The 118570-nt window shown below is 56.0% G+C and overlaps 1 protein-coding gene across 3 annotated transcripts; it reads right to left on the bottom strand.

The window, feature by feature from the left end:
* Window positions 1-61734: 61734 nt before the first annotated feature.
* On the bottom strand, window positions 61735-118022 carry CAPN15 (calpain 15). 3 transcript variants are annotated; one of them, XM_084216613.1, is made up of 15 exons: window positions 117920-118022; window positions 112326-112707; window positions 112070-112236; window positions 101717-102036; window positions 74798-76295; window positions 70882-71090; window positions 70465-70648; window positions 67547-67770; window positions 66536-66661; window positions 65770-65922; window positions 65446-65607; window positions 64592-64818; window positions 64241-64401; window positions 63785-63963; window positions 61735-63556 (listed from the first exon to the last, which is right to left on the bottom strand). In XM_084216613.1, the coding sequence occupies exons 4-15, from the start codon at window positions 101890-101892 to the stop codon at window positions 63379-63381; spliced, it is 3477 nt and encodes a 1158-aa protein (XP_084072739.1). In that variant the 5' UTR covers window positions 101893-102036; window positions 112070-112236; window positions 112326-112707; window positions 117920-118022; the 3' UTR covers window positions 61735-63378. The 3 variants fall into 3 exon arrangements, with proteins under 3 accessions (XP_084072739.1, XP_084072741.1, XP_084072740.1); XM_084216614.1 differs by having other exon boundaries at window positions 63475-63552; XM_084216615.1 differs by lacking the exon at window positions 101717-102036.
* Between the last annotated feature and the right edge of the window lie 548 nt (window positions 118023-118570).

Raw genomic sequence — 118570 nt, 5'->3', positions numbered from 1 at the left:
TAGTCTGCTACCAGGATCTTGCCCATGGAGTCTACTCCAATGCCCCTGGGGGAGCCAACCTTCCTGATCTTTATCCATTCCCCCTTGGAGAGGCTGGTGTGAGGGTTGAAGACCCAGATGGCTTCATTCACCATGTCAGCTACAGCCACCATTCCCATCCTAGTCACAGTCACATCTTCGGGCAAGAAAATGCTGCCCCCCTTGCCTGTTTGCTGGCAGGGCAGGGACTGCAGTGTGTGGCCTGTGCTGCTGAGCACGTGGACCCAGGGAGCACTCTCAGCTGTCACGTAGATGGAGCCATCCAGGGAGCAATGGATCCCACTGACACCCCCATACCGGCTGCCGGTGGGGTTGGGAATCTGCCGGACCAAGTCATCCTGGCAATAGTGGAGGAGGTTCTTGATGTTGTCCAGATCTCCACAGAGGCTTTTGGCCTTATCTGCCAGCTGGTGGACCTGGTGCTGCGTCACCATGCCCATGCCACGCTGGCTGTGCAGCAGTGGGCTGGCTGACTGCAGTGTGGTAAATGACTTCAGCTGGAGGCTGTAGATGGTTTTCAGAAGCTTCTGCTTTAGCTGGCTGGTCTCCAGCGTGTAGTCCATGATAAATCTTTTGTCCCTGTTTGAGAGAAGCAGTTAGGACCATGGCTGTCCCTGCCTGCTGCCATTTCTGGGGCTGTGCTATGGTGCTTGCTATCTACCCAGGGTCAAAGTGTTGGTGCTAGTCTGGATTCACTTCATGCCAGAGAGACCACGTCACTTTATTGCCAGCTAATTATGAAATAAAGACTAACAAGGACCATGGCATAGAAATTAAAAGGTCAGCAAATTGGGCCTGCAGCTGGAGGAACAAGCCAAAAAGATCCAACAGATCCAACAGCTCAACTGGTGTCAGACATGACCTGAAGATTTATGTGTAAAGGTGAGCCCTGCAAGTGAACTTATTGCATGGGACCTCAGATTTCTTTCAGGTCTTTAACACTTGTTACCCCTATTTTCTGTGAGCCTCATCTCTCGAGACCAAGCTCAATCCAGGGTAACACTTGAGTCACTCAGGGTGACCAGTCCTTGACTCCCACATGTCAGATGTCAAACATGGCCAGTGCATGTCTTTGCAGGGCAGCCCCTTTCCCATCCAGATTGTTTCATAGAATCACAGAATATCCTGAGCTGGAAGGGGCCCACAAGAATCATGGAGTCCAACTCCCAGCCCTGCACAGACACCCCAACAACCCCACCCTGGGCATCCCTGGCAGCTCTGTCCAAGCACTCCTGGAGCTCTGGCAGCCTTGGGGCCGTGCCCATTCTCTGGGGAGCCTGGGCTGTGCCCAGCACCCTCTGGGGGAAGAACCTTTCCTGAAATCCAACCTGATCCTCCCCTGGCACAGCTCCAGCCGTTCCTTGGGTCCTGTCCCTGTCACAGGGAGCAGAGAATAGCACCTGCTGATCAAGTTACTTCTGAAGTAGCCAACAACTTGTCAGGAAGAAAAGGGGAGATTCTGCTCTGAAACATACATTCAATCTTCACCATTTTTTCCAGGCAAGAAAGCCACCATAAGAACCCAAATTTTTCTTTTACACACTCTCCCTCAGTTTTAAAACTAGGCAATGATGGGAACCCAGCTTTGCTATGTTCTCCACAGCCAGAAGCTGGCAAGTGAAATGATAAGAAAATGATAAGAAAAATATGACCTCATTAAAGCTCTTGGAGAGGCATAGCTTTATTTTGCTTTAAATGTGATTATAATTAAAATTATAATGGGCACACTTGACTGTTTTGAGTTGTTTGCAAGCCATCACTCCACTTTTATTGCTCCATGTCCCATGATAGCCTGGATCATGTGCCTTATGCTGCTCACAAAAGTGACATTTCCCCAGACCACAGCTGAAGAAAGCTAAGGCATATGGTGCCAAATGGTCCTTCTTATGTGCAAATACTGCAACTATCTAAAAGCCATCCCTGCATAATTACAGGGTACCAAATGCAAATACGAAGTGGTGGGGATGAGAAAACACAGATGAAATCCAATTTCTGCTGGTTTGGGGCCTGGGAAATGCTTTTTCTTCCCCATGGTGGTTATGCCTTGTGTCTCCAGCAGCAAAGATCTGCTTGATGGAAACAAGCCCTCCATATCCTAGGACTGCTTGTCAGGGTCCTCCTTCAGAGCTGGACAGAGTTCTCAATCCAAGAAGCTGGATTTTGCAGATGGGGAAACTTGAGTCACTGCCAGGGAGACAATGTACCAGCTGCCACACACCCCTCATCAGGAGCATCCACCTCACTTCCAGGGCACTGGACACCCAAAGCTGCCATCAGACCCTTGATGGTGTGTCCTGAACCTAGCTTGAACTGCTTGGGGTCCAAACCCAAGAAGAGGGCTCTGACACTGTCCCCCACACAGCTCAGGCCAACCACCTGTGGATACAAGCTCAGCAGCACAGATCCTGTACCTCAGTCCTGCTGTCCTGGGGGCTGCCTCTCCTTCCCTGGTGGCGCTGGCCTCCTGCCGGCTCTGTCCTGCTCCTCGCTGGGCTCAGGGCAGTGGGACCAAGGCATGTTGTGTTGTTAGTAACGGGCAATTGCCCTGAAGTCTGAGTAAACATAAGAACTCCTTGTGCTGACAACCAGAAGCAGCAAGACAAGGGCTGTTCCACGTGGTTTTTACTCCCTGCTGGTCTCCTGCCCAGAGACAAGGTGCCTTTCTCCCAGGATCAGACTGTGTCCCGCCTGCCTGCTCCTGCCAGAGGGAGGCACTCAGCTGCCTGGCAGATTTGGGGCTTTTATGTAGAGGCAAAAGAGCTGATTTGCCGCTTCTCACCCTTGGCAGCTGCTGGGGTGGGACAGGGACGCTCACAGGGTGAATCAGGGCTCCTCACAGCTTCACCGCTGCCTCCCTGTGTGCCCCAGCCTGGGCACAGTGCAGCTGTGTGTCTCTCTCCTCACTTACAAAAAGGAGACTGGTGAATTTTGCCATGTCAGGCTTTGAGGTGCAGTGAATGAGAAGCATTTTTAGAAGAGGCGGATCAGCCAGGACTGCTGGAACATCCCCATTTCCATCTCCACGCTGCTCAACCCAGGCTCCCCACAACTGCACAAAACCATGCTTGGAGTTGATGGTGGCATTTATTAGTTCTGCCCCAACAAAGAGGGTCAGGAGTAAAAGCAGAGTTAGCAAGGAGCAGCCTGCAAGAGAACAGGTTGCAGGCTGCTCAGAACCTGCTTTCCCTCCCTGGCAGTGATTCCTGACAGTGCTTCCTGAGACTGCCCTCCCCACCTTTGCTCACAGTGAGCTCAAACCTGGAGCTCACAAACCACCTTAAACCTGGCAAAGTCGTGAAGAAGTTTGTCTGTTCATTATTCAGATGGGCCAAATGTGAGTGAAGTTTTGGTCAGACTCAGCCACGTTTTGGGATGCTTGGAGGGGCTGCATGTGCCTTGCTTAGGACTAAGGAAGCGGGTCGGGTCCATCTGGCTGCAGGAGCTGTGGGATGGGGACCTGCCTCCCAAGTCCCAAGCTGGGCGCTCTTCTCAGCAGGTGTTTAGGGCCCTTCTGGCCCTGGATCACTGCATCCCTGAACCTCACACTGCCTGCCTCAGACCTTTTACCAGCCAAAATTACAAAAATAACTTGACATGACAAGTGCTGGGGCCGCTCGATCCAAGCCCCAGCAGGACGGGAGGCAGCTTCAAAAACCATCTCCCTGGGCAACAGGGTCTGACCTTTTGTTTTGCTGTTGTGTGCTCCATCATCAGGATAAACAAACACAGCCTGGCCCTGGGGCTCCCCTTCACCTTTCCAGGACCGTGGCTCTGTCACAACCTGTTCAGAAGCCACCCCAGACCCAAGGAGAGGCCTGTGTCATGGCAGAGCCCTGGCACAGCCCATGCCCACGCCAGCACCAGGACTGCAGGGGTCAAGGACAGGGGCATGGTCAGCCTGCTGCTGCCAGAGATGGACCAAAGCAAAGAGAGGTCATGTTCAGTTCAGGCTTTCCTGGAGCACATTCCTTGCAGGTAAAAGTGGCAAAATTCACCCCTTGTGGCTTTTCCTCCCCTGGTGCAGAGGCAGCAGGTTGTGTTGTCCACAAGGAACAAGGGTCTCTGCCAGTCCCTGTGCCCAAGGAGACAGGCATGGTGCCTGCTGACACCCTACAAGTGTGCAGGGAGCCAACTGGAGATCCCACAGGAGTCAAGGTCATTGCTACCAAGTCACAGACTTGTGGGAAAACAACCCAAACCCATCCACTGAGAATATTTCCCCACCTTGAGCACAGCTCTGTGACTGGGGAGAGTGTGGGGGGACCCCAAAATCCGCAGGGTCAGTCCAGTGTCACATGTGGGGCTGCAAAACCTTCCTGTGGCTCTGGTCCCTGCTGGGCAGCAGAGCACTCCAGCCCCGAGGATCCCAGCAGTCCCCAGCCTGCTCCACACCTCTGTCAGCGGCCAGGGGCTGTGGTTGTTTGCTGGGACTGAAGGGACAATGAGGGGACGGAGCGGGGTGGCTCGGGGCGGGTGTCGGGCTGGACGCGGGCTGGTCATTGCTGGTCATTGCTCTGTGCGGACACCAGGCGGCCCCGTCTGTCCGAACAACCGGCAGTGATTGGCACTGATCACCCAACAGCTGGGGTGCGCCCTGTCTGTGTCCGTGTGTGTGCAAGGGAAAGACGTATCCCAGGACTGTGCAAGAGGTTTCCGTGGGAAGCTGGAGCATCCGCTGCACATCTGCACACAGCAAACACGATCCCCAGCCTGAGCAGAGCCTCTGTCCTGGCTGCACCCCCCCACTGTTCATGGAATGCTTGCAGTGTCCAGCTAGGACATGCAGGACTTGGGGACACTGGGGGACACAGCTCCTGGAATCTGATCCCCCATGCAGATGAGACTGTGCTGGGGCTTCCTAAACTTGGTTCCGTGGAGATGAGAGCAAGAATTCAGCTCTTCAAGCATCACAGAAATCCCTCCAGAAGGGAAAGCTGTAACTGCTCTGGTCCCTAAAACTGACCTGGCCCTGTCCTCTGACCATGGACACCCCGGAATCCCTGCTGCTGGTTAGTTAACCAATGGAAAAGATTCTCCAGAGTCTGATAAGGGCTCAGCTGACATCTCAGCTTCTCCCTCTCTCTCTCCTCCTCTGCAGCCTCCCTTGCTCACAAGGCTCACAAGAGGATTAGGGAGTTAATCCTCTTTGGGACATCAAGCTCCCTGTTAAGACTGCTGGGAAGGGCGAGGAGCTGTGAAGCACAGCGAGGCACCGCCACAAAGCCCCTTCCATGCCAGGAGCAGCCCTGTGGATGAATCCCTGTCCTGGTGGCAGCCTTTCCATTGCCACCACCCCCTTCTCCACCCAGCCAGAGCAGAAGGCTGTCCCCAGGGCCATGGGAGCTGGGTAATGGTCCCATCAGGCTGTCTCCCTTCACCCCATCCTGGCCTCTCCTCCTGGGCTGGAAGGCTGCTGGGAGGAAAGAGAAACATCCTCCTGTCCTGGCAGGGAACAGCAGCCCAAGGCTGTGCAGGAGGTGGGGAATGAACAAAAGCTTTCTGCAAACACAGCTCCATGCTCAGCCCACTGAGGAGGGCTCTGGATGTCCAGGAGCTCTGTAGAATCCCAGGGGCATGGCTATTACTGGAGCAAAGTGATGTGCTGGAAACATACCCTTATGGATGATACTGAGCCAATTGCTCTTCCAGAGGGATTGCTCCAGCTCCTCCTCTGGAGAGGAAGGGTGCAGGCTGGCACTGCTGGTGTGCCACAGGCTTGTCATTGGCTACAGGTGGGCAAGGAAGCACCTGCACCTCCATTTTTTGTTCCCACTTCCCACCCAAACCAAACTGTAAACATCCTTGGGTACTCTGCACCTAAAATCAGGGAGGAAATAACAGGGGCTGAGTGCATTTACTGCCTGAGCCCTGCATCTGGGAAAGTGATGTGGGTGTTTTGATTTTGCAGCAGCTGCTGCCTGGGGTGGGGGAGCCAGGGCTGCCCAGACACAGTACCCAGCTGTGCAGGTGCTCCCAGGTCTTCAGGAACCTTCTGCCTTGCAGGAATGTTTGCTCCCTCTCTCTCGACCATTCGACCCTCAGCATCTTCTCCTGCACCCCAAGGCAGCAGTGGGGAACACTCAGCCACGGTGCCCTGACACCACTTGGCATCTCCTGTGCTGCCCCAGTCCCAGTGGGCATGGGCCCCTTCCAGGCAGGGAAGAGGGCAGGAAGGCAGAAGCTGATCAAATAGCAGAGCAGCAGCAGCCAGGATCTCACCCTCCCTTAGCCTGCAAAGCCTGAGGGAAACCTTCTCTCTGCTCAGCTTGGCTGCCTTTGGAAGCATCAGCCCTGATGAGAGCCAGAGCACTGCTCTCATCCACCCCAGCTCTTTTAAGTACTTAAACCCTCACTGCTTCCCTCCATGGGCCTTTGATCCAGCTCCAAAGCTAGAAAGGTTCTGCCCGGGGCAAATACCCAGGGAAACGATCCATTTGGAGGCATCTAGAGCAGGGAAAGGAAACCTCCAATTGCAATAACAGATGGGAAAAACAAGAAGGGAAATTTTGTAGCCATTTGTACTGTTTTTCCTCATGTAAACCTGGGGAGGTGGGATAGCTACTCCTCCACAGGTGTTACGTGCTGTGGGGGGATGGAGAACATGGCTGCTGCTGGAGCAGATCTGGAGCTGCAGCCTCAGGGACTGCTCTGCACTTCAGTGTTTGTGGCTGATGGGGGTTGAAGAGTTCATGTGGGTCCCAAAATAGACCAGCAGTGCAGCAGTGTTCCTGTCAGAGCCAGGGGCCAGTCACCACAGCACAATGAGGTAGCTTGAGGCACAGATGCCACCACAGTGGTTATGGTGGGGAGAGTGGTGAGGAACAGTAGTGCTGCTTCCACAATCAGCTGGGAGCAGAGGATCCAAGATAAGCCACAGGCAACGTGTGGAGTGATGCTTCTGGCTGGCTCTGCTCCTCTTCCTCCCACAGAGAAGCTCCCAGAAGGATCAGGAGGACTTGCTGTTCTTCCCCAGGAGCTGCAGTCTGGCAGAGGCACGGGCTGGGCTGGGCTGTCCCTCTGATCTGCATTGCCCTGTCAGATCAGCCCCTGCCAGGTCTCAGCACATCTGTGCTGCTTCCCTGGTGTGCTCCCAGCCCTGGGGGCAACATTTGTGCCTCAAGGGGAGTCACAGCCTCCCCTGCATGCTCCTACTGTGTTAAAGCTTCCAAGGAGGAACAATGCTGAGAAGAGGTGTGACAAAGAGACAAAGGGAATGGTGTTCTCCCGGCAGTGTTAGTACCTTCCAGAACACTTTACTTGGAACTTCTAAGAACAACACCAGTCCTTACTTAAATTGATGGGGAAACTACCCCGAAATGTGTGGTCATTTGGCAGAAAGAAAACCTTCCCAGCCTTTCCCCTGGTGGGAAGTGCAAGGTGGGTTGGGACAGGCCTTCTGGAGTGATGGGACCCCTTTGGTCCTTTGGGGTCAATTCCTGATTTGTCTTCCCAGCCCCAGAGTCCTCTCAGCCTGGTATCTTTCCCTGCCCTTGTCTCACAGTTAAAGTTGCCCTGTCACTGCTGCAAGGCCTGGTCATTGCCTCCCTCCTGCCTGAGATGGAGCAATTCTGCTCCAGGTTGTCTTTGCAGCTTCACAAGTCTGCTCAGAAATCTCCTGGCCGACCTTGGCCCTTCTTGAGCCCACGTTTGGTAACTTTCCACTGCTCTGAGCTCCGGCCTGCCCATGTTGGGGTAAGAGAAAACTGGTTGTGCTGGGCAGGAACCACTTCTTGTCCTCAGCTGGTTCCACCTGGTAGCCCACAGTTCCGAGTGAGTGCCCAGCTCCCCACACTGCCGCAGGTGGGGCCCTGGCATAGCGGGGTGGGGCACCTCAGCACTCACCCTCTTGGTCATCTCAGCCACGGCTCTGGATTTGTGTGTCCCCAGATCACTTGGATCTCCCCCACCCAGCTGCACGTTGCTATGTGTGAGGGGTGAACTCCCCCTGGCAACAGACGTGTCCCCATTTCTTGGTGTCACACCCAGCACCCTGCTGATGCTTGGCAGCATTCAACTCTGGAGATGGCATTGGGTCTACCACACCTTTTACTTGTGGGCAAACCCAAGGGAGTTGGCAGCTCCATCCCTTGGACCATGGTTTCCCTGCCAGTCTGGAGTGTAGTGGGAAGACATGATGCCCACCACAGCCCCAGCCATCCTCCATGCAGGTGGGTGACTCCTGGGACTCCTTCTGACTGTACCTCTGCAGCAAATGTCCTCTTCCAGCATGGCATCCACCCCCAGATTTTGTCATCGGCCCTTTGCCACCAAGCTGGGGCAATCTGGGGACACAGCATTTTCAGGGGTCTCTGGGATGTTCCCACCTCATGCTCGGGGCTGTCTTGCTCACAATGAGCAGCCTGACATGATGTCCTGCCACCCTTCCCCAGGAGCTCTGGTCCCATCTCTGTGTCCCAGGGTGTCTGGTTTGCCCCTTCACTCTCTCCCCTTGCTGTTGACCATGGCAGGGCATCCAGCCAGAGCTCACAGTCACACGAGTGTGGCTGGAAAACTGGTTGGGGATGCAGCAAAGCCACCCTCCGTGTCCTCCACTCCCAGCTTCCCTGGGGCCACGTCCTTGTGCCAATGGGATGGGGAGCGTAACAACCTCCTCTTTTACAAGGAACTTGGAATCTGGTTCCTTCCACTGCCTTGCCTGAGATAAGCCTTCCCTCAGGGTTTGTTTATTAGGAAACTTCCCTCCCTCCCAATCCCTGAGTTCCATTGCTCTTGAAGCTGGAGGAGAAGGAATTCTTGAGCAGGAGCAGCTGTACCCACCCGGGGTTAGAAACCCATAAAAGTTGTGCAGCTCCACTGACCAGGAGCTGCTGGGCTCTGAGCTTGCCAGGGACCTGCTGTGACCCCATATCCCCCCAGCCCAAGGAGCAGGGGGGCTGCTGCCTCATCAGGGCAAGGGAGGGATTTGGCTGGGTCCTCCATCTGTTGATTGGGAGTGGGCTTGGATGGCAGGAAAATGGGGGGGACACACAAGTAGGGGGAGTGTGGCCAACCATGGCCAGGAACGATGGCTATCTGTGGGCCTGCGGTGTAAAGGGTGGGTAATGGCTGCTATCAGATGCCTCTAGGGTGACCAAATAGCCGTGTAATGGCTCCTGTGCTGGAGTGGGCTGAGGGCCCTGGGGGTGCAGATTGCAGCCTGGATAAGCCACCCCTGTAGTTCAACTCCCATCTATTATTTAAATGTAAGGGTAAGTGCTTTCATTTTTTCAACTGGAATGGTGCCACCAGCTCAGCTACCTCCCTGGTGGCCTTCGAGTCCCTGGGGAGGGGACTGCCTTGGACAGCCATGGCAGGGCAGAGAGGGGAGCCATCCCCTCTGTGGGGGTGCTACCAGTACCCCTGGGGACAAGGTGCAGAGGCTGATGGACAGGGTGGACCTGGGGGACACGGGATAAGACCGTGCACCCTCTCTCTCTGCTCTTCCCTCTACCAGAACTCAGAGTCTGGTATTGTGGTCCCAAAGTCCAGCCATGGTGGATTGTGAAGGAGACGGAAAGAAAAGGCCATGTGTGTGTGCAGAGACTTCTGCAGGAGCAAGTGGTGTCATGGTAGGATATGGGGAATGACTTCAAACTGAAAGAGAGAAGGTTTAGATTACTGATTACAAAGAAATCCTTCCCTGTGAGGGTGGTGAAGCCTTGGCACAGGTTGCCCAGATCCCTGGAAGTGTCCAAGGCCAGGTTGAACGGGGCTTGGAGCAGCCTGGGATAGTGGAAGTTGTCCCTGTTCATGGCAGGGGGGGAAGAGAGATGAGGTTTGAGGTTCCTTCCCACTCAAATCATTCTGGAAATCTGGGATTCCATGAATTAGGACACTCATGGCTTCTGTGAGGACATATCTCAGCCTGACTTCTGCTGTCAGACACAGTGGGCAGCCCCTCTCCCCAGCACAGGATGAGCCAGTGGGATCCTGGTGTTGATCCAACACAATGAAAGAGTCAAAGCCCACCCACATAAACACAGACCACACTCAGCCAGTGTCAACATCTGGCCACATCCTGCTGGTGGCTCACCTGGCACCTCAAAAACAGAGGCTCTGTGATAGGAACTGTGGGATGAACTGCTGCAGCATTCAGCCAGAACAGACAGAACTCCCAGGAAAAAACAAAGCAGCCAGCAGTAACTCCCACTCGGAGGTTTTCCCTTTAATGGTTTGGTTTTTGTTTTGTACATTCGTAAAACTGTGAACAATAAATACTGTGTGATCGGCCCCCAGCTTCCACTTGCCCCCCCTGCTTTCTGCAGAGGTGAGGGACACAGGGAGTGACACAGGGAGGGCTGCTCTCCTCATGGGAGGTGCCCAGCTCACATCATGGGCACCACAGAGCAAGGCAGCATCCCAGCTCTGGCAGCAGGATGGAGTCAGGGTCTGGGGACAGAGAGGTGACAGTGTGCAGGCAACATCTCAGCTAAAAAGGAGTGAAAGGCAGCATGGCCTGGTGGGGTGGACATGGATCTCCTGCTGAAGCTCAGGGCTGATGGTCCTAGAGCTCAGCTACCCCTCTGATGTCCTGGATCTCCAAGGTGCCCACATTCAGATGGGGATCTGCTAAAAAATATGGGATGATGCTTGGAACTGGGAGGAGATGTGGTTTCCAGGTAGGCAGAGAGAGACCTACATGACTTGTTGTTCCTCAGAGGAGGTAAAGGCAGGGAAGGATGTCAAGGGAAAATGGGATTCCAACTTCCTGGCTGTGCCTGTGGATTTCCTGCTGTGACTGGGCTGCAGGTCCAGGCATGGAAGAAGAGATGGTGAGCAGGGAGAGTAGGGAGCCCTGAGATATGGGAACAGGGAGGTGCTGGCAAGGGGGGTATGGGCTGACAGAGTAGTGAGGGGTCTGGGAAGTGGAGGTGACAGCAGGGCTTGGAGTGTCAGAGGGGCACAGGGTGGCAGAAGAGGCTGGAGAGAGACTGGGAGGCTGTTGGGGGAGGCTAATGTGAGCAAGGTGCTTGATGTGGAGGGTCTGCTGTGCTGGTGGTGTTCTGGCATCCAGAGATGACAGCACAATTCACACCCAGAAAGGCTGGCAATGCCACACCCAGAAAGGCTGGCAATGCCACCTCCCTGGGCTCTGGGATTGAGGAACTTCCACCCAGGTTCTGGGCTCTGTCCTGGTGGGGTCTTCTCACCTTCTCTTGTGGGACCAAGGCCATGCTGGAAAGCAGCTGGACATGGCCCATCAGGAAGATCTGGAGCTGGCTCAAAAGGGCTGCACTGCAGAGCAGAGCATCTCTCTGAATGTCCCCCTTCCCCCCACCCCACACTTTCCTCCAGAGAGAAGAGACCAATAACCCACAAGGGCCCTGTGCCCTAAGTAAATTCTTGCAGTGAAAAATAAACCCCTTTGATGATGTGGAAGCTTTGTCCAGAGAGCAATCAGGTGAGAAGGGCCAACTCTCCATATTGTCTGGGTCCATCAAAGCACCCGGGAGTCCCAGGTCCCAGTGGCCCACACTCTTTGGGCCCAGAGTGTGTAAAGCTCCCAGGATGTGCTGTGTACGTCCCTTATTTGTCCTCTTTGTCCTGCCTTTCTGGCCCCCATCCCAGCACTTCCCATTTCAAGGAACAAGCCACCAAGCTGGTGAAGGGCCTGGGTGCTAACAGAACACCTCACCATGTCCTGAATACATGTGGATGGGAGAGGAAATGCTTTTCCAGGAGAGCACTACAGGGAAGGACTCCAAGAGTTCCTGGACCAGGCATGAGGGCATCCTGAGCCAGACCAGATGTTTCTTACAAGGGTGGTGGGGACAGGCACGTGTGACTGCCCTGCAGTGGGTCCCAGTCTGCCCAACAGAGTCAGGAGCCTCCAGTGAACACAGGGAGAATGTTTTGGGAAGGCCAGTGCTGATCCCACAAGCAGCAGGCACCTGCCTGGATGGTTTGATCTTCAGTGTTCTGGCTCAGGGGTGGTTGCTCAGCATTGTTCCAACTTGGAACAGGCCCTTGGAAGTTTGTCCCTTCACAGTTGTTTTGGGGGTTTGTGTCCCTTGAGCTCTGTGGTTCACAGCAATGTCCTTCTCACCCATTTTGCTGTCCCACGTGCCAGCGTTTGAGGGATTAGGACTAGTGAGCAGGAGCTCCTGAGAGCTGAACTCTGCAGGATGGGGGCCTTGGGGAGGAACATGCATCACATCTGCATGGGGAGAGAGGGAGGGAAGGTCCTTTCTGTGTGAAGGCAAAAGGAGGACCAGGACACTGGATGGTCAGTGGACAGCAACAAGACCTCACAGCTCAGCATTGGCAAATGGCCCAGGCAAGAGGGCTCAGGAGCCAGGTGTGGAGCTGGTGGCTCCAGTGTCGCACTTGTCATTGTGACTGGCAGGATGTTCTTGTCTCCACAGTGCAGCAAACTCTTGGCCTCTGGGGCAATCCAGCTGGCCATCTGGTTCCTGGCTGTGATCCTCCAGCCTCTGTGAGACAAAGCCACTGTGTCTTTGCTCTGTACAAGATGACAGCTGTGGTGTGTTTGAGCACAACCTGGACCAAGGCTTGGCCCTCTGTAGTCCCTCCCCTGTCTACAGATTGTGGGAACTGGGTTGCAAATGTCCCTGAGTGTCCCTGATGAGAGGGCTGGGTGAGCCTTTTGATGAATCTTGGTGCTTTTGTCAGTTTCCTCTTGGTGTTTTTAGCAGTTTTCTCTTGGTGCCTGCCCCTTTCTAAGGGAGTTCCAGGACTGGGGTGCTGAGGCTGGGAGCATGCAGAGCCCAGCAGCACTGTCTGTGACACATTGGGGAGCACAGGGACTGGATTTTACACCTGGTGGATTCAGACGGGGGAGCTGCTGGAACCCCACACAACGTGGTCCCAGCCAGGCAACGGTGGAGCTGTCATCCATGGCGAAGAGGAGTGGAGAGGTGATACACTGGGAAGGTGAAGCATGAGGTGGTCAGTGAGATCCAAGAGCTTTTGAGCAAGGTGAACTCAGGGGTCAGCATGCAGAGGGCTGTGGACGCACACGGCGTCGGTGTCGCCGGGGAGGCCGCAGGACAGGGAGCGCTGCACGGCCCGGCAGCCCAGGGGCCCGTCCTCGGCGCCGGCCGGGAGCTGCGGGCCCTGCGTGCTGCCGGACCGGCCGTCGGAGCAGAGCAGCACGCTGGAGTCTGCCTCGCACTTGGTGGGCCGGCTGTAGTAGGGCTCCATGACGTGGCGCAGCTCCAGGGGCACGGTGAGGGGCAGCACCTCGGCCTTGATCACGGCACCCAGCGGGGCCTCGGAGGAGGCCGCCCGCAGGCTCTCGGAGCGGCTCATCTTGATCAGCAGGTCAATGGTTTTGTTCTCAGCCTCGAGGAGGCAGCTGGGCAGCCCCTCCCCGTCTCCAGCCTCCCCGGTGGCCGGACATTTGCTGAGTGGCCCTTGCTCTTTGCCGTGCAGCTTCTCGCTTCCCAGGCTCATGCTGCAGGGCTCCTTCTTGGCCTGCTGGACCTTCTCCAGACCTTCAGAGGATCTCTTCACCGACAGATCCAGCGGTCCCTCGTGGGGTTTAGTGGCTTTCTCCAGTGCCTGGTGGATGTGGTAGAGCTCTCTTCGGATTTTGACCAGCTGGTCCCTCAGCTCTTTTTGCCCGGGGGTGTCCTCCTTTGCTAGATCAGACAGTTTCTTCTCCACCTCTTGGTACTCCTCCAAGGTTTTGGACAGGTCCCCAATAAGCACGGTTGTCGCCTCAGGGCCCGTCATGGCAGAAGTCTCTTGAGGTTGGCTCTGCTTGCAGAGGCCGTGGTCCAGGGCAGCACCCACAGAGGGAAGGACTTCAGTGTCATTGCCCCTCTCTGGTTCCTCAGGCTGGACTGTGAGGACATCCGAGTGCCAGTGGTCCAGGGCCTTGGGGATGTGGCCAGGGTTGGCCCTTGGACCACTGCAGAGAAGAAGCGGATACAATCAGTAGGGGAAAAGACAGGAAAATCCTCGCGCTTGTGTCCAGGGCCAGCGTTACCAGATTAGCCAGGTTTCCTCCACTGGCTGCTGCCAGCGTGAGACCCTTCCAGGAAGGGCTGTGGTCAGAGCAGGCAGAGCCCTGGCTGGACCTGCTCCTGGCGCTGCACTCCCAGAGGAAGGTGGATCCTGACACACGCTATTTCATGGCACCCACAAAGGGAGAGGCCAGCCTGGGGAGATGGTGCTGATCCCACCTCAGCTAGCCCAGCCTGGATTCCCCCTCTTCTTGGAGCACTGGAGAATGTTGGTGGAAATGACTGTACCACAGTCCTGAAGGCCCAATTGCAGGGAATCTGTCCAGCCAGCCTGAGGGCATGGAAAGGGCATGTGGAGATAGAAAACCAGAGATCTTCTCCACAGAAAGCTACTCTGGGTGTCAAAACTGTGGGTTTACAGCTTTTGTGACATTTTTCTTGGAGCCACAGCTGGACTTGCACAACCAGGGGAGGAGCTGAAATTCTGTTCAAAGGAGCTGTGCACATTTCTAGCCTCAGGTAAAAGGAAATATTTGGGAATGTGACCCTCCTTCTGGGCTTTGAAACCAGAAGGTAAATCAAAGGAATGCAAATGTGTATGTTTAAAAATAGACAATGATTGCTCTAGCAAACCTGGGATGTCTGGGGACACAAGAGGTGCTTTCCTGGTGCCTGGGGAGCCCAGGTCCACTCCACACAGACACCACATCACCTCTGACTCCATATAGATCAGGGAAAGGCAAGGGACAGCAAGTGTGACATAGCTCAGATGGTTTGCTGCACTTGGGGGCTTTTGAGGCCCTGGAGGGCAGGGAACTCTGCTTGGGTGGGCACTGGTGTGGACCACCAGCCTGAAGAGTGCTCAGCTCCCTGGGACTCATCACATGGATTAGTGGGGGGAAGAGAAACAACAGGATATGGAGATAAACAATAACAACCTGAAGTGAGGAGGAGGAAGAGAGATCTCAGGCACCTTACCTGCTCTGGTAGCTGAGCTTCCCAGGCATCATCCTTTCGGGTCCTATCAAATCCAGCCCATTGGCAGGGAACTTCCTCTTCAGCAGGTTTCTTGGAGGGCTGCTGGTCTCCAGACAGGTCACCACCGGCAACTCTGTCTTCCTGACACTGCTGTGAGTGAAAGCCCCATCCTTCATCCCCACCATGGTTTGGTAGATGTCAGTGGCTGACTTCTTGCGTAGGTTGCTGAGGCCCAAAGCTGGGTTGCTCTCCTTCTCCTGGGACAGCCATTTCTCTTCTTCTTCCTGCCCCACCATGGCAGAATGGCTGAGCTCGGAACCTGGCTCCTCCCGGACACCTTTGGCCCAAGGAAAACCTGTCTTCAGCACGGGAACTTTCAGCAGCCCGGGTTTGTTTGGCTCACTGGAAGGTTTGGTTTGGGGTGGCGTGGGCATGACCGAGCCCACCAGCTGCTGGGGGTCTGGCTTGCTGGAGGACATCTTGCTCTCTGTGGAGCCGAAGGTGTGCTCGAAGAGCAGGGGGTAGTAGAAGCGGGGGAGGAAGGCTGAGCGCTCGGGGCTCTGCAGAGGCTGGAAGTGAGAGGCGTGGGGGTGCATCAGCTGGGCTGTGGAGGCCAGGAAGGGCAGCTGAGCCAAGTGAGGGTGTGTTGTCGTGCTGTTGGCCATGGTGGGGCTCAGGTAGGAGAAGAGACTGGGGTTCAAAGGGTAGTTAATACCCAGCAGGGAGAGGTTTAGGCCCTGAGGTTCATGGTAGTCACTGTAGGCTGGAGGGGGGTAGCACGGGATAATGTTGCTGTCGGTACAAGGTGGGGAGACCTCAGGTGTGTTCCTCCTTTGCCCATTTGCCACCAGTTTCCACTGCTCCATCAAGATCCCACCACTGGCCAGGCATTTCTTTGGCACTTTGCAATGCTTTGGCTTTGCATCTAGGTCAGGGGAGGCCATTTCCCTGCTCTTCATGACATGGTTCTTGAGGGAGAAGACATCTGTGATGATGAAGTCGGGCTCCACCTCCTTGCAAGGCTTGTTGTCCCTCTTGTTCTTGAAGCCGAAGACCAAAGTGTTCATTTCTGGTTCAGCTGGGTCACCTTGGCAACCTGGCTCTTCGTTTCTCTCTTTCTTCTCCCCCGCATCCATCTCCCTCAGCAGGCCAGCAACATCCTCCTCCTCCTCCTGGAACTGGCCACCTTCCTCACCAGCCCCCTCAGCAGGCAAGATCTCCACCCCTGCCATCGGCTTCTCCTCGTGGCCATCCCTGCTGGGGACCTGCTTGGCGCGGGCGGAGGCTCCCGGGGTGGCCGCGGGGTCGCAGGTGTCCTGCTCGTCCCGCCGCCCGCGCAGGCGGGAGCTCTCGGTGTGCAGCAGCCGCAGCTCCGGGTGGAGCAGGTTGCCCTTTTTGTAAGGCCAGTCAGACTCGATGAGGAGGGACAGGGAGTTCTTGCACAGGCTGTACTTCATGTGGTTGTAGAGGTGGGACTTCTCCATGCAGGTGAAGGGACACTGGAAGCATTTGTAATTGTAGGGTTTGCCCCATGGCCTCGGGATGTAGTGAGGCTTCTTCGGCTTTCTCTCCTTGTGCTTGTAGACCGAGGTCAGCTTGCAGCCCCCGTCGTCCTTGGACATGGTGGAGGCTGCCTGGAGATAGCTCGTGGTGGGAATGGAGGGGCACGGCAGGTGAGTCTTCCCACGCCTCTCTGGGAAGCACAATGTGCCCTGGAAGAGGGACAGCATGGAGGTGGTGAGCTGTGCCTGCAGCTCCCAGGGAGATTGCTCTGCTCTGTGGGCACCTCCTGGCCCCACACAGGGGAGTTTCTGGGAGCTCAGCATGGAGCTCGCAGGTTTGAGATTTAAACCCAGGCTGGATGGAATTTTTGATGGAATTTTTGCCCAAACCCTGCAGGTATGCCTGTATACACCGATCCCATTATCAACCCTCTTCTCTGAAACCCCCCCAGAGGAAAAGGAAAACAAACACTATTAAAGGCGTTGGAGCTAAACCACCTCAAACTGACATTGAGGTGCCCAGGTGACCTGCCTGAACAGCCAGAGCCTCTCTGGGGCAGCCCCAGCCCAGCTCAGGGATCATTTCCCTGCTGAGGGCAGGGGATAAAAGAGAAAAGAGTCAGCAGCCCCAATACCGTGCTGGTCATGGACTCATTTGGCTTTGCCATATCCTGGGGTACAGCAGTGCCAGAGCCTCCAAAGCTGTGGCACCAAAATTACTGCAGAGCTGGGCTAAATTTGACACCTGCAACCCTGCATGTGAATGTGTGATCCAGGAGCAAAGAAGGCAGTGGGATTGATGGACTGGATGGGAGAGGCTGCAGACTGACTGCCTGAAACCTGGTGTTACTGTGGAAAAGCAGCGCAGCCTCCCTGGCCCCATGGGACTGGCACTGTCCTGTGACAGAACAGGGATAATCTGGCCTGGAAAACCAATCTAGGCTAAACTACACCTCCCCCACTTCCAGGTGGTGCCAAGATCAAAATGTCCAGCCAATATTCCCCACAGGACACTGACACTGGGCTGCCCCCTCTGTGCTTCCCACCACAAGCTGCCTGGGGTTGTCATGCCTGTCCCACAGCCTGGCCCCCACCAGCTCTGAGATGGGCAGGAGGCGCAGCTCCCCCACTCCTCAACTCCCAGAGGAGTCAGACTGCAGAGGCACCAGTCATGAAATTGGGCTTCTTCACAGATGGCCAAGCAGTCATGGGGCACCCAACACTGATGCAAATGCCTGTGTCACCCCTCCAGATGCTGCTTTGCTCTGGAAGGACTTGCCAGCTTCTCCTGGGGAGAGCAGAGAATTAGAGGGCTCATTCTGTGTGTCTGGGGCTCATTTCTCAGGGGCCAAACCCTTCCCCCATGTACCAGGTCCCAGGGTAGAGCTCTGCCCCAGAGACCCTGCAGCCAGACTGGTGTGGGAATGCAGAACCCAGAAAGGAAAAGGCCAGAAGCAGCTCCAGATTGGCACCAATGTGGCAGCTGGAGCCATTTGGGGAAAAAATCTACTCCCTGGCTTCTGGGAAGAAGGAGACAGGATTTGGAGGATGGGAAGGGAAACAGTGTGTGTCTCTGGAACTTTGGGCAGCTGGGACAGGGATTTGCCTGGGGCCAGGCCCAGGCAATGGCTCAAGAACCTGACAGCCCCTGCAACAGACCCTCCTCCCCAGCGCCTGGAGTGTGCCTAGCCATAGCCCACATCCTTCTGCACGTGGTCTGGGGCTTCCCTGTGGGGATGGGGGGACCATTGCAGCTCCCAGGGCAGGCGGATCAGAACAGCGGGGCCAAAGGGCTGGGATCAGAGTGGGATGGGCAGGGAAGGAGTCCTGCAGCAGCACCACACCAGAGGATGGATTGCCACATGGCCCAGTCGTAGTGCCCACCTCCTGTGGCTGGATGGCATTCCTGGTGCTCCCCTTGGTGAGCCCACACCTTGGGGCTGGCCTCTTGCCCTGCAGCCCCATGACCCTGTGCTTTTTCCCCTAATCATCTTGCTCCAGGTACACAGGGATGCTCTGGCTGCAGCCTGCAATACCAGTGGCCCTGGGGGGAACAGTCCTGTGGGGACAGTCCCACCAGCCCCATGCCCAGGCAGTGGCTGTGCTGGGCTGAAGAATGGTCCCATGCTCTGGTACCCACTCTCCTCACCAGGGGCACCTAGGGGCCTCCCCTTCCCCTGGGAGCATGTTTGTGTAATAGAATTACCTCCACAGAACCCTTTCCAATTTCTTTCTGAGGTCTGACATCAAACAGTGGGGTATTTCCCACCTGCCATGGAATAAGCCACACTGTGGCTTTCCCAGGGGCAGGCTGAGCTGCAGGCAGGGCTGGGGGACAACCCCTGCATGCCCACGTTGTGGGCTGAGCTGGTACTCGACCCTGCCACCAAGATCTGCTCATCCAGAAAATAGGCAAAAACGTCCCCTTGTAAGGAACCAGCGTCCCCTGGGATGTGGGGGGGAGCCCCAGGGGTGCAGCCCTGACCTGCAGCAGCCCAGATTGGTTTCTCCCATCACAGTGGGATGTGCAGGCAGAGCTTGGGGCCTCCTGCCTGCAGGTTCACCTCAGCACTCTCCACTGCCCACGGGGACATGCCTGTCCTTCAGCCCTCAGCCACGATGTGTGTGTGTCACCCTGTGAGCCGTGAGAGCTGCACACACGCTGCGCTGCCCGGGGGAGCAGAAGGGATGCAGCAGCAGCTGGGCAGGATTGGGCCCCTCTGAGCATCACTCCCTGCATCCAGCCACTGAGCCTGGGGTGCCCTGAGCATCCTGGACCTGCTTGTCCCTGGTCCCCTGCCCCTTGTCACCCTGCTGGAGGGTGAGAAACCAAGAGTGACGGAGCGGGGAGCTGGGCGCCTTGGCCCCGCTGCTATGCATGTCGCCTGTTTGCAGGTCAGTTGAACAAACATTTGCTGTTTGTATGCCAGAGGCAGATTAAATCTTTGCTGGAAGACTGGAACTGGTTGTTCCATTCCTGCACACCTGATCCTTCTCCTCCAAGACTGCTGCGAGAGCCGTTTGTTCCCCTCCTGTGCCCGGCAGTGCAGAGGATGGCAGAGAGATGTCCCGTGTAGGGACAGGCAGCTTGGCTGCTTCCACATCCTTAACGCTGCAGAGAGGAGCAGCAAGGGAGGAAAAGGGGAAAGAGCAAAAAGGAAGAACGGGAGAGAGTGGGGAAATGCCCTGCGTGTGAGGCAGGCAGGCTCCGGCAGAGCGGAGGCATCCCCAGAGCCGGCTCAGGCCCTGCGGAGCAGGGAGACAGGCGTTGCGGCTCCTGGTTGCTGAGCAGTTCCCGCACCAGCAGATCTTCGTGGTCTGCTGAGTCTCTCTCTGCCACAACACATTATTTCCAGTGGGCTGTCAGCTGCGGCGGCGGGGGCCGTGCCTGGGGGCAGCGCGCGGCGGGCACCGCGCACCTGTGCCTGGGAATTGCAGCATCCCCGCTCTCCTCCCCGGGACTGCCGAGGGGAGAGGGGCACGCTCCGATGGAGGGAGCCGAGCGGCAAGGGGAGAAGAAAGAGAAGGGGAGACAAAGGGAAGGAAGAAGAGAGAGATGCCCACGGAAGAGATCTGCAGTCCCTGACGCTCCAGTACTTAAAAAATGCCAGCCTGGTCTCCAGGGACAGGGATGCGGGAAAGGGCACACAGCCACTGGGGCAGCTGAGCCACAGCATCTCAGTTGTCCATCCAGCCCACATCTCAAATAACAGCCAAAACTCAATTTCCAGGATATAGGACAAGCATCTATGGTATTGCTCCAGTTTTCCTAACCCATCAGCCATCGCAGCAGACCTGGTGCCACTGGATGAAGCACAGAGAATGCACATCCCCACTCTGAACCTGCAGGAGCTTCTCTGGTAGCTGTGGACATGTTTAGCCCCTGAAGCATGCATAGCCCCATCCCCATGCTGCAGCAGGGAGTTCTTGGCACACCACCCAGAGTTTCATCCTCCAGCTTGTCCCCACAAATCTCATTTGATGCCCCCCAGTTCTTTCACTGGTAGAAGCAGCAACCATGGTCCTGTCCACTCTCCAGACACATGGTTCACCACCACACCTCTGCTTCACCATCTCCTTTCCAGGCTGAAGCTGAACACAGGGCCAAACCCTTCCAGATCCTATCCCTTTCCCTGAGCCTGCTTCTGATGTGTGGCAGCCACTTGCGGGAAGGGGCTCAGTCCACTGGGCTTCCTGCACCAATACAAACCCTCTCCACCTGTAGGTGGGCAGGGGAACTTGCCCTGATCTGCTTTTGCAGACTCCCAAGAGCTTTTCTGACTGGAACAAAGACCCCATCTCTCAAACTGATGTCCTTTCTTTGCTGCTGACCTCCAAGTGCTTCAGTGCTGACTGGGAGGCTGCCAGGTAGCTGCAACGCTCCCATGGAAACTGGCTACCCTCAACCTTTCCCAGATGGCTGTAGGACATGGCATGGAGGAATGGGCTCAGGAAAGGCACCAAAGTTCTTCTCCAGTCAGTGTTGTTGTGATGAACCTTCTGCCTTGCACCTCGTCCTACAGCTGAGGATTCCTGTGGTCTCCTACCCTCCACAGGTGGGATTTCACTGCTGGTGCCCTGCACAGCCAGCACCAACCACAGGACAGCTCTACCCTGCTCCTATCAGGTACTTCCCTCCAGGCTGTCCAGGCCACTCATTTCCCAGGGCTCAGCATCACTCCAGCCCGTGTGGCCCTGGCATTGCTGTTTGTCAGCCAGGGATGCACTGCCCTGGTGACTGTGCCAGGACAGGACAGTGTGGAGCAGAAGGATAGATCCTTTGGTGGGATCTTACACCAACCCCACAAACCTTCCTGCTCCTGCCGTTACCTGGACTCTGCCTTTCTGGAATTTCCCGTGGGGTTTTATCCCGTTTTCCCCAGCGCCGGGGCTGGAGAAGCCGGGCAGCGCCGCGGGAGGGGAGCGGCTGGGGCGGGAGCCACTGATCAATGCAAACCACTTTCCCTACGCTACACGCTTTTGCCGCAGGGGCTGCTCTGCTATTAGCGGCTATCGGGTCCCTTTTCGTTTTCATAGCCTGGAGTGGTGTGATTTGAGCTTTTAAGCGTTTATCGGAGCTGGATGAAGGCAATTTGCCATGGCAAAGCAGCAGACACTCGGCAAGAGGAGGGAAGCGTGGCTGGTGGGGCTGGGAGCTCTGCCCCTCCCCAGCCTCACGCTGTACAGCCGCTGAGTGACTGAGGCCATCCCACCACCTCTGCCTCTGGCTCCCTACATCAGCAGCTTTGAAACTATTCCCACCTCGAGCTGTGCCTTCCTCCAGCTTGATCTCGATATTGCACCAAAATCTCTTCTCTTCCCAAAACCACATCTTCAGAAGAGCTGGGGTTTCCTGTCTCCTCCAAACAGTCAATCTTTCCATGTCTGCCCACCCACCACATCTTCGTGTTCAAGGCCAGAGGCTGTGGCCCACAGCTCAGCATGGCTCTGCTGCTCAGAGGGTTCTTCATCACCACTGCTGTGTCTCCATATGTGGGCTCACCAAACCATGTGCTTTACACCCCAGGGGCAAGACAGAGTCATGGTCTACAAATCTGACAGCATTTGGATCCCCAGCCCTTGGGTTTCCAGTGTTTGGAGGGATCTGGAGTTTCTGGTTGGGGAAGCTTAGCTCTCTTCACAGGTGGATTTTGGTGAGACCCAAACCCCAGCCCAGATATGGGGTGGGTCCATCTTTGTGAGCATTGCTGCCTTTGGATGTGCAGGTTGTCTGGCATCTCCTGCCTGGCCTTGGGGTGTCCTTCAGCCACATGATGAACATGCTCCCTGTAGTCACAGCACCTCCACATGTGAAGTTTTCCCTCATTTTGTGTCAAATCTTCTCCCATTTGTGCACTTCCTCAAGAAGTGTTGCTATGTCTCTGACCTCTCCTCCAGCCTCCACCCGCAAAAAGTTGGCCTGAAGGCTCCCTGTGGCAACACCAACACCCTGTGAAAAGCATTCAACCAAGTGACAATGGGCTGGAGTCATCATCGTCTGCCTGTGACACTCACAGCACAACTCACAGGCTCCCTGAGAGATGAGATCAGGCCGTCACAGCCTCCAGGCTACTCTCCAGAGACCTGAGGGTCCCCCAGCGCAGAGGGCTTTCCTCCCACAGCCTTTCCTGCTGCGAGCCCTTCGGGGGAAGAGGCAGGTCCTGATGAGGAGATATCAGACTGTCTGTCCACATTATATCAACCACCCGCAAAGCTTCTGCCTCAGCCCCACTCTGGGAGCTTCCTACATCTTCCTCCACCTCCACTCTACCTGCTAATGGAGCCTCAGGAGACCACAGGCTCCCGGCCATGGAGTCAGCAGCTCATTGGCAAAATGATCTCCAAACTTGTGAAGACATCATCAGTGTCCGAATGAAAACGTGCAGCTGGATAGAGGGGAAGGTGTCTGTGCAGCTCAGGAGGATCAGCAGTGAGGTTGGCATGCAGGGATGTGCAGAGGAGGTGGTGTCCAGATGATGGACAGCTGGAGAGAACTTGGGGTGCTTAAGAAGTGTGTGCAGCTGGAAGGGGAATGTAGGTCCAGCCATCCTTTGTGCTAAAGTCTGTGTCATGCCTGTAATGTGCAGGGCTTTCCTGTTTCCAGAAGAAAATTCCATAGCTTTTTCCAGTTTCTATGACCTCTGAAATTCCTTTCCCCATTTACAAGTTTCTCCTTCTCCTGCTGCAGAAGATGGAGCCAAGGACTGATCCCACTGCCTGTGACCACCTGCACGGGGAGCTTCCCTTTCAGCCTTCCATCTGGAGGACCTCTGGGGATCTCCAGAAGCCCTTTCTGGTCACTGGCACCTGTCCCCTCTGTAAGCTGTGGCACACCAGCAGCAGTCCAAGACAGGCAATGTGGGGCTCAGCTCTGCCCAGATTACCAAAATTCACTTCTCCTGCCCACCACAGACCAAACCACCTGAGTGTCCTCAGTGTGGACACTGAGGTTAGATCAGCTCTCTGCCCACACGAGCACAGATCCCCAGTCTGGGTGTGGGCAAGATTCCACCTCCTCTGCCACCTCCCCTGCAGAGCAATGAGCTCTGTCATACACTGAGGTGCATTTAGTCACCCCTTGACCAAATTGAAGGCTCCCTGAGGCTCCTCAGACTTCTACAGCCGAGTTCCTCCTACTAGAAATATTTTCATCCACTTTACATTTATTCTTGAGCAGTTCACGTTCCATAAGTGTCCTCCACTTTGCTTCTGCGGCCTGGCAGAGCCCAGCTCTTTTTGCGTCTCCTAAGACAATCCAAAGTTTCCTATCTTGATACAAACTTGCTCACTCCCACCTGCTGTTGCTCAGGTGTCCTGCTCCACCAAATCACTCTCCATTTCCAGGTGCACCTTCTTGCAGTTCAAATTTACCTCTGGGGACAGGAACAGGGAGTCTTCACCCCTCCTCTGCCTGCCCCCCTCCTGCCTTGCAGTCCAGCCCTCTCCTGCTCCTGGATGTGTCCATTGCTGTGTCCTCGCTTATCCTTTGCTGTAGGAGGGGAGCTGCACACAGGGACATCCCAGGCATTTCCCTCACCCTTCCCTGTCCCCATTCTTCCTGCTGTCTTCAGAGCCTTTCCCATCCTCTCCTCTCTTGCTCCAGCTCCTGGCAGTTAAGATCCTGGCCCTGCTCGTGTCTTGGATGTGGCTCCTTTCCTGCAAAGCTGCTTTTTAGCTCATTTGCCAGGACATGCCCTGCTGCAGGGGGCTGCTGCATCCCAAATGCAGGACTTTACCATTACCTTTCTCCAGCTGGGAGCTGCACCTTGCACAGCCTGCCAGTCCAGCCAGTTTTTGACCCACCTTGTCATTCCTAGTTTAGCCACGAGGACATTGCAGGTGACCACGTCTGGGGCCATGCTAAGGTCACTTACAGAGGATCCCTTTTTCTCCCTCCCCTGTTTTGGTAGCCAGTCCACTCCTCACAGTGGGCACTTGTGCTGCTCTGGAAAGATTTGGCCCAAATAAATTCACCCTGGCACCTTCTTGCCTTCCTTGAAGATGGAAAGGATTTCAAGGGTGGCTCACAGCTGTCCCAGAGATCAAGATTATGTCTGGTTCACTCTGGGTGCTCCCTGATGGGTCTGAGCCGTGTGTGCTGCAGGGCCAGGGGCCACTGTGTCCCTGCAGGGACCTCTGCACATCTCAGCAGAGACTGGGATGGAGCTAGCAGTGCCCAGAGCTGGCCCTCTTGGGCCTTTCTTGCTTGGGTCAGTGTCCCCAGGGACTTGCAAAGCAGAGCATTGCTGGTGGCAGCCACCCAGCCCTCATTTGGGATCACCTCACGCAGCCAAAGAAGTTTGCTCAGGACAGAGCTGCCAGCAGACACTCAGTCACTGCCTCCCTCCTGATGGACTCTCCTGCCAGCTCAGGGGGGCAGGGAGGGCAGCAAAGGGGACCACAGGTCACAGGGAGCAGACCTGGCACAGGACACCCCCTTGTTTTCTTGGCTGGGGTGCTGTTCCCCCAGGGTAATCCCCAAAGGTCCTCCCTCCCCTAAGTCACTGGACGGGTCTCTTTGTAGCCAAAGCATGGCCAAGATGGGGCTGTGATTTCAACTACTCCTAGGAAAGGGGGGTGGCAATGCTGGGGCCCCTCCAGGAGGACATGGGCTTATCCCTGCTCCTCCAGCCAGCTATTTTGGGGTGGAGGCATTTAAATAATGGCAAGGTTCAACCAGCCAGCAAGGATCTGTCACCTGTGAAAGACTTGTTATGTTTAAGGTTACAGCCAATAAAATAAACTGGGGAGGGGGGGCTTGATATGCCATGTGCAGTTTTGTGACCACATCCATGAAATCCAGCCCACTCTAAAATCCATTTCAAAATGGTCCTAAATAGGAGAATCCCCTGCTTCTCCCTTCCCATCCTTAGGGGAACACAAACAATTTCCCCTGCTAAATAAAAATCTAAAGGGGAAATGGTTCAATGCTGGTAGGGAGAGCTTGGGAACAGCAGGGAAATTGCAGAGCAGAAAAGCTGGTTGGGATGGACTCCAGGGAATGTGGAGGAGCTCTGCCAGGCAGAAGCCTTCTCACAGGGATGGGACATCCTGGCACAGGGCCAGCACACAAGGACACCCCAAAACCCTTCAGGAGAGGATCTCAGATTGTTCCTGGGGGATACCCTGCTCCCAGCAGAGAGGAGGGAGGAGGCTGTTCTGAAGGGACACAGAGCACACCAGGCACCACTTCACACTCTGTGCACAACACACCTCTTTGCAGCCTCTCTGCAGGCAGATTGCTCTCCAAAACATGTTTTTCTTCGTATTTATTTTTATTATTATATACATATTTATTCTTGGGCAGGACCCCCTGCAGTGCTGTGGGCTGACCCGTGGGCAGTAGGCACCTCTCTACCTTCTGCTGAGTACTTGGTAGTAGTGTTTGGTTGGGCTCTTAACACAATTGAGGGTGGTGCTGCCTGCTGGGATCCTCCCTGTGTTTCCAGCTCCATTGCACCCTAAAAATGGGCTGAGCTGAGCTGTTCATCCCCTGGCCCTGCACCGTGGGCAGTGCCTGGGCTGCAGCGTGGGGACGGGAGCCGAGGGGTGCTGCTGTGAATGGAGGCAGAGACGCCGAGCAGGCAGGGAGCACTCGGCCACCAAATTGCCCAGCGAGGTCTGCACTGGCCAAGGGATGACCAGGAGGAGTAAGAAGGGCCCGAGGCAAAGCCACCGGGAGGAGGCAGGGATGTTATTAACCGGTGCAGGAAGCGGGAATTCAGCTCGTTAACCTGCGCTGTGCCGCAGGACGAGGTGGAATGGCCGTGCAGCCGCATTCCTGCGGGTCCCGGTGCCTGCACCGGGAGCAGCTGCTGTGACAGGGATGTCTGTGCAGGAAGGGGGTCTGTCTTCATCCCCCTTCCAAACCGGGGTCCCCCCACTGCCTCTGGATGGGCTCTGAAATTCCTTGGAATCTCCAGGAAAGAGTGAGAAGACCTAAGGCAATGAGGGGTGACACATCCACAACCTCCCGTCCCAGATTTTCACAGAGGGGAACCCAAATCCTCGTCATGGAGGAGGAGTGAGAGCAGGGCAGCAGCATCCAGTGGGCACCAGAGACTTCTCCCCGTGCCAGTCCCAGGGTTTGCCACCACCCTGATGCACAGCTGGGCCTCACTGACCTGATTTCCTTACCATTTTTCAAGAAGCCCCTGACTGCTGTGGACTATTCCTTGTTATGTGACCTTTTGATTTAATTGCCAAAATTCCTACAAACACGCATTCCCTGGCGTGAGGAAGTATATTCCTAGTTGACACCATTAAGCATCTTAGTAACTCACCTCCTCTGGCAATTCAACAACAGCTCAGTTTAGTTTTTGCTTCCTTTAAGAAGGATTCAGAGAAAAAAAAATATGGAAAACAAGTATAATACTGTCTTATTGTTACATTTCCCCCTTCCCCTGGTTTGTATTTTTTCACAATTGCAAACATGCATCACATCTCCAAACCTGCAGAAAACCATTGATCTTTTTGATTATTACCCAAACGTGGAGAGGTAAATATGTTGAAATTAACCTGCCCTCTCTGCCCTCCCAGGCTGGTTCCCTTTTCCCGATGTATCCTTTCATTTTCCCGTGGGGAAACCACTCAGATCTCTGCAATCACGGGGAAAGCATCCAAAATCCTCCACAAACTTTCTATTGTCAGGGACTCGCGTGAGCAGATCCCCGGTGAAGGCAGTCGGACGTGTCATTGGGAGAGCAACCCAAGCAGAAAGGCCCCATATGACCTCCCCGGTGCCGAGTGCCTTTAATAATCAGGAGTTACACGGCTTGCAAAGAGACCGAGGAGCGGGATCAAAGAGCATCACTTGGGAACAGTCGGCTCCCTGCTCCCAGCGGGTTTGCACATCCCCGCCCCGGGTACCGTCTCCTGCTCCCGCCAGAGCCGCTGCCTGCGGTGCGGCACAGGGCTCCGCTGGGCACCGCCAGATGCCCGGAAATTTATTTGGGAGAGTGCAAAAGTGGCAGGAGCAGACAGCTTTTAACGGGGGGTTGTTTTCCGCTCCAGGTCCTTGGTGGGTTTTGTTCCCTGCCCAGACCCGCAGTGAGTCCCTCTGCTGCCTCCAGCACCGTCCACCCTCCGCCCACCCCATCCCTCCCCAAAACAGATTGAAATGTCAGGACTTACAGCTCGGCCCCCGTCCCGGCTGGGTCCCTGCTCAGGGCCGGGAGGCTGCGGGGAGGCTGTGGGAGCGGGGCGAGGGCTGTCCCCCCCGTCCGGGACCCAGCGTCCCCAAAGCCCGCCGAGGCGGGGGGCAGGTGATGTCCGGAGCCACTCCTGAGCATTTACAGGGTTGTTTGCAGGAAACATCAAACTCGGCAACAGAAGCTCCAGCCCAGGAGTCATCGCCCCCGCCGTCCCTCCCCACCCTCTTGCTTGGTCTCATTTGTACCGATTTGCCCCGCAGGCTTCGCGCTGATTTGCCGTGTCCCTGGCAGGGCTTCGACCGGGGAGGGGGAGCGGGAGCCAGACGGGGAGCGGATCGGGGGGAGCAGCCATGGGGAGGGTGGTGGGGACCAACAGGAGCCTGGCTTGCCAAAAGCAGTTCAGACCTAGAAAAAGCTTTAATGTGCACAGACGGAGCAGGCTGGAAGCAAAACCAGCTGGGCTGGAAGAGAACGTGCTCGGCAAGAGGCTGGTTTGGGGCTGGGTGCGTGTGTGGCTCCGGGCTGGCTCCTTGCTCCAGCCCTCTGCCCCCGGAGGGAAGGCACAGAAGGGAGGGGAAGGTTACATGTGAAAATTCCCCTTCCAACATCAACTTTTCTTATCGACGAGTGATGGGCGCGATGCCAGCCTGGTTTTCTCTGCAATTAATGATTTACCTGCTCCTGCCACCACCCTTGCCCTGGCATCTCCTGCACCACATCTCCGGCTCAAAATCCCCCCTCTGTGCCACGAGATGGGTCCTCTGGAGCTGGCATAGTCCCACCATCATCCTCACATTGTGCCCACCCTGGAGCTGATACCATCACTGCCACGTCATGCCCACCCTGGTGCCCTGTGTGGGCTGAGCACCATCACCCATGGAGAGAGACAGGAGCCCCACGTAGGGGTGATTCGGAGCTTTGGGTGCTTCCCTTCTCCCTCTGCAGGTGCTTTTCTCCTAGAAGTGAGTCCCAGACCATCCAGTTGGGGTGTCTGGCACCCAGCAGGGTGTTTGCCCTGGTTGGAAGGACTGTGGGAAGCTGTATCCCAATAATCTCCTCACAAGATGTTAGATCCAGTCCAGGCATCGGCATTGGGCTGTCCCTATATGGCATGGTTTAATGCAATTCCTTAAAATCGGACCCTTCCAAAACCTCCTGATGCTCTGGGCCAGCTGATCTCTTTGGGGCCAAGAGAGGACACCATGTGTCCCCCCTCACACTCGGCCCCCCAGCTCCATGTCCCCGGTTGGTTATTTCTCAGGGCTCTGGTGTGTGTGCTGAAGCCCTGGATCCAGCACGGGTTACAGCCCTGGGGACTCCCCCGGCTCTGCAGCCCCTGTTCACGAGGGGCCCCCGGCTCTGCTGTGGCCGCCGCAGCGCGGCAGGGACGCAGCCCTTGCCGGGCTCTCCGCAGGCAGCCGGCCCCAATCTGCCGTGGCTCAGGGCCACCTGTGCTGGCAGCCCGCGCCATCTGCGAGGGGCTGCCACCCCCGCCCGGGTCAGCGAGCAGGGGACAACTGGGCTGGGGGCAGCACGGCTGCCTCGCTCCGTCCGGGTGGATGCCGCTGCATCCCGGAGGGGGGGAAGAGGAGGGGATGGGAGCAGCCCCTCCGCCGGTTCCTCCTGGGATCTGCCGCCGTGGGGCTTGCGGGGACATTCCTGAGCCCTTTAGTGGGACAGTGCGCACCCCGGCCGCGCCGGCTGGCTGCAGTGTCCACTCCCTGCTGCCTCGGGGGGTCCCCTGGTGCAGGGACGCAGAGGTGGATCCCGGGGGATCTTTGGGGATGTCTGGAATCCGGACCCCCATGCACTGAGCACGCGGCTGAGCATGGGGACATCCCGTCCCCTCCTGTCCAAGGGTGTCCCAAGGGGAGCAGCCAAAGGACCCCCGGGAGCCTGTTGGCAGAGAGATGTCTCTGCCCTCCTGCTCGCCCTGGTGGCAGCCACCATCCTCTCGTCCCTCCCCGCTCAGCTCCAGGAGCATCCTGAGAGCTCCCGGCCGCGGCCGGAGCCCACCGCGTGTCTGGAGCCCCCGAGCCGCTGGAGCCCGGCCCCGGCAGGCTCAGCCCGGGATCCCCGGGGCGCCGTGGCTGTGCCTGTCCTGCTCACAGGGGACGTCGTCCTTTGATGAGCCGATAACGGAGCCTGCCCTGCGCCTTCCTACAGGTAGCCGGAAAGTTTTATTCGACACCGGCTGCTGGAAAGGTCACGGCGTCCTCCTCCCCCTTCTATTTCTGGCCCGTGCCCTTTCGCCGTCAGACGGGAAGCGCTCCCGTGCTCTGGACCCCGGACTCGCCGTCTCGGTGCCTCGTCCCGGGGGCGGTGGGAGCGCTACGGGCAGGATGATCTGTGCCTGCCCACGCCGCCCGGCCTCTTCGGGGACCAGAGAAACCGCTGCCGGGCGGGGGGAGCCGCGTGCCATCGGCTTCACGGGAAATAATGGGAATTTGGGGGTGCCGCAGGAATCGCCGTGCCCCAAAGCCGGAGTAGGCGGGTCTGGCCCCGGGTGTCTCAGGCGCTGATGCGCTCCCGAGGCGCCGGGGCTACAGCGGTCGGTGCTGTGCCTGGAGCGGGGTGCCAGGGGGGCAGCGGGAGTGTGGAGTGTCGGAGGGACCCCGGGAACCTCGCCCAGGGTCGGTCCTTCAGCACAGACACACAGGCAGCTCTCAGCTGCCCTGCACAGGCTGGGCAGGTGGGAAGGAGAGTCACGGGAGCATTCCAGCACTGCGGAAACATGGGCTGTGCAACGCTCCCGGGTTTTACTGCTGCCACCCAAAAGTGAGAAGCAAAAAGGGAACATCCCTCACTGACAGCAGGAGACCGAAAAAGGGGATTCACCCTGAAAAGTGCCCTTTGCTCAAACCCTGCAGGTTTTTCCTAACTCTGAGAAAGAGCCAAACCTTCATCTGAGCTCTTCCTGTGGGCCAGGCAGGAAGAGCCCAGGGATCCACCAGCCTCCCCAGCCTCTGTGGCCTGGGATCACCCTGAACCCAGCCCTGCGTGCCTGGGTTGACTTTCAGCTGCACAAGGAGCCCTGGAGACCCTTTGTACCCCAGAGAGGGACCCCCGTTACTGCTCACAGCGTCCCAGCATGTCCAGGGAGAGCTGCAGAGGAGCCCAGCTCCCCTTCCCAGCCTCCCCAGTTTGCCCAGGCAGAGTTGCACCCCTCACAGTACAGAGCCTTTTCCAGCTCTGGGCCAACCTGAAGAAGGTTAAGAAAAGCCCCGGGGAGGTTTTTCATCCCTCTTTGTTCATGGAGCAAAGATATTCCCATCCCTGAATCTATAGATTGGCCCTTAAACTACAACAGTCTCCGGGGAGCAGAGAAACAAACGTAGATTTTGGTTGCGGTTTGTTGTGTTTTGTGGTTTTTTTCTGTTTCTTTTCCTACACAGACAGTCTTTGCCCAGGAGGGGTTAGCATGAAAAATGCATGTGGGGATTGGGGGAGCGGGGGGAGTGGGAGGAAGGAGCTATCGATCAAGCATCTCTGAAAGCCACGCAGCTGTGCCAGCCCCGCTGCCTCTGCCAGCCCTTCCCTCGCGGTGCCGGGCTTGGTGCCTGCCCTGCCTTTGGGATGGGGCTCCTGATGTTGTGCCGCCCTGGATCCTGGAGAGGAGCTCATGCTGCAGTGGTCAGATGCTTCTGCCAGCCCTTTCCAGCAGCGCCAGTGCCAGGCTCGGTGCCTACCCCGGGTTCAGATTCAGTGTCGGGAAATCGCCCTGGATCCCACAGAGCGATCGGATGCCCCGCGGTCCCTGCCCTGTGTGCAGCTCCCTCCACGCAGGCTCGCAGCTCACTCCTCGCTGTACAGCACGTCACAAATGGGGCCTTTTCCCCCACATCTAAGGGATCCTCCTCCCAAGCTCCACAGAACCATAAGGAGGATCTGAGGAATAGCAACAGCTCTGTCCTCTGTGCCCATCAACCCTCCTGCCCACCCCACACCTCTGTACCACTCTAATCAGAAATAATTATAATAATTGCAAATAATAATGATCCTGAGCCTGATGCAAACAGGGACACAGCCCAAGTTTGAGGGTGAGCTCCAAAGCAGGCAACCAAGCATGAAGATGGGCAACCCAGCCCATCTCCCAGACCAAGAAGAGCAGGCTGGGGCGTCTCCAGATCCAGCAAGAGCAGATGCTGGCAGGAGATCAGGGACACAAGTCCTGCTGTCAGCTTAGGAGCTGTGCTGTGTCTGGTCCCGGCAGAGCTGGTGCTCCTACCAGAGTTGGTGCTCCCCACAGGCAGTGCCCTCACAGCTGTGTCCCTGAGAAACCCAGGGTACAATCCCTGTATCAGGGTAAGGCACTGCAAGGGTAAAACCTTCTCCAGATGGTTCTCATCAAGATGGGAACATCAAGAAATGGTGCTGGAGTGGATGCTTCATGCTATTGATGTCTCCCCCACCAAACCCAGCACTGCTAGCCAAAACCAGTCTGAAGCCTGGGAGGAGAAGAAGGACTGATTTTAGGTATCACCTTGGCTGAAAGTGCCCTGAAATTTGTCCCAAATGTGAGATTTGGGAAGGGTGGGAGAGGAGAAAACAGTGAGAAGAAAAGCGGTTGGAGAAATGGCTTATATTATCCCATGAGGGGGAAAAAATCCCTGACATCTTTGCTTCTCCCTCTGGCTGGGCACTAGAGTATGGCATTGGGGACCTCCTGCTTTACCAGTGGCACCAGGATGTGGCACCCAGCAGTTCCAGCCTGGCCTGACATTTTGCTCAGTTCCTGCCATGCTCGGTTCCTGTGCACCTGGGGGAGCAGCTTGGTGCCCTGCTCACAGCTGGGATTTTGGGGTATGAACACAACCAAGGGGGCTCAAAAAAGCTGGAGAGGGGTTGAGCTGTCCTCATTTCAGTGCAGAAATCTGAGAGCATTTGCCACCAGGAAAGATTTTCAAAGATCTGGAGCTATGGGGAAGAGGTGTTCTCTCCTCTTGTCCGCTGTGGTCCGAGCCAAGGGCAGGGACTCCCCAGGACCCTCAGCTGCCTGGTCCCGGCCATGCTGAGCTACTGTGAGCCCTCAGATTTCCACCCCTCACGGAGGAAAAGCTCATGGCAGCAGAAGGAGAGCTTAGCCCGAATCACCGACCCCAGCCTGGCACAGACCCTCGACTCCCTGCCAGCCCCCAGCACATCTCTGGCCCCGTGTGGCAGACCCTGGGTCCATAACCCAACTTGATCACACCTGGCTGCCTTCAGGATGGGCACCTCCAGCCGCGCCCACAGCCCCGGTGCCCCCAGCAGGGTGCGGGGAGCTGCCGGGGTGAGCCCGGTGCCAGCCTGGGTGCTGGGGACACAGCCGTCCCCTCCCGCCCCTTGCAGCCGCAGCACTGCTCACGGAGGTGCCTCTGACCGCTGCAGGTTCCCTGAGTGCCCTTATCTGAACACAACCTTAATTACACCCAGTGGCTGAGCTCTGATGCTCCCCTGGGTTGACCCTTCCTACGTGTACTGGGGCACTGCATCGACGGGGCTGACCCAGGGACCCAGAGAGAAGGAAACTGAGGCACAGAGCACGGGAGCATCCTCAGCCTTGCATCCACAGAGCAGTTTTATCATCTCTGCACTTGCTGGGGGTGTATACGCCCAAATGCCCCAAAACATTAATTTTAATGATTTTGTCCATGTTTATCCCCATTACAATTACGGAGTCCCTTTAGCCTGCGACTGCCAGGGCTTGTCCAAGACTGGCAATTCCTGGAGGTTCCCCAGCCCCAAACACAGCCAGGGCTCCTGAACCCCCACCCCCCCACCAGGCGCAGCCGATACCCCAAAGCACGCAAACCCCTCCCTGCCATAAGCTCGGGAGGCCCGCGGAGCGCGGAGCTGTTGCTAGGATGATTTTCCATTCAGCAGGACACAAACCATCCCCGGCACAGAGCCTGCTCCCCCTCCGTGGGGCCGCGTGTGTGCTGCGGGGACGCGGCAGCCGCTGGGCTGCACGGACCCCCCACACCCGCACAAACCCTCGCCCGCACGCTCCGGTCCGTGTTTCGCCACCTCGCTGCCTCCAGCCCACGTCCCCCGTCAGTCCCAGCTGGGAACAGTTTCCCTTGCAAAGGAAATTCCAGTGCAGGAAGGTGAAGGCAGCCGGGCAGGCGCTGGAGGCGGCGGGCTGAGCAAAAGTGCTTTTTAAAAAAGTTGTTTGATGATTCCTTTTGCTGCTTTGTCAAAGGCAAAGGGACCCCAACGGGGCCGGGCGGGACGGGACTGTGATGGGAGGGAGATGCCGGAGAGCAGCCGGGCAGGAGCCAGGCGCTTCCCACAGCCAGGCGGACCTCGACAGCAATTAGTGCGACTAAAGGAACGTCGGCTGGCCCGGGATGCTCTCCCACTCGTGGTGTCCGTGTTTGCAGCGACACAGGCTGAGGCTGGGCTCTGCCAGATTCCATCTGCCACTCTCTCCACCACTGTCCTGAACTCCGCTGGCAACAAAAATGCTTTAAAAATCCCCGCTGATAGCAGCAATAACTGCCCCATCCCACCTGCCTGCACGGCAGCCGGCCACGGAGCCGGTCCCTCGCACCTTCCCCCTCCCTGGGACCCCCTCGGGGAGAAGGAGGCGAGGGGGACTTACCTGCACGCAGGACTCTGCCCTCGCTGCGGCTCCGCTCTGCCTGATGTTCGCTCTGTGGAAGTGGGAAGCGTTTTAGATCATGCACTAGGTTATATATTGTCTGCAAGTCTGGCCCTAGGGCGTCCATCAGTTGGTCTTGCTTTGCTCCTGCCCCTATATGGAAGATGCATCACATGCTCCGCAGCTCCCAGCTATCCGCCTGGCGAAAGAGGAAAAGAAGAAGGAGAGGAGAAAGGGGGAAGAAAAAAAATTAAAAGGATCTTCATCACCATGAAAGAGACAGGGAGAATTTCTCAGTGGAAAACCCACCAGCCAGAAATCCCTGCCTGACCTGAACTTTCCCAGCTCTCCTTTTGTTATCCCTGGCTCCCAGTGCCCCTTTCATCTCTGTTCAAGGCCGGAGAGATGTGAAGGTGCCTTCACCTTGATCACTCTCCTGCCTCGCCTCTGAGCAGGTGAGGGGCTGCAGCTTCTGCCTGCTGCTGCTGTCCCCCTGCAGCTCTCCAACGCTGAATATTTATCCCTCCCCAGCCGTGCCCCGTGCTGCCAGGCAGGGCAGGGATGGGGCGCTCCCAGGGCTTCCCAACCATCCTGCCCCAAACACACTCAACATCCTGGGGCACCAGGGCCATCACACGGGGACAGAGTCACTGAGGTGGCACCTCCTGGAGTGGGGGCTGGCCAGGAAAGCTCCGTGTGCTGCTTGGAATGGGAGCTGCTTCCCTCACCCACCCAAGGGAAAGGGGCTGGTGGGGAGCTCCTGGCACAGTCAGGTGTGAGTGTCCTGGCCACCACCATGGTGGGGACAGGAAGGACAGGCAGGAGGCTGCTGCACCGCTGTCCTGCCAGATGTCCTAAGGGTTGGAGGACATTTCTCCAGAAGAAGCAGGAGTTTCCCCCCTTTCCCCTATCTCACCTTCCCAACAGGTGTGCACAGCTGGTTGAGCAGAGGCTGCAGAAATCCCAGTTTCATCATCTTCTGCACCAAATCTTACCTGGTGGCTTCTCAAACCATGGCACCACTGCCCCCACCCCACCAGCTCCCCAGGGCAATGTGCAGGTCCTGCTTTCCCGCTTGCCCCCGTGTCTCCAGGCTGGGAGCCAAGCAGGGCGCATCCCTCTCCTGCTGTGGGTAGGGCATTCCTGGCTGGAGCCTCTCTGGGAAAGCCTTGGCCTCTCTGTCCTCAGAAAGGGAACACGAGGTGATGACATCCCTCCCAAACTCAGAGGGATCCTTGGGGCCTGATGCCTTCTGGTGCACTTGGTCACACAGAGCACAGGTGGGTCATTTCTCTGTCTGTAATGATGGGTTCCTGTTTTCATTATGAATATGATGGGGTTGTTATGTAATGTTTTCATTTGATAAGGTTCAAAACCTAAGAATTCTTCATCAATGATTTTGTTTGGTCTCTTCCCAAACATTCCAGTCCTTGGCTGAGCTGACAGTGCACTCCCAAGGTCCCTGACCCTGCCCACAAACCTGCATCTTCTTCTGAACTGCATTTCTACCTTCTTCAGAAATAGTGGGGGGAAAATAATTTTGTTACACCACTTAATTGAAGCAATTCTGGAACCTTGGGTACACTCACATCTGAACCTGGGTGAGGGATTCTCATCTTCAGGTGGCACAGACATGGGGAATTTGAGGCGGCATCTCATAGGACCTTTAAATACAGCTGAGCCCTGTGAGATCATGAGCAAAGATTTTCTTGTAACACTTTAGGAGCTGAAGGGCCAAGGGTCAGGCTGGTGATGTGTCTGCATTGAAGAGTCCTCTGGGCAGAAGGCATCTGGAATCATAGAACCATGGAATACCCTGAGCTGGAAGGGACCCAAAAGAAACACAAGTCCAGCTCCTGGCCCTGCACAGACACAACAACAATCCCACCCTGGGCATCCCTGGCAGCACTGTCCAAGCTCTCCTGGAGCTCTGGCAGCCTCGGGGCCATGCCCATTCCCTGGGGAGTCTGGGCAGGGCCAGCACCCTCTGGGGAAGAGCCTTTCCCTAATATCCAGCCTGACCCTGGCCTGGCACAGCTCCAGCCATTCCCTGATCCCGTCCCTTGTCACAGAGCAGAGATCAGAGCTGCCCCTTGGGAGGAGCTGCAGCCCCCAGTGAATCTCTCCTCAGTCTCCTCTTTTCAAACCAAGTGACTTCAGCCACTCCTCACGTGGTTTAATTCCCCTCTATCCCATCCTCCTGGCCCTCTTCTGGTGGCTCTTTAATAGGTTTGGATCTCTTTTATGTTGTGGTCCCCAAAACTGCCCCCAGAGCTCCAGCTGGGGTTGTGCCTGCTGCCTTTGGTTCATCAAAGCTGGGCTGAGCTGAGCTCTCCTCCCTTGGAGCTCACACCTCCATCCTGCTACAGCTCAGGTCTCACCATTCTGAGGATCCCAGAGGCAAAGCCATGGAGAGGCCAGTGCCTGGTCTGAGCATGGTCCACATGGACCAGGATTTCCTCCGAGTGCCCCATTCTCACAGCAGAATTGCTTCTGGTGTCTCTGTGTGCTCTGAAGCTTTGTGGTGCGGCTGTAGAGGGCCCATGGCAATGCCAGGAGGTCTGGTCTTCCCAACCTCAGTTAAAATAGCTGTGTCAGAACAAAGGATGTTTCCCTGGATCTCCATCTCCAGGCACACACTGCTGTGTGTCAGACCAGAGCCTGCTGAGGCTTTGTGAGAGCTCACAGTTCTTTGCAGCTGAGGAGCACGGTCCCCTTTTGGGACTCTTCCTCTCAGTCACAGCTGTGATCCTCAGGGCAGGACAGTCCCACCTTCCCTAGGGATGACCTGATGGAACAGGAAAATCTTTCTGGAGACAGAGCAGGTGCTCTCTCTTTCTGGGTGCTCTCAACAGGAGGGAAATGGCTCCTTCCTCTTTAGTTTGAACTTCACTTGGGTTCCATTTCAGCCTCTTCCTGACGTTCTCAGTGATTTTCAGCAATCTTGAACTCATGGTTCTGATCATGGAATTTCTTACTGGATCCACACTTGTCCTTGTGTTTTTCCATACACAAAACACACTTTCCCAGCTTTGGGGCTGGGTAAGGGCCCCATCCTCCCTGCCAGGACCCCCACTCCACTGAGCACCTTCCCCTCATGCTGATGCCACTTTGACATGACCTCCCACCAGGCTGGAGGCATCCCTGCTCAGATAACAGAGCTGCATCCAGCTGGGAAGCTCAAAGGCAACAAGCTCAGATCCTGGTGGGAGATGCTGCTCCTGTTGCTGCAGGATCCAGGGAATCTGAGTCCTGGAGCAAATCACACCTTCTCCATGCTGAGCAGGCTCAGCCTGCTCCCAGGGGATGGGAGGAGGAGGGCAGGGATGAAAGCAACCAGGATAACTGGTGTCCTTGTGGTCCTGTACTTGTGAATGGTCAGAAACTGAATGGCTCACAAGGACTTTGGAATGGGAGGGATGGGCAGACCTAGCCAGGCACTGCTGAGGTGGGAGCTCCAGCAGGAGTCACTGAATATGGAGAAATCCACCTGGTTCATGAAGTTCCCCAGCTTTGACTAGTAGGAAGCCTGGAGAGTGCCCAAGAGAAGTCTCCTGTGAGTTTGCTCTGCCTGTGTCCTCTCCCCTTTCCACAGTTCAGCACCACCAGAGACTTTGCTAGAAGGAATTTTTTATGGCCTTGTGCAGCCAAGGTGTCCCCTCTGGTGGGTTCAGACACTGGAGAAGATGGGGAAGTCTCAGGCCAGTTCCAAGGGGACCCAGATGATATTCTCTAGAATCAGTTTAAGTTTGCCCTTTTAGGTAGACCTGTTCCCTTGATTATAATCTTTTACAAATGAATTTGACAATTAACAGCTGTGCATATCTGTTTTCTGGAAGGAATTTGTTTCCCTGAGCACCAAAGGAAGGACCAGGTCCCATTCCCATGGAGTCTTGAACCTGGAGGGTTTTGTTCTTCTGCCCAGAACTAAAGACAGTTTCCTCTGTTCTGCTTTGTCTATTCAGCTGAAAGTCCCACATGAAGGGTTTTGCTGAAGGTCTCAGAATTGAAAACTCGGGTGCCTACACATCAGTGCCTGGGACAGCTATCTGTGGTTGGGGCCTGAAATTCTGAGCCTGAGCCTGGTTAAGGGAGGAGAGCCTTGTCCTGCAAGGAGCCAGCCTTGCCTAAGTCAGCCTTGCCTCTGCAGCTGGCCTGGAGCTGGTCAGAGGAACTCCCTGGGAGCTTTCAGGGTCCTGTTGGGGCAGCTGCCCCATTGCCCTGTGCAATGCTGAGCGGGGAGGGTGGGAGGAAACCCCTGCCAGGAGGGGGAACTTCCATTTTTCCGTGTGGTTCAGAGGTGATGGAGACCATCGTACGTGATGGAGAAGACAGAGAGGTCTGAAGGGGCTGCGGCTGCAAAGTCCATCAGCTTTTGCTGTGACAGAGGAGCTCAAGAGGCTGGAGGCAGCTGCTGTGACAGAACGAATCCGGAGCCCACATCCCTCCCTCCTGCAATTAAAAAGGCGGAAAAAGGGAAAAGAGCAGCTTTGCCGGTGACCTTTCCCTCCTGCAAATCTCAGCCCGCCCCACTTCCTACACCAGCATCAGGAGCAAACAGCCGGGCTGGGACCTGGCAGACCTGCAGCGGCACAGAACTACCCAAGGAGCTTGGCCGTGCCTGTGTGTGTGTGCACACCAGAGTGGCTGCTTTCTTCCAGCCTGCAGGCTGCTCCGGGGAGGGGGAGCGGGAAGGGCTCGCTTGCCAGCTCCTCCTGAGGTCCACTGAGAGGTGTCTGTAGGGCTCATCTCAAGAATGTCAGAGTGCATGTGCTCCGCGAGACGGCCTTTCAGGAGGCATCAGCCCGGCTGTCACGCAGTGGACCACAAATCGGGAGTGACAGCTGTCTCCGTGTGCACCATCCATCTGTGGCAAATGTGTCAGCTAGCTGAACACTCCCGAGGAAACTGCTACGGAGCTGGGAGAGGAGGAGAGAGAGAGAGGGGGAGTGAGGGAGAGGGAGAGGGGGGAAAACGCGGCAGCAACAGGGGCCACGACCAGCAACACGTTAACCCGCCAAGGCCACGGGTCCTGGGTGGTCTTGGAAGAGTGAACAAGGGGCTGTTGTGTGGTGGCACCTCCAGGGCTCAGTGGAGAGGCCCATTAAACAACAGCCCTTGGCCCTCCCAACCCAAGAAGCTCCAAACCATGAGTGTTGATGATGCCATAAAGCTGTCACGTGAGGTGGTGGCACTGGTGCCACAGTGGAGGGAGGAGGACAGCTGGGCTTGGAGGGGCAGCCGGTCTGGGAGAGGATGCACCAGTCCCAGCACCACCCCAGCTCTGATGCTGCTCAGGACCAAGGAAAGTGTTGGGCCCTGGGGCCATGGTGGGACAACCTGTCTCTTCCCCTGATGGATGTCACCTCCCCCTTTTCTCCTCTCCCCTCCTGCTCTTTCCAGCACACTGAATTCTTCATCCTGGCTGAATTTGGTGCTGTGGGACATCACAGCCACGGGAGCTGCATTTGCTTTGCCATGCTTCTGAAGCAGGTCCTTGTGGTTAACAGAGAAAAGGTGACAACTCTTCCCTTGAATTTCTTCACTCATCCTGTTAAAATGTGCTCAAAGAGGAGATTTCTTGGGCTGGAAAAAACTTGGTACTTGCAAACCACTCACTCCTTCTTCAGATGATACCCAAAAAGTTCAGTCCCCTCACTTGGCCTGTGTTTTTGATGCTTTTCCAGTAATACCTTTTGAGATCCTCCACCACAAATTTCCCATTGGCACAAAAACTCCTTGAACTGTTGTACCAACCTGCTAAATTATGAACTGGAGTCTTTCCAATGGACTGCTGCTGGAGGATTATCCATGCATTCCCAGAGACCAAGGAGCTGGAAGCTCCAGGCCACCAGCCACTGGTGACACACACACCTTGTCACCAGCTCAACCCTGACAGTGAACAACAGCAACAGCAGCTCGAGTCTTTTAGCAGCCAAAGGCCCAGGCTTCACTCTTGGGCAAAAGCACTGTGCAGGCACCTTCAGAGCTGTTTGGAATGGGGAGAGCCTTCCCTTGCTCCTGTGGAGGTTGGAGGACAGAATTAAAAGAAGATGCATAGGAGGTCCTGATCTGAGTCTTTCTCTGTAGGTATTTCTGCTTTATGGTCTCAGCTGAGCTCCACATTCCAGTTGAGAGTGGTAAACTGTGTTGTTTCTGGTCACGGGTGGGACAACAGGAACAATTTGATTTCCAGCCTTAAGTTTTCCAGCAGGACACACCTACTGCAGAGAGGAAACTTAGCCAACACCCTTGTATGGGTTCTGCAATGACAAAACACCAGCTTCCTGCCCCGGATCCCAAACCTGGGACACAAACCTGGGCATTTCCTGGCCCAGAGTGCTGCTGCAATGACTGTGAGCAGCTTTGTCCATTCTCCAGTGTAGAAGGAAATGGATGGGATGGGATGGGATGGGATGGGATGGGATGGGATGGGATGGGATGGGATGGGGTGGAATAGTTCAGTTGGAAGAGATCAACAGTGACCATCTAGTCCAGCTAAAGTCCTTTCAAACATTTACAATCTGAAGATGGGAATTACAGCAAGACAAAGCTCTCATTTCCTCTGAATTCACTGGAGTTGCAAGGAAAACTTTCCAACAAAGGAGGCATGAAATCCCTGGCACTGGCTAGGACAAGCTGGGCATCTCCCTCACTGCCACGGCGCTTCTGAGGAATCCCCAAAGCACAGGCAGTGACATTTCCACGTTGGCTGCCCCGAGCAGGGGGCCGGGGAATGTTCACGGGAGCAGAGGAGTGGAGCCAGTGGGGCAGGGAGGAGGGGCTGGGAGATGACTCCACCAGCTGGGAAAAGGAAGCCTTGTGTAGAAGATCAGTGATCTAAACCATTTTTCATGCCAACAACTCTATGCAGTAAGAGCTAATTAGAGTTTAAATCCCAGAATAAGCAACATATTCCTCCTCCCGTTGGGTTTGAATGATAATCCCTGTAGTAGTGCTTATTTATAACACCACTTAGCACCAAACTGAGCAGTGAACACAGCTAAAACCTTGTCTGGGAGACAGGAACCTGTCAGCCAACAAAGCCAGTGAAAGGTATTTCCACAGGGAGAACATGGAAAAGACATGAGGTAATTCCCAGCTGGTTTGCAACACCCAGGGTGGTTGGAGGGAGAGTTGCACAAAAAAGTAAATCAGAAAGTTCAGTGATTGGGTTACCAAAAGCCACATTGGTCTGGCAGAGGTGAGCTCTCTGCTCATGAACAGAGCGGATGAAAGTGTTGAAAATGTGAAGCAATTTATAGAAGGATTAATTCTGTATTTCTCAACCAACTAAGGGCCACTGGGAATCAGGGCAGATGAGTTAAAGTAATATGTGGAATAAAAATTATCCCAGAAACGTGGGAAGGTGAGAGCAGAAGCAAATATAGTCCCAGCATCAGCTGTCATGGGTAATAGAGCCTCACGAATCAGGCTCTAAAAGAGAGATTTCCTCCATATCATTAAAATTGCAGCTTCTCTGATGGCCTGGTTGGCCCTGGGATGGGCCCTTCATGCCCAGCCCATGTTTGATTTGAACATGTAGGAATGATCACATGAGGGACAAAGCACAGGGAGGCTCCTGCTCTTCAGGTGGCTTCCAAAAGCGCCCCAGAGAACAGATGTGCAGGTCTGTGAGGGGCTCCCAAAACAGCAGCAAGTGGCATTTTAAATTTGAGTGTGGGACCCTGAAGAACAGAGGGGAAGAAGGAGCACAGCAGCGTTCAAGGGGAAAGTAATTCAATAAAACAAGAACTGCTTTGATCAAGGTGTCCTCAATTCCAAATTGAGCAAAGGTGGCTGAAACAACGATCTGAGGAAGACAAAATGGAAAGCTAAAGTCTCCATTCTGTTAGTGTGAAGCTCCCCTCTCTTGTGCCTGTATCAAACACACACCCAAAGGAATTCCATATTAAATCTGGGCAACTGAGACCACCAGAGAGTGTGCATTTGCCCAGAAAATGCAGGAACAGGATGGGTAAAGAAATGCTCAGTGACTCAGAGAGAGGAACTGGCTTGGCTTTTCTTTTCAGGGATTGAGCTCCAAACCCCTCCAGGAGTACAGGAGCTGTGAGAGCTTTGCACAGGACCCAGTCAGCACCTTCCCCATCCAACTCCCCCCGTGCACCGTCCCTCGTGCCACGTCTTCCGAAAGATTAGGCTGGACAGAGAGACTGGGAGCTTTTTTACCCATCTGATCTTCTGTTTCATCACTGGAAAATGTTTTCACAGATGTCCTCGTTGCCACAGGTCTTTGGTTGGCAGCATTTCATGGGGACATGTGACTTGCATACCAATAAGGCTCCCCTTGGCAGGTCCTTCCACTGCTTGCTGATCCTTTCTCCTCAAAACTCTCCCAGGACTGAGCTGTGGTCTGTGCTTGGTGGCCTGGCCACTTTCTTGGCAGCTGGGAGAGATTCAAACTGACAGAGGGCAGGATTAGATTAGATAATAGGGAGAAATTCCTCCCTGTGAGGGTGGGCAGGCCCTGGCACAGGGTGCCCAGAGCAGCTGTGGCTGCTCCTGGATCCCTGGCAGTGCCCAAGGCCAGGCTGGGCAGGGCTTGGAGCAACCTGGGACAGTGGGAGGTGTCCCTGACATGGCAGGGCTGGAATGAGATGATCCATAACATCTCCTCCAGCCCAAACCATTCCATGATTCAGTGGAATTCAGTCTGCAGGACTGTGGCTGCAGACAGAGCTGATCCTGCTGTTTTCCTGTTGGGCTGTTCCCCTGTTTGCCCTGAGGAGCAGCTCTCATGGACACACTCCTGCCTCATGGATCTCACCACGCCTGATCTTTTGGGAAAGTGCTTTTCCCCAGCCCAGGAAATACCCAGACTCCTTTGAAAAGTGCTCTCCTTCACCCTGCCTTCCCTCTCTGTGTCTGGATCTCACAGCCTGGTTTTCTAACACGGGACCAGGCAGGGGGGCCATCTCCCTGCCTTGCAGAAGGTGCCTCACTGGTTCCCAAAGCCCCACACAGGGACCTATTCCATGGGCTGGTTTCCAGCCCCTTCCAGAACCTTGTCAGTCTCAGAGCCACCAGAGGAGCCAAATCAGGGCTCTGTCACCCCTTCCACCCATCTGAGCTGGGAAGATCTGTGCCAGCTGCTGACCCAAGCTGTGCCCCTCGCCTCTGCCCCAGTCCCGGTTTCCTGGCCATGCCTGGGACCTGCAGGGTGCAGGATCTCCACCAAAAACTCCCCCACAGGCGGGTCAGCAGCGGGGCAGAGCCCAGCCCAGCCCAGCCCAGCCCCGGGCCCGGCGGGAGCGGGGCCGCCCCGGGCGGTGTCCGGTGTCCGCTCCGCGCCCGGGTCACTCCGCGCTGCCTTCAGGAGCCATCAACGCCACGGCAGCGACAGAACAGCGACAAAAGGCTCTGAAGTTGTCCCTTTCCTGCCTGGGGAAGTCCTCACTGGGCTGGGGGTGTCAAAACCTGCAGAAGAAAAGTGCTAGGCAAGAGTGGGGCTCTCACAGCTGAAAAATAAGAACGAAATTAAAAATCAGCAGAAGAAAAATGGCAAAAGCCCCTGCAACCTGTCTGGGATGTGTTTGCCAGCCAGGGAAGAGGAAATCAGGTTCAGAGGCCAGCAAATGAGGTTCTAGAGGGTGGGAAAGCCATGGTGGGAGCAGCTGCTTTCCTGGATTTACATCCCAGTCCCTTCCCACCTCACTTTTGCGCTCTCTGTCCAGTGATGCACTGCATTCACTCACTTCCCCAGCTCCAAGGAGACTTTCCCGTTCCTGTGCCCTGTCATATCCTATCCTGCAGGACCTGAGGCAGGATTTCCTGGAGCCCTGGTGCTGGTTGGGTGGCCATGCACACACTGGGTGGCCTGGTGGTGCTTCTAGGAGGTCCTGGTGACTTCACATGGCAGCATTTCCTTGGAAATTTGGGTCTTTTATTGGACAAAGCCCAAGAAGCCTCACAAAAATTCTTACCACTTTTCAGCTTTTGACTATTTTGTCCAATTCAGCTGAAATGGGGCCAAGCACTCTGGGAGGGAGAAGGCTGGGATGGGCAGCATGACCATGTGGACCTGGTCCAGCCAGCTGCACCCACAGCACTGCATTGAAACTGTGAGAAGGACCAGGACAGGCAGGAGCTGCAGCAGGAACAGGGAGGAGCTGGTGCTGCAGGGCTGCTCACTGGACACCAGCAGCTGGCAAGGCCAAGGCTTGCTGGAGCCATACAATGAGGAATTAGAGACAAGTCCATGTCAGTTGACACAACCTGGCTTCCTTCAGCTGCTCTGACAGGTTTCTGGAGAGGATGAAGCTTGGCCAGTGACAGAGCAGCTCTGTGGCCAGTTGCCTTGGAAGCACTGGTCTGATCCATGCAGCACAATGATTCAGAAAAGAGGGAAAGATAAAAATAACCTGCTGCACATTGAGCAAGCCAGGCCCTGGCTTGGGAACATCTCCCAGGCAGGGAGTCAGCTCTGGCAAGTTGTGTTTGGGTTGTCATTTCTCCTGCTCACCACCCACATTCTTCTTAACCTAACATGGGAATTCAGGGAGAAATGGCAGAGCTGGAAGAAACAGGGAAGATGTGAGAGCCACGGGGAAGGAAAAGGGCAGGTCCCTCTCTCTAGTCCTGCCCAGAGCCCAGGGGGGACAGCAGGGAAGGAGGCCCTGTGGGATGGAAATGGTCAGGAAGGTCTGGGTGAGGGTCTGAGCCCACCTGGGCTGCTCCCAGAGCTCAGTAGGGTGGATGGAGGCACCAGGGTGCTGCAGGGTGCTGGGAAGGATGTAGGGAGCAAAGGGGAGCGCTGTGATCCTTCACTGTGACACACCACAGGTGTTGGAGGCAGAGCTTGTAACTTCAGCATAGCAAATGTGTGCAAGACAGCAGCAAGACAACAGACCAGAGAGAAACAGGAGGGTGAACAGCTCTTTCAAGCAGCCAGGGAAGAAAAAATAATAAAAAAAAGCACTTTGGCTAGAAGGTGCTTTACGAAGTATTTATGAGGTGGGCTCGTTAAAAATGGATAAGCTGTGCAGTGAGGCTGCAGAACTCCTGCAAGCACCAGGAATGGGAGCTTCTGCTGCCCAAGGAAGGCCAGGAGGAGCAAGCCTGAGCTCAGGGAAGTAGTGTGGACATGACTGCTGTGCAGACACCTGCACAGGTCTTGTTGCTCTGCCTTATTTGTGTTCAGGATCTGGGTTGGAAGGGATCTCTACCCCTCATCTTCTACCTCCTTTCTGCAGGAGCTGGAGTAGTTCCTGACGCCAGGCTTGTGCCCCACACATTTTAGGGGCTACTGCATCCAGGCTGAACCCACTGGTAGCTTTACAAACCTGGTTGCTCTCCACAGGGTAAAGGGGTAGGCTTGGATGCAAAGTGGAGGAGCACGGGGCACCCTCCGTCTCCTGCACAGAATGCTCCCGGCCAGAGCTGACTGTAGGTCGGACGAGCCAGGAATAGCAAAGAAAGGGTACAACCCGCTGGGATGCAGCTCTGCAGGTGGCAGATGAGGAGGAGAGAGGAGACTTTTGCAGGGCGTGGATGAGGGATCGCAGACAGGTGGGAGCGGTGAGTTGGGTCAGCGCAGCGAGGGTGAGCCCTGCTGTGCTGTGAGGAGCCCTGCCCGCTCCCGCCCCTGCACGGCCGGGTCCCGGGCAGCCACTCCATCCTGCCAGGACCGGTCCCACCTCTCACCGTGTCCATCCTGCCCGGACCGATCCCACCCGCGCCGTGTCCATCCTGCCCGGACCGATCCCACCCCCAGCGTGTCCATCCTGTCCGGACCGATCCCACCCGCGCCGTGTCCATCCTGCCCGGACCGATCCCACCCGCGCCGTGTCCATCCTGCCCGGACCGATCCCACCCCCAGCGTGTCCATCCTGCCCGGACCGATCCCACCCGCGCCGTGTCCATCCTGTCCGGACCGATCCCACCCCCAGCGTGTCCATCCTGTCCGGACCGGTCCCACCGGGCCGCGCTCCGCCGCTCCCGGCGAGGCGTCGGCGCTGCGACAGCCGCGTCCCATCGGCGCGGGCAGCGCGACGCGATGTGATGGGGAACAGCTGCTCGGTGCAACGCGACCTCCCCCGGGCCGGGTCCCCCCGCTCGCAGCACCCGGCGGGGCGTGAGAAAAAGAGCAGCGCTGTCAGGGCCCATCAGCGCTGACGGGCACGGGGGGAGCGGCGGCGGCGGCGGGGGAGCAGGGCTGGAGGGGAGGGTCGTGGGTCCTCGGCACGCGTGGGGCTGGGACGGGGTCCCTGGGGGCAGGGGACGTGCCCCGGGTTTGTGTTTCCCGCAGCGGGGGTTGGCTAAGAGGTAAAACAGGAGCGGCTTTGAGGAGGAGGAGGAGGTGAGGCAAAGCCAGCAGGGATGGACTCGGCCCGGATGGATGCTTCTCTCCCGGTGCCAGCCACAGCACCCCAAGGTCTGTGTCCCCTGTGCACAGCTGGGCTCTGCCGGTGTCCCACACCCGGATCATTCCTCTCTGCTTCCCATTCACGCCCCCTGCTCTGTCCGGGCCGGGGCTCCAGGAGAGGAGACGCTTCCAGCTGTGAGGAGCCAACACTCCGCTAAAGGCACGGCTCAGCTTCCTAGCAACCCCGGCCAGGAAAAAAGCTAAAATCCCGTCTCGGTGGGTGAGAGGCTCCCTCCTGCCCTCAGCTCAGTGACAGTGCGGGGGAGGGCAGCCAGCGGCTGGAGACAGCAACAGATGGGAAGGGCTCTGTGCAGCTGCGAGCCAGAGCTGGCGCTGTGCGCTGCAACTGGAGCTGAGCTGGCCCAGAGCATCCCTGCAGCACCCCCAGCCCTTGGAAAGGCCCCAGGGAAAATACCTGCAGGAGGCAGCACGGTGAAGTGCAGCCATGGAGCTGGGAGTGATGGGCTGTGGGACTGTCCTGGACTGCCACAGGAACGTGGTCACCCCTGCTCCCTGTGGGAAAGGCCCTGTGCTGGGCACTGCCAGCTGAAGTGATCCCCAGAAAATGGGGACTGGTGCTGAGGAGCGAGAGCTGCTGCTCTGGGAGATGCTGAGACAAGGGGAAGAAGGTCCCTCTGTCCCATAGCAGATCTTCTCTGTAAAAGATTCACAAAATCAAGGAATAGTTTGGGTTGGAAGGGACCTTAAGGGTCTTCTGGTTCCAAATGCCTTTCCCAAGGGTCATCACTCAGCTTCACATGGGAATGGTTCCCTGGCCAAAATTCCCAGGTCACACCCATGTCAGACAAGCCCCCACAGCACTCTAAATCTTCTCTGAGGATCCTGGGGTCCTTACTATGTCTTTACTCAGGCAAACATTCATCCATCACTGGCACAGGATAAAATATTGACTCCAAACAACATCCTATGATGACACCTCCATAAGAACAAAACCAACAGCAGGCTGGGACCTGCTGCTCACCTTCCTCAGCAAAATCCAGGGCAGCACCAAGGTCTGCTCCATGAGGCTTGAGCTGCCAGGCTCTGGGCAGGGGAGCTCAGCATCCTGGGGGCTCCAGCTCAGAGCAGGAATCTGTGGCTGTACCTGGTGAATCACTGCTGCTGGGGCTGTGGAATGGGATCTGGAGTCTGGTTGTGTCTGGCCAAGACCAGAAAAAATAATTTGTAGAGACCCTGCAGCCAAGGCAGGAGCTTTCTCTGCAGTCTCACTCCGGACCACGATTTCCATGGAAATAGGGAAGGCTGAGGTTTCTCCACGCCTTTGTCTACCAGCTCCATCTTTATCAGAAATCTTTTCACCATCCTAAAGGGTGAAACCTCATTGACTTGGCCCATGACAGCCCAATGTGTAGAGGTGGGTTTGATGATCTGGAGACCTGAGCTACACAGAGACCCTGACCCTTTTCCTTCAGGCCTCTGAAGTCCCTTCAGGCAAACAAGAACCTTCAGTCATTAGAAGGACTGCATTGAAACTAATTGCCCCAAAAGAGAAAAGCTTCACATCCCGTCCCCAGGCCCCCAGGCCTTTAGGATTTCTACAGGCAGCATGAAATTAGTAAATTGCTATTTGTGTGATTCCCTAGACCCTTGCCCATAGGACATTTTTGCTCTGTCATATAATGTAAACTGCAGGCTTTGGATGTTCAGGGAATCATAAGTAACTGGAAGAAGGAAATGTGACGAGGTTCCTTGGAGAGCTGCAGGCTCCCCAGAGCCTCTCTGGGAATGCAGCACTCACACGCAGAGCTGAGACAAGCACTGACCCCCCTCAGCTGAGCACATCCATTTCCTCCCACGTGCTTATTGCCAGGGAAAAAAGGCACCATTACAGCCAAAATTGAATTTTTTAAATCAATTATAGCGAATGGATGGATTTCATGGCAAAAGAGTTCTCTGCTGGTTCTGATCCTTGGTGTTCTTTGGTCCTTGTTTGCCTCCTTTATGCCAAGGTCAGCCCACTCAGGTGCAATCTGGTATTTCTGGTACTGGTCAGTGCTGAATTTGAAGGTCCATCTGTGGACACAAATAATCATTCACACCAGAGGAACTGGGACAGACAGTTCCCAGCCCTCACTGGAAACACTTCTTGACAGCAATACCAAGCTTGGGGCTGCTCCTTGCCCTGACCACAGACAGGGAAAATGCTGGGTACACCCAGAACTCTGCACCTCCTCCCACCTTCAGACACAGAATTGTAGAGCATCTCCAGCTGGAGAGGGACCCATAAAGATCCCCCAGCTCCTTGCTCCTTGCAGGACCACCTGGAGCTAAACCATGGCACTGTGAGCATCATCCAGGCGTCTGAAATTGGGTAAAATGAATTTTGCTCTTGTTCTGAAGCTTTCTTGTCCCCCAAAGTGCTTACCAGGCCCCTTTGTTCCAGGTGGGTCACTGTCTCATCCACCATTGCATCCATCACCTGTAAAAAGGAGAAGCTCAAAAGATGGAGGACTAACATAAAAATCATGGAATTGTATGGGCTTCTCTTGACCATGAGATGCTGCTGGGGAAACTTTGTTCGAAAGGCTGAAAGCCCTCTCCAGACACCTCTCCCTGGCTTGGTCTCAGAATAATCAAAACAAAATCTGGAATTCCCTCAGCAGCTTCTCTGGGACCAGAGGGACGAGCAGACCCTTAGTCATGAGCCATTAATTAGCCATGAACCATTAATTAGCCATGAACCATCAGCCATGGTGTGGTGCTGCACTCCTGGTTCTGCTCAGCTGCTGCAGCCAGGGCAGCCACGTGAATCATCTCTTTTTCTCTCCCATGTGCTGGTCTCAGAGAAAAGGGAGCAGTGGAGTGGACAGACACCCTGTGAAGGAGATCTCAAAGAATCTCAGAATCACTTGGGCAGGAAAAGCCCTCTGAGGACCTTGAGTAGCACCACTAACCCAGCACTGTCCCCAAGTGCCACACCCAGAGGGCTTTTTAACCCCTCCAGCAACGGGGACCAGCGCTGCCCTGGAATCCTGGTGCAGTGTTTTGTGAACAGCTCAGGGTAAGGGAGGTGGGAATGGGCTCCAGGATGCTGCAGGAGGGGTTTTGTCCAGAATGCAGAAGCAGAGAGTGAAGGACAGCAGGAGGGGGACACTGAAAGCAAGGGAGGCAGGTGATGTCCTCTCATAACTGCTCTCCCAGGTCCAGCCTTGCACTCGTGCACGTTGAACCTTCTACCCTGGTTTCTGAATCCTAAAGGCCAGCAGGAAGGGGTTTCCAGGTTATTGTCCTGGGCAGCTGGGCAGTCAGACAGCTCTCCAGCCAGGCTAGAGGTGTGCTGCTGTGTTTTCCCAGAAATCACGAGAACAGTCTGATAAGAGACTTGTCTCTTGACCTTCAAGCAGCAAACTCCATCCCCGGTGCCCCACCACTGCTGCCACCCTGCATCCCATTTGGCCTGGAGGTGCCTGGAAGAGGGTGAGGAGCTCTCTGGTTCATTGATCCCACCTCTCCAAGGCACAGGAGGTGTCTCAGGCTGGTTGTTATTGTCATTGCTGATTTCTCTGCTCTCCTGCCTCTTCCTCCCTGACCGGTTTGGTGGCCCTGTCATTACCAGCTTTCTCCAGCTGCCTGTCAGGGTCCTACTGGCCTCAGCGTTGCCTCAGGCTCCTGGATAACAAACAAGGCACACAAGAGTCCTTGGGCTCCCACGGACTTAATTAGCTGGTGTCATTTTAGGGATGTGTGTCCTGCTGGAGACACAGACAGCTCAGGAGCATCTTTAAATGCATCCAATTAGAGGGGCACAGGGACGAGCCGGCAGCCCTGAGTGCAGGGGCTGCTGTGAGACCTCGTGTCTGCACTGGAGGCTGGGGCTGAGCTGCTCTCCCCCTGGCAAACACCAGCCTCTCCTCAGGTGGGACCTGCCACTGCTGTGGCCCTGGTGGCATTCACAGCATCCTGCCTGGTTTTCCTCCAAGAAACCTGCCAGTGAATCCTGTCGAACTCAAAGCTTGCGTAGATGCTGGGATAAAATCAGTCAGTGTTTGCTGCAGTTTTCAGCAGCCCTGGATCTCCAAGGAGCTGCTGCCTGGAGTCTTTGGACACAGAACAAGTCCCCTGTCCCTTCCCCACTGTCAGGTTCTGCTGTGTATGACAGGCTGATGTGCCAATCCTCACCGTGACCAAATCAGGGAGTTGGACTTGGTGATCCTTATACTGAGTTGGTCCTTCCCAGCTCAGGATATTCTGTGGTTCTTTGATAATCTCTTTCTGAGGCCAGGCCCAAGGAGATCCTTTATCCCTTAGGATGGCTCCTTAGGGAGTCTAAGGAGGCACATTCCTGCCCTTCATGGGCACACGAACTCCTCTGCAGGCTGTGACTGAGGGGTGCCAGCACAAGCACCCCCTCACCGCTCCAACGAGCTCGTGCCCAGTGGGAGCCACAAGGAGAAGCCACCCTGAGGTGCCTCTGAGGGGCAGTGGCTTGGGGACTTCACACAGAACCTCCACTGGCATGGCAGTGACCTGAATTACCGTGAAACCAAGTGAGAGGCCAATGGAGTGAGGATGTGAATCACAGAACCGCACAAAGGTTTGAGCTGGAAAGGGTCTTCACAGCCCATCCAGTTCCACCCCTCCCTGCAAGGGGCAGGGACAACTTCTACTATACCAGGCTTCTTCAAGCCCCCTCCAACCTGGCCTTGGAATATTCCAGGAATGGGGCAACCACAGCTCCTGTGGGCAACCTGTGCCAGGGCCTCAGCACCCTCACTGTAAAAAACTTATTTATATCCTACCTGAATCTCCTGTCTTTCTGTTTAAAACCATCACCCTTCATCCTATCACAAGAGGCCCCGCTGAAGGCTCATCTCTGTACCATGAGTGTTAGAGGATGTTTTCTGGGATGTGTTTGTTCTTTAACATCTGCACACAGCTGTTTGCAAAGCCCTCGTGGGGAACTCTGCATTCCAGTCAACCATGAACATCTCCAGCCAAACACGAACACGCTCAGACTGCCAGAGCCTTCACCAGTGCAAGGTGAGTTCATCCCTTCTCCCTGCCCACACCCTGGCTGTGACAGCTCACCTCTGGCTCCTGCCTTTCCCCCGGGGAGGTCCCTTGGTGTCCCCATCCTCCCCTCCTGCCCAAGCCTCACTGCTGCTCCAGGTAACAGCGCCCACCATCCCCTCACCTCCACCTCGGCTCCCTCAGCCTCCTCCCCGGGGCTCAGAAATGGTTAAATCAATGAAACCCTCGTGGAAATGGGGTTCCCACCGCACCCCCAGTCCCGGATGCGGTGCTGAGCAGGCTCTGCTGTGGGCAGGCTCGGCGGCGGCTGCCCGGCTCCGGCCTCTCAAAGAGTTAACGCCGAGCAGCACCATTAATATTCTCAGTGCTAGCCCCAAATACCAGCCCTGCACGGCTGTCGCTTTCATTAGCGCCGGGAAAATGAGCCCTTCAAAATAGGACAGGCGGCTGGGGGGGCGTGGGGAGGAGGGCTCTGGGGCCAAACATGCGATTTTCCGTGCGATTGACGGATATTAAACCGCCCTCCAGTGACGTCAGGGGGGATCGGGCGATGGCCAAGGATTCCCCAGCCCCCCTCGGCCCCGAGCCCCCAGCCCTGCCCGGGCGGGCGCCCCGAGCCCGGCGGCGGGAGGTGTGCGGGGGCTGTCACATCGCATCAGCCGCGGCCCCGGCGCCCTGACTCGGTTCAGGTCCTTTGCCGCAGAACCGGCTAAAGACTCAGCGAGTCACTCAGGCGGCTGGCAGAGCCAGGGGTGGCCGGGCACCTCGCAGGGATGGGCAGGGCGGGGAGATGGCGTTTGGGGTTTTTCCTTTTCAGACGTGCAAGGGAAGAGAGAGCCCCGCTCCGTGTGTGGGAAAGTTTGTCTTCCGAGCAACCTGCGCAGGAGGTGCAGAGCCCGCGGCACCTCAGACCTCCTAAATTTTGCTTTACCCGGCGTATTCCCGGCAAATCTGAGCCCCGGGGGCACGGGGACAGGAGGGTTCAGCCAGGGGCCGGATCCATTCTGCTCTCCAGCACAGCCTCCAAGAGGGTCCCGGGGAAGTTGCCAGTTGGATTGGTTTTTTTCAGCTGTTGCATCTCCTAGTGTTTCAGTTGTCCAGCTTCTTTGGGATGCTGCTGTGGCCAGGGAGAGGGATCTGAGGAGATGGGGAAACTGAGGCAGGAGCCAGGTGCTTGAGTACAGGGGCTGTCCAAAGGCATGATGGACAGGGCTCAGGGCTGGGGCTGTGATGCTGTTGGAGCCACAGAAGGAGCAGCTGCAGGGGTGGAAGCACAGCCTGTGGCTGCTGTGGCAGTCTGGCAGGACCACACTGGTTTGTGGCACCGTGTCCCCATCCAGGTCCCCTTGTCCATTGTGAGAAACAAGTCCTGCAAGATGCTGAGTGTGTGCCAAGGCCCCTCAAAGAGTCTTGGAACAGGTTGGAAGGGATCTCAAAGCTCATCTCGTTCCACCCCCTGCCATGGGTAGGGACACTTTCCACTGGATCAGGTGGCTCCAGGCCCTGTCCAAGCTGACCCTGAACAGTCACAGGGATCCAGGGGCAGCCACAGCTTCGTCCTTCTCTTCCTCAATGAAGACACTGAAGCAGTTTATGCTCAAGCCAGGCATGAACTGGGGAATGAAGATCCACTTTGACCTATGCCCAGGGAGGGTGATGACCAAGACAAACCTGTCCCTGACCCAGAGAGGCATCTCTGAGGGTACCAGGAACCAGCCAGGATTTGAGTCCTGGAGTCTGCATGGTCCTGGAGGACACAGCCACAGGTGCTTGTACAGGGACTGTAGCAGAGCTCCATCCCATTTTTATGGACCTCATGTCTGGGGGCTGTCCAGGCACAGAGCTGCTCCCTGCCAGCCCCCAGCCTGCTCCTGCTGGCCAGAAGGGTGCCCTGGAGGAGGGTGCCCTGCACCTGCCAAGGTGACAGCACATCCCTCGGCCCCTGGTGCTCCCCCTGCACAGCACCAGCTCATCCCCGCAGAGCCCCAGCCCTCCTGGGACTGGGAAGGGCCTCTGGAGATGTTCTGGTCCTGCTCACAGCCTACCCCCTCTCTGACCTTTGGGGTGCCCCGCTGAGCTTGACTTCCAATCTGCCCAAGCTGTGGCTGTGCCCAGAGGTCTCCTGGCACCCAGGCATGGAATCCAGCAGGGGACAACCCCAGCAGCGTCCTGTGAAGAGGGACAGAGGTGTCCTCACCTGGCGACACGGCAGCGGGGCTCTGGGGTGGAGAGTAGGAGCTAACATCAAAGCCGGCAGCAGGGTGACACAGCTGAGAGAAGGGGGGCTGCTGGTGTCCCCGGTGCCGGGGAGAACCAAACCTGCGGCCGGGGAAGCCAAATCGCAGCGTGTGTCACACGCGGGGCCGGGAGGCGGTGCCGGGCTGAGCCCTCGGCGGGAGCAGGCGGCAGCCTGTGTGACAAGCCAGACCAGCATGGTGGATGGCAGTAATTATCCTGCCGCCCACAGCTGAAGGGGAGCATATGGTAAGGAAAAGGAAACTAACTTGTATTTTTCCGCACCCCCGGGCTCAGCCTTTCTGGGGCTGTCACAGTCGATTTGTGCTGCCTGAGCTGTTTCGCCCCGGCCGCCGCTGCATCCGGCGGCTCCCTCGCAGGCAGCGGCGGGGCTGGGGCTCGGTGCCCGCTGCTCCCGCAGCCCCCGCGCCGGGACCGCGGCCGGGGCTCCGCGGGCAGCGACAGCCACGGTGCCGCTCGCTGTCCCTGCTGGGACACGGCCGGTGACAGCCACGGTGCCGCTCGCTGTCCCTGCTGGGACACGGCCGGTGACAGCCACGGTGCCGCTCGCTGTCCCTGCTGGGACACGGCCGGCGCGGTGCGGGGCGCCGCTGGGAGCTGGGTGTGCCAGGGGTGCTGCCGTGGATCCGTTTGGAGCACCTCGGGATGCAGAAGCCCTGAGGAACCCCGGGCAGAGCCGGACACTCACCCTGGCAGGGGCTGGGTTTGGGGAGGTCTCGGCTGCAGCCCTGGGTTATCCAGCGGCTCTGAGGCTTTCCAGCCTCACCAGGCTTTCCTGAAGCTGGGCTATTCCCCACTGGAGCTCCCAGACAGCCCCTAAAGTCACCACAAGCCCTGTACAGAGCCCTCCCTGAGCCACACACACAGTGTGTGCTGTGGGCAACCATCTGTAGGGTCCTGGAAATGTTTGGGTTGGAAAGGACCTCAAAGATCATCTTGTTCCACCCCCTGCCATGGGCAGGGACACCTCCCACTGTCCCAGGCTGCTCCCAGCCCTGCCCAGCCTGGCCTTGGGCACTGCCAGGGATCCAGGGGCAGCCACAGCTGCTCTGGGCACCCTGTGCCAGGGCCTGCCCACCCTGCCAGGGATGAATTTTCCCTCTACTATGCAATCTAACCCTGCTCTCAGAGAGTCTCCACTGCACTGACACCCTGGCATGATGTGGCCTCTCAGGTGGCCCCAAGGTGGCCAGGACCTGGCTGAGAGGGAGAGCTGCTGCCTCACTCCAAAGCTCTCTCCCAGCCCATCCTCTGTCCAAATCCTCGTGCCAAAAGTGAGCCAGGAAGCCGTGGAGGCAGCAGGCAGCTGTCCCTGCTGGAAGCACGGTGGTTTCCATGCCAGCTCATGGCCAGTGGGGGTTTCTCAGGTATGGTAAGGAGTGGGATGCCTCATAGGAGCTGCCAACAGCCTTGGGGTGGTGAATGCTGCTGATATTGGTCCTGCTGTGACAAGGAGGGTCCGATGCTGGAGCTGAGCTCCTTCAAGGGTCACAGCACCCTCCATGTTGTGGTGCAGGGCTGTGTAGGAACCACTTGGGCATCCTTGCCAGCATTGCCACAGACTGGTACATCTGCCAGCTGGGCATGGATTCACCCCTGGAAAGCAAACTTTCATTTTTCGTTGAGAAAGGGGAAGTGGGATTTTCCAGCTCCTTTCCAGATCTGCTGCTGCTGCCTAGGGGCTCCTGGAAGAGGCTGGACAGAGACACTGTTTCTATGCAGTGGGATATAAAACCAGTGTTCTGACTGTTGCTGGTGCCTCGCTGGTACAGGACAGTGTCTGGGGGTCTGCTGTGGGTACAGAATCTCTGAAAACAGAGCTGAGCCTGGTGGGAGGTGGGGACCGTGGTTGGGCTGGTTTTAGACCTCAGCTCAGAACTCTTCAGGATAAAATACCAATTCTGGTCACCCAGCCACCCTGCTTGACCCAAAGAGGGAGGATTTTGCAGGGGTCTGCTTGACACAGGGGTCTGCTGGTCACAGGATGCAACACCAGCATCCAGGGGAGATTATTTCTTTAGGAGTAAACTCCATGAGCAAGAGACCTCACAAAGCCCTCAGCAAACCCCAGAAGGAAGAGTGGGCATGAGGAGAAGACGGCTGCACCCACCTGCCCTTCCCACAGCCAGGGGCCCCTCCCCGGGCTCGTTTCCAGCCCCGGCAGCCGCAGGGCTGGGACGGCAGGGCTGGGACGGCAGGGCTGGGACGGCAGGGCTGGGACGGCAGGGCTGGGACGGCAGGGCTGCTGCAGCTCCTTCCCTGCTCCAGGAGGTGCCCATCTCCATCCAGCTCCATCCTGGGCCAGCTGGCTGCAGTGCCGGCGTGCCAGAGGAGGGTGGCACGGGCAGAGGCTGCTGGTTTCCAGCGCGGGGCCCCGAGAGCCGCTGAGCCGCGGGCGCGGCGCGGGCCCATCTGTCGCAGCAGCCGCTGGCCCGGGGACAGCTCGCACGGCACGGCACGGCCCGAGCATTGCTGCTCCCCCACGGCCGGGGCCCCCAGCCCCTCCGAGCGACATCCCAGGGGTACAGATGGAGAAGGAAAAGAGCTCCGTGCGGCCCCTTGGCTCATCCACAGCCCGGGCTGGAGGGATTGTGATGTGCCCAGAGAGTTCCCCCCCGCCCCGAGAGCTCGTTTCTCTCTAATGGCAGGAGGAGGATGGGGGCTCTTGAGGGCGTGGGGGGTGTCCTCAAACAGAGCTGAATTCCCAGGCTGGAGGAGGTGAAGGATGAAGCCATGGTGCAGGGAACCCTTTCCTATGTTCCCTCCTCATGCTGGATTCCTGGGGTTTGCCTGTAGGACACCAAAAGCAAAATCCCCACCCCTGGGCTCCCCACCTACCCCAAGGGCCCTTTCTTGGGGAAAATTTTGTTTGAGGGAAAAAGCACCAAACGCGAGCTTAACTGCTCCAGCCAGAGCAGAGTGCACGGGAGCGCTGGGGTGGGCTAGGAAGGAGAAGACCCTCGGGAAGCTGCGGCTCGGTGCCTCCTCCCCCTGCGGGTCCCTGACCTCCCGTTTGCCTGTCAAGAGCGAGCTCCGCCACCGAAACACCCCCTGTCAAATTAGTGAGTCAGAAGACGTAAGAGAGACCACCGCTGCTAATTTGTACATTAACTGGTTCTGACAGAAATATTTCACAAGTGAAAAAACAGAAAATGTGCCTCAAGACAATGTGCAACTTCCGTACCAGCAAACTTCTGCTTAACTGTGCGGTGCCCGAGGAGGGGGCACCCCCGCCCCGCCGCGCCCCGCCGGGAGCACCGCGATGGGTTTAGCCCCGGGGGATGCTCCTGGAAGGCTGGAGCAGACCCTGAGCCCTGGGAGGGGGGCAGGCGGCCGCAGATTCCCCAAAATGGGGGCGGGGAGGGCAGGGGATCCTGGCACCATTCCCCACCGGGAAAAGGGAATGACAGGGTGGAAGGGGCTTGGTGAGAGCCTCCTCCTCCCCCCACGATAGAGGGGTGCTGCCCCTCCACAGCGCCCCTCTGTCACCCACCCTGCTTCCAGCAGCTGCCGAGGTCACTGTCTGCTGCTTTTTGCCCCCAGCCCAGGATACGACCTGCTGGGGCTGTCCCCATTGTCACCGTGTGGGCCAAGCCGTGGGTCACGAGCCGTTCCACTCTGCCGGGAACACCCACGGGCGCAGGCAGCTGCCAGCCGTGCCCACGGGAGAGCAGCGGGGTGCAAACCCTGCCCGGGACCCACGGGAACCCCCCGAGCACCGCCAGCTCCTCTCCACCACGAGCGGCCGGGGCCGAAGCTGGTGGCCGAGCCCCTGTTCTGAGCCCCCGGGAAGCAGAGCCCCACGGAGAGGCAGCAGGAGCGAGGCGGCTGCCGGGGCTACCCCGGGGCCCCTCCCGGTGGCCTCACGCCCTGCCCGGGCCCGTCTTCCCCGCGCGGGGCTGGCACCGGAGCGTGTCGGGGCGCGGGTGGGAGCAGGTCCTCGGGCCAGCAGCACCGAGCACATGATCTGTTGTGGCAGGTTCCCTGCAGCCTGGAGCCAGCCCCGAGCGAGCGCTGGTGATGGCTTTAATTGCTTTCAGATTCGATAGCCCAGCCCGTGACAGCCCGGCCCCAGCTGCGCCGGCCCGGACCCTGCGCGGCCCCGCGGCCGCTGCCCTCGGACGGAGCCCGCGAGGAGGAGGAGGAGGAGAGGAGCCGTCCTGGGGTGGGGTCTTCGTCTTCATCCCGGCAAAGTCTTCTCCTTCCTCCTGTCTGTCTGGGTGACCCCCTGAGTGTCATCCCTGGGGAAACCCAGCCGAGGGACAGCGTGGCGCCCTAGGATGCCATGGCAGCCCTGCAGTGCAGCCACCCAGCCGTGTGCCACCGTGGCCCCCAGGTGAGCGGCCCAGAGCAGCTCCACCCCGCCCTTTGCAGCTCTGCCGTACCCCCATTCGGAAGTGGGGGGATGTTGAAGAGCTCTGCTCGCCCATCGGAGCTGGGGACGGGGGAGGTGGCGGGTCCGTGATGGCACTGAGGTACAGCTGGTCCCCTCTGGTGGCTGCTTGTGCCCTCCCAACCTGCACGGCCGCGCCGAGGGACTGGGGACTGCTCTCGGGGGCTTTCTCCCTCATCTGAAGGGGGAAGAAGCTGACCTCAAGCATCAGGTCCTCATCCCACCGGCTGGTGGCAGGGGGGGAGCTGGGGGTCTCCGGGGTGGGACCACAAAGGCCGCTCACAGGTGGGCTGGCCATGACCCGCTGGTGCCTGTATCGTCCTCCTCCTCCTCCTCTTTCCCGCTGATGCCGTGGTCCGAGGTACCTCCCCCCGCTCCAGCCCAGCGCGGGTGGGTGCGGGCAGCTGCAGGATCGGTAATGTTCCCTGCCTGGCACGGAGCGTGCCCGAGGGAGGCAGGATGAGCACCCTGGTACCCAGAGCTCACCCATGCGCCCACGGCCCTTCATAAAGGCTGGGGGTCCCAGCCCGAGCCTCCCTGCTGGCACTCGGTGCCAGTGGTGGCCGTGCCCTCCTGTGTCCTTGCTGAAGGGAGGAGCTCCGGGGGTGCCGGGCTGGGATGGGGCTGCCTGCAGGGGGTCCCCGGCCCCGGGCCTGGTGCCGGTGAAGGTGAGCGCTCCTCCGTGGCTCAGCAGCTCCTGGCAGAGCGCGGGACGCGGCGGAGGATGAGGAGGGGGCCGCTCGCATCCCGATCCATTATTGCGGGCAGCGCCGGCGGGCGCCCGGGGCAGCGGTTGCATTATTGACGAAGGGGAAGGCAGGCCGGGGCGCAGGCAGGGACCCTCCTGCAGGGCTCAGCCCCGGGCAAAGCACTTCGCCTGCGCCGCAGAGCCGCAGAGCTGCCAGGCCTGGCCCGGGGCAGCGGCCGCAGCCGCCGCAGCCGCCCCCGGCAGCCCCGGTGCTGCGGCCGCGGAGCAGCCCCCGTGCCCGGGCCGGTGCTGGGCGCAGGGCACCCACCGGCACCCCCGGGAGGGTGACGGGGATGGACGACAGCACCCTTGCGATGCTCACGCTGGCACCGGCGCTGCAGCTCTGCTCCCCTCAACCCAGCGCAGCGCTGGTGCTGCTCTTTTTTAAGCTTCCCTCTGTCTCCAGGCGGAGATTTGTGGCGTAAAATGCACAATATGTTCTATCTGCCCTGTGGGAGCCATAAAATATTCACCAGCAGCTCCCATTATAGTCAGAGTGAATCACAGAGAGCGCTGGAGCCCTCGCTCCCTGGCATGCCCCCTCCCGAGCGGAGCCTGACGGGCGGCCGGAGCCCGGCCGGTCCCACAGCGCGGACCCGGTCCCTGCTCTGCCCCCGGGGATGCTCCCCCGGGCTCAGCAGGTCAAGGGGTGGTGACCGTGCTGATGAGACGGCGACTGCCTCAGAGAGTCCCAGGCTGGTGAGGCATGGAAGGGACATTAAAGCCCATCCAGTCCCACCCCCTGCCATGGACAAGGACACCTTCCACCGTCCCAGGCTGCTCCAAGCCCCGTCCAGCCCGGCCTTGGACACTTCCAGGGATCCAGGGGCAGCCACAGCTTCTCTGGGCACCCTGTGCCAGGGCCTGCCCATCCTTCATCACCTTCACACGAACATCGTGTGTGCCCTGGGAGGAGCAGCACCAGGGCTGTGGGTGGAGGGGCAGCTGCAGTGGAGTGGGCTCACATGGCCCCGGCCCAGCCCTGTTCACGCTGTCCCACCAGATGAGCTGGTGCAGGGACACCCCTGGAGTGACTTGTGCTGCCATTTGTGCTGCCGTTTTTGCAGCCACAGCCTCTTGGGTGAGGAGGCACAGCCATGCCAGGGCAGTGGGAGAGCCCTGCCTGCTCCCTGCCTCAGCTGTCACACCTGTGCCCCTGCTCTTCACACGGCTCGGTACCACAGCACTCCTCCTCCATCTCCCCTCCGCAGTGTCCTGCTGTCCATCCTTCACTTCCATCTGTCCTTCCCTTTGCTGTTCCCTTTGCCCATCCCCATCTCCCCCTTCAGGAGGACCTCAGGCTCAAGACTGACGGAGCCAAGGGATGACAAATTTCCTGATGAAGCAACACCCTCCTCCAGAGCTGATGTGTCAAACACAATTTTATCTTTAGCCACACAATTATTTGTAATTATAAAGCAGTTAATGCTGCCTCAGCGCTTGGGAATTGGGCACAGTTAAGGTTTGATTTCACCTCCAGCCCTTCCATGGCTGCACCGCAGCTCTCAGCCCAGTCTGTGATGTTGGGGGTGTTCTGAGGGCTCCCAAAGTGTCCAGAGAGAATCATTGCCCTCAGTGCCACACATGTGCCTTCTCCTGGGAGATGGTGTCCCCTCCACCACCAGCCCACCCGCGTGTCCCGGGCTGCAGCCACGGCCGGATTTGCTCCCAGCGCTCCGGCAGGCGCGGGGCTCACCAGGACGTGGAGCCGCGGCCGTGGGAAGGCAGGACACGATCACCCACCTGGGCTGCTCATCACGACAAGAGCCACCACCGGGTCACGGCGCTGAGATGTCCCGGCGTGTCCTTGGCGTTGAGCAGCACAGAGCGGGGCGGGGGGACCCGTGGTGGCCCCGCAGCCCCCCGGGATCGCCAGGAGGCGGCAGCGAGGGGCGGCGCGACCGCGGGGCTTAAACCCGGCTCCTCTCCCTGAACAGACTGAGGGAGAGGAGGGAGCGTGGCGGTGCCCTCCCCGCCAAAATTAACTCTCCATCTGTTTCTCCCTGGCTGAGGCTGATGGCTTGTGACAGGGCCTCCTGAACGCAAAGATGTTTCGCCCGGAAAAATCTATTACTGTTGCTGTAAGAAAGAGCGAAATCCTCTCCTTCTGTCTCTCCCTACTGGTCTCAAGGTGCCCACCCCGGGCGAGAGCGGGCTGGCAGCCGGCCGCCTCCGCTCAGCCGGAAAGTTCCCCCCGCGCCAGGCGGCCCCGCCGCCGGACAAAGGCACGGCACGGAGCAGGAGCAGGAGCAGGAGCAGGAGCAGGAGCAGGGGTGCCTCGCCCTGGGTGCTGCGAGGAGGGAGCAGCTCCTGCGTCCCCAGCCTGGGCACGGTGCCGGGCATGCAGCGCGCACGGCCACGGCGCCACCCGGCATGGAACGGGTGGGGAAACTGAGGCACGAGCGGGAGAGCATCCAGGCGGATGGTGGGTGCCCTCTCCCGGCCGCGGCACGGCCCTGCTCGGCCCTGCGAGACGAACACCGCTCGTTTTATGGGAATTTCTGGATTTTGCGTTTGTTTTGCTTTATTTCTGCCCTTCTCTGCCAATTCCCCTTTTATTGGTGCTCAGCTCTCCCCCCAGGACCAACTGTCACTGCACAGAAATGCCTTCAAGACCCATTGCTTTGACTCCCAAACCAGCCCACTCATCCCTTTTGTCTCTTCCACAGGAAAACCAGGCAGCTTCAGTAAAAAACAAAACTTTATTTGGTCCATCAGAACCTGAGTTTGAAAACCACCCATGGATAATTCATATCATACAGGGATTACTGATCTGATTTACAATTGATAAAATATCCTATGATTTTGAAGAGCTGGACAGTATTTACAGGGTTAAAAATATTCACAGCTCAGAAAGACAGAAAGAGAGAGGAGAAAAAAAAGTGAAGGACAAATCATCCCAAGGAGGAAGGAGCTGGAAAGAGAGAAAACAGATCAACAAACAGAAATACAGACAGAGCTTGGCTCAGCAGCCCCAGCTGGGGGGGCTGGAGGGTGCCCACCCCCCCTGCCACCCCCAATCCCCGAGGGACACAGAGGGGAAGAGCCCTGCACGCCCTGCCCAAGCCGACTGCTGGTGCAGGGTTTGGGGTGCAGGATTTGGGGTGCAGAATCCCCCAGCATGGCCCCTGCCAGAACAGGGAGAACAGGGTTCAGCATTGCCCATCACCCCCCCTCAGCTGTAAGTCCACACAGCTCAGGAAGGAGACAGAGGGGAGCCCCCAAACGCCACACACACACACACACACACACACACACACACACACACACGTGTCAAGTCAGAGAGCCACTAAGCCCTGAAAACGTGGGATGCAGCTCCCCCCAGGATCAGCCCCCACCTCGGAGCACCCACAGGGCCAGCAGCACCCCAGGGTGCAGCCTCTGCCTTGTGCTCACTGCCTCCCACAGCACTCGGGCTCTGCAGGATGGGGCTCTCTGCTTCCCCCCCACAACCACCCCCTCCCCAGCACACGGACTCGTGCTGACTCCAGGGAGCGGCTCCCCGGCCCCGGGTCGGTACCTGCTGCCCAGCCTCCCTCCATGGGGCACGGGGGGAGCCCAGAGGGCAGTGCCAGGGGCTGAGCCCAGCTCGGGCCATGGCTTCTCTCCAGGCACTGCTCCCACGGCCGCCTTTGCATAGTAACACTTGTGTGACAGGGAGAGGGCTCCCGGCCGCAGCCCCGCCTGCAGCACCCCAGGCCCTGCTCCCCACCCGGAGCCGAGCAGGACGTGGTGAAACCTCCGAGTTTCACCCCAATTACAGCCCAACCCCCTCAGCAGCAGCTTTCTGCAACAACCCTGTGCCCTCTCCCCACCAGCCCCAGCACCCAGGATGGGTGGGTGGTCCCTGGCATGGGTGGCACCATGGCAGCGTGACCCTGGCACTCCCCAGCCCAGCCTCAGCACCACGCTGGTCCTGGCAGCAGACAAAGGGGGCAACAAGACTGAGGGAAAGGCCCAGGGACAGACGGAGGATCACACAGACGGACAGACATCAGAGGTATATTCTTCTTTTTGCAGCGCCAGTGCCCTGGTGCCACGGGAAGGGGCAGAGTCCTGAGCGTGGTGCCTGGGAAGGATCTTGACAGCAACCTCCAGCCCCTCCCTCTCCCACAGTCCCCGGAGCGGGCAGAGGGCACCGGGCCCAGCGCAGGAACGGGGCAGGTGGGATCCTGAGATGGCCCCTTGCCCCCAGCCACTCCTCATAAAGTGCGTGGGGGCAGCAGTGCCGGGGCAGCGGGCAGGGCTGGTGCTGGCCCTGAGAACTCGCCCCGGCCCCGCGGCGGGGGCAAAGCGCTGGGGGTGCCGCTCCAGCTCTGCCCCACAGCTCAGCGCTGGTGGCTCGGGGGGGCACCCCGGGCCAGAGGCTCGGTGACAGGAACGGGGCAGCGGAGCGGGGAGGGGGAGGCTCTTTGTCATAGGGGCCGGGGGCCGTGCAGCCCAGCGACCTCGGGCGTGAGCAGGGGGTTGTGGGTGCCCTTCGTCAGCATCCAGTCATTGAGGAAGGCCTGGGTGGCTTTGCGGTGTGCCAGGCGGTGCGTGATGGAGAAGCCGGCGTTACCCTCCAGCTGGGATAGGATCACCAACACCTGCCTGTGGAGAGAGCCACGGGCTCAGAGCAGCAGCCTCCACCCCTGCAATCCCACCTCTGTCCTGGCAATCCCACCCTCTCCTGGAGATCCCACCCTGTCCTGGAGATCCCACCCTGTCCTGGAGATCCCACCCTGTCCATGCCTCCCTGCCAACCCTGACTCTGCTTTTCTCTCAGCCTCCTGCCAGCCCCATGGCAGGCCCTGTGACCCACCCCTGCCTACCCCAGACCTGTGCAGGGGGGGGACGCTGTCCTGGGTCTTGAGGCTGCCGCGCGTGGACACCACGTTGAAGCTGTCGGTGCAGTCGCACTGCACGTGCAGGTAGGACTTGGGGTGTCGGTTCTCCACCACCACGATGAGCCCTGCCCAGCCATGGGTCAGGTAGTAGCAGGTCATCCCCTCACGGCCCTGGGGCAGACAGCAGGGAAGGGGATGAAGCCTCTGGGCACCCCCATCCCCAAATCAAAACCCCTGTATTGGCATCCTCCACTCTAGCCAAGGGCAGCCCATCTGCTGGGGTGCCCCATGCTGTCCCAGGTAGCAAAGGGGGTGGGCATCCAGGGGTGGCAGCCAGAGCTGGCACAGCCCTGCCCAACCCCCGCCTGAGGACCCCACAGGTCCAGGCTCCCTCTGGCAGCATCACCCCCCTCCCCACTGCAGCCCCCGTGCTGTGCCCCCCACCCACCTCATGGCGCTCGCCCTTGTTCTCGGTCAGCAGGATGATGGCATCTGCCAGTGTGGTGGGCTGTGCCTCCACCTGCTCCACCATCACCAGGCGGGAGCTGTAGATAGCCAGGATGTAGCTGGAATAATCAGTGGCTGGTCGGCTGCTGGTGGGACTGGAAGCTGCAGAGACACCCAGAGGAACGGGGATCAGGGAACTGTCACCAAGCCCACAGTCCCCAGGAGCATGGTGCTCCTGGGCTGATGCATGTGCAACGTGCAACAGGCAACCTCCACTCTGAAGAAGGTCCCCATGAGGTGGACCGAGGCCTTTGGCACCTCTTCCTCCCCCAGGGCCCCTCCATGCCCTCACCCTGGGCAGCAGGGCTGGCCGGGGCAGTGTTCCAGTGGTTGAAGGCACAGCACACGACGGCGTACTCGCCCGGCTCCAGCATCACGTCGCAGTTCACAAACTTCTTGACGGCTCGTTTGCTGTGGGCCATCAGCCGGCCCAGGCTCAGCTTGTTCCCACTGGTGAAGGTGGCCCGGAAAACCATGATGCACAAGTCCAGCAAGTGGCTGTCCACCGTGTCTGACCTCCTGTGCCAGGAAGGAAGGGTCACACGTCACCCAGGACACAGGAAGCAGTTCCAGGGAAGAGCTATCCCACTGCCCCAGGAACCAGCCCTGCATTCAGGAGTTGGGTTCCAGCTAAACATGAGCAGTTCCCAAGATTTGGAGAGACGGTGATGGGAGCTCTGTGACACCGGGGGATGCCACATAGTGAGATGCCAACGTGTTTGGATTTCTTCTGGGCCACAGAACCACAGAATTGTGGAATTATTAATGTTGGTAAAGTCTTCTAAGATCATCAAGACCATTAACTAACCATTAACCCAGACTGCCAAGGTCACCACTAACCCATGTCCCCAAGTGCCACATCTGTAAGATTTTTAAATCCTTCCAGGGATGGGGACTCCACCACTGCCCTGGGCAGCTGTGCCAGGGCCTGACCACCCTTTCAGAGAGGAAATTTCCCAAATATCCAAACTAAACCTCCCCTGGTGCAACTTGAGGCCATTTACCCTTGTCCTGTCTGAAAGCAGAGCCTGACCCCCACGTGGCTGCACCCTCCTGTCAGGAAGTTGTGCAGAGCCACAAGGTCCCCCCTGAGCCTCCTTTTCTCCAAACCGAGCCCCTCCAGTTTCACTGCCCTGCCCAGCTCACCTGCTGCCCTCCTGGAAGAGGGCAAACTCCAGAGCTGCGCGCTCCAACACCGTCAGCGACGTCACCGTCACCGGCCCGTTGGCCTTGTTGGGGAACATGCCCTGCACACGCACCTCGTGCCAGTCCGAATGCAGCTTGCAGATATCCACGGAGTCAAAATACCTGTGGGGAAGCCAGGCTCAGTCCTGATGGGGCACACTGCACGCTGCAGGACACCCACAGTCCCTAGGGATGACCGCTCCTGCCTGTCCCATCATGACCCCATGTCCTGTTTTCCATCCCTGCCCCATTCCCCGCCCCAGCTGTGCTCTGGCCGTGCCATACTTGATGAAGTCGCTGTATTCCATCCAGAAGACACCCTCGCTGCTGCCATGGGGCATCAGGTCATGGCGCAGGGGGAGCGGCCAGTGCGGCCACTCGTCCGACCAGCTGCCGTTCCAGGAGAAGCGGCCCCAGGGATTCCGGAGACGCAGTAACCTGGGGAAGGGGAAAAGTGTCAGAGACCCAGGAGGGAGGGGAGACCCAGCCTGCCTGCCCCCCCACAAAGGACACCCTGTGACTCCAAAGGTCTCACAGCATCCCAGAACTAATGTGTCACCCACATTGTGGCCCCAGATGTCCCTGTCCTGCAGCTCTATTCCTGCTGCTGCTCCCTCTGCCCTTCCCTGCCAAAAGAGGCTCAGCAGGGGAGAGGCTGCTGAGAGTGACATGGCTGAAAATACAGCTTCCTATAGCAGCCCAGCTGTCAGGGTGGCACCCATTTCTATCCCCCCTCCATTCAAAGATGAGCAATATGCTCTGAGCACCTCACTGAAGTGAGAGCTCAACTCAGTCCTCTGCGTCTTGTGAGACCAGGTGAAACATTCCACCCCTGGACAGGGAGGCAGCACCAGGCAAGGACAGCTCATGTGATAACAACATTTATGTGACACCCCAGGATGGCATCATCCTTGCTGGCCATGAGGATGGGACACCAAAGAGTCCCCAGGGTCCTGTTCACCCTGCCCTCAGTTATCCATCCCCAGGTTTTCTGCTGGGTCTGCAGGCAGGAGCAGCTGCAGTGGCATGGCAGGCTCCAGGCCGAGCTCACCTGAAGCCCTGGACATCCCGCACGTCCAGGATGGAATAGGCGTGCCGGGGCCGGAGCCCCATGCTCTCGTAGGCCACATCATCCACCTTCATGTTGCCCCCGCCGCAGGACGCGCCCATGAGGAACCTGCACGGGCACAGCACACCCTGACCGGCCTGGCCTGGGGGAAGCTCATCCAGCTCATCCCCATCCCTCAAGGCATGGGACAGCTTCCTCCCAGGAGGCTCCTGGATGCTCCCACTCTGCAACAACACTGTTGGGATCAACAACACTCCCCAGGCAGTGCCCAGCCCTGTTGGCCAGAGCCCACTCCCCTTACCCACGCGCACGCTGAGCCCAGGCTCCAAGGAGAGCTGCTTTGCACTGAGGAGCTCTGCCCAAACCTCTCCCAATTTCTACCAGACCCCAGGGTCCTGTCCACTTCTGCTGGCTGGCAGAAAGCCACAGAGAAAAGCAGGTAGCCCATCAGCTAGACAAGTTGGCAGGGGTGAGGGCACTATTTGGGGCAGGAGGTCTGCAGCAGTCAGGTTTAGGGGGACACCATGTGCTGGGAGCTATCCATCCATGTGGCCCCATACCCCAGCCCTCAGCCAGCCCAGCTGCCCTCCTGCCCAAGCAATGAGCAGGAGGTCTCTGCTTTGGCTGTGCCCCCTCTAGACCAGTGCTAGCCCGGTGTCATCAGCAAAGTTGTCACATATGGGTGGGAGACACAGGCAGGGTCAAGCATTCACACAACAGAAAAGCTCAAAGCAAAGCAAGTGGGCTCAGTGCCACTTCCTAACTCCTGCAAGACAGCAGTGACGTGCAGTGGAAGTTCACCAGGCTCTTAATTTCCTATGAGAATCACAGGAGAAATAATTTCTTAGAACTTCGAGTGGGAGCTCCACCCATGCTCCAGATGAGTGGCACGGGTGGTGGACTCCACCCCAGCTAATGCAGTGACCCTCCTCCTGAGCCTCCAAGGACAAGAATGTTCCCCCTCACCCCCCTCTGCAGCCTGCCTCGCCTTACCCAGCCTCCTTAGAGCTGAGCATTTTGGCCCAGATGAGGTCGGTGTCGATGGGCTCCTCGCGGGGGTTGGTGGAGCTGACCTGCAGCATCAGGCTCTCGCAGGGCGCCCCCGTCAGCGTGGCCAGCCCTTCGATGGCGCGCCCGGCCTGCAGCGCGAAGTACGAACCGTGCAGCTTGGCCAGCGCCTTCTCAATGAGGGCCACCCACAGCTGCTTCCTCTGGGCCTGCAGAGACAGGGAGAGACACGTCAGCCCCTGGGCAGGAGGGGGACAGCCCCTCACAGCCATCCCTAGCAGCCATCCTGGGGCTGCAGAGGCAGCAGCAGCAAGGCCATGCCAGGAGCTGGTCCCCTTGGCCAAGGGGCACCCGTTCGCTCTTTGCTCAGTGTTTTCTTTGCAGAGTTCAATTCCCCTTGGGAAGAAGTCCTGGAATGAACACCAAAGAGGCCTGGGTGCTGACAGGGCTGCACCCTGGGGTGCCCAGCAATCAGGCTGGCAGGGTTGATGCCCACCCTGAGCCCCTTCTGTCCACTTCAACCTGACCTTAGAACCATAAAATAATGGAAGAGGACACCAAGGCTCCCAGAGCTCAAGAAGCATTTGGACAACACTCACAGGCACAAGGTGGGATTGTTGAGGTGTTTGTGCAGGGCCAGGAGTTGGACTCATGATCCTTGTGGGTCCCTTCCCACTCAGGACATTTAGAATTCTGTGATGTGGAGCACATCTGGAACAGCTGCCTTTAACTCACACACCTCTGCAAACCCAAACCAGCACCCCTTTGGCAGAGGAGGTTCCCCAGAGCACACCCGGCCACGGGACTGATTGGATTCCACCCAGGCCACACAGACACTGCCTCAAGGACAAGCTTCAAAAACTTGGACTGGCAAAGTCCTCTACTCCAGTACAGGGAGTAACTACAAGACCTAATTACAAGATGCAAGTTTTTTCCCAGCAAATGGGGTTTGGTATCCGGTGCTTGGAGAGCAGCAGGGAAAATCACTGGTACATTGTGCCTGTGTGACTCACAGGTGGCAGCCAAGAGCTGGCAGAGGAAAGGAGGGCAGTGAAGATTTCTTTCTGACGGATAAAGAGAGCTTAAAAGTGCTTTTTGCTGGTTTTTGGGTCCCTCACTCAACAAAATCCATGTTGTTTATTTCTGCCTGAACCACAGCCAGGGAGCTCAGATAAGAGCCTGATTTCCTTTTATTTTTAAAACTCTGATTTTCCTTTTATATCCCCCACATCCAGCTCCCACAGCTGAACACTCAGCAGAAAAATCTCATCACGATTCAGATGCCCCTGGAAACAGAGGCAAGGCAAGTCCAGCCCATGTGAAAACCTCCAATCTTAAAAGAGCTCCAAAAGCAGACTTGAAATTCATAAAAGATGGAAAGAAAAGGTAAAAACCAAGACAGGTAAATCTTATGCTGAAACATAGAAATGCATTTGTATCCTCCGTCTGCTGAGAGGCAGAATGTAGACACAAACTCCTTCTTCACTTCTCTGAAGTTTGAGTCTTGTCCTGCCATGGCTGCGTGTCAAAACCCAGGGGACTGGATTTGCAGAAGGAAATCCAAGCCAGCAGTTTCAGTCCCTGTCTCCTCCTGACAGTGGCACTTTGTTTCCTTTGGCAGATTTTGCCCCCCAAGTTTCAATAGAGACGTTCTCAGTCTCCTTCATGGACATGATCCCAGCAAGAGCCCCTGGGCCTGGCAGGCAGGGCAGGGCAGAGCAATGTCCTGGAGGGGCTGAGGGAGCTCCACTGACCCGAGCAGATGCCACCCCAGCGTGCTCAGAGCAACTGGGCACTGGCTCAGAACAGGCTGCTCCATGTGCCATCCCCTCCTTCTCCACAGGCCTGCCCTGGCACAGCCAAGCTGCCAGACCTCCCCTCAGAGGAAAGGAACAGCTTTCCCTCAGTCCCTTGCAGTGCAAAACACAGGTTCAAGTGTTTTCCTTTTATATGAAGGATAAGGGTGGCTTTCCCTGCAAGTGAAGTGGCTGTGGTGCAAGGAGTGAGGGAAAAGCAACTGTAAATGAAACTTCACTGTAGCCTGGGAAATGCCAAAAGGGGTCTAAATAGATGGATATAATGGCTTCAAAGAGTTCAGCTGTCTTGAGGAGACAGAGTAAAGAGCAGTGTCCTGAGCTGCAAACAGGATGCAACCAGTGCTGGATCTTCCATTTGCGTCACAGCATGCCCCAGCAGCTCCAGGCGTGGGGCAGCTGGAAAGTACCTGCTGGGAAAGGACCTGGGAGTGCTGCCTGGCAGCAGCTGAACGTGAGTCAGATGTGCCCAGGTGGGCAAGAAGGTCAATGGCACCTGGCATGACATGGAGGTGCTGGAATGTATTCAGAGAAGGGAATGGAGCTGGGAAGAGGCTGGAGCCCCTTGAGGGGCTGAGGGAGCTGGAGTGGGGGCTCAGCCTGGAGAAAAGGAGGCTCAGGGGAGACCTTGTGGCTCTGCACAACTCCTGACAGGAGGGGGCAGCCAGGTGGGGGTTGGGCTCTGCTCCCAGGGAACAGGGACAGGACAAGAGGAAACAGCCTCAAGTTGCACCACAGGAGGGTTAGCTTGGATATCGGGAAAATTCCTTAATGAAAGGTGGTCAGGCATTGGAATGGGCTGTGCAGGGCACTTGTGGAGTCACCATTCCTGGGAACATTAAAAAATCAAGTCAATGTGGTACTTTGTGGCATGGTTTAGTGAGCAAGGGGTATTTGATCAGTGGTTGGACTTGATGATCTTTGGGGCCTTTTCCAACCTTAGTGTCTCTATGACTCTAAATGCAGCATGAAGTAGGGGCCTCACATGAATCCCAGCAGTGCCTCTTCCCACTGCCTCTCCTGGGAGCACCTGGGATGAGCCTCCCTGAGCTCTGGAGCACTGCCCACCATATCCCCCGTGGCACTGACCTGGGAGAAGAGCAGGTAGCCGCACTCGTCGCAGGGCAGCATGTCATCCACCAGCACCGTGGTCCACGTGCCGTCCTTGCACAGCCGCACCTGGTAGGCGCCCTCGGGGCACAGCGTCCTGGTGATCATCACCCTCTCCACCAGCTCGGGCCGCTCGGCCAGCACGGCCAGGGCGCTCAGGAACCTGCCGGGCAGGCGGGGCGGCCTCAGCGCGGCACGGGCACGGGCGGCAGCACGGACGGGCAGCACGAGCCGCCCGGCCACGCGGCGCTGGGAGGGGGTGAGGCAGAGCATGGGCTACAGCCTGGGGGCATAAAGGGGTTTGAGTAGGGCTGAGGGGGCCGAGCAGGAGCTGGAGGAAGAGAGGGACAAGAGGGAAGGGGCAGGAGGGTGTCAGCCCGGCTCTCTCGCCCCTACCAGCAGTTCCCCAGCAGTCCCTGCAGGATGTCCGAGGGCCGCGGCGTGCGGAACACCGACCACTTCACCGAGCGCTCCTTGAAGATGCTGCAGTTGATCTCGTGGGGCCGCAGCCACTGCTTCACCCGCTGCTGCACGCTGTCCCCTTCCGGGAACCCCACCGACTTGGGCCCGGGGGGGAAGCTGTCGTCCACAAAATTGACTTTGTTCTGTGAGGGCAAAAGGCAAGGAGAGCATCAGTCGGAGCCACTTGGGACTGGGGGGCCTGGAGAGCCTCCCACTGACCCCCTGAGAGACAGCAGAGCCCCCAGCCCTCCTGCCGGGCCCAGGCAGTCCCTTCCCAGCCCTGCAGGGGGGCAGGACTATGTTGGTGTCTGCTGGCAGCTGCAGAGATGCTTTTTGTGCTTCAGGTCCAGCATTCAGCCTTGCCTCAGGCTCACCTCTCTGGTTTCAAGCTCCGGGCTGTGACTCCAATCTGCCTTTTTCTGTTTCACAGGAGCCTCCCTGGGCAGGGACCGTCTCACACTTTGTGCTGGTGCTAAAAGCTGGGCTGTGGGGGGCCTTGGCTGCCTCCACAAGCAGCAAAGCCTGCAAACAGCAAGGCTTCGAGGAGCCACCTGGCACGCAAACACACCTCAACCCAGCCTTGTCCCTGCCCCGGAGGGGACACGCTAGGCTTGGCAGCCCTGTGCCACCCCCCAGGCACATCCATGTGAGATGGGAGGGGCAGCTTCTGCAATTGCATTCAGCCAGACCACAACCAGGCAAGCAATTTCAGAGTGAGGTTGTCCCATGTCCCAGCCCTCCTGCAATAGCTGCTGCATCATAAATAAATAGGATGGGTGGAAGGGCAGATAATCCCACAGGCATTAACCACAGGGATGGAAGCACACAACTTCACCAAGTGGAGAAGGGTGGCTTTTTCAGTCTAACACAGGGTAAAATGAGAAGAGGAGTTTCTTTGTTATTGTTAATTACATTAAATTTAATTAAAGTCTTTCAGCAAAAGCTGGCTCTGATTTAAATTAGCTTTACGCACACCCAGTTAGTAGTTGACCTTCTCTTTTGTGGCAATCCTACCTGAATGCTTCCTTTGTGGTGCCCCAATCAGCAACTCCAGCTCCTCTTTTGCAGGACAGTGTTTTTCAGCTAATAGCTGTCCTGCTCTCTCAGGGGAGCATCTGCCCCATGCAGCTGAGGAGCAGCCACCATTCCAGCAGCCTCAGTCACAGCCTGGCTGGGGACCTGGATGTGACCCATCCCTGCACATGGATCTCTGGGCTCTGCAGGAACTTGCTGTGCAGGGCTATGAGGACATGAGGGAGAGGATTCTCCCTCTCTGCTCTGCCCTTGTGAGACCCCAGTTTTGTCCATCTCTGGAGGACTCAGCATAACAAATATGTGGATCTGTCAGAAGAGGCCCAGGGGACCCCATGGAGATGCTCTGTGGGCAGGATCCCCTCTCCTCTGGAGCCAGGCTGAGAGAGCTGGGGGTGTTCACCTGGACAAGGTTCCATGGAGACTTTAGAACCCCTCCAGTGCCTAAAGGGGGCTTATTAGCAAGAGGGAAAGCAACTTTTCACATGGACAAGCAGTGATGGGACAAGGGGAAAGTTTTAAACTGAAAGGGGAGAAACTTAGATTGGGTACTGGGGAAAAATTCTTCCCTGTGAGGGTGGGGAGGCCCTGGCACAGGCTGCCCGGGGAAGCTGTGGCTGCTCCATCTGTGCAAGTGTTCAAGGCCAGTCTTGACAGGACTTGGAGTAACCTGGTGTGGTGGAAGGTGAGATGGGTTGGCAGGGCTGGAACAGGATGAACTTTAAGGTCCCTTCCATCTCAAACCATTCTGATTCCACGATTCCAGTGAAGAGGTCAGCTCTGCACTGCTCCCCAATAGAAGAGAAAGGGTAAAGCTAAAACAGGGACCACACACTGAGAAGAGTTGGAAAAGGCATCCCTGGAATAGCAGAGCAAGGAAAACCCACAGCAGGAGCTCGAGCAGAAATGCTGGCATGGAGCAGCAAGAGGGGAGGCTCCACATGACGTGGGGCAGGGGGACAGCAGAAGGAGAACTTGGCCAGCCTGGCTCCTCCAGGGCAAGGCTGAGCAGCCAGGGCAGCGCTCGGGCAGCAGGGAGCTCACAGGGACCCTCCCTGCCAGCCTGACAGGAGCACTGGGAGCACAGGGACGGGAGCAGCATCGTCCCTCCACTGCTGCCAGGCATAACCTCACACCTAAACAGTGTCAGAGCACAGCTGGGGTGGGCTGGAGGGGGATTTTTGGGAGATCTCACAGCCCATTACGGGTGGGTCAGGGAGCACAACAGGCTCAGCCAAGGCTCCGGCCGAGCGCTGTGGGACGGGGCAAGGCAGGCTCCCCTTCCTGGCAGTGCCACACCGCTAATTCGGCCTGGCCATCATCATGATTCATCCTTCAGGCCTGATTCCTGATGGAACAGATGTTCCCTGCCTACAGAAAAGGCTATTCACTTGCTTAGAAGATGGGGATAAGCAGAATCTGGGTCTCTGCTATAAAGACACCCACGCCTGTTAGGAAGGACACACAGCAATTTAAAAAAAACCACAAGCCCAAACAAGATCATTCTCAGAGCTTCCCCTCTGAGTCAAACATCTCTGTTCCCTGGACTGTGCAGTGGAGGCACAGGAATGGACATGATCCTCAGACCAGGCAGGAAAAGCCTTGTTTGTACGTCAAAATGGGACTGCAACTCCCTCTCCATCTGGTCCAGAGGAGCCGGAGGCTTCCCCCAGAAGGAGGCCAGAGAAAGCAGCATTCACAGGAGCTTTTAATGCCATACAGGGAAATAAAATGAGGCCAACAGAGTGGTGTTTGAGGCTGAAACCCAACTGACTGGACCAGATACCTCACAGTGGGAAGGTGTGTGCTGGCACGTACTCCTGAGACCTTCAACTAGAGCCAGCCTAAAGCTACAGCTACAGCTCAGCTGCCTGCCCAGAACAGGAGGAGCCATTTGTGCTGCACCTCTGCATTTGCAACACCCAAACCAAGAACACCAAGGCCCAGCCCATGGCTCTAAAACACCTGCAGTTGCTGGCAGTGGCAGCAATCCTCTGTCTGCCCTCTCATTCTGAGCCTCTGCTTGTTGCATCCCAGATTTCCTGCATCCATAGACAGCAGTGCCACCAGCAAACCTGGGCACACTCTGCCTTTCCCACCACTAGACACTGGAAGGAGATGGACTGACCACCTAAGGATGTCCTCTTCATCCCAGGAGTTGTCTCTCGCTAATTTAAAATACCACTGGGTTTCAGAGTTAACAGGTTTAGCACTAGGTTTTAGACTTCCTCACCCTTGTACCAGGAGTGGCCTGTATGGGCTGTCTTCAGCCTGGACATCATTCTGCACCAAAATATGACATTTCAGTGCTAACAACCAGCATGCAGCTGTTGCAAGGGAAGATCCCTGGTACCCAAGGCATGGAAGGCGCTGACCCAGACCTCTGGGGGAGGCAGGAACACCATGTCCCAGCTCCTCCTTCACACAAGGACAAACCAGCTCTCCCTCATTTGAGCATGCACTGGGAGCCTGGAGCCCTCCCTCCACGCACTCCTGCTCCCAGATAAGGTGGCCAAGTCATAAATCCAATCTCGAACCCCAGCTCCAGGTCAGCTGTGCCTCTCTCCAGCAGACCAGGCCCTTCCACCCCGCTCTGCTTGCCTGAGACCACAGACAGGGCCAATTGTACAGAAGAAGCCTCCAAGCCCATCCATGCCCTCAGCTCTTCCCAGGAAGAGCAAAGTCAGAACTCCAGAGACCAAGAGCAGCCTAAGTCATGGGAGGTGCACCTCAGTGGGCTCACCACTGGCTCCCTCTCCAGTATCCCTACAACAATCAAGTTCAAGCACCCCACTGGCTGGAACAAGCAAGCACTCACCTCCCGGCAGAAGGTCACGATGTTTTCCCACAGGGCTTTGGCCTCGCCCTCATCCGTTTGCCTCCTCTTCTCCACGTGCATGCTCTCCCTCCTCTTGAGGGGCTTGAGGCCCTTGTGCTGGGCCACGTACTGCTGGGGGGTGTGGCAGGCAGCGCAGTGCTTGGCCTTGCCCTCGTTGAGCAGGGTGCAGGCGGGGCAGGCCCACTGGCCCGGCCTCTCCTGGGCGCCGGGCGCGGGGGCCGGGAAGAGCCGTGCCACCTTGCGCGCCGACGGGGCCTTGGCGCCGCAGGAGCAGCCGGCCCTGTCGCAGGCGCCGCAGTCGGGGCAGCGCGGCGCCGGCTCGCCCGGCGGCCCCCCGTGCTCCTGGAAGCCGTGCAGCTTGGAGGAGCCGCACACCTTGCACTTCTGGGCCTGCGTGGGGTTCTTCAGGGTGCACTTGGAACAGGACCAGGTGGTGAAGTCGGGGCTGGAGGGGCTGCACGGGGTGAACCTCACGGAGTCCCCCACCAGGTTGATGGTGTCGCTGCCTTTTTGGGTGCTGCAAACCTCGCACTTGCTGGCCCCGGCGGAGTTGAGCACGGAGCAGGAGCTGCACTTCCAGTGGGACGGACTGACCTCCATCTCCTCCTCTAGCACGCTCAGCCGTTTGTTGGACAGCAGGTCCGGGAAGCGTGCGGCAGGGGCGGCCCTGGCCTGACCTTGGGGAGAGCCCTTCTGCCCCACGGCGCCCGTGGCCGTGGGCTGGGAGCCTTCGGGGACCGGCATCTGCAGCTGTGGGGGCACCTCCCTCCGGCTTCGGGGCACAGGGTTGTTCTGGAGCCCTGGGGAGAAGGGGCTGAAGGCTGGGATCTTCTGGACCTCTTGTTCCATAGCCACCGGGCCCGGGGTGGCCACGGCATCGCCATCAGAGATCTCTGCGGAGACTGAAGGCTGCGGGGTGGAGGGGGCCATGTGGAATCCGGCCGGGGTGATGACTTCAGGGACGACCAGCGCCTCTGGTGGGATTTTGGGCAGGGAGAGCTTGCGTGGGCCACCACAGGCGGAGCAGGAGTTGGCCACGGGCGTGTTGTGCAGGGTGCAGCGCTGGCAAGCCCAGCCGCTCTCCAGCTCTGCCTCATCGGGGCTCTTCCCCTCTGAGTCCTCGCTGCTGCTTTCTGTCTTGGCAGCCTCCTCCTTGGACGTGCCCTTGGGCTCCATCAGCACAGCAGGCTTGGGCAATATACCATTGATGACGGGCAAGGGGGAGCCACTGGGTCCCGGCTCCGGGGTGAAGCCACACACCTCACACGTTTCCTTGCCCAGAAAGTTCCTGAAGGTGCAGCGGGCACAGGCCCACTTCTGTTCCTCCACGCTGAGCCGCAGGATGTGGTTGAGGTCAGGCTTCTGACGGGGGGCCTCGCAGATGGAGCACTGCCGCTGGCCCACGGGGTTCAGGAAGGTGCAGCGTGTGCAGGACCACTCACGGACGGCGGCCATGGAGCCAGGGGAGTGGGAGTGGCTGCAAGAAAGAAGACACAGCGTGAGGCTGAGGCCAAGGCCACCCAATAGGCAGAGGTACCGTGTGTTTCCTGGGCTGGCATGGTCAGGACCTTGCTTCCAGGAAGGGAACAACCATCAGTGCAGTCACTGCTCTATTGGCGCTTGCTCCTCTGGCACTGACAAATTCTCCAGGTGCATGGCAATGCATTGGCTTCCATCCAAAATGCTCCAGGAAGGGCAAAAGAAGCACTCCAGCACCCACTGACCCCATTATCACAGTGGGGTTGTGCCCTGGTAAGCAAACACCACGTCTGTGCCCAGCCCTGGCAACTTTGTGTGTCTGCAGGTCGTTGGGAACTCTTGGGAGGAGGTGACACCCTGCTCTGCCTTCTTTCTGTTCCAGCATCAACTCTTTTCTCCTTCTATGCTCCACCCCACCTCTGTCTCTGTTCCTGTCTCCCTCCTCTCCTTTCAGCTCCACACCATTTATCCAGACTGGGATAACTGTGTTATCCCACACCAGACACCACCAAGCCAAAGAAGGCAGGCTTTGGTGTGGAGGGGTGCTTCTACCTGGCTGTAGGTTTTGAGACCAGAAGCCTGGCCCAGTCAGCCTGGGAGCAGCAGCTCCATGGTGCACCAGTGCCAGGACAGCTCACCAACAGCTTCCAAGCTTGGCAAAGAGGAGCACCATGTCCCAGCTCCAGCTGCTTCCCCACTTATCTGTGAAGCAGAGAGGCCATAATGCCCTTCTGACTGCATTGGTTTCAACCTCCAACGTTGCCTGGGAATGCCTGAAACCCTGGTGGAAGAATGGGTCCAACACACGACAGAACCACCTCGTCCTAGGGCAGGAAGTCACAATTCCGTTTCCTAGGCAGGGTGGATATTCCAGCAGTGCAGCAGCAGCAGCTCCAAGGACCACGGCAATCCCTGGGCTGCAGGGAGCAGCGTTCCCCCAGTGCAGCCCTCCCGCTGCTTTCAGGCTGCCATGGGTGCACTCACACTGAGAACAGCCCTGCATGGTGCCCTTTGTCCCCTGCTCGGGGCCACTTCCTGCAGCTTGGAGCAAAGGTGGGGCTAAAGCAGAGGTTTCTGCTTCCTCCTCCTTCACACAAGGACAAACCAGCTCTCCCTCATTTGAGCATGCACTGGGAGCCTGGAGCCCTCCCTCCATGAACTCCTGCTCCCAGATAAGGTAGCCAAGTCATAAATCCAATCTCAAACCCCAGCTCCAGGTCAGCTGTGCCCCTCTCCAGCAGAGCAGGCCCCTTCCAAGCCCTTCCACCCCGCTCTGCTTGCCTGAGACCACAGACAGGGCCAATTGTACAGAAGAAGCCTCCAAGCCCATCCATGCCCTCAGCTCTTCCCAGGAAGAGCAGAGTCAGAGCTCCAGAAACCAAGAGCAGCCTAAGTCATGGGAGCTGCACCACAGTGGGCTCACCACTGGCTCCCTCTCCAGCATCCCTGCAACAATCAAGTCCAAGCACCCCACTGGATGGAACAAAGGGGAGGAGGGTGTTTAATCCCAGAAAGGGCAGGCACAGACAGCTCAGAGATGCCGGTGCCGCTTGTGGAAGGTACTGGGTCCTGGCTGGCCTCCAGAATCCCAAGCAGCAGCACCTGCACACGTAGCTTCCCAAGGCTCTGAGCAGACTGCAATGCAGCAGCAAGGTCTGAAGGGGCAGAGGACGCAGCCAGAACCCCCCTGGGGGGGAGGGAAGTGACCCTCCCTTTGGCTGGTACACCAGAAACTCTCTGGGAACACTCCAGCAGCAGCAGCAATCCAACCACATTTCCACACCACGCTCCACAGCCACTGGAAGAGCAGCTCCACATCACAGAGATCAGATATAACCTTCAACTCCCTTCTTAAATCAAACACTTCTCTAAATAAAGCCTGAAATCAAGAAATCCATTTTATTGCAAGAGAGAGCTTGAAAATTCATTCTGGTTCATATACAGTGCCGGCATCGTTTGAACTCTGCAAGGTGTTTATTTACTGGAGTTATTCCCAGCTAAGAGAAATATAAACATTGATTTTTCTGCCTCAAGTCCTACAGCTGGGAGCCACTGTACATCCCTCTCCCCTGTGGCAGCACCATGTCCACAACATCTGAAAGGGAGATCATTCCTCAAGCAGAGGAGGGGAAGGAGATGCTGCCCAGCTCTGGCAGCCAATGGAGCCATGAAGGGCACCGTGATCCTGTTACATCCATTTGTCTTACTGGTGAGGTTCATCAAACCACAGGCATCAGCAAAAGGCAAGGGAAGGCTGTCAGCAATCTGTGCCATCCATCTCCAGCCTCCTCCATGCTGTGTACACAGTGCAGGAGAGCACTGGCTCCAAAAAATCTGCCCCAAAATGTGGATGCCACAGTGCTTTCTGTGGATTGGGACAAACAACCACCAATCTTCCTCCTGCCCATCCCTCACACACTCGTGGTCCTATCCAGCAAGGAAAGGCTTCTAGCAGTGCCACCATGGGACTCTGGAAGGAATCACCCTGTTCCTTGCCATAGAGAGGAGAAAACCTAGGATAACCTAAAAGACAGAAGTACCACACAAGGGGACATTGGGATGAGCCACATCCCCAGACCTGCTTGATGTGGCATCAGCAACAAGCTGCAGGCTCAGGGAAGGCAGCACCATTTCACTTGGCTGGGCAGGAGATCCAGGCTCCAGGCAGCTGGAAGGGAGATGGAAGCCAGGACACTGAAGTGTCCTGGAATGGCTCTGGGGAGCTATGACATTCTCTGGTCACACTGTCCCCCTCCTGGTCCCATCTTCTCACCCCTTGCAACAGGAGTCGGCCCCTAACACTGTCCAGCTGCTGCTGGGATTTCCACCTACTTGACTTTCTTGGGAAAACCAAAAAGCCTTCCAGAAGGGCCATCAGCTCTTCCCTCAAAGGTCCTGCAGGGCCACCAGCGTGACAGGCTTTGGCAGGAGACTCCCCTGCCTTTTGTTGCACATTGTGGTGCCCAGCAGCCACACCATTTCCCTGAAAGTGAGAGGGAGGCCCACAGCATGGCAAAGGACACGGGACACCTTCAGCTGTGTCCCACACTTCTGAGTTCCCAACCACCAATCCCCCAGCCTGCAGCCTGCTTTCCCCACACCCCTGCCTAGGACTGATGGACAATTCCAGTCCCTGCCTGAAATAGAACTAAATTTAGGGTCCAAAGATCCCAGTGGGCACCAGGCTGGAACCTGCCTTTACATGGTCCATGGTACCAGGGCGTGGTGGACTGTGGCAGCAGCCTCTGTCCCACAGCAACTGCCTCCTCCCAAAACCGAACCAGCTGAAGGAGAAATCCATCCTCAGCCTGTCCAAGCTCCACACCTCTCCTTAAACAGCCTGGCTGGCTGCTTTCCCAGCAGGCAACAAGGCTGCATGAGGAAACAGGGTTATCTCCAGCACCTATTCACCAGGCCCATCTGCTGCGTGTTAACACAGTCACTCTGCAGCCCCAGCAAACACAACTGAGATAAACATTGCCTGCCACCTTCCTGCGGGAGAGGAGCTCCTCTGAAACCAGGGACCTGGCAGCACCCACCCACAGGAGGGCTTTCCTGGGGGACACTTCACAGGGTGACGCAGGGCTCCGCTCTGCAGCCCGCAGCACGGAGCTGCTGGAGGCTCTTCTGGGGTGCACACAAAAAGGGCACCTTGGGGTGCAAGGACAAGGTAGCAGGCTACAACCCCACACCTCCAGCAGCACACATGGGGATAGATCCACATGGCTGTGCTTCCCAGCACAGCAGCTCTCCCCATCCAAGGCAGGAGACATCAGCTGGCAGGAGGCACCACCGTATTGGCAGGCATGCCCCTACCTTGGCAATCACAGCAGTGTAATTATCATGCTTAAAAAATAATATAGAAAGTACTCTAGCAAGCAGGCAGCTTTCAGCACACTGATCAGGTCCCAGGGAACCTCACTGCTCCAGGGATTAAGAAGGTTCCAGCTGGTCACCTTCCAAAACCACTTCAGGACAGTGATAACCCCGCCCTGGCTCTGCTGAGCAATGAGTTTGCTGAGCCCAGTGTGTCCAGCTGCTGCAGAGCCCTGGCTCCTACACAGCCACCAAACTGCCCAGGGATGGCCGCCACCTTTGGGACCCAAGTCATCTCTGAAGGAGGGCAAAACAGGAAGGAACAAGGCAGGGTGGGAAACCGGGAAGAGCCCAAAAACCTGCAGTTTGCATCTTTCCTGCTGGCAGGGAGCTGGTGGTGTGCCAGGGCTGTGGGATGTGCAGGGCAGGAGATGACACCAGCCCTGGGCAGAAGCACCCTGGACTGCCAGAGAACACCTTGAGCTGACCTAGGCACCGGAGTGAGAGATCCCAGGGCTCTGCTGCAGAGCCCACACTGGCAACAGGATTAGAAGAGCTTGTGTCAATCACACACAGCAACACAATCTGGCTGTTTCTCTAAATAAAATTCCTCCAGAGCAGCTAAAGTCTTAAAACTTATGGCTTCATTTCTCTCCCGCAGTAAATAAACAAATAAATAAAAATCAATTGTTCTCGTCAGCAACACAAACCCCGAGCTCTCTGATACACAATGCATCCCAGCAAAATCCTCACTGACAAATACAAGAAAAAGCACTCGAATTTTGTGGAAGAAAAGAAAATTTACCAAAAAGCCCTAAATCCTGCCTCAATGTCTGTGAGCTGTGAATCCCTTCCCCTCAACCCCCTGCTTTCTATTTAATATCTCCCATTTAATATTCTTTCAGTAGCACTGCGGACCCTGACCTAAGAGAGGACTGCTGAGCCTTCTCCCACACGGACCTACCACATCTCCAGAGCCAGCAGGAGCAGGAGGCACCTGTGCCCACCAGGAAGGGGTGCAGGAGGTCAGGAACCACTCAGAATCCCTCTGGCAGTGCACTGTTAGGAGCACACGTGGGTTGGGATCATGAAGCCCGGGCGAGGAGATGCTGTTGGCTGAGCTGACTCACTCTTGCAGAGCCAGGCAGGGGCTGGGAGGCTGGACCTGGAAGGTTGCAGCAGATATACTGGCAGAGCAACACAGAAACACTGGGAGCTGGGACTTTCCACTTGGTATAAGTTTCTATAGGAGCATCAGTGGAGACAAACAGCCTCTGATTCACACTTCTGAACCCCCGAGGCTATACGGGAAAGTGTCACCAGCTCAGTGCTGGCATCATCCAAACAGGGCAGGTTGCATAAATACATCCAAATCCTGCCTCCAAAGTGAAACAAGAAAATAAACCAGGCTTTAATACCAGTGACCTTCACCCCAGCCTTCCAGGACCCTTTCAACACAGGATATTCTGTCTTGGAGAGACATAGACAAAAATAAAGCACCAGAAGGGACCTGGCTCTTTGCCCTTTTCTCCCAGATCTGCTGAGCAAGGGCAGGAACAGCAAAGAGAACCCCCCCAAACTCAGCCACACTTTCCTGGAGCACTGTATCCAAGTATCCATGTCAGGCAGTGCCAGGTGGTCCCACTGCAACAACACAAATATTCCCAAAAACCAGAGGCTCTCCACATGTGTGCAGAAGCAGCACCCCACTTGCACAAGAGCAGGCATGGAGGATCCCAGAGTAAACAAGGCAGAAGAGACCTCAGGGTGGTCTCCAGCTCCAACTCCTGCTTCAAGGTGAATCTTGTAAAGGAATTGCAGCAGGTTTAGACAGTCTGGTCTTGAAAACCTCCAAGGATGGAGACTTCACAACCTCTCTGGGCAGCGACCTCAGCTAACTGACTGTCCTTGGGCAGAAATGCTTGTCCTTACATCCAGTCTGAAACTCTCCTGTTTCATCCCGTGTTTGTTGTTTCTGCCCTCCCACCATGTGCTGCTGTGAAGAGCCTGGCTCTGACCTCTGGATGATGTGTCTGCAGGTACTGCTACAGCTCCTTCAATGCTTTCTCTCCAGATGGAAATAATAATGGAATAATGGAATAATGGAATAGTTTCAGCTGGAAGGGACCTAAAGATCGTTTTGTTCCAGCCTTGGCCATGGGCAGGGAGACCTTCCACTGTCCCAGGCTGCTCCAAGCCCTGCCCAGCCTGGCCCTGGGCACTGCCAGGGATCCAGGGGCAGCCACAGCTGCTCTGGGCACCCTGTGCCAGGGCCTGCCCACCCTCACAGGGAACAATTCCTAATTCCCAATATCCCATCCAGCCCTGCCCTCTGGCAGTGGGAGCCATTCCCTGTGTCCTGTCCCTCCATCCCTTGTCCCCAGTTCCTCTCCAGCTCTCCTGGAGCCCCTTTAGGTCCTGCAAGGGGCTCTGAGCTCTCCCTGGAGCTTTTTCTTCTCCAGGTGAGCACCCCCAGCTCTGCCAGCCTGGCTGCAGAGCAGAGGGGCTCCAGCTCTAAGTGATAAACTCAGAGGCCTCCTCTGGACTCACTCCCGCAGGGCAACTTGGGTCAAATTCTTGACTGAGCCCAGCTCCCTCCCCCTCTCCTTGCAGGACTCACACTCCAGCATCCTGACCACCAAAACACCCCAACACCAAAACCAGCTCCAAAAAGGTCACCCCTTTCTTGATGCAGCCTCTGACACCAGGCATCCCTTTCAGCCAGGACCAGAGCTAGGGCTCTGCTCTGAGCTCCCTCTGTCCCTTCAGTTGGTGGAAGGGACCCACAACAACTACAAATACACAAATTCCTCATTTTGTTGGAGCACTTGAGGAAATAAAGACTTCCTGATCCTGAAATATTAATTTTTGAGCACTCCAGAGCTTTATCATATATTTATATCTGCTCTCACTCTTTAATGTCAATTCAGGACAAACTGTCAACGAGTTCCCAGAAACACAGCTTAGGTCAGGGATGGAAAATCAGCCAAGGGACCAGCCTGGTCCTCTTCCATGACAAACTCCCCTGTGGCCAGGACATCCCTTCTTTCTGGAGGTATCAGTGCTCCTGACCATTCACTGGAGCAGGACAATGACATTTATGCAGAAAATGGCATTTTCTACTGGTGATAACCTGCAGTGAATTGAAACAGGACAACTAGATTTGTCCTGTTTAATAATGCAATGGTGGCAGGAAAAAATCCCTCATCAAAGCAGAAGGGAGGGGAAAAAAAAGGTCTTATTCTGCAGCAGGAAACCATGCAAGGGTGAGCACTTGATGGTGAATGGGGCCATAAAAGACCCAGCAACATCACACAACCCTCCCTAGAGGTGCCAAGAGGCTCAGACAGACACAAAGAGTTTCCCAAGCTGATGATGCACTCCAGTTCCTGGGAATTTCTTGGTCCCATAGCACCAAACCTCCAGATGGTTCTAGCACAGTTTCTATTGAGTTTCTTCCTTTCCCACACTGGACACAGCTCCAGCAGCTCAGATGTGCTCCAACAGCCAGAGAGAGAAGAGGCTGGGAGTTTTAATGAGAAGTTCCCAGGGGAAAGCTGATCTCTGCTAATGAGAGGTCTGAGATTAAAAACACTGGCCCAGCTGTACAGGGTGCACTCAGCACAAGAGTTTTCTGGCAGCCAACAAAGCACTCTCAAACTGCAGCTGTCCCTGCAATTTACTCTCTTGTCACCTCCCCAAAAACTGGGATTGTCTGTGAGATGTGAGGGTGAGAGCGGGCATCTTGTTGTGGGACAGGCAAGACAGGACTTCATAGAATCACAGAATGCCCTGGAAGGGACCCACAAGGATCACCAGTCCAACTGCTGGCCCTGCACAGGACACCCCAACAATCCCTCCCTGTGCATCCCTGAGAGCATTGGGCAATGCTCTGTAAATACCAGTGCTTGCAAGGGGTACAAGTGGGACAGAGAACACACTCCTCTATCCTCCACCAGCCATGAAGAGACACCAAGGAATGTGCCCAGAGTGTGGTGGGAAACAGGAGGAGGGCAGAAGCACAGCTGGGACAGGAGCACCCTGAAAGCTCCTGTGACACACAGCAAAGCGTGGCTTTGATGGGGAAGGGAGGTTGAGCAGACTGTCACGGCTTGCAGAGTCCTCTTCATGGCTGAAATCCCTGGGTTTTGCTCAGGAAAAGGGAGGGAAGGGGTAGAGTCTTTGGAGGGATCTGAAGTCACAGGAGTTGCTGCAGGAGTGCCAAGTGACATACACCTGGAAGGAGCATGCCTTCTCTCCGAGCCCGGGGACACACACAGGGAGAGTTACCCTGAACTGATGGACAGGAGACAAGAGCATTTCGTCATTCTTCATCAAAGCAGAATCAGAATCTGGAAGGCTTGTCTTGTGAGAAAAACAGGCTGGGCATGATTAGCCTTTAATACACCTTAATTGCTGCAGTGTTGTAAGAAATGAGCTCTCAGAAGAAAACCAGTTTGGCTGGCAAAGCACAGGCACGCTGGGACAAGACCATTCCCAAAGGCTCCTCAGCTAATGAGCAGGTTTCCCACATGTCTGCCAGGGCAACAATTATAATCCCTGGGGATACAAAAGGAGGAGGCAGACTGAGTATTTCAAGGTCAGCAAAGTCCAAGTTCCAGCTTTGCTCGAAAGTTTTGCAGGCTCTGGATTCATGAGTTTCTGATGAGGTCTGACCCTGCAGCAGCACCTCCTGCACCTGTCCAAGCTTATTGAGAGGCAGGGCCCAGATGAGATGGCCAACAGCAATGTGACCCGTTCAAAACCCAGGATGGAGGGACTCAGTACCACAGGATCATCCTGGGACAGGCTCTGGAGCAACAAGGCTGGCAGGAGAATGGCCCAGGAAGGTCCTTCTGGAGCCCCAGCCCTGGAGACAGCCACCAGCACAGCCTCAGCTCCTCCCAAGCTGCACTATTTCTCATTAAGATCAATTCCAGCCTGTTGTTATAATTAATAACCTCATCTTGCCTCCCTGCATGCAAGCAGGGGAAATTTCTGCAGTTGCAATCAGACTTTACTTCAAAGAAACCAATTTAGCACAGCGCTACTGCTGCCATCATTCCTCTTACTCAATGACTTTATTTACCTTTTCTGTACCTAATTTCCCCAGTCCTTTGTGTGCCTGGGGAATTTAAAAGCAAAAAATACCAGGCTCCATTTGCACCCAAATATTATAGCAGGGGAGGAAATTTGTGTCCTTAACTCAGGCCAGCACTGTACCATGGCCATTAACACATTGAATTGGCTTGAGGAGGTGATGAACTGAACAGCCTTGCTTTGACTACACAACATTGACTTTGACCAAAATCTACATATAATGGATATTTAAACCTTCTCAAGAGCAAACACAGAGAGGAGGTACAGCAGTTTTATAGGGGTTTGTCACAGTGGCATGAAATTGGTGTAACTTGGTTGTAGAAAGCACAAAGGACATCTGGTTCTGCCAAAACATCAGTGAGTGCTTCAGCATGCCTGCAGCTCCCAAAAAAGCTGCTTTTTCAGGGGAAAAAAGCCCATAGTCCTCCAGCAAATGCAACACAAGAATTCAAGAATTTTATCTTTTTTTGTCAATAAAATGCCTGATCCTTGAAGACTGATGGCCCCAAGTTCTGTTGGATACTTAGAGCTTCAGATTCTTGCACACCTGGAGCAAGAAAACACTTTGAGAAATGTATTTTTGTTTTTTAGAAAGCCTGGTAAAAATTGCATCAGCTACCCTGCATGGTTTTTATAACTACACTCCATCTGTGGTCTGAGCAGAAAGTTTCCCATGTAAAATATACTTGTCCAGCAAACTTTGTGACCACCTAAAACAGAAGAAGCACTGAACACGTGAGCAGGTCACATCACACAGGGATGAGAACACAGATCTGCAAGCCTCCTCTGGTGTTAGGACAGTTAAGATGTGCAGAAATCAGGGAGTATCAAGAACAGCAGGGATAGGATTTATGAGCAGGGCATCTGCTCTAGGACTAGCAAGATGCTGGGGAGGAACAGCTGGGAAGATGATGTTCTTTAATACTGCTGCTACACTAATTCATTTCAAATCATGGCAGGTTTTAATTAAAAAACCCAACAGAATCTTGAGTAGGAAAAGCAGGAGGGATGGCCAGAAGAGCTCAAAATGGAAGGGTTTCAGATGCAAGGTGTGAGGGAATGGAGGAGAGGACATCTCCTTGGGTGTCTCATGTCTGGAGAGCGAGGCATGGCACAGGTTTGAGGAGCTGCAGGTGATGCTCTGTGAGCACCTCCACTCCCCCACCCTCTCTCACAGCCAGCGCCACCAGCTCAGCTCCAAAACACCACCCTCTACCTTCAGAGAGTAAATTAAATCCCTTCTTCCCAGCAGGAGGAGGAAATTCAAAGCCCTTTGCTGCCTTTGAGGCCTGAGCTGCTGGGGGATGCTCCAGGAGTGTGGAGGGGGCTGCCTGCCCCTCTCACGGCCCCGTGGGGGCTGTGGGGTGCTGGAGCCATCGTGGCACAGCCACAGGAAGGGGGTGGGAGGGCACTGCCAAGCCCCCCTCTCTTTTTGTCCCACCAGTTCCCAGCCCTACATTGGGCAGGCTGCTATTTGCTCCAGAAACAACCATCTTTTTCCCTAAAATCTCCCTGATAAAATAAATCAAAGCATAGCTCCAGGGTGCAATTAAGAAAAAAACCCACAGTAATAAGAGCTTGGTACCATTTGGGATGGAGGGAGAGAGAAAGACTCGTGTAGCCATGAGGTCTGAGACTAAGGAGAGCAGGACTGCAGCCTGGCAGGTGGAAGCAGAGCCCCCAGCCTCCTCTTCCTCCTCTCCTAGGGCTTTAACTTGGCCACCATCCCAGCTCCTGGCAGAGCTGCTGCTGGGAACTCTTCCTGCAAACAAGGAAAGTTCTCAAGCCAAGGTCTGCAGTTGCACTGTCCCATGCCAGAGCAGGCAGTGCCCTTCCTGGGGCTGCCAGTGACACTGGGGCACCCTGGGCAGCACCATCCCAGAGAGCTGGAAGGCAGCAGGGCACTGAGCTCCATGGCCAGCAGCTGTCAGGCTCCTCAGCATGATTAACAGGCCTTAATGAAGAGCTAAGCTGGTCCTGGACCTCGGGAAAGCAGCCCACGCTTAACATCTCAGCCAACAAGCTTTGCAGTGATCTGCAGAGAGAAAGACAGACTGCCAGGGGCCAGAGGAAGAGAGAGGAACTCTGGCAGCTCCCAGCATCCCTGGAGTTCAGAGTGTGGCTGATCAGAACACAGCAATGAAGCCACTGCAGCACCCAGCAGCGAGGGATGGGCGAGGATGGAGGGTCCCCCACTGCCACCACCAGCACACCCTGCTTGACTTGCCTGGGCATGTCACCAGCTCGTGTGGTGACAAAAGGTCAGAAGGCAAACCTGAATGCCCCCTCTCCTACATCAGAAACCCTGTCCAAAGATGCACAGAGCAGAGTCCCAGCTGAACTGGGTACTGCAGTTTGTACACACACACACTCACACGCTCTCCACTGAGTTCCTGGCTCCACACACAACTTCCAGTGCACTCACACTCCCTGCCAGCTGCTGGAAAAGACACACCAAGGCCTGGTGCAGCTGCTGTGCTGGAGCCAGGCTGTCCCACTGTACTGACCTGTGCTGGACAGGGACCACCACAGACAGCAGCAAAGCCCCCCCAGCCTCACAGACGGCTCCTGCCTTTCCTGCTCCCGGAGCATCGGCACCTTCTCCAGCTCTGCTCCCTTCCCATGCCATGTCAGGTCAAGCAGCTGAATGCAAGAGCACACAAAATTCACTGCTGCATCAGGCAAACTTTGGGGAGCCTGTTGCCAGCTGCAGCAGGCTCTGCTCTCCTTGCAGACTTGGGGGGAGGAAGAGCAAGGAGGGGGAGAAGCAGCCTCAGGTGCTGCTCAGACTCAGGGCACACGATCCGGCATCTCCCCCACGCAGCAGGAGGAAGAAGCAATTTATTGTGACAAATGGTGAGAGCCTGCAGCGGGGTTGGCCCTTCCTGTCAAAGCTGGTGAACCACACCAGGAGAGGGGAGGGCCTGGCAGTCAAGTGGGATATGCATCACTCCTGCAGGGAAAACCACCAGCAACTCAGGAGAACCTGGCTGCAAGAGATCCCTGCCTGCCCACCTGGGTGCTGGCAAGCACCCTGTGGGCCAGCCAGCCAGCACTGCTCATCCCCCCTCTCAGGGCTGCTAACTGCCACCCCTCCGTGTCCCCTGCTCCACAGGGGTCCTGCCTTGGCCCTTCAGCCTCCAAAAGGGGTTGAAGATTTGGGCAGAAGTGTCTGGGATGGGACATGGGGTTAGGGCAATGCAGCACAAGCGGGATGTTCATATCTGCATCTCCAGCTCATACGTGAATTTCTTGTTGAGTGTGGAGAGTTGACTGTACAGAAGGACAGGAAATAAAATTCTTAACTTTTAAGGAACCCGAAACAAGGAGAATCTGGGATGCCAGTTGTGTGAATTGGCCAGGAGAGAACAGGGAGAAGCCCTTCCTGAAGCAAAGGAATTCCAGTGTCCATTTGGTCTCCAGTGAATACAGAGAAATTACTGTGTCCTCCACAGCTTGCAACATCTGCCTGGTTGCACATTCCCTTTTTCCACAAAGTATCTGGTGGGGTTCCAGACAGAACTGGGACTGATTTTCCCATGGCAACCTAAGAAACACCATCAGCACCCAAAAGGAATATGGCATCACACCTGCAAACAGTGGTGTTTTGGAGAGCCTTGGATTCTTCTTCCATTGGGACTAGACAGCAGCCAAAGCACTGACAGATCATTAATCTAAGACAAATTCAGAAATGAAACGTGAATCTCTCAAGCCCTGGCAATGCACCTTCACCATCCTCTGAATTCCTCTCACTGTACAGCAGAATGATTTCCCAACCTTTGGGTCAATCCAGAGCTGCTTCCTGAGCTGCAATAGCCACGTGTGAGAGCACACACTTCCCTGCATCCCAGAATAGAAAGCAGCTGGAGTCGCATCTGAACACTGCAATGGGAAGATGAAAGACTTCCAGACACTCCTCTTTTTCCACTGAGCCCTTTATAGGCTCCTCTCCCCACTCTCACTTCACATACAGCTCCTTCAGCTGCTGATTTTCCACAGGTGCTGAACTTCCAGATGCTCCTGGAGGCTTTTCCATTTTTAAATTTATTCTATTTAAATAACAGGGCATACGGTTTATTACAGCTAGTAAAGGGTGTGTGTATGTGTGTATGGGGGGCATCTGATACTGAGATCCAGAAGGATCCCAGGACCTCTGAGCACCCAGGCACCAGTGCCTGGCCTCGGGGGAGCAGAGCCAGCTCTGCCTGCAAATATCACCTCAGTGAACGAGCTGCCAGCTCACCTAGATCACACCAGGTCCTTCAGTGCTAGTGAGGAGGTTTGTACCAGCCCAGGAGACACCAGGACTCCTGTGCCCTCCTGTGGACAGCTGCCACCCCCTGAACAGGATGAAAGCCAAATCTTCAGGACCAGACCAGTGCCTCAGGATCTTACCAGGAGCTTCCATCACCCCCGTACCACTAACAAAAGCTCTGTGCTTGAGCTGGGTGAGCACAGAGATCCCACAACACAGGAGCCCAGCTTCTCTTGGGAGAGAAAAGGATCCCAAGGGAAACCTGCTGATGTGTCCCTCACCCCAGCTGCCAGGGTACCACAGGAGGAGCTCACAGATCTGCGCATGGAGATCCTTGGAATAAGTTTGGACCAACTCTCTCCAGGTTCCATTTGAAATGGGCTCGAGGGTAGCACAGGCTGCTCTTTGAAGAAAACACAGGGATGTAGGATGCAGGATGCAGGCAGGGAGGCTGAGAAGTGGGAAGGAAGGGAAGTACTGATAGCCATGGTTGTTTCACAATACAGCCTTACCTGCTCTCAGCAGGGAGGGGAGGAGGCAAGGAAAGGAGCAAGAAGCTGAACTCATTAAGCTTCCCTCTCATCTGAGGAGCTGGGACAGCTTCAGCAAGGAAGGTGGACTCATGGGACCAAAAGGCACTTGTTTCCATCCACTTAGCTCCCCACACCTGAGCTATGTCTGAACAGTCACTTCAAATGCAACCCCTGAGGAAAGCAGGCTGGATGAAGAGGAACCTCTACCTGTTGTTTTCATTTCTCTGTCTTTAAGCCAATTAAGGAATTTCTTTTTAAGTGAGGGTCTGTGGTCTGCCTCAAAGAGCCTGCACTCCCCAGAGAACAGAGCCGGGTGAGGTGGCCATCTGGAGCCAGCACTGCAGGAACTTGTGCTCTCTACAAAAAAAGAAACTCTGCTCCAAAACCTTTCTGCTTTCTAACACACTTCTGCAGCAGGTGCCTCTCCCCTTTGCACCTTGGTTTTCTCACTGGTACATCACACAAAAAGCAAGTGGTGTTGACTTCAGGCAGAGTTCTCCCTGTGTCTTTCAACACTTGCCCAGCCTTTGAAGAATCCAGCATGGAAAATGCCTTTAAAGCTTCACACCCAGCCAAGAAGAGGCCAAGACAAAGGCATGGGCTGTACTTTATCCTGGTCTGATATTCACAGAACCACAGAATGGGTTGGAAGGGACCTCAAAGGCCATCTCATGCCATGGGACACCTTCCATTATCCCAGGCTGCTCCAAGCCCTGTCCAACCTGGTCTTGGACACTCCCAGGGATCCAGGGGCAGCTGCAGCTTCTCTGGGCACCCTGGGCCAGGGCCTGCCCACCCTCACAGGGAACAATTCCTTCCTAACATCAGGGTGGTCAAGCTCAAACGTGCTGGAAGGGTGCTACAAACAGAGGCAGAACATATCCAAGGACAGAGAACCAAGGTGGAAAATGTTTACAGGGACAAACAGCTCCTGGTGTGGGACTGTGCAGACAGATCCCTTGCATGTACTAAATGGCAAAAGTTTTGCCCATCACACACCACTCAGAGCTATTTTTCATCACTCCTCCTACCACAGCCCACAGAGAACACACACATTCTGCATCTGGTAGCAAAAGCACCTGTGTGTGCAGGGTAGTTTGGAGGGACAGGTGCATTTGCTCACATGAAGAACATCACACACACCACCTTGCACTGTCTTCAAGAACAGGGAACAACTTTAGGATCACACACCTGAACAACAGCATTTGGAAGTTATGCTGGTACCCCTCCTATTCCATGCTTGAGGCTGTTTCACACCACTTCCCAACACACCTGATCTTTGAACTGAAGGCTGGGGTGGGAGAAGAATTTACCTGCTTCCCAGTACTAGAGAGATGTGGGACTAAGGCTGTGGGCCCATAGCTGGAAAGAGCCAGGAAAACCTGATGGGACTGTAAAGTCAGGACTCACCTACATCCCCTTACTCCCACTGCAACTTCCCTCACATGGGGAGGCTGCAAGAGGAGATTTACTGGTGGCTGCCAAGCCAAATTGCTGCTCAGCTAAAGATTTATGCTGCAATTTGTAGTGCTATTAAAATAGAATTGGAAGAGTGGTGGGGGAAGAGAAAGAGGGAATGAAAGAGAGGGGAGGGGAAATTGGTCAGGAGCAGCACCGCAGCTCCAAAGCTGTTTGCTCCATCTCTCACATCTCCATTGAAGCAATCACTCTGCATTTCCAGCTGCTGTGCTCCAGCCCTCAGACCCTGCAATGCCAATGCCTGGGCTGGCTTTGCAGCACGGCACATGCAGGGTTCAGTTAATAGAAATCCATCCATCTCCACAGCACCTGAACTGTCAGGCTCAATAAATACACCTGGCAGAGAATGGCACAAAAGGGACAGGGCATCTGCAGGCTGGTGGCTGCTCACATGACTTCCACACTGCAGCCACCAAGGACAGGAGAAGGGACACCCCCATCCCAAATGTCACCCACTGCCTTCTCATTCTGACACTGGTTAAACACCATTCCTACCAGCTGAGCTCAGAGGTGAGCTAAATTATCCCCTGCACTTCCAGGAGTTTGCCAGCTCTGCACACAAGATCTGGAGGAAAAGGCTGTCAAGGCATGGACTGATATCCCTGCATGTGCAAAGAGCCATGGGGTCCCCCCCGTGAGGCCCCCATTGCCCCCTCCCCTGAGAAGGCAAGGAAAGGTCAGAGTGCCCTGCAGCTCCCAGGGAATCCTGACTCTGCACAACTGGGTGACACACAGTCTTCAAAAATCAAAGGCAAAACCTCTTTAGTGAACTTCAACAGAACAGCTTTCCTTTGACATCACCCCTTCATCCCCATGCCCCGAGCCAGCCCTCTGTCCTGTACTGCCAAAACCATGGAGGATTTTCAGAATTACAGCCAAGGAGACTTTGGCCTTTCAGCCCCTGGGCATCCCTGCAGAAAGAGCCAGGCCAGGCTCATTTCTCATTCCAGAAACCACCCTAGGGCTGGGGGTTTCAGTTTACTGAGAGGTCAAACTATGGATCCAAACTGACCCCCAAGGCACTGGGGAGCTCTCAAGCCCTGCCACTGAAATACCTCCTTGAGGTGCCAGCAACTGAGTGCAGTCCCTCTTGCAAGGAGATGGGAAAGGATGGGATCCTGTGCACAGGCTGAGTCCCACCAACAGCAATGGATCTGTTTCTGTGTGTGCTCCTCACCTATAAAGGCCACTCCTCTTTCTCATGTGCCTGAACTTTAGAGGGGACAATTAGCCACAGTTCCCTAGAAGCTCAAAGGGATAAAACACACTGACCTTCCTGTGGTTTGGCTGGGAATGCTTCATCATGCACAGCCTACTTGGCATTTTCATTTCCTGGCACTGGCAGCTTCTAGAACAGTCCTGGGCAACATTCTGCACCAGTGTGCAGGTGAAATAGCTCTGGGTGTGCAGAGTAGAGCGTGGCCTGTATCCTCTGGCACAGCATCCTGTGTGGGCAGTGACAGGGGCTCCCTCAGCACAAAACCCTTCCATGCACCTCCTGCTCCATCAGCACCAAGTCAGCAGTGCCTCGAGGCTATCCCAGGCACCTGCCAGTCACAGATCACCCTCCAGGATCCCAGCAGCAAACACCAGGCTCCAGGAGGACACAGGGGCCCATCAGAAACCCACCACAGTCCCAGTGACCCATCAAACACAGGTTCAACACAGGAATCCACACCTGGCCTCAGATTCAGTTTGGCATCACCATGCCTTTTCAAAATGGGGGCTGTTTGGTTTCTCCAGACTCTTGAAGACAGAGAGGAGGATTTGGTGGGTTTTATGGAAGGGCCAGGAACGGAGCAGAACAGTGCTGTGCTGGAGCAGACTGAGCCACATGACCACCCAGCACCCCAAGCAGCTCCTTCTGCTCATTCCCCAAACTCCAGAGCTACTGCCACCTTAACTGAGCCTGGCTGACTCCAGGAGCAGGCAGACAGGCTGGAACTGCCAGGGAAGCCCCTACAAGTTATACTGTACCCTGGAGGCCTCCAGGCCGGGTAATTCAGACTGTAGCACTGTTTACTGCCTTGTAAAGATGACACACACTTAACTCAGTACTGTGACAGCTGGAATCACGAGGATGCTCCTGGCTGGAGCACGTGCCATTAACCCTCCCAAGTCCATGTGCCAGAGGGAAGCATCCTGCCAGCACAGCAACCCCAGGAAGGCCAGGCTGGGGCAGCTCCAACAGCTCAGGGTCCCTTCCCTGCAGCACAACACTGAGTTTTCTACCAAGGAGAGCAGCTCCTGCTATTGATTTAAAGCTCCTGAACCTCATCAAGTCACAGACACACTCACAGGCAGCCCCAGGTAAGCTCAGCACAGACTACTCAAGGACAGCCCAAAGGACATCACTGCTGACCTGCATGGGACAGAAGAGGATGGAGCACTGGAATGCTGCACCAGCCCTGTCACCTGCTGTGCCCTCCCCAGCACACTGCCACCAGCAGCTGTCCCCGAGCAAGCAGGGCTGCAGTGCCCACAGCAGGGTGTCCAGAACACATTTACTGCAGGAGAACATAACCCAGGGACAACAGGTCCTGGGGGGAAGCCTTGCTGGAGATTCACTGGGCTGCATGTAAAGTGCTCAATGCCAGTCCCTGCACGTGCCACAGGGGCTGCTGGGCAAGACAGCAGCAGTGCCACTGGGCACTCCATTCTTTCCATGGGCTGCAGCCTGAAGCTCCTGCAGAACCACAGTCTTTCCATATTCCAGAAGCACCAAATGTTTCTCTGTTTGTCCCTCCTCACAGACAGACACAGCAGCTGTGGGTAAGGCAGCAGGAGCAGCCTCAGCTCCTGGGCAGGGAAGGTACAGCTGGTGGCATGGGTCTGATGGAATGTCCCAGTGCTGTATGGGACATGTGCCAGCCAGCACCAGGGCTCTGAATGAAAGGTGGCCTCTCCTTTGTGTCCCAAGGAAGAAGGGGAAAAAATACAGGTGTATATACATATATATATACACACACACACACACATCTATCCATCTACCTACCCATAGCTTCACTTTTCCAAGGCAAGGAGATTAAAATCAGATTTTAAGGAAGACAAAAGATTGTGTTTGTGCCTGCCTTCTCCCCACCCCACAGCTGGGGAATGCTGCTGAAGACCAAGGAGTGCAGACAGTGTCCTCTCCCACTAAAAGCTGGCAAGATCCAGCCTCCCAAAATCCACCTTTGCTGTAGCCAACCTGCCACGCTCCAAATGCCAGGGCCCAGCTCTGTGTAACCACAAGCCGCAGTGTGTGATGCACAGGGAGCACCGGGAGCAGCAGGGCTGGAACCTGAGCGTCTGCAGCCCCAGCTGAGCTCTGCACAGCTCTGGGCAAGGGCAGGCAAGGCCCCCCCAGCCCCCTTGCAAGCTGCTGCCTTGGCAGCCTGCGAGCACCTGCAGCCCAAACTCTCCTCACCCCCACACGGCGGCCCCAGCTCTCCTGCTGCCATCCAGAAGGGCTCCAGGCTGCCTTCACACTCCACTTCCAGCTTCCTTCTGGTGTGGATGTCCTGCTGCAGCCTCAGAAATGCCATCTGTAAGGCAGGAGCAGCTCCCTTCTCTTCGGATCAGTTCCCCACGGCTCCTCAGGGTGACCTGGAGCACCTGCCCCTCGCAGGGCTCGGCGATGCCCGGGGCTGCTGTGAGCTGCACGGGCTGGCAAGGGCTGCTGCCTGACATCCTGGTGCCTTGCCAGGCAGAGTGGGAAGGCTGGCAGGGTGAGAAGCACGGGAAGGCGCCCAAGTCAAAGAAAAGCCCAGGGCAGTTTGTTTGAAGAGAGTGGCTGAAAAGGCACAGGCACCTGGGTGGGTTGTGGATCCCCAGGCAGGAACAGAGAGATGCAGCACAGCTTGGCAAATGCAAACAGCACCCGAGCAGGGCTCCCCTTTCCTCTGTGTGCCCTTCTGTTGGCAGCAGCCCCGTGCTGAGGCTTGTTCCATCCCAGAGAACAAAGGCCTGCAGAGGGTTCACTCAGCACAGCCTCCCCTCCACGCTCAGCACCAGGCTCTGGCTGCACTGGGATCAAGGGGCCTTTCAGGAACACGGGCTGGGGATCATGGGGGAAGAGGCTGCAGGGAGGTGGGTGCAGCTCTGAGCACCCCTCAGCTGTTTGTGACTCATGTTAGTCAGATTCCAGCCCAGAGCCACCAGTGTCAAACTGGATTAAGTTACTGGTTGGAGAAATCCAGCACGTGCCTTTTACAGCAACCAGCACCTGGTAATCTGAGAGGGGAACAATGGGTCTGCAGTGATCCCAGGGAGTGCGGGGTGCAGAGAGGGAAGGGAGTTCCCTGCCCACCCAGAGAGCAGGAGGATATTTCTGCCTTCACCCCTCCTCTCACAAGCCCACACCATGAGGTCACTGCAGGCCCATGTCCCTCCAGGACAGATGCTGCACACTGTTAGGAGGATGTGTTTGCAGTTTCCATCCTGATCCTGAGAGAAGAAATAACCCTCCAAACACACACCTTCCTACATTTCCTCCTTCCTGCAACCTCAGCAGGTTCCCGAGCTTCCCACTTTCATCAAATCCATCCATCAGCTGCTGCCAGAGGACTGAGACCATTTCACAACTCCAGGCTACATGTGTGACAAGTGATTTGCCATGAGACACGGGACCACATTCCTCCCTATGCAGCCAAAGAAGCAATGCAGAAGGGTTACTCTGGGGAAAAAAAAAAAATCCTTGCTCTGGCTCCTCTTACTCTTAAAAAAATTTTAAAAACCCAAAAAAAATCACAAGTTACCAATTCCTCCCCACCCTCAACATCCAAAGCAAAACTCCCCAACACCTGCACTTGGAGAAGGACCTGAACCCATAGCCCTGGAGCAAAAGTGATCAGCTCCTGCAGACAGGAGCACCCCCAAACCAGGTAAAGGTGCTGGTTTTTCCCTTCTCCAGGCTGGCTCTGTCAAAGGGACAGCTCTGCTGTGCTCTCCATGCTGTGACAGCAACATCCAGGCAAGAAGGTCAGGCATTTCTGCTCAGATTTGGCCAAGCCTGCCATGTAAGATGAGGACATGCTCCAGCTGCCTCTGCCCTGGATTTGACCTCCTTTGAGGCAGGATGGCTCTTGTGGGACATGGAAATGAGGAAGGTTGGAGGGCACACAGTGAGCAAAGGGAGGGTTTGTTTGGGGATCTATTGAGAACTCTGGTCTCCACTGCTCTGCACCACCCTCTGAGATATTTGTGGCTCCAGAGCTATAAATAGCCCTAATTTAAACAACTAATAGGCTTTGTGACCCTGGAGCAGGCAGTGGATGGGCAAGGCTGGGAGCCTCAGGCAGATGAAACAGATTCCATGCTGCCAACTCCTTGGCACTGCAACACCCTCTTGAGCAAGACACCACTCCAGATCCACAGGCTCTGGTGAGAACTGGTGAGCAAACAGTTACAAGCCAAACATTCCCATCAAACAGGTATCCACAAAAACCTGCAGCATCTTTACTCCACCAAATCCCAGCTGAACTGCACAGCAACTTCCAGAGGGAGCACAACCCACACAGGGCTGGATCCACCTCACTGCAGCACCCAGGGAACACAGGCTCTGCTCCTGTGTGCTGAGCAGGCATGTCCTGAATATGAGAGCTGCTGGTAGTGCCCTCTAGTTTGGAGGAGTGGCTCCTTTTTCCCTCCTCTGTGGACACACACTCAGAGCACGTGTTGGTGATCCCCATCTGCTCCACAGCTGCTCTTTGCACGGAGGCTTAGGAAGGGAGATGGACCAGCTGGACCCCAGAGATCCCTTCCAGCCTCAACCAGTGGCTGAGATTGAGGTTGATGTGGTTGAGGTCAGTGATTCTTGAAAGGTGCAAAATAAACTCTCTGAGCACACCCAAATCCATGCAGGTTGCTGATCAAACCCAGGGATCTGTGCCTGCCCCATCCCAGCTCTGTTGGGGTACCTGTCCTGCTGAGGCTGCCAGACCTCCTGGGGCCAAAGCCCAGCCTGAGATCTGATGACAGAAAACAGAAGCAGGCGATCACCAGGTGATTCCCTGCAGTCACCTGATGCTTTACCAGGAGCTTTTTTTTTCAAGAATCTCATTTCTCTGGGCTCTGGTTTCCCCAACAAGAAACACACAGAATCATTTGTTGGGAAAAGCCCTCTAAGAACATTGAGCCCAGCCACTGCCCCAGCACTGCCAAGACCACCAATGATCCATGTCCCCAAGGGCCACATCCACATGCTTTCTGAACACTTCCAGTGATGGTGACTCCACCACTGCCCTGGGCAGCCTGACCACCTTTTCTGTGAAGATTTTTTTCCCCAGCATGCACCCTGAACCTCCTCTGGCACAACCTGAGGCTGTTTTCTCTTGTCCTGTCCCTGTTTCCTGAGAGCAGAGCCCGACCCCCACCTGGCTACACCCTCCTGTCAGGGAGTTGTGGAGATCCAGAAAACCTCCCTGAGCCTTCTTTTCTCCAGACTAAGCACTGTCCTGGTGTCCTCCAGACATTTCTGCTTGTGCTACACTCAGAGATGAAGTGCCACAGGAGGAGGCTGAAGGAGCAGCACAGAGCAACATTCCTCCACACAGCTCCCTGCCACACTTCCATATGCCAGAGTTCAGTTATTAAAATCTCCACCAGCCTCAAAACAACTCAGAGTCCGCAGAAAAGGCCTCTGTGATGCTGCCCAGCAATTCTGACTTGCTGCTGTTCATGTGTTTAAGCCAAGGGCTCACAAACAGGACACTCAGGCTTGCCCAGAGATTCTCCCCAGAAGTGAGAAGTGCTTCTGGGGGGCAGGGGTGGCACAGCAAGTGCCCTCCCACCACCTGTCAACAACAAAAGCAGGTCCCCTCACTTCCCTCTAAAGCAGGGAGATTTACATATTTTTAGCATATCATAATAATAAAGTAAAAGAATAATAAGAGTGTGTTCCTCCTTCCACAGTCATTGAGACCCAGAGGTATTTCATTCTGCAAAGGCTTTTATAGAAAAATAAAAATCCTTTGCTGCAGGAAAGCCCAGGAAATTAATACCCTCTGGAAGAGGAGGGAGCTCAGAAAGCTTCAGCCAAAGTGAGTAGTGGGCAGAGGCACTTAGCTCAGCTGCACAGACCTTGCAACTCTTTCCCCAAAAGCCTCTCCTAAGAGCAAAATCCAGAAGTTCTCAGCACTCAACAGGACCCTCTTCATGAATCCTGGGAGTGAGGAATAGTTGAACAGGAACATTCCCTTAAATCTCATCAGGAAACAGTTCAGAGCCCAAATTCCCTCCTAACCCCTTGCAATGTGGAAGGACGCACCTTGGAGAGGTGCCACCACCCCTTCCAGCAGCAGCTGGAAACCACTATGATCCCACAGCTCCCAAACCATCCCACAGGGGCAGCCCACAGCAATGGAGCCATGTCCTGCTGCCAGCACCAAGCCTGTGGCACTGTCCCTTCCAGCTCCCAGCTCCAGGAAGGGTCTGGCACGTTGGGAGCTTGGCCACGATGGATCCCCGGGCTCAGCTGAGCCCTCCCACCCAACAACAGCCCAGGCCAAGCACCTTCAAGCACATGAGCAAGACTGAGCCCAAGGGGACTTGTACTGAGCCAGAATTTGTCTGGCTGCACACAGCTACCAGGGGTGAATTTAAACCCAACATCTTTGCCCTAAGCAGAGATTTCTGCAATCAGATCCCTCCAACATGCACCCAGTACCTGGTAACTCCAGTCTTTCAATAGCTTGTCCTCCTGGCATGCTGGGAAATGGACAGACTCCTTTTTAAATCCTGACACACAGAAAGAGACTGTGCAGCCCTGTCCAGAAAAGACCAGGGACTCCAATCTGGTAGTCACAAGTCTGATGCTTCTACCACTAAGGCCCTTTTTCTACTCCCTCTTGTCTCCCTGTCTTCAGCAGACGGGGAATTCCACACCATAAGCCTCACCCAGGCAACAGGAGACAGTGAAGCCTCCTCCCCGGTTCTAAAATCTTGAAAGCCAAACAGTACTGATTTCTCCCCTTATTCCAATCCCACCATAAAGGATGACTCCCCCAACTCCCCCATCAAGTACAGACCAAAGTCACTCACTAAGTATTTGTCTCCCTGTTTTTCTGCCAAGGAAGGTTTGTGTTCATCCCTGAGACAGCTCAGAGCAGCTTGGCTCTGTGCTGCTCCACAGCAGCCAAAGCATTATCAGCTTTGAAGGTGGCTGCAGGCAGGGACAGAAAATCAGCAGGAAAAGCAAAGTCTATCCCAGAACTCCTGCCCAGCCTCAAATTGACTCCCCAGTACTCCACTTCCTTCCTTCACGACATGACTCTGGGGATGAGGACATGCACAGGCAGGATACCTACCCTGACTTGTTCTATTGACTTACTTAATTTTTTAAAGGAATATATTTATCTGTTCCTCTCTGGAAACCAATCACCCGCTGCTCCTGGGCCCTGCTGCTCCCGGGGAGGGCGGCCCTTTGATGCCTGGCAGCCTGGCTGATCTCAGCAGGGCTTTTGAACCCACTTCCATCAGCAGTGCCTGCAGCAAGTTCTTCCCACGCAACTCGCTGCTCAGTGAATCACAGCCCCTGATCTTCCTGTCTCCAGGAGCCACGCCACGCTGAGTGGGGATGAGCTCTGCTCTCCCTTTAGCAGGGGAATACAGAATTATCACAAAAGCCACTCCTGTCCCCACAGGACACCGGCGTTATCTGCGCCAAGACCGGCAGTTCCTGTTCTTGCCCCAACATCCGCTCCACCACCAAAGCTGGTTCTTCAGGAAATTTATTTCCACATGTCAAGATATCACTTAGTTCCTCAAACTACAGACCTGGAGTCATGAGCAGCCTCAGCTACCAGGGACACTGCCTTTTTTAGTGCCCAGGGCCAGGTGTACACTGGAAGTTACTAAATTCCAGTTGTGGCTGTGCACAGCCATACCAGGGAGTACATCTGTGAGCTGAGACACCTTCCCAGCTCCTGAAGGCAACAGAGGGATAACCAGCAGTCCAGAAGGGATAATCCTGCAGGAAGGACTCAGCTCTGTTAGCAGAATCCCTCTAAACCAGAGGGGACAAACAGATCACCGAGTAGATCTGTGGACCAGCCACACAGGTTGGCATGTACAGCAACAGAATTTGGGAACTGCACAAAATATCTTTTTTAAAGGTACTCAAGTCTATGCTAGAGAGTAAAGACAACAACTTATTGGTTTCACACTGTTCCCAGCTCAACAAGAAGACCCAAGAGAGGACCAAAAAGGAGCAAGTCTGACATTGCAGGGAGGCTCTAGAGTCATGCACGAGAACCCAGGAAGCACATCCCGGGCCTTGAAGCAGCAGAAGGCAGGAAAAGAAGGACTGCACCACAGATACTGCACCAACATCACAGCAAACACCTCCAGGGGAAAGCCAGGACAGCTCAGGGACACTCAGCAAGCAGCTATTCCTCAATGACCAGCAGCTCCAAACAGACTCAGGCAGGTATGGACACCCATCCAGCTGGAGTCCACACAAAGCAGGCATTAGGCAAAGGCTCAAATGTTATCAGCACAAAACACGGCAGCCTCTGTAGCCAAGCCCCCAGGCAGAGGGGTGTTGGATGCTTTTTGATAAATCTCTCAACCTGTCAGAGACTGAATGCAGGACACCAGCCCCCCAAAACAAGAGAAACTCCTGACTGCAAGTGGCTGATGCGGAAGGGGCAGAGGCAACAGCTCAGAGACACATCTGAGATGCTGATTTCATCCAGGTGGGATAGGAATTGAGGGCTGGAAACACTAATCTGTTTTTAAGAGTAATTCTTTTTTGGTGTGTTTCATTCCTGTGAGTCTGTTACTCAAAAGTGTTTCACTGCTTTTGCATGAAATCAGCTCCTCTGGCTCTTCAAAGTTCAGAAACTCTTACAGCTTAGTGCCACCCAACCCAGAGACACAATTGTCCACCTGTGACTCTACAGTGTGGTTGGGAGGCCAGAAAGAAAAGGAGCCAAGAGAACATGGCAAACAAGGAACTGAGATCCCATTCCCAGGCAGCCACCTGGACAATTTAGGTGAGGGAGGAAGAGCCGGGATGAGTCCTGCAGTCCATCCTGCAGGAGACATCACCCCCCCGTGTAAAGCCAGGGTCTGGCATCACTCCAATCGGTGGGAATTTGGCTCTGGCTTCCCGAGGAACTGAACTGAGCCTCTGAATGCAGGGACCCAACACTCAGTAGGAGGCAAAGCAACCGGTGTCGCAAAGGCAGCGGCGGGACGGGAGCTGCGAGGTGAGCAGGGAGCGGGTGAGAGGCTCCTTCCCCTCGTCCTTACCTGCGCAGCCGGTGCTGGAAGTGCTGCTGCTGCCGCGTTATAAGGGCACTTTCCCACACGGGGCCGCCGGGGCTGCTCCTATACCAGCCCACGGCCGGGTGCCCCGGGTAGGGCGAGCTACTGAAGCCATGGTCCGACTCCGTCTCTGCGGCCAGCGATGAGGCAGAGCTCCCCATGGTTCCCCCCTGCCCAGGCCACGCTGAGATTGAGCCTAGGTTAGGTCCGAGCCAGTGGCATGGGCAGCTCGGGTGGAACGGGCGAGGCGCTGCGGCATGGGCTGCTGCAGAGATCCCAGCACGCTGGACAAAGGAAGGTCGGTTCTGATCAGAGTTGGAAAAAAGAAAAAAACAACAAACAAACACAGAGAAAGGGGAAAAAAAGGAAAGAAAAAGAGAGAAAGATAAGGTACGATTTCAGCAACAACCCTCCAGTTTTAAAGCCTATCAATGTATGCTCTGATCAGGGTCCCCATCCCAGAGCTCACTGGGAAGGGAAGGGCTGTGTCACTGAACCCAGCATTTGCTGCTCGCCATGGGGAGTGTGGGGGCTCTAGAAAAGGCTCCCCCCAAGTTAAGCACCAGGAGCTCCCAGGCACAGGAAAGCACCGACTGATGGAGGGAAGCACAGCAGAACCCAGCAGAAAGCCCTTCACACATGGGAAAGAAGCAGAAAACAGGACAAGCCAGGCCCACCTGGAGCCCAAACCAGCAGCCCTTGGGGACCACACACACCAGGTTAGTCTGGGCTCTGACTGGCACACCAGCCCTAGTTACTCAGCTACAAGGACTGGATGGTTTGTGTGCTTACATGTAAAATAAAATATTCCTCTTTTCCTGTTTCCCACTAACACCCCAGTAGGACTGGAACTGGACAGACTGGGGATCTGGACAAGTATTTTCTGTGACTATTAACTTTCAGCCCAAGGCAAGTTTTAGCTGATCCTGAGCACATCCGAACCCACAGAAGCATGTCTGGGGCTTTGCTCCTCCTTTTCTCCCTCTCTCTTTCCTACTTTCTGGAATTTATTCTTCAAGCATCCTCACAATTAAACTCCAGAAACATTTCATGTCCTCTGTATTAAAAGAGGTTTAAACACACACATCTCTCCTTCAAGTGAAAAGGCAGGACAATCTGGATTCATGTCAGGAGCAATGGATCAAGGTAACATTTAACAGAGAAAAAAAGAAGAAACAAGGAAGATGGAAAAATTAGCACAGCTGAGCTTATTCAATTACCCACCAGGATTTAAGGAGATGAATGAACCACAGAAAGACCTTTGCAAAGAAACTACTTTTGCCGTAAAAAGGCTGAGATGAGGAGTCCTAAAATACAGCTTTTCAATCCCAGGATTGATCTAAGGGATCAAGAAAGGCCTTGATAGATAATAGACTCCCAAAAGGAGCAGCTCAAGGAACAGGTGCAATTTTGTTACAAGCTCAATACCAGAATGTGACTGCATTAGGTCATTAACTGGAGAATGTTAACTGCTCTGTCATGGTCTCTGTAGCCTGCAAAGCCTGGATGAACCAAACAAATCTGAAAAACACCCAAGAACACAGTTTTGCCTACCTCCTCCTTGTTTTAATTGGGCTGCCTCCCTGCTGTGTATCAGAGCCCCCCATCCCCCATCCCCACTACCCATCAGCAAGGTTTCACTGATTTCTGCACATCCACCCAAAGTGGATCCCTGGCACATCCTCTCTCATTTCCTGCTATTCAAGCAGTTAATTTGTAACAAATCTGATTTTCTGGCTAAATGAAAGCCACACGACATGAGGGGAAGAGCACTTCTAAATAACATCAGCTCAGTCTATCTGGAGACATCAGTCATCCCACACCTGTGCTGTCTCTGGCTCTTCCATCCCATCCCAGGAGCCCTACGTGCTCCAGCAGCAAAGGCACAGGGGATGCAACTCTGACACCTACTAGAAGAACAAACTGTCTCTTACCTCAAAACCTCAGGTTCTATCATGATAAAATAGGTAAGTAAAGGCAAGATGGGTAGAACAGCCCCTCAATGCAGGCTGAGCCAAACAGAGGAAGGATGCCCAGGCGTCAGTAGCCTTTTTCCCCCTTGAGATGGGTTAAACTGCCACATAAAGCAATTCCACAGCCTGGTTCAAGATCACTTCCTCAAGCTGGTAAAGCAGAACCCTTGGCTTCCTCCTGCTGCCCGTGGAAATGCCAGTTTTAGCTCATCCCAAGAGGAGACAGACATGCCTGCTGCCCGCATCGCTGCCGGCTCCCACCGTGGTGCCGCTCTCCTGGCCCGTCTCCTCCGCCAGCTCCAGGAGCCAGAACAGGCAGCTCTGCTCTGCAGGGAGGAGAAAGGCTGGGAGCCCTGCTTTAGAACCTGCAGTAAAACCCCACACTGGGTGGAGTTGGGAGAGGAAGGGAGCTATAAATAGGTGGTGGATAACCTAGCTAAGTCAGAGTGATCTCCGAGACTGTCTGGTCTAACTGGGCTGCTTGGCTGTGAGCGCTGCGTGAAATCGGATTTCTCCAGGCAAAGCAGTAAATCCTTCTCCTCAGGGTCATCCTCATGCCAGGTGAGAGCAGCCAATGAATGATACTGAAGGGGGAGCGTTGCCCAAAGGTGGGGAGAGGGCAAACCAGTCTGAGAACAGGAGTGGCAGCAGCATTACAGCCCAATGCAAAGCACGTAGGTGCTCACCACGCCGAGCCCCAAAACGCCTTTGGCCAGCACTAAGCAAATGAGGAGCCTCCAAGAAGTCAAGGTGAGAATGGAGATTGCAACCCAGAAAGGGAAGGGTCAATTAAAGAAGAAGAAAGCCACTCTGGAAACATTCAGCCTTATTTCTGAGGAATTTCTGCCACTGGGCAGGGAGCTGCCCCAGGAGATGACCTGCAGGCACGTGGCTGAACAGGGGAGGGAGGCTTCAGTCACTAAAAGGGAGCAAACTGCCAAGAGTTCCTCTGTCTTGGCAGGAGGGAGCAGGATTTTTCCTCTAATTAACAAAGCACCGCTTCCACCTATCTAATCTGGAGAGGAAGCAACAATGTGAACAGATTGAAGTGTCTTGAGAAGGGTGGATCTCACTCATGGAAATTAACAGTTAAGCACCTTAGCAAAATGCTGAGTTTGGATTTTGGTTTTCTGCCCCTTGCAGCTGCAATAATTACCAGGTTTGAACTGATGCTGGGTAACTGCTCCCAAAATATCACTTTCAAAATGAAACCAGGTTTGATCTTGCCAGCCCCAAGCCATTCACAGCTGCTTACCCTGATCTGTGGTACACGATGCAGACCCTGCCTCAAATTCTCCACCAGACCCTGGGCAGCAGGCATGTACTGAGTGTGCAGGACAGCAAAGCTGTCCCATGAGGCTTCTCCTGCTGCCAAGACAGCAAAGCAGCTGCCTGGATGCTTCCACATAACCTTATTCCTCCACACCAAGGAGCAGTGCTGACCCTTTGGGCCCCAGCTCTCGTGTCACAGCAGAGCAGGCAGGAAGGGTGGGGACCTACCCAACCCCCTTTCCTTCCCTCCAGTTTCAAAGTAGGTCTTGGCTCTGAAGAGAGCAGGGGAAAAAAAAAAAAAAGGAACTAGCCCATGTGTTTCAATGCATCTAGGAAGTTGCAGGATCAACTTTTCCTAGCATCAGCCCCAAGCTCTTCCCTTTGGCACGCAGCAGGAAGAAGAGACAGAGCTGCTGCAGCCACTGAGGAAACCAGGGAGGCAGACTCACCCCAGCTTGTCCCACGTGCAGCAGCCCCTCTTTGTGATGGGATACCCCCACACTCCTTTTCCCAGTAATTTATTGATCCACGTGGCACAAGCCAGCTTTGCTCCTGCTTAAATTTTCCAGCCTCTCTTGGTTCTCAGCCTTGGAAACTCAGGGACAAGACTTTGCCACTTCATTAATTCCTCCACTCCCCCAGCCTATAAATCAGGTCGATTCTGAGCTACTCCCTTGCTCCAGGGAAGATCTAGGAATGAAAATACCATCAGACATACTGAGCTCCAGACAGCTCTGGTCTGAGGTGAGGGCCAGCAGCTGGCCCAGGAGAAGGCTCACCATGTACCTGAGGGAAACACATCCCTCAAAGCTGTGCCCAGAGGAAGCTGCAGGAGACTTTCTTCTAAGATTGAACCAAGTACCAGCCCTTCTCCTCCTTCTGCTGTGTCAGCTCCTCTGCCTGGGGGCTGACTAAGATCCACAGAATGCTCTGAGTTGGAAGGGACCCATAAGGATCATAAGTCCAACGCCTGGCCCTGCACAGACACCCCAGCAATCCCACCCTGTGCCTGAGAGCATTGTCCAAACACTTCTGGAGCTCTGGCAGCTTGGAGGCCATGACTATTCCCAGGGGATGCCAATGTGCTGGGACCTGGTACCACCGTCAGCACCAAAGGAGGAGCTCTCTGCCTTCAGTCCCATGCCAGCTGCTGCTGGCAGGGAAAAGCCAGGGCTCCTAAAGAGCTCTCACTGTCCAGTGCCCACACACAGCCCTGGAGGAGCAGCCTCTTCCCTGGGGACTGCAGGATGTTACTCACACCCTTAAACACCAAGGAGCTCAGGCACAGCTGGAGGAGCTGCGTGGGGGCTTGGAGCTGCAGGAGAGCACTTCAGACATCCTGGAGGAATGGCCAACCCTTGGTCTCCCACCAATGCTGCCTCCATGCACAGCAGATCTCCCCTGAAGGAGGCACGTGCTCAGGGAGACCAGGGCAAGCAGGGAATGGTGTGCAGGGCTGGAAGGTGCACAGCACGAGATGGGGCAGCCTAAGGAGGTTATAAAGTGCCAGAGCAGGTTGGGATAGCTAAGAATGCAGAGGGGAGTGTCTGATGGCGTTATGCTAGTCAAGGAAGGGAAAGGAGCTCAAGCATGTGTGATCTAGCCAGCCCCCAGCTCCAGGCAGGGTGGCAGGACCTGAGGATGTGCAAAACCAGGCACCAGCAGCAAGAAGAGCATGTCTGGAATTCACCAGGCTGAGATGACCCTGAGAAAAGAAGTAACCCCAGGAGAGGAAGGGAAAAATTCTCTCTTTTTCCACAAGGCAGCAGGGGAAGAGCAGACAAGCAACAAGACACCCACCTCAGGCAGGCAGAGCACTGAAACCCAAGCTGCAAACACCGACCCAACGAGAGCTCCACGGCTCAAGTGCAGCAGGAGCAGGCGAGCTGGAACACTCTGTGCTGAGCAGGTGTCCTGCACACAGCTGGGGACAAGACAAAGTTTTGCTGTTCTTTCTCCCTGCCCTCATCTGCAAAGCCAGCCCAAGTGCTGCAGTCTTGGCAGGAAATGAAGGTGTCAGCAAGTTCCAATTCCTTGCAAAGCTTCTAACAGGGAGGGGTGGGAAGGCACCTCCAAGGACAGACTGAGGCAGGGGTACAACTGGAGGGATGGGACAGTGGTTGGCACAATCAGCTGGGATGGGGGAGGCTTTTCCAGCCCTTGTGCTCCACACAAAGCTTCCCAGGGCTCAGTGACTCAGAAAACTCTGCCTTACCTGCCAGGGCCAAGGAGTGTGCATGGCTCGAGGATGACAGGCAGTGTGCAAGCACTGCAGCTGGGAGGACACAGAAAAGGGAGAGAAGGGTGAAACTCACCCACCCAAATGTTTGTTCTGGGGCAGAGGGAAGAGAGTCAGATATTCTGGCCTTGCAGGAAACTGAGGAGACAGGAAGCTTTAAGTGAGCTGTTTTCCAGGTCTTGGTGAGAAATAAGACCAGTACACCACTTGCAGAGATATCCCTAGCTGAAGTGAACTGTCTGGGAGCAGATTTCCAGATGGGCTATTAATGAGGTAACAAGATAATTGAACCTGGAGTCCCAGATCAGCACAGAACAGGATCTCACACTCCATGCTGCAAAGTTCAGAACAGCAGTACATGTCTCTGGCCACAGACACCAACGTGCAAAGGTGAGCTTGAGGGTCTTTACCTTCTTTCAGCTACTTTGAAATTAGTTCTGGCCCAACTTTAGCCCAGAAGAAACTCATACACAGCAGCTGAATTGGGCTAAGCCGCATTTAATGCACAGCACTGACTCTTTGTAAGTATGCAGGCAGAGGAAGAGGCGTCTGAAGTGTGAAGTGAAAGACTGACACAAAAAGCAGATGTACTGCAGAGCCAGCTTGGCCACACAGCAACTACCAGCCAAGTCTGAACAAAGTTTCCTCTTCTCCCTTGCACTGGACACTGTAAACCAGTGACAGATAATCCAGGGAGCTACTGGAAATCTATCCCGGTCACTTTGAGAGAGGGGATTACACAGATCTGAAAGGGCAATCAGCATCTTAATCACAAGCTGGAGGGAGAAAAAGAGGAGAAGCAGGAAGGGTTTTGCAAAATAAGGGTTAACTTCAAACCACATCTCCACTGACAACTGCAAAGCAGTTTCTGAACAGCGTGAAAATGGCAACAAGGGCACTGCTGCAGAAGGGTCTGAGTGCACACACGTTTAAGAAAACCCACACAACGAAATCCCTGCAAGCCCAGGGCTCTATTAAGTCAATTAACACTGCTCCATTGAAGTGCATCGAGCCGCGTGTGTCCCGCAATTGGCGGCCAATTGTGGGGACTCCGGAGCTCAGCACAGCGTGGGTGGGCTGGCAGGGCACTCCCAGCACCGGCAGCGAGGAAATGCCACAGGGACACTCGCAGGGGAAGGAATAAAACAACACAAGCCACAGCATCCAATCCCGGGAAGCTTTACCAGCAGATCTCATTTCCAGATCTTTTCCTCCCCGTGTTTATAATCCTTGCAGCAGAGTTCTGCCATCCTACTCAGCTCACAGGCTACCCCAGCTACAAAAGATGTCAGGCTGAAAAATCACCTCGACAGACTGCCTGCTGAGACCAGTTGCATTATAAAAACAGGAAGCTCTTGCCTGCCTGCTCCCAATATGCTCTGGATTGAATGGGAAGGAGCATACGCAGGGATGCTTTGCAAGAAGAGCACACACATGGGACTCCTGCCAGGAAAAATGCATCTTGAGTAACACATGTGCTCTTAGTTTCCTCTTTTTTCTGAAAGGTTTAACTACACTCTGAGCTACCCAGCAGCAATAAACCACTTTTTTCCCCTCTTTCTCACTTATAGCAGAGTGTTGCTTGGTAAACAGCAGATCTTCCTGTCTGAGGCTGTGCCAGCCTGTGCTGAACAGAACTGTTGTTATTGCACATTCACAGCTAGAGATAAACATGAATAAGAGCCACGAGTAAGAGCCAGGCACTGGTTCTTCAATACACTGCTTTATCAGCTTCACCTTGATTCAAATGTTTCTGACATCTCTCCCTCCTGAAGGGGCAAGGTGGCACAAGTAGCAAGGACAAACATTTAAAAAGAAAAGACAGAAATGACAGCAGCACATAAAGTGCTCTTCTGTACTTGCTAACATTCACAAACTGTGCAGCTCACAGCTCCACCTGCACTTGAAACACTCAAAAGCACAACAAGGAAACAAATGGGTCCAGCCAACCCAAGCTGCCCAAATGGGAAAACAAAACAGCCTTCAGCACATTTCTCAGGACAAATCTCCAACCAGAGCCACAACTGCTGCAGGACATAAAGGTTACAGAGAACCAGGGAAGGAAAAAAATGTGCAAGTCATCATCTCATCTGCAAGCTTACACTCTGCAATGACACAGGCACAGCAAACCAACCCAGGAAAAGCGGACACTGGAAGTTGAGGAGGGTTTCTAACCTTTCCAAGAGCAGACCTCTGGACCAGCTGCTCCAGAAGCACTGGGGAAAAAAGCACAGCATGAGTTCCAATAATTAGTTCCTGGACAAGTTCATGACCTGCATGACGTGACTGCCCATCTTCAGCAGCATGGAACTGGACTTGATGACCCATGAAGTTCCATCCCCCCAGTCACTCAGCAACCCAAATTCATAGAGGCCCATACATAGCACAGACACAAGGTCATTCCCAAAAGGACAGCAGGGATTGTATCTATAGATCATGCTAAGTTGACAGATAAGCAGATGAAGGGCTGGCCACTGCAGAAGGAAGGGGAAGAGAATTGCAGCAAGAAACAGCCTCATAACCAGCAAAAACTCAGGGCACAGACTTGGAAAGCAAAGCCTGAGAGGCAGGAGGTGGAGATGACCCCTGAGCACACTGTCCCCAGACACTCCACTGACAGCTTTAATTCTAACACAGATTAGACAGACAGTAAATATATCATTTGCCCAAGACACATCCAGTTGCATCCCTTCCTAGAGACAGCTCCAGTCCTCACTGCAGTGCCCTGCCCAAGCCACACAGGCAGCAGCACCTGGCTGCCTCCTTCTGCCATTTTAATGCAATTTGGCCTTCCCTGGCTTTCATCAGGCACCACGTCCCAATTTCCACCCCACTGGCCTAGATTTAAGCCAACACATCTCTAGCCGTGCCTCAGGCAAGCGCAGAGGTGGAAGAAGCCTGTCAGACAATGGTGCCATTTGGCATTTCCGTCACAAACAACCAAGAGATAAAAGCACAGTAATTGCTGAGAGCTGCACAAGAGGCCCCTGCCTTCCTCAGGAGCACAGGGAACTGGAGAGAACATGGAGGTGGGACAGACTCAGGGGGCAGAGAAGAAGTTCCTCATCTAGAATCAGAATCACACAATGGTTTGGCTTGGAGGGAACCTTAAAGCCCATCTCCTACTACCCCCTGCCACCTTCCACTATCCCAGGCTGCTTCAAGTTCCATCCAGTCTGGCCTTGAACACTTCCAGGAATGGAGCAGCCACAGCTTCTCTGAGCAACAGGGAAGCACAGTTCAGCACAATCATTTAATAAGAAAGCACCACATTACTGCTCACCACCTCTTCACCTCCAGATGACACCTGAAAAACACAGCAATCCTTCTGCACACTGATGTGACAGCCAGGCCATTGCTTCTGTTAAGAGATCACGCTCTATTGAAATTACAGGTGTGGAATAACACCTGGCACAAGGAAGTGATACAAACAAAACAGTGCCTGAGACCACCACAACCCTCCCCTCTCCTCACCAGAGTAGTTTTACTGGGTCACCATCTCCATCACAAGTGGCCCCTCTTCAGCTACACCAGTACAGCTGGAATTGTAGGATATGTTCAATTACACACACCTTAAGCAATATTTTCTGGGAACAGTCATTTGAACAAACACAATGGTCACATGAGGAAAAGACTGTACTCTGAGAGGGCTGGAACACAATGCAGATGGTTTGAGTAATGGTGGAGCAAAGCCAGCCAGCCACAAGAGGTACCTCCAGCATGAGGAGGGAGCTGAGCTTTAACCAAGGGCTGCTGGCTGCATCCTGAACCAAAAGGGCAGATGGAGAGGAGATCATGTTACTGGAGCCACTCCCACATGCCTTGTGAGACACATCCACAGGCCTGAGCCGTGTGTGGTGCTGCAGACCCCAGGCTCCCTCCAGCAGGCTCTGCTTGCTAAGACATGGCAAGGTCAGGCAACAGGAACAAGGGCAGGAGCTTTTGGAAGACATTTCAAGGCTGCATCAAAACGGATTCAAGAGCAGGAATGCCACCTCATCCCTCTCAGCCATGAAAAGAAACCGTGGTGGAGATCTGACCAACACCTGCCTGGTGACAGCTACCACTCAAACACCAGAGTGCTCATGGCCCAGCTTCACTGACCAAAGCCAGGAGAGGTTCCTGCAGACCTTCTGCTGTGGCTGGGCATCAACAACACATAAAGACTCCAGCTAGTCCATAAACAACCAGCCAGGCCAGATGGGCCACCACACAGCAAGCACCAGTGTCCATCTCATTAATCCAAAGCCTCAACCTGGATGAGGCCACATCAACCTGCATCACTTGAATCCAAGGACAACACCATCACACACTGCAAAGATATCCTGATGGTCCAAGCTCAGACTGGCTTCCCAGCGCCTCGTCCTGCCTGCAAGCTCTATGCCCAGGCTGAGAGCAGCCCAGCCACACAAGGCACAACAGTCACCTCTCTGTCCCAGTGGGCTGGGAACTGCCACAGCTCTGTGGTTACTGCAGGCAAACCTATGTAGAGTTTCTTCATTTATTGCCCTGTCCTTGCACTGCCTCAAACACATCCTGGGACAGACATGTGAGATTAAGATTGCGAGGCGCTGGAAGACCCCACAATTTCTCTTCTACTTTCACAGTTCCTTCTTCACCATGAGGAAACCAGAGGACATTGGTATTCCCACCCTTTTAAGCACGTAGCCTTCACACAGCCAGCACAGAAACACTCAAGAGGAAGAATTCAAACAAGGAAGAAAGACAAGAACGAGAGGCATGAGAGACACGAAGCAGGGTAACTGCGGTCACAAACCAGAGCAGAGAAGGTCTCCTTCCGTCCAGCCCCTCCCAGCCCAGCCCAGTGCCAGCTGAGTCAGAAAAGCCTCTCACCCAACACAATTCCTGCTTGGCAGGTCCAGGGCCAGTCGCTGTAGGGTCAGCCTGGTGTCCCACTGCTGGCACCCGCTGAGTGGCCTGGCTGGAGGAGCATGCTAGAAGGTCCCTGCACCGAGCACTGGGAGCACACCAAGCCTGGAAGGAGCAGCTGCTGTCCCAAGCTGCTGGACAGAGTGAAAAAAGGCACGTAAGAACAGATGACTGCTGAGACTCAGGGCCCATCAGCATAGCACCAGCAGAGACAACCAACCTCACATTTTTGGTCCCTCAATCAGCATCCCCTTGAACTCCAGCCCGCAGAGCTTCCCACGACATCCAGCTGGAGCTTGGTCCCCTCTGGAGAAAGCTTTTGGGTCAGCTCAGACTCTTCACTTGTGCTCTCAGAACCTTTGGCTGTGACTTTACAGTTCCGTGCCCACCGCTGGCCTCTCTCCCTGCCGGTGGCTGCTGCTCAGCATCCTGGTGGGAGCTGTCATCAGAGCAGGGAATGGCACACCTTGGGAGCACAGCAGGATGGGGCACAGCAGGATCACATGGAGGAGGACTCTGGACAGCTCTCGACAATTAGCAACAGGGCAGGATCTCCCGAGGGGCCGGATGGGAACGCAGCGATGTCTGGCGGGGCACGCTGCCTGAATGTTCAAATACAGAAACAGATGTTAATTACTGTGCATAGCCAGGACATCATTACCAGCTACATCTCCTGGAGATTCTGAAGTACAAATTCCTCTGATTATGCCAAACATGCCCATCCCACCCCCAGAAGCCATGACGTTTGAGTAGTTGCCTCAGCAAACCTCCCTCCTCTGAGATATTTCCCCTTCCTCCTTCATAATCTCTGCTCTCAAAACCTGTTTTAATGAAATTCCTGCTTTGGGGAAGCGCTGTCTCCTTTGGGACGGGCTTTTAGCAGATGGAGCAACAAGAACCCTTGTCCATAAGTGTCTGGCTCTCCAGCACACTCTTACTTCCTCTATTTTAGGTTGGGGACGGAGGACAAAAATAAGGATTCAGCTGGCACCATGTGATCAGTGAGCCTCTTTAGCAGCATGGCAGAGCAATTCTGCCCCCTCACCTTGCTCACCATCCCCACAGCCACACCATCAGATGCAGTGTGATACCCCTGGGGTAGGTGATGGTCAATTCACAAAGAGCTTTTCTCTTCTAGCACTCCCCAGCACTGATAATTCCAGGCCGTGGGGAGAAGGTGCCCCGTGGTGAACATCTGGACAGGTGCTGGTAACAGAACCAGAGCAGCAGAGGGAGGGTGTACAGAATGGGCCAGGAACAGCACTCAGGACCAGTAATAAGTAAAAAAGGGACTGATTCAGGAACCCTTCAGGCTCCAAAGGACCACCCTGATCCTTTTAGCCCAAGGGTCTGTGCAGCTACACAGGGAGTTCCAAGCCCACAGTCCCTCCAAGGCAATCACTGAGCGGCTCCCACACTGAAAAGCAGGAGATTCGGGAGAGCTAATGAGGCAGTGAGACCAACACCAGCAGACAGAGCACTACCCAAGTGCCACATCACATCTGTATCCTTGCACATTCCACGGGATAGGAAGGGAAAGCACTCAGCTCCCAGCAGCTCAGCACAGACTTGCTGGCCAGGGCTGGAATTCCAAGGACTTCCCGAGCTCTGCCTGCTGGCCAGAGTCTGCAGGAAGCAGACTGACAAGGGACAAGCTGGAGAGCAAGACCTTGACCACATCAGTGCTGCAGCCTCTGTGGATTGTGGATGGCCACAGGAGAGGACAGAACTCAGCAAACAAAGACCCTGTGCTGTGCTCCCACTTCCATGGACCACCGCAAACACAGGGAATTTGCTGCCAGCAAAGTTGTCCATGAGTAACTTTCTCTGCAAACCTTTTTGTTACAGGAGCAGAAGGACATAAGTTGGGAAGCTGCCTGTGATAGCCTCAGTAAACTGAAATCACCTGGGCTGGGACTGGGAACCAGATGCTGAAGGGGAAACTTTGGTGCCACTGGGAGCATCACATTAGAAATGCAAATGGGCAGCATCACTGGAGGAGGACAACAGCTTTTTGTAAGGTCTTGGTCTCTATTTCACCAAACTGAGAATGCACTGATAACCCTGAGGTTTGGCAAGGCTGCTCACATCAGGGCTGGGGCAGGACACCCCACCCTGTCACTGCCACCATCCCTGACAGTGAGCCTACTCAGGCCCACGGCATTTCCTACAAAAGGGGCTGCACTGCAGGAAGAGAAAAGCTCTTTCTTTTTTTTATGAACACTCATTAGAGTTTACACCGTTGGCAAAGTGTGGAGGCACGCATTTGTGGAGGAACAGAGATATGGTTCCAACATTGGTTTTAATGTGCAAGCCTAAAGACTCGGCTTCAGTTTTTAGAAATCAAACTTGATCATCTCAAGCTGGCAAAAATAGCCCCATGTTCCCTTGAGTTATTTTCTTTTCAAATAGGCAGGGTACAGCACAATAGGAAATATCAGCAGTTATGTATTCAACCTCCAGAAACCCAACGGGCCAATTCCAGCAACCCACGGCAGCTTTCCAATCCTCCCTGATCTATTTGCTGGAGTTACTCTGAAAAGCAGGCTGCCCCCGAGCCATTCAGCAAACTCCACGTCCCGCTAATTACATCAATATAAATGTATTATCTTGGCTGTCAAACACGGGCTGCCTGAACAGGACAAGGCTCTGCCATGGAAATGCAGGAAAACAATTGCTCTTTCTGCTGGTGACACATTTCTCTGGATCCTATTTCCTTGCCAAGGCTCCCCCTTCTCCCTTCTGCCCAGGCACCAGGGCACCAGCGCTCTTTTCTTCCAGAGCAAGAGGAAATGGCACACAAAAACCTCCTCATCCTTTGAGCAACTGAACACGAACAAATTTTGCGAACACCACCGGCATTTCCTCTCAGCCAACCTGAGAGCTGCCAGCACACGGGGAAGGGAGCTGTGAGGGCAAGAGTTAAATGTTTCTCCTGAGCAGGCAGCAGCTCTTCTGCCTCTCTTGGCTTCCTCAGCTGCCATTGCTAAATGCAAGGCAAGTGTCAACACTCCAAACAGCAAATGTGACAGAAATTAGGAGCAGCCTGCTCCTCCCTGCCCAGCCTGGTGACTGTGGCCTGGAGAGGGGGGAGCTTCTCAGGAAGGCTCCAGCAGCAAGGCTGAGGTGAACACAGGCAGATGCAGAGGAGCAGGGAGGCAGCTCGCTTCGCTCCAGAGTGGGATTATGACGGAAAATGAGGAGGAAGCCACTGACTCACCTGTCCCACCCGCATAAGCAGCTTTCCCACCAAAGGCTGCACTGAGTGTGACCTTGATCAGAGCCCCAAGCTCCAGCAAAACAGGGGCTCACAAGGTTCTCCTCAGCTCTGGGCACTGGGAAAGAGCCATGATGGCAGGACACTGGGCTGACACACACTGCCCAAATCTGCCTCCTCTGACCACAGGCAGCCATAGTTCCTCAGTCCAGCTTCCCTCTGCTTCATAAAAATCCTCACTTGGAGAAATGCCACAGCGTCTGGTCCTTCCCAGACCCCTCTGTTCACAGGAAAGGTCAGAAGAAAGCCAGAAAAAACTAAGCCTGGACTCAGATGAAATGGGAAGATGGGAGGAAAACAGCATTTCTCCACCTAGGAGCAGATGATATTTCCAGTAGCAGGGATCAACACGACCACGAGGCACACGACACAGGCTGAGTCTCTCTCTGGATCTCACGTGCAACCAGCACAAACTTGGAAAGCTCCCACAAAACCTCCAGGACAGAAGAGAGCAGCGTGTTTTCCACGAGTTAAAGCCAACTGCTCTCAGCTGGCTGAGGGAACACCAGGGCCATGGCCACCTCCCTCTGCAAAGCCAGCAGAATTCCGAGCAAAGATAAAGGGTGCCCAGAGCAAAGATAAGGGGGGAGCAAGCAGGAGAGTGAGGGGTAATCAGTGCATCTGCTGAGGGCATCCAGGCTCCTCTGTGGGGTCACCCAGCCCTTCCACCACCACGAGACAGCTCCGAGCCTGGGCACGACGCCTGACCCTTTTTACGTGCAACTTTAGCACTTTTGAGTTGTTTTCCAAGATTTATTGCGATTCAGGAGACACCGTGCCTGGCCCACGCCTCCAGTTCCCTTATGCACCAAGTCAGCAGGCTGGAGGAGGCTGCTCTCCCTCCTGCCAAAGCAATCGGGCCTAGCAAACCCAGCCAGTCACATCAGACCTTCAAAGGGCTCACTAGCCATTCAAACCCCCCCGGGAAGGGAGCAATGTTGGGTCTTGCCTTCTGCCTTCAACTCTTAAAGCCTTGGACACAAACAGAAGCTGATGCAATTCAAAATGAGTTAATATCCCCACACACATAAAATCAGGGTAATTTGAATCATGCCTTGGACAGGTTATGCTCAGACAGCTCAGCCCTGCTCTGGTGCACTCAGGGGCATGAGCCAGACTGTTCAGCAGGATCTCAAAAAATGGCCAGACAAAAGCCACCAGCAGATTCTCAGAGTCACAGGCAGCCAGTCTGTCACCACAGGTCTGCTCCAGTTTAGGGAAGAGCTCAGCCCTGAAGCACAAGTCCCTTCAAGTCCCAGGTGACAAACGTGCAAAGTGTGGCAAGATCTTTGCATTCAGAGCCACAGTCTGGGATATGCACCCCTCACCTCTGCCTTGGCTCCCTCCAAACACAATCTCCCAGTCTCCATCAGCTCTTGACCCTCCCACAGCAGTGCAGCACTGTCCTGCACCAGTGCCCCAGGCCACGTGCAGCCAGCAATTCCCACCTAACCTTCTGTCTGACCATGGGAACCCACCCAGCCGCATCCTGGGCCTGCAGGCCTATGGAGAGCCAAGCTCCACTGAGATTCCCAGCTTGGAGGAAACAGTATGACATTTCAAACACAACGTTCACATTATCCCATCTCCTCTTACAGGCCCACGGATGATCACCCTGAACAGATGTTTTCTAGTGCTTGGGGGATGTACCCCAGGAGCAGGGAGAGGAGAGAGCTCCGTAAATGGAGAAGCTGGCAAGTACAGAGCTTTTTCCATCCCCTACGACTCCTGCATGCAGGACCCGGAGGCTGAGATGCTTCAACTGCAGCTGAGCTGACATGCAGCAAAATCCAGGGGTCTTGGTGAGACACTGGGACCCAACTGCCTTAGGATGTTGAAAACCCAAGGATAATAGCCAGTCAACTGATTCTAAAGAGAAAAGTCGCAGAGGGTTGAGAAACTCTGCATAAAACCCTGCTCAGCCCCAGCACGGGTGTCTAAGCTGGAGGCGAGAGTGAAGAACTGCAGGACAGGCAGCCCGAGGTGCTGGGGGCTCTGCCGTGCTCCAGCCCGGCGCCGGCACTCGGCGGTGCCTCAAGCGGGGCTCCCCTGCCCGCGGCAGGAGCCGGGAGCTGCGATCTCGCCGCGCCGGGCGCGGGGCGAAGGCAGGTCAGGCACTGCAGCCTAAGGCGGGCAGTCACGGAGCCGCCCCGTCCCCCCGGCTGCTGCACGACCCTCGAGCCCGTTAAAACCCCTCCGGCCGTGCGGCCGGGCCGGGGCGCGAGCGGGGCCCCCGCAGCCCCGTGGTCTCTGCATGCCCCGGGCAAGGCACCCGGCCGCCGCACAGCCCCGAGCCGGGACCCCGGCACCGCCCGGCCCCCCGGGCCGCCCCGGCCTCCAGCCCCCGCGCGAGCCCACCGGCAACAGGTGGTGCGGGGCGGCCCGGGGGCGGCCGGGCCCAGCCGGCGCCTCCGGCCGGGAGAGCCCCGGGCGACCCCCGGCGCGGGCGGGAGCCGCGGCCCGCGGGGCTGCGGCGGGAGGCCCCGGGCGGCCGGCCCGTCCCCGCTCCCTTCCCCCGCGCCCCCGTCGCCGCTCACCTGGGGGTGGAGGCGCCGCGCTGCCGCTCCGTCCGCCCGGCCCCGCGCGTTCCCCCGGGCGGAGGAGCTCGCACCCGCTCCGGCCGCCTGCCGGCCCTTCCTCCCGCCCGCCCGAGCCCCGCGCCCGCCCTACGCCGCCGCCGTGGCGCAGCGCCCCGTCCCGGCCGCGGGCGTGCGGCGCGGAGACAGCGCAGGGACCGTCGTGAATAGCGCGGCGGGACTACGAGCCCCGAGGGGCGTCGCGCGCAGGAAGCGGAAGGCTGCGGCCGAGCGGGGCACCGGGAGCGGCGGTTCGGGGCCGGGGCAGGCCCGGAGGAGCCCCGGGCAGCAGCGGTGGTTCGGGCCCGAGGGACCGGCGAGCTCCGGGCGCGCGGAGGGCGCGGGCCGCAGCGGCCGGTGAGGGGCGGCGGGCGCTGTGCGGTGGGCGAGGACTACGACTCCCAGCGTGCCTTGCGGCCCGTGGGAGAGCGCCGACCCCCGGCCGGGGGTCGCAGCGCAGGCGGCGCTGGCCTCGGGGGCGGTGGGACCTGCCTGCGTTGAGGATTCCGGAGGGTGCCGGGGGGTATTGGCTGCTCCGGGGATTCCGTGGCTCCGTTCGTCCGGGGCCGCCGTCTGGGAAAGGCGGATGTGTGGCACTGAGCCCTCACACGT

This window comes from Fringilla coelebs (genome assembly GCF_963513975.1).
Source record: "Fringilla coelebs genome assembly, chromosome: 16".
Taxonomy (NCBI): domain Eukaryota; kingdom Metazoa; phylum Chordata; class Aves; order Passeriformes; family Fringillidae; genus Fringilla; species Fringilla coelebs.
The sequence above is the reverse complement of the archived record's forward strand: the minus strand, read 5'-3'. Positions and strand labels throughout refer to the sequence as shown.

Excerpts from the sequence above, each read along its gene's own strand:
- CAPN15 (XM_084216613.1), bottom strand. The coding sequence starts at position 101,892 with ATGGGGAGCTCTGCCTCATCGCTGGCCGCAGAGACGGAGTCGGACCAT. Across the intron at positions 66,662-67,546 it reads CTCAGCTCTAAGGAGGCTGG|GTTCCTCATGGGCGCGTCCT; the intron begins GTAAGGCGAGGC and ends GTGCCCGTGCAG. Across the intron at positions 63,557-63,784 it reads AGCGTCCCCCCCCTGCACAG|GCAGGTGTTGGTGATCCTAT; the intron begins GTCTGGGGTAGG and ends CTCTCTCCACAG.